The 144179-nt window shown below is 37.4% G+C and overlaps 2 pseudogenes; one reads left to right on the top strand and one right to left on the bottom strand.

Annotated features, from left to right (window-relative positions):
- The first annotated feature begins 36477 nt into the window (after positions 1 to 36477).
- Positions 36478 to 134349, top strand: LOC111179754 (hypoxia-inducible factor 1-alpha inhibitor pseudogene; annotated as a pseudogene).
- LOC115803281 (U6 spliceosomal RNA) lies at positions 88640 to 88740 on the bottom strand (annotated as a pseudogene).
- Positions 134350 to 144179: the final 9830 nt, after the last annotated feature.

Below are 144179 nucleotides of genomic sequence, written 5' to 3'. Positions count from 1 at the left end.
AATGGGGCTTTAACTGAGAAACTTCCCCAGTTCTGGGGACTTTGTCTCCTACTCTGAGGATGAGAAATACAATTTCGACTCTTTTTGTTGTTCAGAACTTAGTTGGGATTTCACAAGTCTTCAAGTAGACTCTCCCTCTATTTTGGCTTATTGACTATTTAATGGATTAAATTATCATTCAGCGTCCACTGATTGAGCACCAACTCCAAATGAAGCATGTTGTCCCTCAACACACATCTAGTTATGTAGGAAAAGCAAATAAAATTATTAAAAGTTGTGTTAAATGTTATGGAATGTCATTTACAGGTGGACCTAGAGGGGAGGAACTAGGGAAAACCAAGACCTTAGTGACAGATTTTTAATCTATTCCATGTTCAACTTATTCTGACTCAACAAAATAAGACAAATAGGACAATCACAATATTTCTGTACCGTGTCAGGATTAGATGAGGATAATCATGGATGTGCAGCTGAACTGCATTTAACCAGTCTGTTATTACATGTTGTCAGAAAGGTTGCATCTGAATCAGAGTCCTAAACCATGAACCAGCATGTGACAAAGGCCTGATTACGGCAAAGTGAGGCCTACTGCAATTTTTGTTGGAATTACAAATACCCTGATAGTCTAGAACATGTCTACATATGGAAATCAGTTAAATTTCAGGATACATGATTTTGTTATTGCCTGGCCACCAAATTGGAGGACATTATGCCTGGCAGAAAGGTCTATTTTAAAGGGTAAGAGTAGAAAGGAGCCAGGGAGGCTTAGTACATGCAATCTTCATGCTAATAAATTTTACATAATCCTTTGTTATGCTAGACTAGTTGTTTAAAGTATAACAACACCTATAGTTTGTTTTCAAGTGCTGTTAACATGATGACTGGAAAATTAATCAAACTTTTTTTTCTAAACCTATATACTGTCAAATAATGAGTATGACTTGTTTTTCTTTTCTCCTGTACTAAATTTATCCAGATGACTGATTTAAATCTACTGACCAGTTGTTATGATTATAGGTAGTATCTAAATTTGGATTCTTTTGAAAAAAAAAACTTACGACAGGGAGTTATGAGCCTAGGAGGTAGTTGCAGGAAGCAGGAATGAAGAATCTGGAAGAGAGAGACAGGGAAGGAAAAAAGGCCGAAGTCAGGGTAAGTTATTCAGGAAGATGCCAGGGCAGCTGAGAAGTCTGAGAATGTCCCTCAGAATTGTCCATCTGAAGGAAAGAGGCTGGTACATGTTTTTATCCACCAGCTCCTGCCTCTCTTGCTTAAATGTTACCCCCAGGGGGATAATTCCTGTATTTCTAGGCTGCAGTTCCAGTAGAATGGACTCCTGTGGCCTCAGAGAAGGTTGTCAGGCAGAGCTGAAAAGAAGGATGCTTGCAGAGGGATGTGAGTCTCAGCTCTCTGGAAATTGCTCACAACAGCTGCAGCTGAAATCAGGGGTGAGCCAGGGTATGTGAAAAGAGGTATGAAAGGCATCTTCTAAGGGCACACATAGCTTCTCCTCTTTAGACATCTTATTTATCCTCTTTCCCTCACCGTGAGTGCAAAATTAAGCCAGATCTTTTGAAAGAAATCATCTTCATTGGCCTTGCGTAAATCCCCCGTATTCTCAAAAGTGGACATGAAGATTCAAAGAGAATTTCTGTTAAAATGTGTTTCTAGAAGCATGTATAATTCAATAAGTCTGCATTTTTATCACCTCAGCTTCTCTAAAAAAGGACCAGGAAAAAGAAGTAAAGAGTTTGTCCATGCTTTAGAGGTAGGAAGTGTATTTTTATCACTTATGTAATGGCCACAACAGGAGCTTTGGAGGCCATGTTCATAATGATTTAGCACACCTGGCCAGGTTGTCCTTTTCTCTGTAGGGAGTTTGATGGGAGCCACAAGCAACCACTGGCCATGCTGACTTTCTCCTCCTCCCTTCTCCTCACTGAGGCATCGGCATACCTGGACATTTAATTCAGATCTGAAGAAATAGATAATCTCAATGCCTACTTCAATGTCAGCAAGATCCCCTGCAGTGAAGAGTTTTTACAGATGGATTTCAATGCAAGCTACCCTCTGGTGGGGCACTCTGGGATGTCAGAGGGGATGGAGAGCTTGGCTTACCCAAAGGCAAGGAGCAAAGGCTTCTCTTTACACTTTCATTGGCATAAAAGCTTGAGTTGTCTGAAGTTCTTTCTGCAAAGGGTTTCAAAGGCTGCAGAGCCCGGAAATAAAGTTGCATAGCAAATAATGACAATTCTGACATGCCCAAAGTCTTGTGAGGTCCTCTTATCCAGAGGCTGGGGGGAGAGGTGGTGTGACTCAGTATCCAGGAGAGCAAAAATGGAGGATTTCCAGACATGTCTTCCGTAGAGCTGCTTTGCTGTTATGACATCAGAAACAGTCTATAGGGAGCAGAGGAGAAACCAGGGGCAGAAAAACCCACAAAATGATAAATGACCTCAAAGTTGATGAATTTCATCCCAGCATTCCCTTGGACCCCAAACTAGTAACAATTTCACACAGCCTCAAGCTGAAAGATGAAAACGTTTCATCTCATCCTTTCCAGGATCTTGCTTTGTTTTCTCCCAGCGAATAAGATTGTAATCCTTCAGGCTAGGACTCTCAACCCAGGCAAAAAGTAGCATCTGCCTGGCTGGTGATAGGTACTTAATAAATATTTGTTGAAAGGTTGGATAGTTCATTATGGTGTAGTGTAAAATAAGTAGACTGGGAGTAGGGGGAAAAAAAAACATGGTCCTTGCCCAGGCTCTGTGACTAATAACTTCCCTCACTCTCAATTTGTTTATCTGTAAAATGAAACATTAGTTGAGCTTCTGTAGAGAACAAAGCTCAGTGTTATGAAGAATATAGTGAAGAAATTCAAATTTAAGAAGTAGTCTTCATCTTCCAAAAGGATGCTAATTATTTTAGGAGAGACGTTTATGAATTGTAGAGTGATGAAGAGCTCAGACACTGGAGTCAGTTTAACTTGGGTTCAAAACTGAGGTCCCCCACTCATCAGTAAAATGGAAATAAGAATAGACTACTCCAAGTGTTGTTGTGAAGGTAAAATAAAATAATGCATATGAAGCACACAGTACTAAGCATAGCACTCAATAAATATTTATTATTAATAATTAATTATGAACAAGGGATTATAATAAAACCCAGATGCAGCTAACATGTTAGTATATTCTTCTGCAGAGACTGGAGAGGATGGGAACGTTTATGCTGACTGACCGTGTGAATGGAGCAGGGTTGGGTGTTTGCAGGAGGCTTCAGAGTTGCTTTTGATTTGGCTCATAAAGCGTGAGAAAGATTTTAGTGGAGAACTTGGGGGGAAAGCCTTCCCAGGAGGAGAGGGGCAGCATTATGTATGTCAAAATAAGGGAAAGGTACCACACAGACATTCTTTCGTGAAGCGAGGGTTGGCGTTATTGGAGATCCTAGGGAAACTGGATGAGTAGCACTTATACTGTGACGATTTTTCCCTTCTTCAGGAACAAATGGATTATTATTGTTCTGAAGTGTGTGAGGCAGTATTAGCTGCCTATCTAATTTCACTATACCCCTTCTTCCTCCTATTTTATCACTGAAACTCTGTTTTGGTAAAGAGTGTCAATGTGTTTGTTTACAAATGTTCACCTCCCCTGATCCCTTGCAGCTAGGCAAGACTATAGGACCTTGCTCCAGCCAATGAAATTCAAGCAAAATTCTAGTGGGGGTCAAGCAGCTTCTGGGCAAGCAATTCTACTCCTGACCGAAAGGGACCATTTCAAATGGCAAGAAACTTTGCCTTCACTCCTTTCCTGTCTTTCCCTGCTTTTGCCATGAACACAGAAACAATGTCAGGAGAAAAAATCTTGCACAATGAGGACAAAAACCATATACTATGGATGGTGGAGCAAGATACTAGAATGGGCCTGAATATTTGAGGAGGTCCTTGAAGAGCCACATGGGCATTAGGTTGCCTGCTTCATACTTCTTATTATAGGAGAGAAACCAAGCCCTATTTGGTTAAGCTGCTATAATCCAATCTCTGCTACATGCAGTTGAATAGCATTTTAACAGATACATTCAGCTAGACAGGGGTTGCTGTCTTTTTCTGTATAATATGCTTATAACTACACTGAAAAAGAACATGGAACGTATCTTGTTTTCCCTGTTTGAGGTGCTTTGTTTAGGCTCTTTTCAGTATGTCTATTTCCTTAAATAGATTAAGGAGAAATTAGTTTCTTTGAATTCAAAATATCTGAAGCAAGTAAGTTAAAGGGAAGTTGTAATAAAATTTTACCACAGGAGGTGATAGTCCCTGAAAACCAAATCCAGTTTATGGGTCCGTAATCCTTGCCCCAAGGAAAGTTTTGAAAAGGGTTGGATAGCGCCCTTTCTTTTGCTGGAGAGGTTTTTATAGAATGGCTCAAGCTGTAAGCTGCAGACAAAACCTCCGTGTGTACTGTCTACTATTTTTCCAAGTACTGCCCAGTAAACAATGCCAGCTAGTGAAGATTCCCACCTTCTATCAGTGGGAGGAGTGAAAGAAGGTGGTACTTGGAATCACATTTGATAGAAAATAAAGGACTCATGAAACTGTTTGGTCTGTCTCAATCTCCTGGTTCATGTCAATGGAAAAAATCAAAACAAATAGAAAAGTCACCTCAAGTCCAGGAGATCCCAAGGAAACACTATACAGGCAACTGGAATTAGATCACTGAGGGTTATCAAACTGAACTAACGGCACATTGTTTTGTTAAGGCAGGCCAGTTATTATAGGCATTCTCAGAGCTGAGGTTTATTACTGTTGCTGTTGTCAATAAAGCTAGCTAGTGCTTGAGTGCTCAGACCCTGTGCTATTTACTTTACGTGGGTTATCTCAGTTAATTCACAATAAACCTTTTGAAAATTTACTATCATTAGCTCTTTCTTAATATGTGAGAACACTGAGGCTCAGAGATGTGAATGACTTGCCCAAGTTCACCCTTTATGATGAAATAACCCTATTGTCCTATTTGGTTCTGGCACAGTTTATTGTGGATAAGCCTCTGTTTTCATTAACACAGCTATTGAGCATTCAAGCTTTTCCAATTGGTAGATCATGTACTACTGGTGAATCTTAAAGCTTTGCTGACAGATGTTCAAAGAGTTTGCCAAAGTTCCACTCACTGCCCTTTTATTCAAAGTTCATAACAACCTTTGCCTAGATTCCTAACTGGGAGAATACAGAAGGCACTGTTACCTTCCCAGATTCTTCTCCAGTCACTTATTTTTCCTTTATTAAATATTTATTGTGCTCCCAATATGTGCTAGATTAAGTCTAGGAGAGGAGATAGAGAGGCAAACTGGTAAGTGCAGTAAAGTTTTTTTTTGTTTGTTTGTTTGTTTGTTTTCGCGGTACGCGGGCCTCTAACTGCTGTGGCCTCTCCCGTTGCGGAGCACAGGCTCCGGACGCACAGGCTCAGCGGCCATGGCTCAAGGGCCCAGCCGCTCCGCGGCATGTGGGATCTTCCCGGACCGGGGCACGAACCCGCGTCCCCTACATCAGCAGGTGGACTCTCAACCACTGCGCCACCAGGGAAACCCTGCAGTAAAGTATTGAAGGTGCAAAGGTAGAGGGAAGTAAGTAAGGCTTGTGAAGGAACTGATCAATTCAACTAGAGAGAGGGGAGTCTGGGCGACATAAGAGCTTCATCTTATTAGATGCATATAGATTTGAGGCCATCTCTGCAAATGAGTTTCCATCCTGCTTCTCTAGCGATGCTTCTCACGTATATCTAAATATTCTATTTTGGCTGGATGTGGTCACATCAGTCTTCTAAATCCTAGAATACTAAATTTTCAAGAATACAACAGAACCTTCTTTGAAAAGCCATCCAGTACTTCGCGACGCAATGATGTCTACTCAGGATACTTGAGTATTAATTCTCATTATATTAAAATACACAATATTACGAATATATTTTAGAATTATTGGTTGCTAGAATGTGCACTGTCTTATACTTCTGTGAAGTAATTAACAGAACATCACTTATTCATTAATTTCACAAGTTATTAAGCATCCGCTATGAGCCACAGCACATGATACAGCGCTGGTGATACAGAGGTTCACGGAACAGAGTCCCTGACGTCAAAGAAGTTACAGTTAAATGAAGAGATAACATACCCTGGTAATTTCAGTAACTTATTTTAGGTATTATAACAGAGGTGAGTTTAGAGTTCTGTGATTATTTCTAGCTCAGAAAAATCAAGGAATTCTTCCAGAAAAGGTGATATTCAGAGTAGCCTTTGAAGTATGAGTAGGAGTTTCTGGAGTTTGCCAGAAAGAGTGCTGTATGTTGGGGGCGGGAGCATTAGACACTGATGCAAGAGCAAAATCAGGGAGACAAGAAGGCTGTGACAGTCTGGGAAGAAAAAGGAGTGTGGTTAGAATGTAGAGGACCTGGCAAGAGGTGGGAGACAAGACAGAAGGGCACATTGAGGATTTACTTTGAACAATTTCAAATTCCCTTTCACCTCTGCTCCTTTCCCACAACTCCCTAAATCTTTAATGACCAGGATGCTTCTGCTTTCATAATTTCAGGAAACCAAATGAAGGCAATTTATCACAGCAAATCCACAGCTGACAACCCTCCCTAAAAGTACTTGTTTTTAATATCTCTGTCTTTTTCTCTTAGCAGCACTTTGGCTTTACCGGAATAGCTGACACCCTAACCATGGAACATCTCAGCAGAACTGACTTTCCAAAAGGTCCCCACAACCCTGAGAATGAAGTGTTCTTCCTGTGTGGAGACCTATCATTTCAAGTTTTCATAATTTTAAAAATACTTAACCACTGTCTTCCTGAATATTTGGCATGGATTTCCTTCTTCCAGGTTCACTAAGATTCTGCCAGCCTTGAACTTCCTAGCCTCTACTATTTGTTAAGTTAGAAGAGTGGAGAGAAAAAAAAATCATTTCAGGCTTTTTTTAGAATGGAAAATTTTATTTTATTCATCCTGATTTAGCTGAAAAAGTAGCTGGATGGGATCACATAAAACTTTTTAAAGAAATTCATCTCAGAGTTCAGATGAAGTGTGGACACCTTTAGGTTAAGAAGAATATATTTTTAAGGAGACTGTGGAGAAACTTGGAAAATAGGTTTGGGGCAGACCATCTCTCTCTCTCTCTGTGTCTCTTTCCCTTCCTCTCCCCTCCTTCCCCTAGCATGCAGGCATACACATACTTGCATACACATATATAGAATCTTAGTTGAGCGAAACTTCACTTAAATGGTGACCATGGCAATTGGTGTGTTCCAGAAAAGTGAGTTTTCTGGATAACAGAAAGTCAATTCTTCATACTCATTAACTTTAATACAAAGACTAATTACTTTTAGTGAAAATGTTCCTCCAGTGTCTGGTACATTTTTCTGCCTTCTTAGATAGAGTTCAATAAATATAATAAAACTTTTCTAGTTCCACCACTACCTAAATTATGAGTTTGGGGTACATATATAAACTCTGTTTCCATTTTCTTAGTTTTTCTTTTTCATTCTCTGTGTTGAGATAACTACAGTGTTCTGGGTGCCCCAAATCTCTACCCATCCTTCATTCAAGGGTTCTTGTGAATTCCCATCCTCAACTGCTATTTGCTGCCCCCTGCTGGCAACTGGTGGCAGTACCCTTCACTTTTGCTGTTGGGGGGGTGGTGGTGGGGGGGGTGGTGGTGGTGGGGGGGGGGTGGTGGGGGGTGGTGCCGCCCTCCTTAACCCTTTGATGGCTGTGTGAATCCCTCATATTCATATTTTGTATTAGTTCTCTCTACAGAAGAGAAAATAGATTATGGAAAGTATAATTTAAATAAGGTCACATTAATTGCCAGCAGAATTCCAAAGTGGATTATTAAATGTGTGGTTCACGAGCACTTAAAAAGAACTCATGGTCATGTGGAGTGAGTAACGGATCACTAAATATACATGAAACATATTAACCCCGCTAACCCTATCTTCCTTTAGGTTAGAAATACTAGCCTAGATTAGTGAAATGCTGCAGATATGGATCACATTGGTTTTGCAAGGACTTTAGACCTTGTTGATATCTCCGTGACCCCTTTCCGTTTCTTTGTAGTATTGTCCTTGCTGCGGTGTCAGTCCCTTCTGGATCCACACTGAGACAGAGAAGTGTTAGCCAGGGGATTGTACAGCAGTATCAGTGCTCAGCTGAACAAATCTGAGCCCCTGAGGGCAAAGACGGAATTTTACTTCTTAAATTTTCTGTGTCTTTCTCTTTATATAAATATATACCAGAGTGCAGTGTATTTGTGCAAAAAGCTTATTGAAGTTTAGTAACTAGCAGGATGATGTTGGACAAGATACTTATTTCTCTGGCCTTCATTTTTATCACTTAAATAATGAACTGGTTGGACAAGGTCTCTAAGGTCCTTCAACACTCTAACATTCACTGTACAAAGGCATGGCCTCAGATATGACCGAGCGAACAGAACACACTAGTTGTACCAAATACTAAATGCCTTAGGCTTTAAGTGATAATTTTTAGCATGTTTTGGTCAAAGTAATTTTTACCATTTCTGTCACCTATCCACCTGATAGGCTGTCAGCTCTCTGTTGTCTCTATTCCAATATTGATCACTCCTCTCCCACTTCTTCTTCTTATTTGCTGATACTAAACTTCGTGTCTGGGAAACCAACACCAGTGCTAATTTTTCCATAGTACTGAACAAAAACATGTAAAATCCTGAAGCCCTCTGACCCTTTATGGTAATCTGAGGTTGACTCCAGTTCATTCCGGGGCAGAAAGCACATGGCCTTGGTGAGAGTTGTTTTTCTTTCTCTTCCACACTTTCCCCCTCCCAAGTTCTGCATTGTGGCTATGTTTCAGACAGATGATGTTGCCATAAATCTTTAAATAAGTGGGAAGCATTATAGTCTAATCACTGATAGGCCACCTCTGTATTTCTATTCAGAGCATAATCTGGCTCCACATATTGACTGATCTGTGAAAAGACCAGTGTATAAATCAGTGAACAAATATTTAGTGAGTATGTCCCTTTACTCTGTGCAAACTACTCTTCATGGAGAGCCAGAGGAATGGAAGACAGAGCCCGCAATCTCAGGAAGATGTAACACCAACAATAATACCACAGTTACAAACGAACTGGAAGCTACAGAGTAGTGCTTAGCAGTCAAGCGCATGGTTCAGAGATTTAGTGCCTTGACTTCGGAGGCTACAATGGATCAAGGAGATTCCTTTTGCAGGCTCCTGGGTAGGGAGGGTCTGACACAGAGCTCTACTGTCTTCTTAACAGAGATGTGTTCACTGTTTCTTCAGAGGTGGGTTTTAGCTGCCATCTTGTGTCCCCTCTTCTCTAAGAAGGCTTGTTCTATTGCCTCTTCTCTTTTGCTCCTAGATGACTCTGTCTTTCTGTTCTGTAGTTTGGTGCTTGCCTCACCTTCCCTGAATAGTGGGCCTGTTTAGAAGTTAGAGAGGCATTTCCTCTGGTAGCTAAAAATAGACTCCCTCATGCACTCTGCTCCTCCATGAAATATGACCTGGTGCTTTTATGACCACTAAGATTCAGCTTCCAGAATGGGAATGGGATGCGAGAGGATAAGCATGGACTCAAAATCAGATGAACCTGGCTCTGAGTCATGCTCCACCACTTCTTGGTTGTGATACTCTGGTTGATTTTCTTAAACTCTCTAAGCCTCAGATTCTTCATCTGTAAATACAGGATAACAAAGAGCAATGACTTTAGGAGAATACATTTGGCAAAGATCAGGTTTTGAAACTTCATGAGGGCAGGGACGTTGTCTATCTTATTGTTCTAGCACCTCCCACAATGTGTGGGTCCTTATAGCCAGTCACTTGATAAATATTTGATGAATGAAAGTACGTCACATCCTAAGTTTCCCGCGTCGCATCTCAGTGACACCCGAGGCTAATGACATTTGGCTGGTAGAATCCAATATGGCCTGAGTGGCTTTACTTTATGGCGTGTTTGGACGACTAGACTTTGGAGTCGGATGGTCCTGAGTTAGAATCCTAGATCTCTTATTTAAGAGTTATGTTGAATAAGTTATTTCATTCCCTTGAGCCTCAGGTTCATCTTCTATAAAATGGAGATAATATCATCGACATAAAATGTGTTGTAAAGACTATTTATAACATATATTAAATGGTTAGTATACTGCCTAACATATAAGAGGTAAATAATCTAGCTATTTTTATTCTTTATTGTTGTTGTTAGTAACATTAGACCCAACTCTTCCCAGCCATTTGACAAACTAGCTTTCGTTTCTAAGTTGGACTATGTGAAAGAATGCAGCTCAGTGCGAAGCTCATGCGCTGTCAAACACTTGGCTTTGGAGAACCAGACTTACTAATAAAGCCTACATCTGGATAGGAACTTGGCATAGCCAGGCTCTTCCCCTTGGTGGGCTTCTCTTTTACCCCCTTATCAGGACAGCTAGGGCCTGACAGACTTGCCTTTCCTATTGATGTGGGGTTCGACATGTTGCTAGAACACATGGCTGTCTTCTCTACCCTTCTTCCAACCAGAGCCTCAGTCTCCCAAGATACTCTGGGAAGAGTGGTTGGCATTGCTCTCAGGGTATGGTGTACATGCCTGCCTCCTGCACCAGTATTCCAACTGCATCATCCCATAGAAATGTGATGGAAGGGGTTTAATGGTAATGAGACTTTATTTGTAGAACTATTCTTCCAATAGAATATGAATTAGGAAACCTCTGAGGCTAACCTGGAAACTATCATCATAACCCTTCATGCCCAGCTCCAGTCCCTTTAAATACCCATCAATGCTCCGCAAACTGTCATCACACACCATGATTTCTATAAAGGCAGTAGTTTATATTCCAACAACCAACATGCAAATGGTTTTTGGACTACAGCTGGTTAGGATGTTTTCATCTTTAGCGCAATTGTTATGAAGTACGTAATGTGTGGTACAGAAGACCCATTCTGGGGATTTGGGCTCTAAGGTGAACTCTGCCCCTCACTTGCTTTCTCACTTGGGACCAGTCATATCCTCTCCTGGGACCCAGTGCACTCGTCCGTAAAGTGACGGGTTTGGACTGAAGCCCCTTTCAGCTCAAAGGGCCTCTGATTCAGCAAAACCCTTATCATTGTAGCTGTTAGAAAAGGCTTGTTTCAGATTGACTGTGGTGACCACTGCTTTCTTGGCCTGTCACAGTGTTCATTTCTTCCTTTTCCCCTCATGTCCCAGTGGTATTTTGGCCCAGGATGAGTCACTCTGCCGTCTGTGGCATACATCCGGAAATGGACTGTGCCACCCTCCTTCCTGGCACAGGGAGGGAGGAGTGTGACTTTTTATATCCCCTCTTATTGATTAGTGACATCTACTACACAAGAATTTTGATTACTGTGGTCTCATCAAGCCATATCTCTGAATACAAATCCTTTGCATTCCTGCAAACTCAGGATGAGTCTGACCTCGGACAGGTTTTGGGAAACTTTAGAAAGCATCTCTCTCTACCACTGAAATGTTCACAACTATTGTTTTCCTCTCCTGACTCATCTTTGAATCAGTAAATTAAATATGTATAACTTGTGAAGATTTAATTTGTATTAAAGCAAGGTGCTTTGCTGAGGAACGTCAAGATTTAGAGGTATTCAGCTCTCCTTTTCTCCCTCCTCAATGATTTTCCTTCCTTTAGTGTGCACGAGGGCTTTCAGAGAGCTGCTTCCTCTCTGCCTCTCTGTGGCTCTGGCTCTTCCCTGTAACATGGAGAAGTTAAAACTGAGCTGACTGCCGTCTATTCTCCTAGGGGACTGGCAAGACTTGAGGATCCAGAGGCTGTTTCTCAAGTAAGTGCTGGCCATTGTATCTTCTGGGAGATTGTGCCTTCCTCTAGAATTGGGGAAGAGTCATATTTTTTCCTTATATTGTTTGTGATGTGTTCTGGAATACCATTTCTTGATGATCCTCCCATCTAGAATGTTCTTTTCCTTTACCCTCCTCATGCCCATCTGCCACTTTACCAGTTCCTAACTTCCTCCATTTTATTTCCCCAAAGGGGACTGATTTATTTTTTACCTAAACTTATCGTCTCTCTCATCTTTTAAATAATTTGTTTGGGTAATGTATCGGATTTTTAAATACTTTTTCCTTGGTATGCAGTTCTTGCTTTCCCAACTGAACTGGAGGTTTCTTGGGGGCAGTAGACTGCATGGTTTTAAATAAATAAATACAAATTCATCAAGTTCTTCTTATGTTTATGGAACATATTATAATTTATTTCTTCCTGTTGTACTATACTTAGCATAAATTTTAGGTGTTACCAAAACCCTTCGTTAACAACAGATTGAGTAGCATATGACATCACCTGAAAAAATATGACGCTTACCTGTTAAACCACCAGAGTAATGAAGGGCAGAGCATTTCGATGTTGTTATTTAGACTGAATTCTTAACTTTCTCTGTGCATTTTAGTCCTACTCAATTCTCCAAGGATGTAATAAGTGCTCACTAAATGCCAGGCACTATCCTAGGTACCAAAAATACCAGGAAAATGCTCAGGCTCCCTTTTGCTCAAGGAATGGTTATGTTATCTTTAAGTAAGTCATTTAGCACTCAGATCTATTTGCTTCCCAAACAATGGGGACGATAATTGTATCTTGAAAAAATATGCAAAACTTTTTGAAATTAGGAAGTGCCAAGATACTTTTTATCCTCCTTAGTTCATGCAGAGGATATGCCTTATGAAAGGTGATCTTTTCTGGAATATGGGGGGCTTTCTTCTCTTCCTTTAAGTAATTTTTACTTTCACAGAAGGGGACACCTAACGTGAATGGTAGTTTTATGTACCTACAATAAGAAGTATGAGTGACAATGAGTTGCTAGGGTGACAACCTCAGTCTTTCCCGTTTTTCACTTATTTCCAGCAGGCCACTTAGAACTTCTAATTTTTTCCTCATTTATCTTTCCTTTTGGCTTTTTCTTTTCTTTCTGTCAAATTACTGTTTTCACCATAGTCAAATCTTTATCAGCTTAAAAATATTTGTTCACCAAACAAATATTTGTTGAGTTCTTACTGTGGTCATTGTTCTAGACACCAGGATTACAGGAGCAAACAAAACTGACACAATCCTGCCTTCATGAAGCCTACTTTCTAGTATAAGTCAGAAAATAAATAAAATAAATAACTTAAAAAAAGAAGAAGAAGAAGCATATACTGGCAGAGTAAGAGCCATGGAGAAACATAAAGCTGGGGAAGTCAACAGGGGATATGGGGAATGATGGCTACAACTTTAAGTAGATAATAAGGGAAGCTAATCTTTGCATAAGGACCTGAAAAGGGTCAGGGACAAATCATGTGGATATCTGGTGGAAGAACATTCCAGGGAGAGTGAGCAGTTTACAGCAAAAGCTCTGAGATGAGAATGAGTGAGATAGGAAGTAGGAGATGCCGAGACAGGGATCAAGTAAACAAGGGTCCGAAGACCTTTGTAAGAACTTTGGCTTTTATGCCAAAGCATTACGCCAAAATGCTCCAATAGCATTTTGAGGAGAGAAAAGACATGATTTAACTTACGTTTGAAGAGAATTACTCTGGCTGCTGGATTGAGACAGACTTTAAAAGGGCAGGTTAAAAGTAAAAACAAAACAGGAGACTATTGTAGTAATCTCCATGAAAAATGATGGCGGCTTCAACCAGAGTAGGAGTGGTAGAGGTTGGGAAAAATGTCCAGGGTCCTGCTGGAGGTAGGGCCCAAGAGAGTTTGCTGATGGATTGGCCATGGGATGTGAGAAAAGGAGTATATTCAAGGATCACTGCAAGGTTTTGGCCTGAGAAGCTAACAAAATGGACTTTCCATTTTGTAAGAGGAGTATGTTTGAGGTACTTAAGTTCAAGATGCTTATGAGAAATGTTAAGTAGGCAGTTGCTTACAACAATATGGAATTCCAGAATGAGGTTCAGGTGGGAGGTTTAAGTTTGGGCCTCATCAACGTATAGATGGTATTAAAAGTCACCAGACTGGATAAAATGATCAAGAGAGTTAATGTAGATAGAAAAATGAAGAGGTGCAAGGGCTGAGCCCCAAGGCATTCTGTGGTCGGGACTCTGGAGAGATGGGAGGAACCAGCAAACCAGACCAGCTTATAAGGGAGAAAGAGAACCAGGAAATCGTAGTTTTTCCAGTAAGACGAGTGAAGAAAGTGTATCAAAGAAAAGATGAAATGCTGCGAACGCCAAATGATGCAGAGCCAGATGAGAATTATCAAAATATCCTTCGGCTGGAATCCTGGTTGTTCTACCCCAGATTTCTCAACACCATTAGATTTAGCTTCCTGAAACATGGTTTTTATCATGTCCTACTCAGAACAACTCCCAGTGGATTTAATTATTATAAACTAAAGCCCAAATGCCTCAGCTTGTCATTCAAGCCCTTATAAAACATCTCTACTCATCTCTGTCTAGTAGGAAATGGCTTGTTTCTTGGAGGTTCCTATACCTTTCATGTTCTTTCCTCACTCTGCACATTTGCTTATGCTGTATTCACACTGCATATGGCCTTCCCATTCCTTTCTACCAACCCCAGTCCTTTCCCTTTCCCATCCAGCCTAAATCCCTTACAATGCCAGGCCTTGGGGTGCATTCCCATCTCTGAGTCCCCAAAGCTTGCCACTATACCATCCACGGTGGCACTTGTATTGTCTCATGAGTTTTCAACAGTCCATGGGCAGATGTGTCAGCTTCTTTATGAGACTGTGAGTTCCTTTAGAGTAGGAACCTTGTTTTAAGCTCCATGGTTTCTGTAACTCACTGAAAAACTGAGTCTTTAGGATTGCACACTTACTAAGCCTCCAAAGAATACTTTGAATCATTGGAAATTAGAACAGAAATGGAAAACTATCATTAGCTATTTGGCTGGTCCCGAGGTTTTCTTTCTTTTATTTCATATCAATGGTATTATTTCTTAAAAAGAATATCTTGCAGGAAATCTCAACCTATATAAGAGGATAAATGTAGAGCTGCTATCTGTGGTTGAGGGTAGAGAGTAGGAGCTTTGAACTTTGCCATGTGTCCATCCTCCTTCAGTCACCCTACCCTTATCCCTAGGGCAGCTCAGAGGCACTTCCGTGGAACTCAGTGTTACAGATGAAGAGTTTGAAGTTCAGAGGCAATTCATACAAGTAGTAAATAACAAAATTAGTATTTGTGTCCCCAAGTATTGTACTTCGTTTACATTATATAAGAAGAATGAATGAATGAGCTAATGACTAAGTGAAAACAGAGAGAAGTAGAAGGTAACTGATATTCATTCATCAATATTCATTCACTGCTGACTGTAGCCTGGATCTCTCATGACTTAACTTTGAGCTTCTTAGCAAGGAAGAGCAGTCGCAACACCCATTGTATAGATAAGGCTGGGGGTGGGGAGTTAAACAGATGGCCTCAAGGTTAAGAGATGAAGGTGGGATTCAAACCCTCAAAACTCTAGTGCCGAAAGTTGCATTCTTTCTGCCATGTCAGACCTCTTCTGGAGCAGAAATAAGAGACTAAAGAAGGAAATACATTCAGAGGGTATTTTAAATTTATACGCCAAAAACTCTTACAGCTTTTATCTGTTCTATTTCTCTCCTCTTTCCCAACTTCCCTCTCTCTTTCTTTTTTACGAGTTATAATTTCAGTACAAGACGTCTATAAAGGTATTTATTAGCAAAGGCCTGCAGAGTCACAGGCCAGAAGCTAATTTTGCATTGCAGGATGGATTTCTGCTGAGAGCATATTTCATAAACTTAAAACAACATATTGGGTGGGGACACAAGACAACATCACTATGTCTCATATTTAATTTATCCTGCAAACACGATCTCTCAGCCAGTAGAATTTTACACATCCTGTGTGGGATGCGGGATATTTCTAACTGGTGTCACTTAGTAATGTTAAATGGGATCAGGCTACAAACATTGCTTTGGGAGGTTTTTGAAATATTTAATGTACATTTGCAGATCATTTTATGATATAATACATTTCTTTGTAGCCCAGCTTAGATTTGTCTAGAAATGCTGCAGATTATTAAAAATTAAGTGAAATGCCTTCTTGAATGGAATATAAAATATATCCATTCTGGGAGCTTCTTAAGTGCTAATTATAACAAGTTCTAGAGTCTAAATTATCTACATTACAGAAACTGTGACTATTCAGGTACATACAAAGAATAATTATGCCATATCTGAGTAAGGCTTTCAGTTTCATAACTTGCATTTACATATCCTGTCTTATTTAATTCTCATAACAACCCTCTATTGTAGGTGACAGTATCCGCACTTTAAAGATGAAGAATTTAGGGAGCATAGGACTTACCCAAGGTCCTAAAACCTCAAGGTGATATGTCATAAGTGCTACATGTTGTGGGAAAAGTGTGTTTCTTTATTATATTATTATATACTTATTATATTTTTATTATGATAAAGAAACATATTTTTTCCCTTCCTAGGTAAAAATTTCCCAGGACTTACAAATTTAATATTTTTTATTAGCATCTATTACTGAGCTAGTAGACTCCATAGACTCTGGGTACTCGTAGAGAACTAATAGCCAACAGACAGTAATATATCCTGTAGAGCAATCTGTGGTTGACAGAGGACATTTATCTGCAGTATCATATTTGATCCTTCCACCAATCCTGAGACGCAGGGTGGTCAGGTATTCTTGTCCAGATTTAATAAATGAGCTGGTTAAGTGACCTAGTAAAAATCTCATAATCACAGATTGTAAGGGAAGAGACATAAACCCGGTTTTAGATGTCAAGTCCAGAGATCCTCCATGTGGAGTGCTGAACACATTATTTGGCATATATTAAGTTCTTAACGCACGGTATTTGCATTTTATTATTACTTTTGTTGTTTTTTTCTACAACACACTGATTTGTAAGCATATCTCTCCTTGGCCAAATTGGCTGATGTCTACAAACCCAGCTAGTGAACCCATTCTTTAATCCTCCCGATAAACCACTCAGCTGCAAACAATCAAACAAGTGTCTGGATTCTGGAAGCTGAATTTGAGTGGGGCAACTACTGAGTGGTCAGTTAGGAAACTTTGCAAACAGAAGTGGAGTTTATTTTACAATGTGATGAACTGTGCAGATATCATTTTATGCCTCTTAGCCAAGATGGCCTTTAGGTTTTATTAATTTTCTCAAGGTTGCAGGGGTGGGGAAAAGATGCCATGGTGACCACTAAATATCATGTAATCTTTAAGTTGCTATAAAATAAAAGTTGCAGTCATATGGAGGCAATCTCAGACAATTACTGAATTGAGTAATCAGAAAGTTATTCAGGATTGTCGCTGCAGGACAAAATGCTATGTGTCCCTGTTTAATTCGGAATTTTCAGAACTTAACTAGAAACTATAATATCTATCATTTATTGTGTGTTTACCATGGCCAGTTACTGTCCTAGGTAAATTATACATAGAAAGACCATATATCCAAGTGTGTCTGGGAAAGTCCCAATATTACCTATCTATTCTTGCATAAGTATTATCTCCTTTCACTCTCAAAAGTGTCCCGGGGTGGGGGGGAAAGGATAGATAAATGGATATACATGATAAGAAATCTAGAAAAATGTTAATTATAGCATTTGTTTTATATATATGTATATATATATATATATATATATATATATATATATATATATATGAATGATGGTGGATAAAAGTTCTTTCAACTTTTCAAAATAAAATGTTGGGAAAAAATGTCCTGGTTTGGATGATAGATTCTATGGTTATCCAATACGTAGATGATCTCATTTAATACCTAAAATCATCCTAAATGTTAGTTAAAATTATTATCTACATTTTACAGATGACAAAATTGAGTCACCAAGAGGTTAAGAAAGTGGCCCATAGTGCACAGCTAGTAAATGGGATGGAGACCCCCAGCAGTGCACCTGCAGAACACATGCAGTTGGGAATAATGCTATACATCTCCCAAATATATGATTGTAGCACACACCTTTTCTTGTAAGAGCTATTTAAATTCCACAGAATTAGTGTTTCCCAGAATACATTTTAGGAAACACTGCCATAGAGCAGCGCAGGGCAGGGAGAAGGAACTGACATTTATTTATTTATCTTTTTATTGCCCTTTATTGATCAACTTTCTGTTAAGCACTTTATATACATAATTTCATTTATTTCTCACAGTGATGTTATTAATAGATATTAATATCTTTATTTTATAGTGAAGAAATGTACACTTAGAGCTATTAAGGTCACTTATCTATGGTCACAGGTCTAGTAATATTCCAAGCTGGAATTCAAATCCAGGGGTATCTACCCTCCTGACACCTCAACTGATTTTTTTTTTAACTTGTTCATTCTGCCTCTGTCATAAGCTTAGCCTAAAAATGAAATACATACCCATGTAGAAAGGCTCTGAATATTATGGGTGAATATTAATTTGAATGTGAATAGATAGTCTATTGGAATAATTCAAAAGTCTTTTTAATAATACAAAATTTTTAGAGAACAATGAGGGTAGAAGTTAGTCATCCTTTAAGTTGCATCACTAGATTCTTTGATACTACATTTATCCAAATTCTTTAGCTATCGTTAGTTGAGCAGTTATTTGGTGAAAGAATTGAATACTAATCACTCCTATTCCCTCTTCTTAGGAAATATTTACGGATTTTCTACTCTGTGCCAGGCACTATGCCCTTCTCTGTCTTAGTTCCCTTATCTGCAAAATGGATCTCATAGGGTAGAAGTGTGGAAATCAAATAATAGCTTCAAAGCACTTAGAACAATGCTTGCCTCATATTAAGACGTCATACATCCATATGTTCATTTATTCAACCAATTCATTTATTCAATCAATTGGGTATGCAGTATGTGTCACAATTTTGTGAACAAAATATATGAAGGTCCTGCCCTCATGAAACTTATGTTTTGATGAGAGAATCAGACAAAGAGAAAGTAAATATGTTTCAGGTAATATATTAGGATTGTATAGGTTGTGCTGCAGTAAAAAAAAATAAGCTCAAATCTCTGTGGTTTACCCAATAAAGTTTATTTTTCACTTATGCTACAGATTTAAAGCAAGTTAGCAGAAGGGCTCTGCAATTCACAGTTACATAGGCATTTAGGACAGAGGCTCCACCTTGACCCATATGCCATGATCTTCAAGAGAAACATGATGAATTCTGCAATGACTCTTAAAGCTCCTACCAAGAAGAGACATAGGCCACATCTCACTGGCAAAGGCGAGTCTTATGTCTGTGCCTAACGTCAAAGGGTGTAGGGAGTATGATGCTGGCGCATGCTTGGAAGGAGTGTAGAACTGCTCTGAAGGTGATCACATATAGTGAGAGGAGGCCTGGGAGAGGAATAAAGCAGGACAGTGGGGACAAAGGGCCACTTATGGGGGGGAGTGCTGTTTTATACAGATCAGCCAGGGAGAGCCTTATTGATTGGGTGACATTTAAGTGGAGAGATGAAGTAAGGGGGATTGGTCTTGTAGTTGTTTGGGGGAAGAGTTTTCTAGTCCAAGAAGATAGCCAGGGTAAAGGCCCTGAAGAAGGAGCATCCTTGACATGTTTGCAAAACAGCAAGAAGGTCCAGATGATTGAAACTGATGGAGCAAGAGAGAGAGTTAGGGAGATAAGGTCAACGAGAGCAGGAGGCCAGATCAGGTAGAGCCTTGTGGGTCATGATGAAGACTTGGGCTTTAGTGCAGAGCAGGATGGGCATTTTGAAAAGACGAGAGATGCATCTAGTGTACACGTTAATGGGGCCACTCTAGCTGCTGTGTGAGGAAGGAGGCTGTTGAATTATCAGGTGAGAGATGGTACTGGCTTGGATCAGAGTGATAGTAATAGAGAAGGTGAGAAAGGGTGAGATTATAGATATATTTTGAAGATGGAGTCAAGAGGATTTGCTCACTGACCAGACATGGAATGTGAGAGAAAGAGGGAAAGAAGTTAAGGGCAAATCCAAAGTTTTTAATGTGAGAAACTGTAAGGATGAAATTATAATTTACAAAAAGGTGCAACTTTGAGAGGAGAGCTCATAAAGTGTTGTCTTAAGAATCATGATTATTTGATCTTTACAGCAGCTCTACTAGGACATTTTCCTAGCCTCATTTAAAAAAATACAGAGTGGATGCTCAGTACTGTTAAGTGGCTTAGTCAGGGAAATAGCTCCAGGTCATTTGGTTCCTAACTCCCAGAGAGATATGATAACACTGATAGTTACAGGGTATATTTCTTCTATTCCGTTTACATCATGAAGGCTAAATTACTTTAGAATGAGTAAAAATCCCAATGTAGAATTTGTAAAGGGGTTGGTGTAAAACTACTAAAGAGGGGCTTGGAGCTCCTATCAATTGTATTATTAGTATATTAGTATTAATAGTGTAGAATAGTATTATTAGTATAGAATTACAGCAGCACCTCTATCCTCCACAAAATGAAAATATTACAGGGAAATCTGGATAAATGTATATCTGCATGCATGATCAGGGCATGCAGGCAGATCAGTGGAATAGATTGGGGTTTCATTTTAATATTGTAAATCAGTATCAAGGTAGCTATATATCTGTATCTATATCTATGTCTATGTGTATATCTACATCTATATTATATGTGGTCTATGTAATTATATATATTTTATGTATAACCTATTGTTTTAAACATATTGGGAAAGTTTGCTTCTTATGTATAAATCTTGGACACAACTGAATTTTGTTAAATTATGGAGGAACTTGTAGTTTCTTAATATTGTCCTTGGTTCAACATTTAAAACTTTTGTGACCTAAACCACTCCTTCTATAGACTTGTCTCAATGCCACTCCTCCAAGTCTTACCAATTCTTTGCATCCCAGAATTTTCCGTTACGGTTTATAACTTCATAAACTTACAAATGCTCTTCTCTTTCTCTAAAATGCGTTTTCCTACAACCTCCATTAGCTTTCATGAAGTCCTGCTCATCCTTCAAGACTCAGACAAGGGCCATCTCTTTTTAAAAGTCTTCCAAAACTCTCTCTCCAGAAAGGGCCTGGTATCTCTCCTCTGTGTCGTCACAGCACCTTTAGTATACTTCACTCAGCACTTAGCATCCTGTACTGTAATTAGTAATTTATTTTCTATCTCTCCCACCAGTCTGTAAGCTTTTTGAGGTCAATTCATCCTAAATGCCTCAATATTCCAGGCACCTAAGCCAAGTGTTCACTACGCAAAAGGAACTCAATAAATATGTACAAAATGAGTAGATGAAAATTTTTGAGTAAAAGTCCTCACTAACTTTATCTATAGATGTTGAAGTAGAAGTTTAAAAATAGGAATAGCAAATGAGTTTCGTCCCTTCTGCCTAATCTGGTCAGTTAGTGGTGTCACCCTCAAGCGTCAAATAAGAAAAGGTGTTCTGAGGTCCTTTTCTCTGCACTTGGTTGGAAAAGGGAGGCACGGTTAGTATGATGTCTGAGGTGGGTTTGGGAGAGGGAAGTCAAGGCATTTGTTTTAAGTTATTTGACTTCCCTGGGCTAGAATATTGTGCTAAATTCATGTAACTTCAAGGACTTGTATGGAATGTTTATTTTCGGATTAAATGTCTACTATCAACTTATCTTTACACAGGGTTGCTACTGTGATTCAGTTGAGGACCTATTGCTAATTTCATTGCTGAGCAACTTTTTCTGCTTGACCGTAATCTCTTGAAGAGAGTGTTTCTAAAGGAAATACAAACAGCTCTTGCTTTGACATAAGTCCAAGGTCTCAAAGAGTGACAGGTACATCTGGAAATATCATTTAATGTTATTTTAGATTCCTCACTCTGTACTCTTGGAGGCCTGTTTAGAAGATTTCATGGGAAACGTGAAGATTTCTCTTCCATGATTTCAAACTTTTTCTGAAGTGAAAGAATATAAAATGAAGCAAAAATCCAGGAAGTTCATACATATTTCTAAATTACAACCACCTTTTCCTGATAGCATTATACCTGCTATTCCTTCCTCTACAAAAAGCTAACTGTGAAAAATCTAATTATAATAATCATTTTATCAAACACTTTCTAACGCCAGGCACTGTGCTGTGTGTATGTGTGTATGTATACATAGAGTACATAACTATACATACACATTTTATCTATCTATCTATCCATCCATCCAATCAGTATAAGTTTGTTAGCTAGCTTATCTTAAGAAAGACTGCCCTTTATTCTGAAATTGTATCCTTCACACTTTTCATGATGTTAAAATGCCTTTTCTTTTACTAAATAGTGGAAATAGAAGACAGAAGAGTTGTTTATTTGGTAATGTCCTTACTTGCAAAATGAGAATAAGAAATCCTACATTTTCCTCCTCCACCATCTCATGGTCTTCTTCCTTTCTTCTTCTTCTTCTTCTTCATCATCATCATCATTTTTAGTTTCACTTGACTGAAAACTCAACTGTGCAACGGAAAATGTGAAAAGACATTTTCAATCAATGTGAGGTTGGGTACCCTTGTAGTTTTTCCTCACTTTTTTTCTTTCAGTCAACATGGGTCAACATATTGGATTCAGATTCTCAGGGATTATTTCTTGGCTTTTGAAGAGCACATAAAAATCAGTTTTAAAAGGTGATAGCCAACATATCAGGAGAGCTAATCTGTGGATGAGAGTTTGCCTATAGCTTTCCAGAACTTTAACTGGCATTTAAACAAAATATTGTTTCTTTACTGTGATGAGAATTTCATCAAAATAAATAAAGTCAATAAAGGAGTTTTAATGATTTTCTAAAATCTCCATTACCAAGTTGATAAAGATGTTGCCTCCATTTTGGAACCAACCAAAAATCAAACGTAGCCCCTCAGCCTCCTATTTCCGACATCTGTGTAAACTTTGGGTACATTTGTGTGTTTGGTCATAGATTAATACACAGAAATAGAGTTAATATCAACAGTATTGTAAAGGATAGCCTTTTATGTAGATATTCATAAAGTAAATACTTTTAAAAATAAGCACTGTGTCTATTTAAATGGAAGCCTTAATATGAGCTATTCCCAGACATTTAACAAATAAAAATTATTCATCAAACCATAGTTTTATTGTTTGCCTTCCAACCTGTTGTGAAAACTTCACAGAGCTTTTATACTTGAAATCATTCCCAAACTATATAATGCCCCAAGTTCCTAAACTTCTTATTCTTTCATGCTGTCAGTTAAAAGATTATTTTGTTCTTTAGATGAAAAACCTAATTGAGCATGGAGAGATCTTTCTTGCTTCAGTACATTAGAGGAGAACTACTCCAACTTTTTGTTTCCAAGACCTTCTTTACACCCTTAAAAATTATTGAGCAACCCAAAGAGCTTTTTTTTAAATGTAGGTCATATGTACTGATACTTTCTGAAGTAGAAATTTAAAATATACATATTATTTTTAAATAATTTTAAAACAATACTAAACACAGTACCTGTTAACATAAATAACATTTAAAAAGAAAATATAGATATATTTTCCAAAACAAAAAAATATTTAGTGAGAATAGCATCATTTTAAATTCTTCCAATTCTCTCTGTATCTGGCTTAATAGAAAAAGCTGAGTTCTCGTATCTGCTTCTACAGTCAACCTACTGCAATACATGGTTTTAATTGCAATATAGGAAGAAGATTCAGCATCACACAGATAGTGTAGTTAGAAAAGGGAAGCATACTTCAATAGCCTTTTCAGGTCATTGTGGATATTCTTGCCTAATGCCTAATGCTATTCACAAGCTCTGCTCTTGCTATATTGTTCTTCTGTTCCACTAGAGCTATAACTGGCTTTAAAGACTTTACATTTATCATTGAGGACATTCTTCTTTGATGCTACACCAAAACTTGACAGGTGGTATCTTGTATATTAAAATCCGTTGGTCTATCTTTGAGTGCATGCTTTTCTTTACCAGGCATAATTTTGTAACATCATTCAATGGTCCTGTGGAAAATATCAGTTCATTGAATTACGTAGCTCTTCTAAATGTTGACTCATTCCACTGCACAGCATGAAACATTGCACCACTTATTTCACTAGAAAAGTCTTTAAGTTTGAGGAACCTATCAAGCTCACAGTGGTGGATACAACTTTTCTAAAATTCTTATAATTGTTTGCAAGTGGAATTGTTCTCATTGACATTAGACACTGACAGTTGTTTTCCTTGAAGTGACAGGCTTGTTTCATTTATTTTTGAGAAAATGTCTGCCAGATACCCAAGTCTGAATAACCATAGTTTGTCAGTCATTATTTCAGTTAAAAATGACATTCCATGGAAAAAGAAGCAGCAAATTCAGCTGGCAGCTCAATCACACAGTACCTTTTCTTGAGACATCTTCAGTATTTAGCAGAAGTGCTTTATTCATACTTCCCCTTTTGTCACAAAGAATATTAAAAAAAACACATATTCAAGGGTTGAGGTTTAATAAGATTATCAACTTTTACTGCTTCATCAAGGACATTATTAAGTGAAACTGGCCTTCGTTTTGTGAGTTCATTTGGTAAAGCCTGTAATGATCGCTGGTTTAGTGTCATGTCAAGCTGCAAGCAGCGTTACTCACCATTACTTTTGCACAGTCAGTGAAAAAGCAAATATCATCTCAGTGTTGTTATGAAAACCCTTCTGACTTTGTGCCTAAAAATTTCTTGGACACCGCTGTGGGTCCACAGAACGTTCGTACCTGAGGCATGATAACATCCAGGCTAAATTTTGAAATCGGTAACGATTGCCTTTGATATACACCCTCTCTCACTGTACCTACTCCTTTCCCAACACCCTTCGCCCACACCATTCTCCTCCCTGCCCACCTGTGCACCACAGTACTCTTAACAGGCCAAGAGGCACTGTGTCTCAAATGGATTTCCTGGGTTGAATTCCATCTTTGAAATCATCATTTATCAGCTACCTCCCACCAGTTCTCCATTCCAAAACATGTTTCCTGTGTATCTCATCATGAGGGATAAAATTCCACAGAAAGTACCCGGGCGTACTGATATAAGATCCCATGTAGCATCTTCCTTTTCCAGTGCTATATTTATCACTAATAAAACGATATATGTTATGCTTACAAGGGTGAATGTCTGTTTATATATTTTAAATCACTAATGAAAAAAATGTCCAAGATCAGTGTTAAAGTATAATTTTCAGTAAGTTAAAAACATGGTCCTCATACAAATATACAGTAATCACGTATCGAAGATTTATTTACCTCATTAATAAGGGAACCAGCAGGATGGTAAACCTAGTTCAAAGGAGAAAATGAGAAAAAAAAAGTAGAGAGAGAGAGAGAGAGTCAGTGGAAAAAAGAATGCTAAAATAAGGCTGCAAAATTGGATTCCAAACTGATTAATGTCCTGCAGTATAATAATATCTTAACCTTTGGAGTTATATTTCCTACTGAACAGAAATTATTCACATCTCTACTGGACGAAAATAATTTGCAGCTTATCCATCTTGTACAAGTTAAGATCTAACTTTACCAGGCCCAGGCCCTGATCGAGACAATTACAAATCAAATAGACAGCTAGTGGGAAACAGCCGCATAGCACAAGGAGATCAGCTCGGTGCTTTGTGTCCACCCAGAGGGGTGGGGTAGGGAGGGTGGGAGGGAGACGCAAGAGGGAGGAGATATGGGGATATAAGAATGTGTATAGCTGATTCACTTTGTTATACAGCAGAAACTAACACACCATTGTTAAGCAATTATACTCCAATAAAGATGTTAAAAAAAATAGACAATTACAAATCAAACACAGTTGTCTTTCCTTAGATCTAAAAATGGACACTTACGTGGGTTTGTTCAACAATAGTTCTGTGTGTCTTTGAAAGGGTGTGCAGTAACGTTTTTGCCTTATTTTCAAGTTTGAACCATTTTTCTTAAATTGGAAATAAAACTATGGAGAAGGATGCTTAAGGGAAGATCTTCCCAAGCTCTTAAAATGCTACAGTATAGTTGAATGTGGAATATCTCTTAAATATTTATTGAGCATTTCCTTTGTGACAAGCAGTATGCAAAGAGATTTCATGTATAGTTTTATTTTACCTTCACAGCAACCTCATGCGGTAGTTATTATTTTCTCTTTTACATGGAAGAGGAAACAGGGACAGGAGTTTACAGAGTTGCATAGTTGCCTAAGGTAACGCAGTAAGCAGTAGAGCAAAGATTCAGGTATAAGGTCTGTCTTTTAACCTGCATAGTATGGTAGTCCCTACAATGCTCAGGGGCTATTTCTGCAAATTTCACATTTTGTCTCTGGCAAGCAAAATTAATTTATTCATTTTATAAGGTAATTTTTTCTGATTTTAAAAAATATTATAAGATCATTATAGAGGATGTGAGAAATAAAAAGAAAAATCAAACTCCCTCAAAATTTCATTACCCAGACACAAACCCAACATCTTGGTGTGTTTCCTTGTAATTTTTATTAAATGTATAAGTTTATGAATATATGGTTGCAAATTATACTGTGACCTATAAGGTGAAAACACTGATTGAATTATAATATAATACTGCATGGATAGTGTATTAGATAGATCCCATGTCACTGGACTTCTTAGAGTTTTCAATATTTAATAATATAAATATTGTGATGAACATTTTTATATATTGTTTTTTTCATTCAAGAGGTTTTATGGTTTTTTTGAATTTTATTTTATTTATTTTTTTATACAGCAGGTCCTCATTAGTTATCAGTTTTATACACATCAGTGTGTACATGTCAATCCCACTCGCCCAATTCATCACACCACCACTCCCACCCCCCTCTGCTTTCTGCCCTCGGTGTCCATACGTTTGTTCTCTAAATCTGTTTCTCTATTTCTGCCCTGCAAACCAGTTCATCTGTGCCATTTTTCTAGGTTCCACATATATGAGTTAATATATGGTATTTGTTTTTCTCTTTCTGACGTACTTCACTCTGTATGACAGACTCTAGATCCATCCATGTCTCTTCAAATGACCCAATTTCGTTTCTTTTTATGGCTGAGTAATATTCCATTGTATATATGTACCACATCTTCTTTATCCATTCATCTGCCGATGGACACTTAGGTTGCTTCCATGACCTGGCTATTGTAAATAGTGCTGCAATGAACATTGGGATGCATGTGTCTTTTTTTTTTTTTTTTTTTTTGCGGTATGCGGGCCTTTTACTGCTGTGGCCTCTCCCATTGTGGAGCACAGGCTCCAGACGTGCAGGCTCAGCAGCCATGGCTCACGGGCCCAGCCGCTCCGTGGCATGTGGGATCTTCCCAGACTGGGGCACAAACCCGTGTCCCCTGCATCGGCAGGCAGACTCTCAACCACTGTGCCACCAGGGAAGCCCCGCATGTGTCTTTTGAATTATCGTTTTCTCTGGGTATATGTCCAGTAGTGGGATTGCTAGGTCATATGGTAATTCTATTTTTTGTTTTATAAGGAACCTCCATACTGTTCTCCATAGTGGCTGTATCATTTTACATTCCCACCAACAGTGCAAGAGGGTTCCCTTTTCTCCACACCCTCTCCAGCATTTGTTGCTCGTAGATTTTCTGATGATGCCCATTCTAACTGGTGTGAGGTGATACCTCATTGTAGTTTTGATTTGCATTTCTCTAACAAGTAGTGATGTTGAGGAGCTTTTCATGTGCCTCTTGGCCATCTGTATGTCTTCTTTGGAGAAAGGTCTATTTAGGTCTTCTGCCCACTTTTGGATTAGGTTGTTTGCTTTTTTATTTTTATTTATTTATTTATTTTTAACATCCTTATTGGAGTATAATTGCTTTACAATGGTGTGTTAGTTTCTGCTTTACAACAAAGTGAATCAGTTATACATATACATATGTCCCCATATCTCTTCCCTTTTGCATCTCCCTCCCTCCCACCCTCCCTATCCTATCCCTCTAGGTGGTCACAAAGCACCAAGCTGATCTCCCTGTGCTATGCGGCTGCTTCCCACTAGCTATCTATTTTACGTTTGGTAGTGTATATATATCCATGCGACTCTCTTACTTTCTTCCAGCTTACCTTTCCCCCTCCCTGTTTCCTCAAGTCCATTCTCTAGTAGGTCTGTGTCTTTATTCCCATCTTGCCTCTAAGTTCTTCACATCTTTTTTTTTCCTTTTATTAGATTCCATATATATGTGTTGACATATGGTATTTGTTTTTCTCTTTCTGACTTACTTCACTCTGTATGACAGTCTCTAGGTCCATCCACCTCACCTCACTACAAATAACTCAGTTTCATTCATTTTTATGGCTGAGTAATATTCCATTGTACATATGTGCCACATCTTCTCTATCCATTCATCTATTGATGGACACTTAGCTTGCTTCCATGTCCTGGCTATTGTAAATAGTGCTGCAATGAACATTGTGGTACATGACTCCTTTTGAATTATGGTTTTCTCAGGTTATATGCCCAGTAGTGCGATTGCTGGATCATATGGTACTTCTATTTTTAGCTTTTTAAGGAACCTCCACACTGTTCTCCATAGTGGCTGTATCAATTTACATTCCCAGCAACAGTGCAAGAGGGTTCCCTTTTCTCCACACCCTCTCCAGCATTTATTGTTTGTAGATTTTTTTGATGATGGCCATTCTGACCAGTGTGAGGTGATACCTCATTGTGGTTTTGATTTGCATTTCTCTAATGATTAGTGATGTTGAGCATCCTTTCATGTGTTTGTTGGCAATCTGTATATCTTCTTTGGAGAAATGTCTATTTAGGTCTTCTGCCCATGTTTGGATTGGGTTGTTTGTTTTTTTGATATTGAGCTGCATATGTTGCTTGTAAATTTTGGAGCTTAATCCTTTGTCAGTTGCTTCATTTGCAAATATTTTCTCCCATTCTGAGGGTTGTCTTTTGGTCTTGTTTATGGTTTCCTTTGCTGTGCAAAAGCTTTTAAGTCTCATTAAGTCCCGTTTGTTTATTTTTGTTTTTATTTCCATTTCTCTAAGAGGTGGGTCAAAAAGGATGTTGCTGTGATTTATGTCATAGAGTGTTCTGCCTATGTTTTCCTCTAAGAGTTTGATGGTGTCTGGCCTTACATTTAGGTCTTTAATCCATTTTGAGTTTATTTTTGTGCATGGTGTTAGGGAGTATTCTAATTTCATACTTTTACATGTAGCTGTCCAGTTTTCCAAGCACCACTTTTTGAAGAGGCTGTCTTTTCTCCACTGTATATTCTTGCCTCCTTTATCAAAGATAAGGTGAGGGCTTCCCTGGTGGCACAGTGGTTGAGAGTCCGCCTGCCAATGCAGGGGACATGGGTTTGTGCCCCGGTCCGGGAAGATCCCACATGCCGCAGAGCGGGTAGGCCCATAAGCCATGGACACTGAGCCTGTGCGTCCGCAGCCTGTGCTCTGCAACAGTAGAGGCCACAACAGTGAGAGGCCCGCGTACCGCAGAAAAAAAAAGATAAGGTGACCATATGTGTGTGGGTTTATCTCTGGGCTTTCTATCCTGTTCCATTGATCTATATTTCTGTTTTTGTGCCAGTACCATATTGTCTTGATTACTGTAGCTTTGTAGTATAGTCTGAAGTCAGGGAGTCTGATTCCTCCAGCTCCCTTCCTTTCCCTTAAGACTGCTTTGGCTATTCGGGGTCTTTTGTGTCTCCAAACAAATTTAAAATTTTTTGTTCTAGTTCCATAAAAAAATGCCATTGGTAATTTGATGGGGATTGCATTGAATCTGTAGATTGGTTTGGGTAGTATAGTCATTTTCACAATATTGATTCTTCCAATCCAAGAACATGGTATATCTCTCCTTCTGTTGGTATCATCTTTAACTTCTTTCATCAGTGTCCTATAGTTTTCTGCATACAGGTCTTTAGTCTCCCTTGGTAGGTTTATTCCTAGTTATTTTATTCTTTTTGTTGCAATGGTAAATGGGAGTGTTTAAAGAAATCTTTAAATCTTTAAGATTTTTCATTATTAGTATATAGGAATACAAAAGATTTCTGTGCATTAACTTTGTATCCTGCAACTTTACCAAATTCATTGATTAGCTCTAGTAGTTTTCTGGTGGCATCTTTAGGATTCTCTATGTATAGTATCATGTCATCTGCAAATAATGACAGTTTTACTTCTTCTTTTCCAATTTGTATTCCTTTTATTTCTTTTTCTTCCCTGATTGCCATGGCTAGGACTTCCAAAACTATGTTGAATAATAGTGGTGAGAGTGGACATCCTTGTCTTGTTCCTGATCTTAGAGGAAATGCTTTCAATTTTTCACCATTGAGAATGATGTTTGCTGTGGATTTGTCATATACGGCCTTTATTATGTTGAGGTAGGTTCCCTCTATGACCACTTTCTGGAGAGTTTTTATCATAAATCGGTGTTGAATTTTGTCAAAAGCTTTTTCTGCATCTATTGAGATGATTATATGGTTTTCATTCTTCAATTTGTTACTATGTTGTATCACATTGATTGATTTGCGTATATTGAAGAATCTTTGCATCCCTGGGATAAATCCTACTTTATCATGGTGTATGATCCTTTTAATGTGTTGTTGGATTCTGTTTGCTAGTATTTTGTTGAGGATTTTTGCATCTATATTCATCAGTGATATTGGTCTTTAATTTTCTTTTTTTGTAGTATCTTTGTCTGTTTTTGGTATCAGGGTGATGGTGGTCTCATAGAATGAGTTTGGGAGTATTCCTTCCTCTGAAGTTTTTGGGAAGAGTTTGAGAAGGGTGATTGTTAGCTTTTCTCTAAATGTTTGATAGAATTCACCCAGGAAGCCATCTGGTCCTGGACTTTTGTTTCTTGGGAGATTTTTAATCACAGTTTCAATTTCATTACTTGTAATTGGTCTGTTCATATTTTCTATTTCTTCATGGTTCTGTCTTGGAAGGTTGTGTTTTTCTAAGAATTTGTCCATTTCTTCCAGGTTGTCCATTTTATTGGCATAGAGTTGCTTGTAGTGCTCTCTTAGGATGCTTTGTATTTCTGTGGTGTCTGCTGTAACTTCTCCTTTTTCATTTCTAATTTTATTGATTTGAGTCCTCTCCCTCTTTTTCTTGATGAGTCTGGCTAATGGTTTATCAATTTTGTTTATCTTCTCAAAGAACCAGCTTTTAGTTTTATTGATCTTTGCTATTGTTTTCTTTGTTTCTATTTCATTTATTTCTGCTCTGATCTTTATGATTTCTCTCCTTCTGCCAACTTTGGGTTTTGTTTTTTCTTCTTTCTCTAGTTCTGTTAGGTGTAAGGTTAGATTGTTTCCTTGAGATTTTTCTTGTTTCTTGAGGTAGGCTTGTATAGCTATAAACTTCCCTCTTAGAACTGCTTTTGCTGTATCCCATAGGTTTTGGATCTTCGTGTTTTCATTTTCATTTGCATCTAGGTATTTTTTGATTTCCTCTTTGATTTCTTCAGTGATCTCTTGGTTATTTAGTAACATATTGTTTAGCCTCCATGTGTCTGTGTTTTTTATGTTTTTTCCCTGTAATTGATTTCTAATCTCACAGCATTGTCATCAGAAAAGATGCTTGGTATGCTTTCAATTTTCTTAAATTTACTGAGGCTTGATTTTTGACCCAAGATGTGATCTGTCCTGGAGAATGTTCTGTGTGCAGTTGAGAAGAAAAGGTAATCTGCTCTTTTTGGATGGAATGTCCTATAGATATCAATTAAATCTATCTGGTCTACTGTGTCATATAAAGCTTTTGTTTCCTCATTAATTTTCTGTTTTGATGATCTGTCCTTTGGTGTAACTGAGGTGTTAAAGTCCCCCACTATTATTGTGTTACTGTCGATTTCCTCTTTTAGAGCTGTTAGCAGTTGCCTTATGTATTGAGGTGCTTCTATGTTGGGTGCATATATATTTATAATTGTTATGTCTTCTTCTTGGATTGATCCCTTGATCATTATGTAGTGTCCTTCCTTGTCTCTTGTAATATTCTTTATTTTAAAGTCTATTTTATCTGATATGAGTATTACTACTCCAGCTTTCTTTTGATTTCCATTTATGTGGAATATCTTTTCCCATCCCCTCGCTTTCAGTCTGTATGTGTCCCTAGTTCTGAAGTGGGTCTCTTGTAGACAGCATATATACACGGGTCTTGTTTTTGTATCCATTCAGCCAGGCTGTGTCTTTTGGTTGGAGCATTTAATCCATTTACATTTAAGGTAATTATCAATATGTACGTTCCTGTTACCTTTTTCTTAATTGTTTTTGGTTTGTTTTTGTAGGTCCTTTTCTTCTCCTGTGTTTCCCACTTAGAGAAGTTCCTTTAGCATTTGTTGTAGAGCTGGTTTCTTGGTGCTGAATTCTCTTAGCTTTTGCTTGTCTGTAAAACTTTTCATTTCTCCATCGAATCTGAATGAGATCCTTTCTGGGTAGAGTAATCTTGGTTATAGGTTCTTCCCTTTCATCACTTTAACTATATCATGCCACTCCCTTCTGGCTTGTAGAGTTTCTGATGAGACATCAGCTGTTAACTTTATGGGAGTTCCCATGTATGTTATTTGTCATTCTTCCCTTGCTGCTTTCAATAATTTTTCTGTGTTCTTAATTTGATTAATATGCATCTTGGCATGTTTCTCCTTGGGTTTATCCTGTATGGGACTCTCTAGGCTTCCTGGACTTGGGTGGATATTTCCTATCCCATGTTAGGGAAGTTTTTGAGTATAATCTCTTCAAATATTTTCTCAGGTCCTTTCTGTCTCTCTTCTCCTTCTGGGACCCCTATAATGCGAATGTTGTTGCGTTCAATGTTGTCCCAGAGTTTTCTTAGGCTGTCTTCATTTCTTTTCATTCTTTTCTCTTTATTCTGTTCCACATCAGTGAATTCCACCATTCTGTCTTCCAGGTCACTTATCCGTTCTTCTGCCTCCGTTATTCTGCTATTGATTCCTTCTAGTGTAGTTTTCATTTCAGTTATTGTATTGTTAATCTCTGTTTGTTTATTCTTTAATTCTTCTAGATCTTTGTTCAACATTTCTTGCATCTTCTCGATCTTTGCCTCCATTTTTTTCCCCCCGAGGTCCTGAATCATCTTCACTATCATTATTCTGAATTCTTTTTCTGGAAGGTTGCCTATCTCCACTTCATTTAGTTATTTTTCTGGGGTTTTATCTTGTTCCTTCATCTGGTACATAGCCCTTTGCCTTTTCATCTTGTCTATCTTTCTGTGAATGTGGTTTTTGTTCCGCAGGCTGCAGGACTGTAGTTCTTGCTTCTGCTGTCTGCCCTCTGGTGGATGAGTCTATCTAAGAGGCTTGTGGATGTTTCCTGATGGGAGGGACTGGTGGTGGGTAGAGCTGGTTGTTGCTCTGGTGGGTAGAGCTCAGTAAAACTTTAATCCGCTTGTCTACTGATGGGTGTGGCTGGGTCCCCTCCCTGTTATTTGTTTGGCCTAAGGTGACCCAACACTGGAGCCTACCTGGGCTCTTTGGTGGGGCTAATGGCAGACTCTGGGAGGGCTCATGCCAAGGAATACTTCCCAGAACTTCTGCTGTCAGTGTCCTTGTCCTCATGGTGAGAGAGAACCACCCCCCAACTCTGCAGAAGACCCTCCAACACTAGCAGGTAGGTATGGTTCAGTCTCTATGGGGTCACTGCTCCTTCCCCTGGGTCCCAATATGCACAGTACTTTGTGTGTTCCCTCCAAGTGTGGAGCCTCTGTATTCCTCAGTCCTGTCAAAGTCCTGCAATCAAATCCCACTAGCCCACAATGTCTGATTCTCTAGGAATTCCTCCTCCTGTTGCCAGACCCCCAAGTTTGGAAGCCTGATGTGGGGCTCAGAACCTTCACTCCAGTGGGTGGACTTCTGTGGTATAAGTGTTCTCCAGTTTGTGAGTCACCCACCCAGCAGTTATGGGATTTGATTTTATTGTGATTGCGCCTCTCTTACCATCTCATTGTGGCTTCTCCTTTGTCTTTGGATGTGGGGTATCTTTTTTGGTGAGTTCCAGTGTCTTCCTGCCAATGACTGTTCAGCAATTAGTTGTGAGTCTGGTGTTCTCGTTAGAGGGAGTGAGAGAATGTCCTTCTATTCTGCCATCTTGAACCAATACCCATGATGAACATTTTTAAATAAAAGTATCCTTTAACCTTCCTCTCATCTCAGAGTATAGGTACTATGATTATCTGTAGTTAGTTGAGGAAGGTAAGAAACTTGCACAAAGACACAGCTGGTGGGGCAGAGCTAGGATGAGCCCTTAGAAAACCAAACTTAGATTTCTTTTTCTCCACACTATTTTCCATGGGCTCACACGAAGAGGTCATGGGATAGTCTGATATTCATTGTAATGTCTACCTGCACATTTGAAATTTCATTTACTTCCACAATCTGAAGGATCTTGATTTCTTGAGATGAAATCCATTCTCAGCCTCCATACACAGGGTTCGTCAGCATCTACTTTGCTCTTTCTAAGCCGATAAAACATACCCTGGGTGGTGGTGCTTCATACATCTGCGTGCTGTGTGCTGCAACTCAGAATCCACAGGTGTGTTTTTATCAGATTATTAATACTTCTCAACACACACAAAGCTTCAGTCTGCCCAATTCTGTAAAACTCCCTCCTTAAGAAGAAGGGTTTGTTTGTTTATTCAATCAAAAGAAAAATTATCTTCACTTTTGACATATACAACATATGGAATTGCACGGCATTACTTGGCAAAACAAGAACTCAACCACAGCTGTGAGCACACCAAATTCCACCAAATGTTCAGGATTTGGGGAGTGTTCAAAACTTCTTTAGTGCAAATAAGATGTTAAAAAGTATTAAACTCACCAGAGAGCTTCTACATTTCATATAGTTTGTCCCCAGGCAATGGAGAGCAGAGATTATCTATATTCTGAGCCTAACATATCATTTAAGTATGTAAATTAATTTGTTTTGTTGTGCAAAGAGGGTTTTCTCTTTACTGTTTTACAGCCTTTGAGGATATAGTTTCAAACTTCTGTTCTGCCTTCTGAAATTATATTTTGTAGGCTTTTATCAATTTGACTCATTCCTGTTAGTTTATTTTTTTCAAAAACATGTTTCCGGAGCATGGCTAGTGTTGAGTGGATTACCGAGAAAAGTAAACAAGGATATTTTTGAAAGGGGTTGATGTGTCTGCTTTGAAAGATATACTGAGGTCAGAAAGGGTCTCTTTAACAGACTGGATGTACACAACCTTCTGCTTATTAAAAGTACAAAAAAAAACAATCATCATCAACAACAATAAACGTTCTTCCAGCTAACCCTCAATACAAATGTTCATTATTTTGAAAATGCTCTTCTTGCAAAGCAATAGAAAATTTGACACAATTAGTGGCAAACTCTGACATCCATCCTCAAGGGACTCATGTAATTCTCCAAAGTATTTTCAGCTGTTTATGTCATTTTATATCTGGCCAAGTGTGAAAGGAAATCTTATATTTGGCCCCCAGTTTGGGGGAGCTATTAAAGGCAGAAAAAAGCTACATGTCTGTTTCTAAATGTACTTTTGAATCTGTCTTTGGAATCAATGCAGAGAAGAAATATTTTATGGCTTTTATGATTGAAAGTGGCAAATTCCTAGTGATACTGGTGCATTTATGCAGTACCCAGAACCTCCCTGAACCAGGGCAGGAAAGCTGCTTCAGGGAGGCGAGTCTTAGGACCATCTGTAAGCCCCAGTGTATTCTGGCTTAGTCTATTAAAGGGGGGTGGTGCTGAGTCACTGGCAAGTTAGAAAGCCAGGGCTGGGAGCAACAATGAATGGGTGTTCCTCTTGTTTATATCCCCAGGCCTCGGGCTTGTAAAGAAACACCAAAACAAACAAACAAATAAAGTGAAATGTTCTCCTGGCTATTCTCCCTAGAATTTCACTTGAGCCACACTAACTCTGGGCCCCATAACATCAGAACAGATAGCAAAACTTGCTAACACCTCTGTACCCAAGAAACTCAAAGAGTTGCAAAGGAGGGAATGATATAAGGGCATCTGCTTTCAAATAGTAAAAACAGGCTTGTCTTTAATTTCCTGTCCCTCCAAGCTCACAAGTATTTTGTGGATATGAGCTCACAATAACCCATCTTTTCATGTTAATAGACAACACAGATTCTTTCAAAAAATAAAGTCCTTTCAATGCTTCCCACTGATTGGATCATGTGGCAGTATTCAGGTCCTAGATAATATGGCTAGGGATGCTATTTTATGTGAGATAGAAAGAGAAGAGAAACTGATGGCACTTCCTCAGGCCTCTGATCTCACTGAGCAACGCCGCCTTTCCTGCTGTATACTGTGAGTCCAGTCAGGTTCTGTCTTGCAAGGAGCTGTGTGCTTCACATGGACAGGTAAACCCATCAGGAAACTTGGGGGCCATTTCTAGCTTTGTCACTTTCCCAACTTTGGCCCTTCGTTTGTTCTCTTGTAGAATGAGAGGTTTCGATGAGGTGTTCTTGGTAGTTCTTTCTGGATCTAGCCTCCTAACAAGGAGTGGTGCAACCATGTTCTGAGTTTCTCTTTACCTTTCCCACTTTCTGCTGAGTCATGGAGGCCATGGATTGGAGAGGCTCCCTGGGACGGGATGCTGGTTCTGCAGGTTGCCAGCTGTCGCACTTCGGACAAATTACTTGTGCTCTCCATAAACCTCAGTACCCTTATGAAATGGGACTTGTCCTCCTACCTTGTAGGTATGTAATGAAATGCGATCATACGTGAGAAGTGTTTAGGACAGTTCTGGAAACATTTTAAGTGTTATAAATATTAGCTGTTTTTTTGTTGTTGTTGTTTTAAATGAGATAACCTCTGTTAATGCACACAGCACAGTGCCTGGCACATAGAAAGGATCTAATGAACACAACCATTTTATTATTGTCTTCGGCAGGAAGTGAAGGTTTTATTTTTAAACTTTTCAAGAGTATTTTTGGTTTGAAGAAAGCTATTTTACTTCATCCCTCTGGAGGTATATAAAGATGAAGGTTTTCTCCTACCTTTCTCTTGCCTTAGTAGAGAGAACGTGCTGACTTCAGAAAATAATTCTGCTAACAATCCTTTGGTGTCCACACTTTGACCTGGGCACAGGACATGGTGTTCTTCCTCGTCTATTTTCATTTTTCCCCTTTTCCCTTTATGCACCCTCAGGTAGTAAGTAAACAGAGGCTCAGATGACTTCAATTTGAAGACAACTTCCTGCAGCTGCTGGTGGCTGCTTTGGCCACAGTCTGGGCTGGGAACGGATTGTTACTCACATTAATGGAAGAGCAGGTCATCAGTCGACCCAAAGCAGACCAGCCCATTAAAGCAGCCAACAGGAGAAGTCAAGCAAAGGCATGCGGAATAGGAGACAAATTATATATCCAGATAGATACATACACAGTGTTTTAGTCAGCTGGGGCTACCATAACAAAATACACACACTGGGTGGTTAAAATAATCGAAATTGATCTTCTCACAGTTCTGGAGGCTGGAGTCCAAGATCCAGGTACCATCAAGGTTGGTTTCTGGTTAGGTCTCTCTTCCTGTCTTGCAGACAATCACCTTCTCACTGCATCCTTACAGGGCCTTTCCTCTGTATGTGCACAGAGAGAGAGAAAGAAAGAGAGAGAGAGAACAAGCTCTTGTGTCTTTTCCTCTTTTTATAAGGACACCAGTTCTATTGAATTAAGGTTACACCCTTACAACCTCATTTAACTTATTTACTATCTTCTGAAAAGCTCTATCTCCAAATACAATCACAATACAATTCAACATATGAATTTCGAGGGGACACATTTCAGTCTATAACATATATATAGTTATATCTTCAGAGAAAGAGAGAGAGAGGGAGAGAGAGAGCCATTTGATTCAGAGATTTGGTCCCTGTATTCTGTCTTTGTGATCCCATAATTCTGACAAAATAGGCAAAGTTAATTTTTACCTTCCTTAGCAATGTCTTCTGTGAATCTTCTCACTTTGTCATTTCTACCCTACCGTGTGCAGTCATTGTCCTAAGTGCCTATCTCCCATGTAGTTTTTTTTTAACTTATATTATTATTTGTTTATTATTCAATTAACATATGTCTCTGTCTTCTAGACTCTATCTGGTCTAGTCCCTAGGCTTTGTCTGACTCCTGCTTTAGAAATTAGGCTTGAAGAGAACAAGACATTTGTTACTTTATTCACTACTGTTTTGCTCTGTTCACTGAGTACAGAGTCTGGAATGTAGGACATTCTTGATAAAATATATGTTAGATACATGAATGGACAATCATTTGTTTAGATAATCAAATGAAATTTTTTGAGTTTAGTTCTTTCAAAAAGGGGAATATGGGACAGTAAAAGTAGGGGATGCATTAATTCTCCTCCCAGGAACAATCCTTCTCTACTTCCTTGACTACTCCTATGCATTCTTTAGGTCCCCATGAGCCTTTACCTGATCCATGGAGTTGGGAATGGGCGTCCCTTCCATGCGCTTTCCTATTACAGTGAACTTCACCTTGGTACATGCATCGTACTCCTCTGAATTCTCTGAATTACTTACTAGAATATATGTTTTATGAGGGCAGGACCCAGGATTGCTGTCACAGAGTAAGAGCTCAATAAACATCTGCTGGATGTATGTTAAGTCTTTGTAAAATGGGGGAAGGTTTTCCAAGCCATAATTAGCTCAAATAACTTCTTGTTCTACCCTAAATTCAAGGGTCTATGGGACAGTTCTCTACCATGTTTAGAACCATTTCTGAAGCCGAGTCCTCCCCCAACATCTTCTGTATTACAAGCCTCCGCGTAAAAGCGTAACATGGGAGAAACCAGAACACTTTACTTTTGGGGATACATTGTGGGGGCTTCCAATTGGAAAGGAATGTGTTCACTAGTTTGATTGAAAAAGACTTGGAAAAAAATCCTCTTTTTAACAAGAAAAGGTATTAAATTTTTTTTTTAAATGAAGAAAATTCTGAATTAGGTTCTTGTTCCAGGAACCATATTAAGAACTCTATGCCCAATTTCTCATTTAAGACTTAAACCATAAAGTAAATAATATTTTTAGCCCCATATAAGGAAATTGATGTTTAGAGATATTGACTCACCCAAGATCATAGACCAACTGAAAGACAGAGCCTGGACTCTGATCTCAGATTATCTGACCCCCAAACCTATCCTTCTCATCAATGCTACTCAAAGCACTGCTTTGTTTATGTGTTCTATATCATATTACACATAAGAGAATTTTTTTGATTCAACGAGCCTATGAAGCATGTCTATAAAGCCTTGGAGAAACTGTACTTAGACCTTAAGAGGATATAGGGAGCCAAAAGTAGATTTAGAGTTCCCAGTAACCTCCATATTTTATTCTTGGCTTCCTCAATAGAGGCAAAATCCAAGAGCATTAGAGCTGGAAAATGTCTTTAAAGGTCATCTTGTTTAATGTCTTCCTTTTAGAGATGACGAAACTGAGGTTTCCTCAATGATAGGTATCATTGATATGATATCGTAGATATCATCTACGATATCATTTCGAGCAATGATAGGACTTTCCCAATGTCGTCCAGGTAAGTTGTGGCAGAGCTAGTCCAGGGTGATCACTGCTTTGGAAAGACAGAAAAAAAATCTATTGGTAGCATGAAATGAACACAATTTAAAATAATTATCAGTCTGGGATTAAAAATAGCCAAGCATGCTTGATTACATCTACTCTTGGGAATTAAATACTTGTGGTGTAACTTAGTAGGAATGGATACATATATCTTAACTTCAGTCTGTGTTCTTGATAGTTTTTTGAAACCAACGGTTAGAAAAGTGATTTACTTGACCCTGGTGCATGCTAAGGTAATTTACGAGCTTGTGATAAAAAGGGATAAGGTTGTGTTAAAGAATGATGTGTAGATATGCTTGGGTACTTTTGTTGAATCAATAGATACTTGGATCTTGCCATTATATAATTTGTTATTTGACATCTTCATTGGGGAAATTTACTACCTGCCTACTCAGTGAACTCACAGCTAATACCAAATTTGAAATGATGTGAAAATCAGTGTTTCACATGTGCTACTTCATTAAAATGGATGTGATTATTATTAAGCCAAGCATGGGATCAGCTCATAGTAGAAGCCTAAGGAATGGCATTTGCTTGTCCACTTTTAGGCTGTACTGGAAATAATTCAGATACAGCTTCTCATATCCACATTAGTTGGGGCGAGAGCTAAATAAGAAACTCTGAAAAAAGCACACCAAGAGAAAAATTATAGAAAATTTAAATATTCAGCACCATAATGTCAAGCAATCAACCTGAATGACATTGAGGAGGATATTCCATCAGCTGACTGTAAAGTTTGTTTAAAGGAGTCAACATGGCTCTTCCTCAAGTCTAAATACACAGTGGACTAAAAGTTATAGTGAATTTTCCCCTTCAATATGTACCTTGCTGAAATCCATTCATTAAATGAGTAGTGGGCTTTCACTTATTGAACTTAATGTGTTAAATGCAGTTCAGGCTCTTTTTTTCTACTGTCCTGGAGTCCCTTGGTTTTTCCAGGAATAGAGAATGTGGTCCAGATGATGTCGACGTATCTTGACCACCATGATTGCATCCCTCCTTTGGGAAAGAGGTGGCTTAGCTAGAGGTCAAAAGATGCTTGTTCTTGTCTTCCTCATCCTCTTTCTAGCAACTGGGGAGTCCCTTAACTTCTTTCCCCTTAGCTTCCTTAGGTATAAAATGCAGATAATGATCTCAGGGGCATTAGGGGTAAAAATGGAGATAAAAATAATAGGTACAATTTATTGAGCATCTACCATGGGCAAGTGCCTGGGTTAGGGACTTTAAGTGTGTTATTCCATTCAATAATCACTAAAACTCTGGGCAGTAAGCATTATCCCGTTTCATAGACAAGAAAAATAAAGGTTAGCCTCAAAGAGATTAAGTGCTTGTCCAATGTCCCCTGGCAGAATCAAGGTTTGATATGATTTCTCTGATTTCAAAGTGAATATTCTTAGTCACTAGAGTATGCTGCCTCTGGTAATAAACATATAGAGAGCATTGTTAAAAGCAAATAATGGGGAGGGAAATTATGGAACACCTTCAATGTACTTAACATCGTGGAAGGTGTTTTCATAGGTAATCCTATTTAATCCTCATGACTCTTGGGGTAGCTATCTTCACATTTATTATTTATTTACTTTTTCTCTGATTTCAATATATTTCTGTACTTTGCCTAGGTAGAAACCAGAACACTGGTGAAATCACACGAGGTCTATAGTATGAAATTACAATATTATAAAATTGAAATTATCTCATTGGATGTGAAAGAATGGGTTGTGAAAGGGAATGCTGGTTCTTTGTGACGTCCGTCTCAAGAGTTTACTTGAGGGCTTTGAGGATTTTCTTTGGATATATACTAGAAAAGAGCAGGCTAGAAGAAAATAATTAAGGGTCAACACGACTTTTCACAATGGTAAATGTTATAGTTGCAGACATTTGTCTGATGTAGTTTTGCTTTTCTAATAAACCTGAAGTGAGAGTAATAAGGAAGACTCAATATGCTACAGTTTTATTTGGAGATGTGAATTTGTAAGTATAAAAAATTCCTCAAATATATCTTTTATTTTTGAGGAATAAACATAGATATAGTATTTAGGGAGGATATCTTTATATAATAGACTTCATAAACACTTCTTTTGAAAAATACAAATGGTCTAAATGGAGAATAAAAAGATTATAATCAACAGGACAGTGCTACAGGTGCCTTTTAGAAGAGTGGCAGAAATTTTGATATCATGTGGTGAAAATTATAGGATGGTTTTCAAAAGATGTAAAAGCTGAATCAGAATACAGACTATTTCTTTGCCTAAAATATTTATTTAAAAAATATCACTTGGCTTTTTAGTTCTCAAGTCTCATAAATATTTATGTGTGTGTACATGTGTGTGTGTACATGTGCAGAGAAAGTTTTCAATACATTAATTCTTGTTCTGCCTAGATTCTCCTACATTTCCCTTGTCAATTTGGCTTTACCATGAGAGAAATTGTTAATTCTAATTGATTTTGGCCAAACTGGCAAAACTCTTTGAAAAGTTTTCAATCAGTGCCAGCTTTTCAGGCACTTTCTCATACTCATGGTAGATGAAAACAGTTTCCAAGCAATATTTCCAAATAGATGCTCTTTCTTGATACTTCTTCAGGCACACCAGATCATTGGCCTTTTGATGCACATACCATCAAGTGCACCTGTCTTACTTATTTCCAGTCACTGTACAGTTCGCCATAAACCCTCTGCCACCCTTCCCAGGGCTATTCAGAAGCTTTTGCTTCTAGCCTGAGTGTCAGGCTCAGTTCTCTTTCTGGTTTGCCTATCACGTGATTGGCTCCAGTTGTCACCAAACCCTTTTGTATCTCTTGTGAGGCACTGCTGCCTGTGTTCTCTGTATCTTCACCAAGGAAGCCATTGTATACCAAGGAAGCTAAGATCCATCCTATGAAACCTGCAAAGATTCTCACTTAAAGACTTTAAACATACTTTCAGAGCCAGAGTGAAATGTGCCAGCCCTGATGGGGACTTAAAAGAGCTGGTAGGTGGAAGAGGTAGCACCTTCTGTAGAATGATCTCTGTTGCCAGTGGTGGAGCCAAGCTCTGTAACTGGAGACTAAATACCTCTTTCAGTGCTACCAAGAGAGCTGAGAGATATCCAACTCTGAATCAGCTTGACCAGCAGCACGACCATGAGAAAAGAATGAAAGGCCCCAGTTACACTTGGCTGCAGTGCACAAGATCTCTGTAGTGAATAGTTCATTTCCATCTAAACTTTCCCAGCATTAAGTTAAAAAACAAGTGGCTCAAAACATTTTTAGGATTTACTGCTCACACATTACATAGTGAATAATAATGGGTTTTGTCAAACACATTTGACAATTATGTACTGTGGGTCAGCTGTAGCTGTGACTTGATGTACCCTGAGTTAGAAGTGTTTTTTCTCTAAAACACATGGTTCCCAGACTTACAGTGTGCTATGATTTGATTTTCAAATGCCAAAAAAAAAGCTGCAGAATGCACTAACATAGAAACATTTATATAGGGAAATTTTCAGGTGAGGGACTAATTCCAAATGGAGAGTAAGACATGGGAGGAAGATAGCATATTAAATGGTCTGTAGTTTCACATTGGTATAGAGATATAATCCTGGAACTTTATATTTTACTTAAATTTATAAACCTTTGCTGTGGGCGAAGCATGAATAAAGTTATGGTACAGAGACCCCAGTCTGCATGGATTCTTGGTTCTCTCTTATATAACACGGGACCTCAGGGCCCATCCCATGCGCACCCCACCTTTCATCCACTAACCCTCCAGCAAAACCCTCAGAGTGTGTGAGAGACTAACCTCTATGAAAAGTTGATAGCTGATCCTTGAACAATGAGTATAAAGAATCTCTTAAGAAAAGGGAAGAAGATTCATTCTAGAGAAAGAGCTTTTTAAAAGGCTGACAACATTGTAGGCCTGAATTATGATAAACCAACAAAAGCATCTCAGTATTAGGATGGTGTACTAGGATGCTAAGATGAGTGAGGGGTGCTGACAGCTGCATGCACAGAAGGGGATAATCAAGGTGGGCGTGGAGGCCTGAGTGCCTGTGTGCCTGGTTACACTCATGGGGAAATGGCAGACTGTGGTAGAAAACCAAAGTTAAATGCAGTGAACATTGACATACTGAGTTCTGAGATTTAATTACTGATATAGTATGTTTGAGTTATCCCTTGCCAGGGGAATAACTGCCAATAAAAATCTGGTGTCAGATAGAAAAAGAGAACTAATTTTTATAAAAGCCATTACTTTAAGCATAGAGGGCTCTGGAATCCTGTGATTTAAATCTTCTCAGTGCTCTGACTAGCTCCTCGTGTATAAGACCCACCTCACAGGGTTTTTGCGATGATTATATAAGATTTTCAGGCTTAGGCCCAGTATAGGCTCAATGCCTATTAAAGGTTTATCCCCTTTCAAAAATTCTCACTTTAACATCATTTTTGTTGGTTTTATAAGAACTCCTGTTAACTTAGTTTTAGGCACCATTCGAGTGTAAAGGGTGAAAAGTTACCACAGGCAAGTGGTCTTATTACCCACGCATTTTATTTTTCAGAAAAGGTTACATGCAAAAAAGGGATTTTATTTACATCTTCCTTGACTTGCAGTCTTTCCTCCTCAGTTCACCCATCATGGGCTTGATTTTGAGGCAACTTGACCAGACTGTTGTATGCCTTCTTTGGTAGAGGGTCCGTAGGGTTCCTGTTTTGAGTCATCAGATCATTTGGAATAAAATCATGAGATCCAGATTGATCAACAACCTCCAAAAGCCTCATGAGGGTTTTGTCTAACTTCTACTGATCTCGTTTCTCCAAAGTTTATAGTTTAGATCCTCTGGTTCCCATTTTTTTCATTATAGTCTGGCCAGTCAATCTACCTTTCTTTTCTTTTATAGTTACACATTTTGGAATTTCTTGAATTGGGCTGCTGGCTCTTAAATTCTTCCATGAGATAAAACTTTTAGCAGAATCCTGCTAAATTGGTCTAAGAAAGAAAGTTATATCTTGAATAAACACCTATTGTATGAAATTGAATGTTTCCTACCATTTGTTGAGGGTACATTTCATTATTCTTTTCACTTATCGTTTGTTAGCTTCTGGGCATATTTAAAAGAAGATCCCAATCAGCCCTGATGGATGCTGATATTTGGCCAGATCTACAACTTAGAACAAAGTGGAGGAACGACTCAATTATCCTTACTCATGCCTGAATTATCTGTGTAATTGGGACAGAATTACAGGCAAAGAATGCTGCCTATTGCTATTTTTAAGCTCTGCTCCCGCTGTGTTGTTCTTCTTATGTTTCACTAGCCTGTCACTGGCTTTAAATATTTTACATATCATAATTAATGATTTGGTTGAACCCTGAGGCTTTCTTAGCAAAAGGTACAATTTGCAAATTGAATAGCAAATAATTACATAGGTGATATCATTCATGAATAGGAAATGAACAGATACATTGTGTGTCTTCAGATTTGGGTATTTAAACAGCATGTACTCAATTTATTAGTGACAGTTATGAGAGGCTACTATTGTCAAAGCCTTAGGTGTGTGTGGGAAGGAAATTAACATCAAGAGTGATAATTGATCTTTAATGATATAAAGAGAGAATGGTCTACTTGACCTTCAGAGTGCTTAATGGTAAAGAGGAAACACATTCAAACTGATTTCCTCATACAGGTAGAAATCTTTTTGGTTTCTGTGGGTTCTGTTTGTTTGTTTGTTTTGTTTTGTTTTCCATTTTAAAATAGAAAGTGGAACCATAGCCCTTAGAAACAAAACATAATAAAACTCAGAGACTGGACTTCAGACAAATCTTAGTACTGTGCTTGCATGCCAGTTGTTACATAATTATAATTAGTAGGTATTTCCAATTTTAGTGAACTCTCCTATTTACCAAGTAATGGGTTACTGTCATTGAAAGTTAGATATCTCCCTTCAAAGGGAAAACCTGCTTTAATACCCAACCTAAAAATGCACTTCCATAACCAAAGACAACTTGGCTATAAATAGACAGTCATGATGTTATTGCAGCTGAGGAGATTTCATCCCATTAGAAACTTCACTCAGAAATGTAGAGGAGTGCTTAATAATGAATGAATGTGATTTAAGGCCGCTTTATACTGATGACAGTTTTCCTATAAATATTACAGAGACGTTTAAATTTTTATCTCCCGTAATTCTAATGAATGAATTTCCCTGACCCTTACTGAAAATTATACCTGTAAAGGCTGCAATTTACTGATGATTGCTTGGGCTATTAAAGAGACTAGGATTTCAAAACATTTTCATTTCATTCATAGATTCCTGTAATGCCTTCGGAGCCAAAGTTTAAAGAAGCTGGGTTGGCTGTGCTTCCAGCATTAACCACTGGGAGAGTGTTGTAGTTTCTTCAACAACTAACTTCATAAACACAGTGAAGGTCCAACTAAAGTAGAAACATGGGGCACACAGGGAGCCACTGTCCTGTGGATGGTGTGCTAGGAAAAATATTTAAAAAGGAGAATGGTGCTGTGGCTGCTACTGCTATATTTTGAAAGAGTGTGTCCAGTCCACTTGCATTTGTACTAAAGTATTCCTACTCCTGCATTCCAGCTTGAAGTATAAAGACTAAGGGACTGGGATGCGAAAGTCTTGCTATAATTATTTCCAGGATTAACACTAACTAAGTAATAACACTAATTAATTTCTGTCAAATACAAGAGTGAGCGATGCTACATTTAGCTAGAATTATCCAGCTTTTCAGATAACTGTAGCTTAACTCTTCCAGTAATACAGGGTTTAGATTTTATTAATTTATTCATTGTAATGGGATACCGTCTAAATTGCCAAACTTATATGGCCCAGGCGGAAAGTATATCAAACATATAAATTCACCCATCAACATTTTTTGAGTATCTATAAGTGATTGAATCACCGTGTGGGGTAAGAGTGTACTGTTTCAAGAAATATATACACAAAGTTCACAAGAATATGGGCAGAAAAGGTATATGAGAATGGCGTAGGGAGAGATGCACTGGGGAACTTTCTAGACATGATGTTGGACTGAACTTTAATGATGAGCTCTTTCTTGTTAATGGAAGAAAATACATTTCAGGCAGAGAGCAAGTATACGAAGCATCCATAAGTAGGAAACAAAATTTAAATTCTCTGATAACATATGTGATATAGGTTTATCCTTTTCCCTCATGCCTCCCCCAGTTGAAAATTTCCTCAGATGTTTAATTAGTCACTGTAAATTTGATCTCAACATCTCCTGAAGCTCTTCCTTCCTATCTTTTCTGCCTGTGGCCACTGATTTAGTTCAGGTCCTCCTTTTGTCTTCTATGGATTATCACAGTAGCCTTCATACCTCCAGCCTTACCTTCCTTTATCCCATTATTCACACTTTTCTCAAAATGAGCTTCGTGAAACACATATCCAATCCCATCACTCCCTTCTTCTGACTCCATTACCTCCTGGATGAAGGTCAGACTCCATGTTCAGGGCCTCTTCTCCTGTCAAGTCCCCATGTCCACATTCACAAATGGATTCATTCACAGTTCTCCAAATATTTCATGCTTTTTCCTGTCTTCTTGCTTTTATATTCAATATAAGTTCTTTTCTATGCCTCTATTCATAGAACACCCTTAATTCTTCATCCCTTAACCCAACATGTCTTTCCAGACACATTTCAAGTATCCTCTCCTCTTGGAAGCAATTCCTGGTTCCTTCTGCTTCAGTTACATGTACCTTCTTTGTTTTCCCATAATACATATTCTTGTCTTCTAGCATGTATCACACAGTAATAGACAATCCTGTGTGTGTGTGTGTGTGTGTACTTTATCTCTCCATATATGACTCCTAACACAATATTGTACATGATAGAAATTATCAATGAATTAATGAAATGAATAAGCTACTTCTTCCCAGGAATGCAGTGTGTTTATTATTTTTATAATATATCCTCATATCAACACCTTATAGAAAATTCAGTTATCTTGAAGCTGTCTTGATAATTTTGGCACATTTATTGCCTAGGACAGTTCCTAGCACATAGACTTTGATTCATAAATACTTGTTGACTGAATGAATAAAGGAACTAGTGTTATGGGTTGAATTGTGTCCCCCACTCCCACACACACACACACACACAAAAGATAATGAAGTCCTCTCCTCCAGTACCTGTGAATGTGACATTATTTGGAAATAGGGTCTTTGCACATGATCAAATTAAGGTGAGGTTATTAGGGTAGGCCCAATTCCAATATGACTGTGTCCTTATACAAAGTAGAACTTTGGACACAGAGAGAGAGACATAGGGAGAATGCCATGTGAAGATTGGATTTGTGCTGCCAGAAGCCAAGGAATGCCAACAACTGCCAGCTAACCAACAGAAGTCAGGAGGGGGTCATGGAACAGATTCACCTTCATAGGCTCCAGAAGGATACTTCTTTACCTATAATTTCATCTCAGGCTTCTAGACTCCCAGAACTGTGAAGCAGTGAATTTCTGTTTTTCCAAGGTGCTCAGTGTGTGGTACATTGTTACAGTAAACCTAGGAAACTAATACATCTAGGGACAGAGATTTAGATATTTTATCATAAATGGGTATTTAGGTTTTTTTTTTTTTAAAGATACAGATTATTGTGGTAGAAGTATTGGGAGCAGTCTACACTTTAAAATTGAGAATTGGATTTTCAGATTAGTGACCAGGCATGTGTATTTTTAAAATTTTATTTATTTTTTAACACCTTTATTGGAGTATAATTGCTTTAAAATGCTGTGTTAGTTTCTGCTTTATAACAAACTGATTCAGTTATACATATACATATGTTCCCATATCTCTTCCCCCTTGCGTCTCCCTCCAACCGACCCTCCCTATCTCACCCCTCTAGGTGGTTACAAAGCACGGAGCTGATCTCCTTATGCTATGCGGCTATTTCCCACTAGCTATCTATTTTACGTTTGGTAGTGTATATATGTCCATGCCACTCTCTCACTTTCTTCCAAGTTACCCTTCCCCCTCCTCATATCCTCAAGTACATTCTCTAGTAGGTCTGTGTCTTTATTCCCGTCTTGCCCCTAGGTTCTTCATGACCCTTTTTCTTTTTTCCTTAAATTCCATATATATGTGTTAGCATACGGTATTTGTTATTCTGTTTCTGACTTACTTCACTCTGTATGACAGACTCTAGGTCCATCTACCTCACTACAAATAACTCAATTTCGTTTCTTTTTATGGTTGAGTAATATTTCATTGTATATATGTGCCACATCTTCTTTATCCATTCATCTGTCAATGGACGCTTAGGTTGCTTCCATATACTGGCTATTGTAAATAGTGCTGCAATGAACATTGTGGTACATGACTCTTTTTGACTTATGGTTTTCTCAGGGTATATGCCCAGTAGTGGGATTGCTGAGTCATATGGTAGTTCTATTTTCAGTTTTTTAAGGAACATCCATACTATTCTCCATAGCGACTGTACCAATTTACATTCCCAACAACAGTGCAAGAGGTTCCCTTTTCTCCACACCCTCTCCAGGATTTATTGTTTGTAGCTTTTTGATGATGGCCATTCTGACTGGTGTGAGGTGATAACTCATTGTAGTTTTGATTTGCATTTCTCTAATGATTAGTGATGTTGAGCATTCTTTCATGTGTTTGCTGGCAGTCTGTATATCTTCTTTGGAGAAATGTCTATTTAGATCTTCCCATTTTTAGATTGGGTTGTTTTTTTTTTTTTTGATATTGAGCTGCATGAACTGCTTGTATATTTTGGAGATCAATCCTTTGTCAGTTGCTTCATTTGCAAATATTTTCTCCCATTCGGAGGGTTGTCTTTTGGTCTTGTTTATGGTTTCCTTGCTGTGCAAAAGCATTTAAGTTTCATTAGGTCCCATTTGTTTATTTTTGTTTTTATTTCCATTTCTCTAGGAGGTGGGTCAAAAAGGATCTTGCTGTGATTTATGTCATAGAGTGTTCTGCTTATGTTTTCCTCTAAGAGTTTGATAGTGTCTGGCCTTACGTTTAGGTCTTTAATCCATTTTGAGTTTATTTTTGTGTATGGTGTTAGGGAGTGTTCTAATTTCATTCTTTTACATGTAGCTGTCCAGTTTTCCCAGCACCGCTTTTTGAAGAGGCTGTCTTTTCTCCACTGTATATTTTTGCCTCCTTTATCAAAAATAAGGTGACCATATGTGTGTGGGTTTATCTCTGGGCTTTCTATCTTATTCCATTGATCTATATTTCTCTTTTTCTGCCAGTACCATATTGTCTTCATTACTGTAGCTTTGTAGTATAGTGTGAAGACAGGGAGCCTGATTCCTCCAGCTCCGTTTTTCATTCTCAAGGCTGCTTTGGCTATTCGGGGTCTTTTGTGTTTCCATACAAATTGTGAAATTTTTTGTTCTAGTTCTGTGAAAAATGCCAGTGGTTGTTTGAGAGGGATTGCATTGAATCTGTAGATTGCTTTGGGTAGTAGAGTCATTTTCACAATGTTGATTCTTCCAATCCAAGAACATGGTATATCTCTCCATCTATTTGTATCATCTTTAATGTCTTTCATCAGTGTCTTATAATTTTCTGCATACAGGTCTTCTGTCTCCTTTGGTAGGTTTATTCCTAGATATTTTATTCTTTTTGTTGCAATGGTAAATGAGAGTGTTTTCTAATTTCACTTTCAGATTTTTTATCATTAGTGTATAGGAATGCCAGAGATTTCTGTGCATTAATTTTGTATCCTGCTACTTTACCAAATTCATTGATTAGCTCTAGTAGTTTTCTGGTAGCATCTTTAGGATTCTCTATGTATAGTATCATGTCATCTGCAAACAGTGACAGCTATACTTCTTCTTTTCCGGTTTGTATTCCTTTTATTTCTTTTTCTTCTCTGATTGCCGTGGTTAAAACTTCCAAAACTATGTTGAATAATAGGGGTTAGAGTGGGCAACCTTGTCTTGTTCCTGATCTTAGTGGAAATGACTTCAGCTTTTCACCATTGAGGAAGATATTGGCTGTGGGTTTGTCATATATGGCCTTTATTTTGTTGAGGAAAGTTCCCTCTATGCCTACTTTCTGCAGGGTTTTTATCATAAATGGGTATTGAATTTTGTCGAAAGCTTTTTCTGCATCGATTGACATGATTATATGGTTTTCCTCCTTCAATTTGTTAATATGGGGTATTACATTGATTGATTTGCGTATATTGACGAATACTTGCATTCCTGGGATAAACCCCACTTGATCATGTTGTGTGATCCTCTTAATGTGCTGTTGGATTCTGTTTGCTGGTACTTTGTTGATGATTTTTGCATCTATGTTCATCAGTGATATTGGCCTGTAGTTTTCTTTCTTTGTGACATCTTTGTCTGGTTTTGGTATCAGGATGATGGTGGCCTCGTAGAATGAGTTTGGGAGTGTTCCTCCCTCTGCTATATTTTAGAAGAGCTTTAGAAGGATAGGTGTTAGCTCTTCTCTAAATGTTTGGTAGAATTCGCCTGTGAAGCCATCTGGTCCTGGGCTTTTGTTTGGTGGGAGATTTCTAATCACAGTTTCAATTTCAGTGCTTGTGATTGGTCTGTTCATATTTTCTATTTCTTCCTGGTTCAGTCTCGAAAGGTTTTGCATTTCCAACAATTTGTCCATTTCTTCCAGGTTGTCCATTTTATTGGCATAGAGTTGCTTGTAGTAATCGCTCATGATCCTTTGTATTTCTGCAGTGTCAGTTTTTACTTCTCCTTTTTCATTTCTAATTCTATTGATTTGAGTCTTCTCCCTTTTATTGTTGATGAGTCTGGCTAATGGTTTATCAATTTTGTTTATTTTCCAAAGTACCAGCTTTTAGTTTTATTGACCTTTGCTATCATTAACTTCATTTCTTTTTCATTTATTTCTGCTCTTTATGATTTCTTTCCTTCTGCTAATTTTGGGTTTTCCTTGTTCTTCTTTCTCTAATTGCTTTAGGTGTAAAGTTAGATTGTTTATTTGAGATTTTTCTTGTTTCTTGAGGTAGGATTGTATTGCTATAAACTTCCCACTTAGAACTGCTTTTGCTGCATCCCATGGGTTTTGGGTTGTCATGTTTTCATTGTGATTTGTTTCTAGGTATTTTTTGATTTCCCCTTTGATTTCTTCAGTGATGTTAAGTAGTGTATTGTTTAGCCTCCATGTGTCTGTATTTTTTACAGATTTTTTCCTGTAATTGATATCTAGTCTCATAGCGTTGTGGTCAGAAAAGATACTTGATACAATTTCAATTTTCTTAAATTTACCAAGGCTTGGTTTGTGACCCAAGATATGATCTATCCTGGAGAATGTTCCATGAGCACTTGAGAAGGAAGGGTATTCTGTTGTTTTTGGATGGAATGTCCTATAAATATCAATTAAGTCCATCTTATTTAATGTATCATTTAAAGCTGTATTTCCTTATTTATTTTCATTTTGGATGATCTGTCCATTGGTGAAAGTGGGGTGTTAAAGTCCCCTACTATGATTGTGTTATGTCGATTTTCCCTTTTATGGGTGTTAGTATTTGCTTATGTATTGAGGTGCTCTTATGTTGGGTGCATAAATATTTACAATTGTTATATCTTCTTCTTGGATCATTCCCTTGATCATTTTGTAATGTCCTCTTTGTCTCTTGTAATAGTCTTTATTTTAAAGCCTGTTTTGTCTGATATGAGAATTGCTACTCCAGCTTTCTTTTGATTTCCATTTGCATGGAATATCTTTCTCCATCCCCTCACTTTCAGGCTGTATGTGTCCCTAGGTCTGAAGTGGGTCTCTTGTAGACAGCATATATACGGGCCTTGTTTATGTATCCATTCAGCCAGTCTATGTCTTTTGGTTGGAGGATTTACTCCATTTACATTTAAGGTAATTATCAATATGTATGTTCCTATTCCCATTTTCTTAATTGTTTTGGGTTTGCTTTTGTAGTTTCCTGCCTAGATAAGTTCCTTTAGCATTTGTTGTAAAGCTGGTTTCTTGGTGCTGAATTCTCTTAGCTTTTGCTTGTCTGTAAAGGTTTTAATTTCTCCATCAAATCTGAATGAGATCCTTGCCGGGTAGAGTAATCTTGGTTGCAGGTTTTTCTCCTTCATCACTTTAAATATGTCCTGCCAGTCCCTTCTGGCTTGCAGAGTTTCTCCTGAAACATTAAGTGTTAACCTTATGGGGATTCCCTTGTGTGTTATTTGTTATTTTTCCCTTGCTGCTTTTAATATGTTTTTTTTTTGTTTTTAATCTTTGAAAGTTTGATTAATGTGTGTCTTGGCGTGTTTCTCCTTGGATTTAGCATGTATGGGACTCTCTGTGCTTGCTGGACTTGATTAACTATTTCCTTTCCCATATTAGGGAAGTTTTCAACTATAATCTCTTCAAATATTTTCTCAGTCCCTTTCTTTTCCTCTTCTTCTTCTGGGACCCCTGGTGCATTTAATGTTGTCCTAGAGGTCTCTGAGACTGTCCTCAGTTCTTTTCATTCTTTATTCTGCTCTGCAGTAGTTATTTCCACTATTTTATCTTCCAGGTCACTTATACGTTCTTCTGCCTCAGTTATTCTGCTATTGATCCCTTCTAGACAATTTTTAATTTCATTTATTGTGTTGTTCATCATTGTTTGTTTGCTCTTTAGTTCTTCTAGGTCCTTGTTAAATGTTTCTTGTATTTAATCTATTCTATTTCCAAGATTTTGGATCATCTTTACTATCATTATTCTGAATTCTTTTTCAGGTAGACTGCCTATTTCCTCTTCATTTGTTAGGTCTGGTGGATTTTTACCTTGCTTCTTCATCTGCTGTGTGTTTTTCTGTCTTCTCATTTTGCTTAACTTACTGTGTTTAGCGTCTCCTTTTTGCAGGCCGCAGGTTCATAGTTCCTGTTGTTTTGGTTGTCTGTTCCCAGTGGCTAAGGTTGGTTCAGTGGGTTGTGTAGGCTTCCTGGTGGAGGGGACTAGTGCTTGTGTTCTGGTGGATGAGGCTGCATCTTGTCTTTCTGGTTTGCAGGTCCACGTCTGGTGGTGTGTTTTGGGGTGTCTGTGGCCTTGTTCTGATTTTAGGCAGCCTCTCTGCTAATGGATGGGGTTGTGTTCCTGTCTTACTAGTTGTTTGGCATAGGGTGTCCAGCACTGTAGCTTGCTGGTAGTTGAGTGAAGCTGGGTCTTGAGATGGAGTTCTCTGGGAGATTTTCGCTGTTTGATATTACATGGAGCTGGGAGGTCTCTTGTGGACCAGTGTCCTGAAGTTGGCTCTCTCATCTCAGAGGCACAGCATTGATGCCTGGCTGGGGCACCAAGAGCCTTTCATCCACATGGCTCAGAATAAAAGGGAGAAAAGAAAAGAAAATAAAGAAAGAGAAAAAGAAAGAAGATAAAATAAGTAAAGTAAAATAAAATAAGGTAAAGTTATTAAAATAAAAAGTAATTATTAAGAAAAAATTTATAAAAATTAAAAAAAAAAACGGATGGACAGAACCCTAGGACAAGTGGTAAAAGCAAATCTATACAGGCAAAATCACACACAGAAACATACACCCTCACAAAAAGAGAAAAAGGGGGAAAAATATATATCTTTGCTCCCAAAGTCCACCTCGTCAATTTGGGATGACTCGTTGTCTATTCAGGTATTTCACAGGTGCAGGGTACATCAAGTTGATTATGCAGCTTTAATCCGGTGCTCCTGAGGCTGCTGGGAGAAATTTCCCTTTCTCTTCTTTGTTTGCACAGCTCCCAGGGTTCAGGTTTGGATGTGGACCCACTTCTGTGTGTAGGTCACCTGTGGGCATCTGTTCTTTGCTCAGACAGGACAGGGTTAAAGGAGAGCTGATTCAGGGGCTCTGGCTCACTTAGGCCGGGGGGAAGGAGGGGTACGGATCCGGGGCGAGCCTGCAGTGGCAGAGGCCCACGTGACGTTTCACCAGCCTGAGGCGCGCCGTGCGTTCTCCCAGGGAAGTTGTCCCTGGATCACAGGACCCTGGCAGTGGTGGGCTGTGTAGGCTCCCCGGAAGGGAGGTGTGGATAGTGAGCTGTGCTCGCACACAGGCTTCTTGGTGGTGGCAGCAGCGGCCTTAGCGTCTCATACCCGTCTCTGGGGTCCGCGCTGATTGCCGTGGCTCATGCCCGTCTCTGGAGCTCCTGTTGTAAGTGGTGCTCTTAATCCCCTCTCCTCGTGCACCAGGAAACAAACAGGCATGAAAAAAATCTCTTGCCTCTTCGGCAGGTCCAGACATTTTCCCGGACTCCCTTCCGGCTAGCCGTGGCGCACTAGCCCCCTTCAGACTGTGTTCACGCCGCCAACCCCAGTCCTCTCCCTGTGCTCCGACCGAAGCCCGAGCCTCAGCTCCCAGCCCCGCCCCCCGCGGCGGGGGAGCAGACAAGCCTCTCGGGCTGGTGAGTGCTGGTCGGCACTGATCCTCTGTGCGGGAATCTCTCCGCTTTGCCCTCCGCAGCCCTGTTGCTGCGCTCTCCTCCGCCGCTCCGAAGCTTCCTGCCTCCGCCGCCCGCAGTGTCCGCTGGCGAAGGGGCTTCCTAGTGTGTGGAAACCTTTCCTCCTTCACAGCTCCTTCCCACTGGTGCAGGTACCATCCCTATTCTTTTGTCTCTGCTTTTTCTTTTTTCTTTTGCCCTACCCAGGTACGTGGGGAGTTTCTTGCCTTTTGGGAGGTCTGAGGTCTTCTGCCAGTGTTCTGTAGGAGCAATTCCACATGTAGATATATTTCTGATGTATTTGTGAGGAGGAAGGTGATCTCCACGTCTTACTCTTCCGCCATCTTTAAGCTCTCCCCAGGCATGTGTATTTTTATAAAAAGCTGCAGGTAAGCCCCGGCGTGGGTGATGCCGGCTACCTCCAGGCTGCCTTCTCTTCTCAGTGTGCATTCTGCTAATGGTTAGATTGCAGTGGGAGTGATCCAGGCCTCCTTGTGCATTTTCTGATGAGGCTCTGTCCACGGGTGATAAACCTATGTTTACTTTTACAATTGCAAACTTTTCTCATTTTTGTTGTTTACCTATCTTCCTGTTTTCCCAAACTCACCTGTGGTACTTAGTCCTGATAAAAGTTCTGAGGTTTACCATGCTTTTCTATTATTTTTATTTAAGGAAACAAGACTTTTTCTTTCCTTTCCTTTTCTTCTCTGGGTCTTGCTTTTTTTTTTTTTTTTTTACTCTACCTTGCTCTCAAATGTTGCTCCCCATGTCAGAACGGCTGAACTCAAACATTGCCAAAGAGAGTAGTTAAACATAAGTCTTTCCAGGTTAACTCTTGATTTATTATCTGATGAAGTCTTTTGCACTTTGAATTTAAAGCAAATAAAATCCTCAGAGAATCAGAGGGAAAGAATATAGTGTTAAATGACTGTTTTACAAGGATTCAAAAGGGAAAGATACTTTCAGAACCAGGCTAATGTGCACAGCTTATGAAGAAATACAGAGATTTAAGTGTTTTGTGTATATTTCCATTTAAAAAATCAAAACAAAATGGGATCAAAGGGTTTGAATTTACTGTACATGAAAGAGCTTGTAGAACTGCCCTTGCATTTAGAGCAATCAGCTAGAGCACAACTTAAGTGGAACTGGATGTTTGAAAAAATCTATATGCTCACTGCAGAATGGTATGTTTGTGAGACTTGCTAAGTGCTTACGTTAATACATCCTGAAGTACTTTCTAATCAAACATATTATTGCATTACTTTCCACACTGTTGTAAGTTGGAAAGTTTCCTCATATGTTAGTGGTTTTTAAAAATGGCATATTAAGTCCTCATTGCAGATCCATTTCATCATCTCCCATTATTCTAAAACGTTTTGTTAGTTTCCACCAAACTTGTGGCTGGCCATTGTTATGCCTCGACATACCAGGCTGTCATTTTGAGGACAGTCATCTGTTGTCTGAACTTTGCAAATCAGGAAGTGTTATTTCCACAATTAGACCGGTGGCTATTGGTATATGTGTTGGAAGGGAGAATACCTGTGATGATGACAAATGGAAATACTTTCTCTCTGGAAGCTCAAATAATTTTTGTGAAGCCAAGCTCAAGGCCCATCCAACATATGTCTATAGTGACTTGTGGCTGAAATTTTACACCTGTTTATATTATACATGAATTGAGCCTGGTATCATGTGAATTGTTGATGGTGAAACTTGAAACCATGTGAAAATTATCCGGTTTCAGGTTTGGTTTCCAAAGCAAGACTCAGGCAATAGTTACAGAATATTCAACTGAACCTGGGTGAGTTTATATAATTCTCCTGGTTTAAACCCAGGGAAATGTTTGTCATCCTACCTAGCTATGACATAAAACTATGAAACAAAAAGGAAACATGATCATGAATGTCTAGGGAAATGTTTAACAGGGATCGGGGATAAACTAAAGAAGCTGGTAAACCCAAGGATGCTATAGAACACTGAGGGTGCAGCCATTACAGTCCCATACACTTTGAAACTTCCTGTTATTCCTTCAAGTGTCATCTTCTTTGTGAAACTTTCCTTGACCCCACAAATTAGCATTAGATAATTCTGTCCTCTGTGCTTCCAAAATATTTTATTTCCATCTATTATAAAAGTAGATACTTTTGGGGGGCAACTTTGTTTACTTCTTGTTCCCCCCACTCCTGCACTGTGGACTTCAGAAAGGCATAAACTTTTATTTGTATTCATCTTTGTGTTTCAAAAACCTAGTATAGTGCCTACCATGTAATAGTCAAGCAATATTTGTTGCATGAATAAATGACAGAATTGGTTGACTGTGTGTCATCATTTTTATTTAGCTGTTTGAGACATGAGTGTAAATAGAATTTCAAGCCATAAAAAGAGTGCAGAAATTCCTAAGAAATTGGCTTAGTGTTGTAAATAAGCTCCAGAACTTGGTAAATGTGGAGAAAACTTGAGGAGACCAAAGAATGAATTAAAATGAGTTGTTCTTAAAATCAAACTTTAGAAAACAGAGGCGAAGTCTATGAAGACCAAATGTAATCCAAAAGGAAACTTAGATGTGAAATGATGGGCTTTGATAAAGAGGGTCATGACCAGTTATTGGTTATCTCCACTAGGATAAAGCAAGAATAAATAGAGTAAGGATTAAGCAAGATATAAAAAAGCTATTACATCTTGCGATAGGTTACTATGGGGCATCAGAATATTTTCCTGCTTCAAACTTCATCTAATAATTGTCCACACTGCCATCAAAGGAATGATTCCAAATTCCAGGACTGAAGATACCTTTTCGTAGCTGAAAACCCCTCATTGAATATTTTTTACTTCCAGTATTATTTTCTAAACTTGCCTGAAAATAATAATTCCCCCAGGACACCAATAAACAACAGAGATTCCTGCTCATCCTCTGAATGAGAATCTTGGGAAGTGGGCGTTGAGAGTCTGCTTTTTAATAAAACATTTGGTTATTCTTATCCTTAAGCAAGTCTGGATTTATCTCCAGGATAAAGTGCCTTTTCCTTAGAAAAGCTCTCTAGGTCCACTCTCTTGTACATGGCCTCATTTGCCATGTACCCCCATAATGATCCAGTAATAGTAACATACTGTTTCTCTTTGCTATTTCTTTCCAAATACTATTATCTCTACTTAAATTCTGTCCACAATTTAAACCGACCTCAAATGACACTTTCTCGAAAACCTTTTTTCACCCTCCCAGAAAAAGTACTACACTTTATCACATCACATTCTCTTTATTTGTTCTTCATTTATATTTTTCTATATCAGGAGCTTCTTAAGATTAATAAATATGTCTAATTTATTTATATTATTGTCCAAGACCCAGCATAGTGCCTGGACATAATAGAGTATGTATATTTCTCATCTTCCACTGTGTACCAGATAGCTCTTCACCGTACATAGTTTGTCCTTTGTCAAGAACCATCCCATGTGAAGCCCCCTCCATGATGACTTTCTGCATGGCTTTAGACTTCCAGTGATAGCTCTTCTTTACAGTCATCCATAATTACCACATCCTGTTTGCTCCTCTCTTTTTTTTTTTCTTTCTTTTTTTTTTTTTTTTTAATGTATGTCTGTCTGACTAGAGTGCAAGTAGCTTCTGAGCAGGGAGAGCATACTGTGTTTTATTTTCATGTACCCCTGAGTTTGTGGTATTTCATAAACAGCCTGAAACTGTATATAATTTTCAAAAGTATGTGCCCCTTGGACTTCCCTGGTGGCGCAGTGGTTAAGAATCCGCCTGCCAACGCAGGGGACATGGGTTCAAGCCTTGGTCCAGGAAGATCCCACATGCCGCGGAGCAACTAAACCTGTGCACCTCAACTACTGAGCCCGTGTGCCACAACTACTGAAGCCCATGTGCCTAGAGCCTGCGCTCTGCAACTAGAGAAGCCACCACAATGAGAAGCCTGCGCACCACAACGAAGAGCAGCCCCCACTTGCCGCAGCTAGAGAAAGCCAACGTGCAGCAACGATGACCCAACACAGCCTAAATAAATAAATAAGTAATAAAATAAAAGATATTTTTTAAAAAAAAGTATGTGCCCCTTTTTTGGGAGAGAGAGCTCATAACTTGAATTACATTCCGAAGAGATGTACAACCTCAAATCATTTAAGAGCAACTCTTCTGAATTTGCAATAATAATGGTAAGAATAATTTATTTGTGCAGGATTTTACAATTTACAAAGAACTTCCTCATGCATTACCTATTCATTCTGTATAGCAGCCCTGAGAGGCAGCCGTGGCAGACATTCTTACCTCTATTGATCAAATAAGGAAACCAACACTCAGGGTGGTTAAGAGCCTCCACTGGAGAGTAAGTCTCATGACTCCAGAGCTGGAGTTCTTTCCACTATATGCACCAAATGGCTTCTTTCCATAAATACTGGTTTGTTTAATCTTCTTTGGACACATGGAGTAGGCTAAGCTCCTGCAAGCAGCAGACAGGCAGGTAAAACTTGAATTACCCTTTATACTTAATGAATGAGGTGAGTTACTTTACTCTCCCAGTCATTTGTCTCAGCGTCCTTCTTTTGTATAAAAGGAATTTCCTTTTCATGCTTTCATCCTAAATACAGATTAATTAGGAAAATCCCTGGACTCTCAACACCAGCATCTTCTTGTTCATCATTGAAAAACATTTGTTGAATGCATTTCATATGCAAGGCACTGCGCTTAGTGCTAACAACTGTAAATACATGAGCTGATACATGCAGACCATTGGACAATTAATACTAAAATAAATCAGCTGGTCCAGCCAGCATTAGGAAGCTGCATCACTGAAATACTGTTTCAGTAATACTTAATGGACTGAGGGCCTTAAAGTGAACTATATATACCCTTTGAACTGGTAATTCTACTGCTAAAAATTGGTCTTATATAATTCTAAATCTAGAAAGCTCTTTATGTTCTAAGTAGCATTATTTAAAATGGTAAAAGAATGGAGACAATCTAAATCTCCAGCAATAGATCAATTGGTATTTAAATTTTGATTCATTACTTGTGGATGAACAATTGATCCTTAATCTTTTTTCTACCCCAACACACTTGAGGGAATACAACATCTTTATCTATAGCATTGGCTCACCAATACAGAGATTCACAGCTGAAGTAGCAAGAAAAAAGAAATAAAACTAAAAATCTTTTATGAAGGACAGTAGGTATACATTGAAATGCACCTCATAAAGTTCTGCTACTCTCCTTCTGCCTGGGATAAGGAATATTCTTACTTTGTAGAAAATTCATGGTTCCTGACATTAGAAAATACTCATCTCTTGATTGCGACTATCCACTATTCCTCCTGGCTGTGCTCTTAGAAACAGGAGCTTCCCTTTCTTTGGGAAGTTGCTCTTCCCCAACTTCTTATAGTTTTAAGGGAGAGAGGGGTCTACCTCAACATAGCGACTGATCCAGATCCACCAGAGTCCTTCCCTGGGAGCCAAGAAAGCTCATTCCTCTGGGATTCTAAGTGGGAGGATGTCAAAGTACTCTCCCTCTTCTTACCACGTTACGTGAATATTTCCTATTTGTAGTAATTGAGAAAAATACCTGATCAACCCCTGTTCTTCTAAGTTACATGAAAGAGCCTTTTTCTTCTAACATTTTTTTCTCTTAAGCTTATTCAGTTTGGATTTTTGTCACTAGCAAGTAAAAGATTCCTGAGTATAACAAGTTAATATGGATCCTACCAATACAAACACACTTATAACAAATTAAACTACACCAAAATTCCAAAATTTTATTCATAGGAAAAATACTGTATGGAACGGTTCCAAAGTAATGATTATTGATTTACTACAGATCAATTTTTCTCTCAATCTTCCTACATTTCTGTATTCCCTCCCAGATTTTCTGTAATAGGTATAAGCTTCATTTTAAACTGTAAACGGCAGCACTCACAATACACGTAGTCTGGCACCGTGGCAACCTCCCAGAAGAGGAAGGGGGCAAGAGAGGGAGAGATGTAGGCAGTTAGGTATAGGCTGCTTACTGAAAAGTATATTGTTTCCTTTTCACTTCCACCAATTGCTCCTTGAGAAAATATGCTAAGTGCCACTGAAATGTTTAAGTTACATGCTGTGAGACATCTATAGCTGTCCTGAAGGTTAGTAGTGGAAAATGTTAAATCGACATTTGTTCCTGAGGAGTGTGTAGGTGTTTTATTGAGAGAGAATGTCAGATAAATAGAGGGAAAGGTTAAAAAAGAAGGCTTTCATTTTAATAAATAGCAAACAGTAAATATTTGGGTAAATCTTAACAGACTCATGCAGTGTTTTGACACCACTGGTATGAAACTGCCAAAAGAGGTACTTCCTGGGCCAGGGCAAAGATGGACCATCACAGCAAGCCATCTACAGTCTAATCCCAGTAGCCTATTGTTAGATAATATTTGACTACTACTTCAGGAGGAGTGAAATGGCTGTGATGATCTGTATATCCTCTTAGCTTTATCAGCAACTGACAGAGCCTTGAATATGGCAGACACCTTAGGTTATATTTCTTTATCTGAAAGGAGTCCCAGGTTCTGGAGTCCCGTGGTGTATAATAGTCATCCGCTGTAAAGCAAGTGAAGATAACAGAGCCTCCACAATAGACTATAATAGGGTTAAAACTGGTGTTGGTTTCTGAGTAGGCAATTTGCTAGCAAAGCACAGGGCACTTAAAACTGAGCTGAGATTATAGTATCATTGGATTCAGTCTCATTGTCAAGAGATGGATGGAGCAGGGCTGTCCAGGAAAATGTAATAGTTAAAGGAATTATTAAAAAATTTAATCAGATTATGAATCATCTTTGGAAATTTGGACAGTAAATTTAGGCAGTCACATTTAACCCAAGAATTGGGTTCTGAAAACTGACTTCCCAAAGTAGGATTGAGAGATGACATGGCAAGTTGAAGGAAACATATTTTCTGGACCCTCCCAGACCTGTGTTTCCAAGACATGTTCTTATGACAGATTATAATGTTAATTTGGTGATTGCAGACATTTGCCAAAATACTTCATTATTTGGCCCTGTGATAAGGAGATTAATTTAGCATAGACTTTCATCAGACCTTTATCATGCCTCACCTGGAGCTCTTCCCTAGCTGACTGTCTGACCTCTCAGACTCCATCTCTTAACCCTTCCAGTTCGCTTTCCCCACCACTATCAGCATGATCTTCAAAAAAAAAAAAAAGTCTTATGAGAACTTGCTTCTATCCAAAAGAAAAGAAAACAAGAACTGAGGAGCCAATTCTCTCTTTTAGTTTTCTGTTGCCTAGAAAATTGTCTTCTTCTTTATCCTAATATTATATCTCACCTCAACCTACCTGTCTGTACCACCTCTTGCTGCTCTTTACATGGCTCCCATCTTCATCAGCTAATTCATAATCTTCATACTTTATTGGGTTTTTTTTTTCATTTTTTTAACTGATTTTTTTTTTTCCTTCTATTTTTTGGCTGTGCCACGCATGCGGGATCTTAGTTCCCCAACCAGGGATCGAACCTGCGCTCCCTGCAATGCAAGCGGGGTATCTTAACCACTGGATCTCCAGGGAAATCCCCATGCTCTATTGTTAATTAAGTAAAATACATGTGAATTGGTAATGAAGTATAAAGTTATCTGGATTGTTTGTGGTTCTTAGATGACTGAACCTCTATCTATAGTCTATGACTTAAACAACATATAAAAACTTGAAAAACACCCATTGATAAAGGAAAAAGGTGGGTAAGCTGTGATAAAAATTGACATCTAATATGGATTAGGCATGTTGTTATAAATGATTTATGCATTGTCACATTTGATCCTCACAGCAACCCTTTGAGAAGGTTGAGTAAACTGGGTCTCAAATGAGTTGCTCATCCAATTAGTCAATGGAAGAGCCAAGACTCTCATCCAGAACTGAGTCCAATTCCTATAACCTTTACCCAGTACCACACTGCCTTCAGAAGAAATTTGATTTCTGTGTCCTAGAGAAAATAATATTACGAGGGCCTATGAATATTATAAGGAGTATATATTTACACATAATATGAGAGTCCCGGCTTCCATCAAAGCCTGGACATGAGACCACCTGGTTATAAGTTTCAGTTAGGTCATTTGAAGAGGACACTAGAATATATTGCCTTGGAACGTGGTGGAGTCTTCTTGGGAGATCAGATAAAGAAAGTTTTAAAGGGCTGCAGCTTTCTCTCTGGAGGTGAAGTAGTCATAATGATGAAAGTCTCATTTCAGCCTTAACTTTTGATTTCAGGTAAACAGGGTACTAAGTGCCGATCGAGCATCTTTAGAGACTCCAGGGAAGGCAGCAGTTAGTACTGCTCTGCTGTATAGGGTAGCAGGACTTCTGTTGGAACAGCTGTTTGTTGATCCAGCTGACATTCTCTTTCATCCACCCATCCATTGTTCTCCTTAAACAATAGCGAGATACAAATGTGAGTCTAACTCATTCTAATGAAAAGGCTAGAGTTTCTTTCCCTATAAATATTTTCAAAAGCCTTGATGATTCATGAGATTTGCACAAATACATTTAGAGCTGAAAGTAAGTGTATAAGGCATTTGGAGAATACTCTGCCCCTGGCATAACAGGGAGAGGAGGGATCCTACATTAAAAATAACTCTGCTTGTACTTTTAAGGCAAACATGCTCTTCATTACTGTCCTCCCTACCCAACTCCCCCGTGGAAAAAATAAACATTATCCAAAACAAAACGTGACAGAAAAGACGACAGCTTCTTGGGTGGGCATGAATGCAATCTTGCCTGAAGCCAGGGGTATACACAAGATGACCTTTAAAATTTCCTTTCAACCCCATTATTCACTGGGTTTATCTAAACATTGTTTATGAAGGAAGATAAAATATGGATGAGTTTTCAAATGAAGAAAGCAGCAAAGACTTACTGACTCTGTCTTGTTGCAAAAGGGAAATTGGATTTGTACCTTCATCTCCTGCATTTCTTTTATTTCATTCGGGCATGTGGGGGATGTTAGCAAGTATCAAATTCGCCTGTGAAACTCAGCTTGTACAATAAAAACATGATGGCTTCATCTCTTTTGCTCTGCAGAATCTACATTTTCATTTCAAGTTAGTAGTCATTCTTGATACTTCTCCGTTAGAGAAGATTCCAAACTTTAAAAAAATCTCCCTCTGGGCATCTTTCTTTTAGAAATGCTTCTGAAAAGAGGAGCTCAAAGTAAATATGAGATTTGACTCAAACACCTGTGGTTTTCCCAAACATTTTCCAAGGTATCCTATCACAAAACCTAATTTAAAAAAAATTTTTTTTTTTATTCCTTGTCTTTCATCTAGACACTGAAACCCACTCATTTAGGGCTGTTTCTTACCATTCAGGATGCAGCTTGAATGCCACCTCTTCAAAGATCTTCCTGACCACCCCAACCTAAAGTAGCCACTCAGTCACTAACTGTCACACCCCATTGTTCCAAATCTCTACCTTGAATTTGTTACCATCTTATTTATTTAATGCTCAGTTGGAATGTGTTCCATAATGAGCAGAGGTTAAGTTAGGTTTACTCACCTCTCTATACCCAGCAGTTACAAGAGCTTACAAAGAGTATGTACCCAATTAATATTTGTTGGATGAATGAATGTATGGTGCCCTCAACAGGAAATACACTGCAAATGTCCATGAATAATTTCATATTATACAAATAACATATGTTTGGAGAAATATAGATACATATTAATTAATTGGCATCAAGTTTGTGTTGATTGATAACGGTAAGAAAGGTTGAAAAAGCACAAAATTGGGGTGGATTTTCCCAAGATAGAACATATTAAGGTAAAATGTAAGGGTTTATTCTGGCATTGCCTCTTTATTTCAGCAGAACTGCTTTCCTTACAGAAAAACCCAGTAAGAATAAGTTCTTGGCATCCTTGCTGGCTTCAAAGGTTGGATGATCTCTTTTGTCTCCTTTTGAGATCCCTATCCTGTTTCTCCATCTAGTTGACATCTCCTTGAACCCAGATTTTTTTTTTTTTTTTGGCCACAGTGTGCTGCATGCAGGATCTTAGTTCCCTGAACAGGGATCAAACCCTCACCCCTTGCTGTGGAAGTGTGGAGTCTTAACCACTGGACTGCTGGGGAAGTCCCAGATTTCTTGATTTTAAACACTATTCTTGGGTTGGACACCATTTCTTTGAACACATCTTAGTTCCATTTTTCAGTTAAAAATTGTTCATACCCCTTGAAGTGTGTCTGCTCTTAGCCAATTTGGGTAACGGACTAAGCAGACTTGCTTTGGCTGCCTGAGCCCTATCTTAGCCTCCCTCTGCCAGCAACCAGAGACTGAGAGCCCTGAGTTTTTCTTAAGTCCTTACAGTTCTCAAGTCTTTTAAATTATCCCTCTTCTTAGATGATCACTCCTTCCATTTTCATCCTCGCTCCCACATCTGTCTCTGCTCATTCCATTTGACTAGCTTGCCATGTTCTATCAATCGTCAGGTTTTAAATTGTCCCCAATCTGCAGGACGAAAAACAGTTTGGAAATCAAGCTATAGCTTTAATATCTGTCTTAATTGGAGCCTATACAAATTGTATTTACTCTGTTTATATTCACAGTGTATTTTAAAATTTATTGGCATCAACATTAAGTATGCTTGGAAGACTTCCCTGAAGATAAAGTAGAAATTTTGTATTTCTCAAACTGGGCTTCAAATTGAACATTTCAGTAATGGTAATGATTTTTACATTCCTGAAAAAGCTACTTGATTTTTTCAAAAATTTATGACTGGTGACACCCTTAGCATCAACATTTAATGGAACAGAGTTACAGCCAAGTGTATCTTTAGTTGCACAACCAGGATTGGTGAGGGGAAAAGTAAAATAACTTGATCATGGCATTTGAAGTCTTCCATTAGTTGACTGAAAGCTCTATTAAATTACATTTTTAAAAACTTGAATTTATGTAAGTATAGAAATATAATTACATAACAATCCTTTGTTCATTTTAGAAAATTTAGAAAGTACAGTTAAGGGAAACACATAAACTCACGCACTCCCATCTTCACTTTCAAGCAAGGTTTCACTATTCTGCTAAGATTCTTCCTCAGCCACCAGGACAATTGATTGGCCTTGTCACAGATATATTACACTTTCCCTGTCTTTGCTCAGATTGTTCCCGCAACATGAAAAAAAACCTTTAAATCCCTTCTCTTTTTGAAATCATAATTACTATTCAGAGTCTAACTCAAATGCTACCTTCTTTATCAAAATTGCTCATGTCATTTCAGAAGAACCCAATTCTTCCTTCCTCCCCTGTAAACAATCAACTTAGCTCATCCCTCAGACTTTTGAATCTCCTGTGAATTGGTAGTTGGACCTTGTGGTTTGAGAAGATTTAGGTTAGATTTATTTTATTTTTTGATGGGGCTATTTGGATCAGGAGGCCCATGTTATCATTTTCTTTCTCTTTTTATAATTTAGCTGTAATTGATTCTCAATGCCTAGATCCATTAATAATTAGGCGATGTCAAATGATGATATTCTAATTCAGTTTTCCTTCTGTATTATTAGTTGGAATACTTTTATTAAGGAAAACTTTCCTCTTACTTATCATTTGGTTACTACATGATAAAGTTTGATAGGAAAAGCAGAATAGATGCCTGATTTTTACTTCCCTCTTTACTTGCCAGTTGTCAAATAATTTGATTCACTAGCATCCTCTGAAGATGACTCTCAATTTTAAAAGATCATTCAGTGTTAAAATTCTATCTAGATGATCTGTACTATTAGATAAAATGAGAGAAAGTATCTAAAAAGAGACTCCTAACAGCAAGCCATTGTATTTTCCATAAACAAATGTTCTATCCTTGTTTTATTCTTCTTTTTCAGAGAACAATAATTTTAAATCTTTTCCATGTCTCTACTTATGGCACCTTGGAAATATCACCCAGTCTCATTATTTTAAATACAATTTATGTGTCAATAGTTCCCAAATTCCTGGATTTGGATCCTGTCTGGATCTTTTCCCCAAATTCCTGTTTCATGTACCCAAATATTTACTTGGCTCTTGGCATCTCTACTTAGATGTCTAACAGTTATCTCCTACTCAACATTTCCAAAACTCAACTCCTGATATTCCTCTATCCCTAAAACTTCTATGCTCAGTTTTTTCCATTTACTAGTGGCAACTCCTTTCCTTCAGTTGATCAGGCAAAAAATTCAGAGTCACGTATAAGTCCCCTCTATCTTTTATATCCCCTGTTGGCCATTGATTAAAAATATATCCAGAATATAAATATTTCTCACTTTCTTCACCACTGCCATCTCGGTTCAATCACCATCATCTCTTATTTGAATTATTATAATAGACTCCAAAGTATTCTACCTACTTTTGTTCTTAACTCCTACAGCCTAATGCAAGATGTTGAATCATGTCACACTTACACTAAAAGCTCTGTATTACCTTCTCATCTCACTCAGGGTAAAATCCAAAGTCCTTGCAGTGGTTAATAATCTCCTCTCCCACTATTACAACCACATTAAGTTCCTTATTTTTCCTTTAGCAGACAAACTACCACCTTCTCGGGGCCTTTACATTTTTTATTCCTTCTGCCAGGAAGGCCCTTCTTCAGATTTTATATGTGTTTTACTTTTACCTCCTTCATTCAAGTGTTAACTTTTTAGTGTCTCCTTCACTTGTAATATCACCTTCAGTTGTCATCTTCTAAAAAAGATTTATTTACTTATATTGTTCATATTCTGTTTCCCTCATTAGATCGTAAGATCCAAGAGGGAAGGAGATTTTGTTTTGTTCACTATTTTACCCCTTTCTCTTAGAAGAGTGTCTGCCAGTAGTTAATAGTTATTTGTAGATTTAACACATTAATTCTGAGCTTGTTACTTCTTATGATCTTTCATTTCTTATTTTCTATTTTTCAGTTTTAGAATGTTCATTTGGCCAGTGTTTATAAATTATAATCCTCTTTTAAAATTCTTTCTCTTTTCTTCTACTTTGTCCAATTTTTTTGTTACTTTCTTAAACGTATGGATCATAGTTACTTAAAAGTCCCTGTTGAATAACTCTAATATCTGAATCATCTGTAGGTCTATTTCTATTGCCTATTTTATTTTATTTTATTTTTTAACTTTTCAATCATTTGATTCTGTGGGTTTTGTTTTTGTTTTTGCATATCTCATCACTTTTGGCTTGATGGATGAAACATTTTAGGGACTCTTTTGATGGACATTTCTCTAAAGCATGTTAAGGTTTTTTCGTCTGGTACACAGATGGCTAGCAGATGACTACGGTCCTGGTCAGACTTAGTTTTAGGCTTTGTCAAGATAGGTCTATTTAAATTTTGCCCTTACATGTAGTACATAGTCCTCACTTCTAGAATATGGCACTTAATCCTAGGATGGCACCCTTCTGAGGTGAAAGCTGAGAAATACTAAAACTTTTGCAAATGCTTCTTTACTTCCATAGGGATTAAACTTTAATTTTTGTTTTCTTGGTGTGGCTACTGAGATTCATTCTTAAGCCTCCCATTTGCTGTTTTATTCTGGGTTATTTGGACTCTCACTCTATAAATAATATAATAGAATTTACATATTATGTATATATATTTATAACATATATTATTTTTATATATTTATGTAGTTTAGGAATCAGTCAGCAGTTGGGAAAGGGGGATTTGAATGTAGAATTTTGGGTTTCTTCTTTGAACTTCCTCACTCTCCAGGCTTTTCCTCTTCAAATGCTAATTCTTTGGGCAGCCCTGAACTCCATCTTCTATTTTTCAGTTATCTTCTGTTCTTTTACTTTGTTTCTGGTCTTTGCTTATGCTAATGAAATACTCTTTTCATTTCAATAACCAGCATAGTAAATTTTATAAGTGGTAGGGTATTTACTCTCATCTCTTTTTCAAAAAGTTTCTTAGAAATTACTACATATTTATTTTTTCCATATGTATTTAAAAATAATCTCTCCAGTTTCTTTTTAAATTTTTGAATTCTTCATGCAATCACAGTAAATTAAGCTTACCAATTGCAGTTTTATTTTGGGTTACTTGGACCCTCACCCTAAATATAATATATAACATAACATAACATAACATAAATGTAGTTTAAGAGTCTGTCAGCTGTTGGGAAGGGGGGATTTGAATATCAACTTTTGGGTTTTGCAAGCCAAAATTTAATGTTAATATGCATTATGTATTAAGAATGGCTACTGAGGGCGGCGACTGCGGTGGAGGCTGCAGCCTCAGGCTCTGGAGAACCCCAGGAAGAGGCCAAAGCCCCTGGCCCTGCCTGGGATGAGTCCCAACTACTCAGTTATACCTTCCCGACCTGGCCCATCCCGCATCTCAGTCAGAACAACCCTGGGGCAGAGGAGCTTATTGAGAATGAGGAGCCTGTAGTGCTGACAGACACAAATCTTGTTTATCCTGCCCTAAAATGGGGCCTTGAATAACTGCAAGAAAATATTGACAACAGAGACTTCTCTGTGTACAGTGCCAGCACCCACAAGTTCTTGCACTACGATGAAAAGAAGATGGCTAATTTCCAGAACTTTAAGCTGAGGTCCAATAGGGAAGAAATGAAATTTCATGAGTTTGTTGAGCAACGGCAGAATATACAGCAGTGAGGAGGTGAAGAGAGGTCGTATCTGCAGCAAACACTCAATGACACTGTGAGCAGGAAGATTGTCATGGACTTCTTGGGTTTCAACTAGAACTGGATTAATAAGCAACAGGGAAAGCGTGGCTGGGGGCAGCTGACCTGTAACCTGCTGCTTATTGGCATGGGAGGAAATGTGACACCTGCTCACTATGATGAGCAACAGAGCTTCTTTGCTCAGATAAAAGGCTACAAGCGATGCATTTTGTTCCCTCCGGGTCAGTTTGAGTGCCTCTACCCATATCCTGTTCATCATGCATGTGACAGACAGAGCCAGGTGGACTTTGACAATCCTGACTACAAGAGGTTCCTCAATTTCCAGAATGTGGTTGGTTACGAAAGAGTGGTTGGCCCTGGTGATGTTCTTTACATCTCAATGTACAGGTGGCATCACACAGAGTCATTACTAAATGGGGGCATTACCATCACTGTGTACTTCTGGTATAAGGGGGCCCCCATCCCTAAGAGAACTGAATATCCTCTCAAAGCCCATCAGAAAGTGGCCATAATGAGAAACATTGAGAAGATGCTTGGAGAGGCCTTGGGGAACCCACAAGAGACTGTTCCCGGGACTCCCCTGGTGGCGCAGTGGTTGAGAGTCCGCCTGCCAATGCACAGGGGACACGGGTTCGAGCCCTGGTCTGGGAGGATCCCACATGCCACGGAGCAGCTGGGCCTGTGCGCCACAGCTGTTGAGCCTGAGCTCTGGAGCCCGCAAGCCACAGTTGCTGGGCCCACGTGCCACAACTACTGAAGCCCATGTGCCCTAGAGCCTGCATGCTTCAACTACTGAGCCCACGTGCCACAACTACTGAGCATGCATGCTGCAATTACTGAAGCCTGGGCACATGGAGCCCGTGGTCTGCAGCAGGGAAGGCCACCGCAATGAGAGGCCCGCACACCGTGGTGAGGAGTGGCCCCCACTCGCTGCAACTAGAGGGGGCCTGCACACAGCAACGAAGACCCAATGCAGCCTAGATAAATAAATAAATACACATGTTAATTTTCTCCTTTAATATGTAAATTCAAGAGATTTTGACTTAACTATCAAAACAATTCAGATATACAAGATTTATAAAATTATGTTACCTTAATGAAAAAAATGTGTTTTTTAATATGCTTTTTCAAATGGGCTCATACTGTGTTTAATATTTTTATAACCTATAATACTTTTCCACTTAACAGTTTAATGTAGGTATATTTCTTGTTTATAAATACAGTCCTACATTACAGGTGACTACATAGTATAGTATTACATGTATAGATACCATAATGTGTCATGTTGGAAATTTAAGTTATGTGAGTTTCTAACTATTAAACACTTTTTTAAAGACATTATTCAAGGATGTTTTGCATAATTTTGCAACCTGAAATTTCCAAAGTATTTTACTGATTTAGAGAGAAAAGATTATTCACAGTCACACAAATATTTAATTTCTTCCTTTTCTTTCTCAATCATAGCATATGCAATTTTATTGTCAATATTTCAAAACGTTGCAAATTTCCTACACATCCCTAATTCATGATAGTCCATTTAAGAATTAGTAGGCACGCATGGCTACTTTTTTCCTGAGAAAATTTTATAATTATACATGTTGGTTCGGCTTGAAATGATAGAATTTCCATGTATTCTTGTTCTTAACAGAAGAAGAGAATTGAGGGGCAGTCAGAGAGGAAGAATAAGAGGGGCTGTGGAAAACACCCTTTGTGTAAAGTAAAGTAAAATGGGGTGAGGTCACCATCAAAGAATCTTTCCTCCTTAAGAGAGTTCATCCTCTTAGAAGCTGTTTGTACCTCAGGTTATCATCTCTATCTTTCACTTGTCCAAATCTTTTTATAGAAGGTCATTTCTAGAATACCTTAAGTTAGGTAGTTAAATAGTATGGAACTTTCTGGAAGAAATATGTATAACTTCTGAGATAAACTGAAGATAACAATTGGTCAGTGAGCACCAGGATTGTAAAAACAGACTATGTCACTAAAATCATATGCTTTTGAAAAATATTTCAGTCTTTCTCTACACTGTGGAAAGTGTATATAGCCTTTGAAATCAGAGAGACCTAGATTCATTGTCACAGATCTGCAGTTACAACACTTAAACTCCTTGAGGTTCAGTTGCTGGAATTTTAAGACGAAGGTAATAATACTTACCTTGCAAAAGGAACGTGGAAACTAGAAAAAAAACATATGAAAAGTTCTTTGTATAGTATGGGGCTATAGTACTCTGTAGGTACTCTGTAAATGGTAATCAATTACTGTGATAGCATTTTTGCTGGTAATAATAATAAGATATTTTTAATATGTATAGTTTACAGACTAGAAAATATTCAGACTTTTAACTTTTTAAGTATTTATATTACTCATCTAGCTACTATTTGCTTATACTCGTTAGTATTCGTCCTGGAGACTGTCCTGGCATAGTAGATTATTGATGACAGTGCTTCCTGTTCTACTTTTTGTCTGGGAGCAAGATTAATTTATATGCTGATTAATTTGGGGGGCTGCTCACCTTACTCCTCTGCCTTTGTCATAGATCTCATTTGTTTGTAATCAATTTTTCTTAACCTTTATATACCCAAGGAGATGGCACATGAATACATTACCTACTTGCTTCATACTTTCATTCATAAGACAAACAGCTAATGGATAGAATGTCAAAAAAAAAAAAAGGTAAATTATGACTTCTTTTGGTATCAAAACAGTTTCTTTCAAACTTGGAAAGATTAGTTTTGTGAAAATTCTTACCACTGATATCATGTGTATATAAATGAAAATATGGATGCAATGTATATTCATGGGTCATTAAATAAGTATGTATGAAACTAGGAGGAAGCATAGCATAAAAAGTATTTTTCCCTGAATAAATTGTATATATAAATTTAAGGTAAAGAGAGGTCCTCTCAGAATGAATGTATATTTTTTTCTAGCTCAGACCTACTACTTAGCTTGTCTAAGTCCTGGGATGCATTCCTATCATGATACCTTTCAACCCTGAAATCTATGATTGTAACACTGTTGAAATTATTTTTTAAAGAGTAATCTTATTATATGAGTTAACAAACAGTTGCCCTTGAGTGGTAGGGCAAGGATGTGGTATTACAATAACTGATATCTTGAGAGGCTAACGTATTTCATAGTGGGAATGTCTGTAGCTCAATAATGACCATGATTCTGAGCTCTTAAAATGACATTAGAACATCACAATTTTTTCTAAGTCATCCAGTTGTCCAGTGAATAATTATCAACCATTCTCAGAATTAGTGTATTTCTCCCTATTTTTGTCACTAAAGTTTTATTACTAGATGCAATGACAAAAGACCATTCAGGGAAGCGGAAGAGTTACCTGATGGTAATTAAGAAGAAAGAATAAGAGTAAGGAAAGTAAGAAGGAAGAGAGGGAGGGAGAAAGACAAAGATGAAGGAAGGAAGGGAGGGAGGGAGGGAGGAAGGAAAAAAGTAAAAAATGGAAAGAGGTAAAAAAAAAGAATAAAGGAAGGAAAAATATTAACAACCATTCTTTACTATGTCTCAGTCTAAGGGTTAACACCTGACATTGGATCCGCACAGCATTCTGAGTTAGGAATGTCCACCATTTTATAGATGCATACCTGTGTGGTGCCCATAGAAGGAATGTTTGATTCCAAGGGGTCACAGATACACTGAGCATGAAGTTATGCCAAAGCCTTCACACCTTGTTTCTTCACTGGTTTGTGTTTTGGGCTTTATTTCCTGTCTTTGCTGGTTAACCATCATGAGCACACTCTGTGGTCTAATTTTAGCCACAAGGGTTTAATGTTACTGTTAACTACAGACAGCTAGGCAATTAGGTAATTTTGTTTCTCTTGTGGCAGCCTGTCAGGGTAGTGCTGATAAAGCCACTCTAGCTGGAGGTCACTCACTCACCAAGGGCTCCAATCATTTATCTTGTTGTGTACAAGCTACTTTAACTGAAAACACAAAAACAAAGAACCAGAGTACCATTGTGTGTGAGACTCTGGCTCAGGACCTATACTGACTGGGTTTGAATCTCAATTCTGCTACTTTTACTAGATGGGATATCCTTTGGGAAATGGCTTAACCTTTCTATACCTCAGGTTTTCTCTTCTCTAAAATGAGGATCATAATAATATTTATATCACAGAGTGCTTCTAAGTATTCAAGGAGTTAATATGTAAAAATGTCCAGGCACATAACAAATGGTTTATAATTATTGCTGTTATTATTGCTTTTATTATTATCCATGAAGTTAATTCTAGCTTTGAATTCAGTAATTCTAGATGATGTCCCATCCATACACTTGCTACTGCCTTCCTGAACCTTCCCTGAATTCTAAGCACATCCACCCCCTTGTTCTTGCAGGAGGTCACTGTCTTTGTGTGTTGCTGCTCCTTATGCTGGGAATTAATTCCTAAATCATATTCGGCTCAGTAGAAGTCTTCTCCATATAGTTAGCTATGTCCTCCACCCCACCCCAAAGAAGGCAGATTAGTCACTCCTATACATCCCTATCATGACTCATCGTTGTATACATTGTAAATACTGTCAACATCCCTCCGCCACTGGCCCCTTCTCATATATGCTGCATCTGAAAGCTCTTTGAGGACAGGAACTACATCTGGCTCTTTCTGCCTTCTGGGCACATATCATGGTGCTTGGTACACAGAGGGCTGGCAGTAAACGTCAAAAGAGTAAATGAGCTTACCACTTGGAGGGCAGCAATCCAGGAGAGATAAAGTGAATAAAGCCTAGGTACCCAGGGAAAGTAGGTATGCAGCCATGGCAAAGGTTCATGAGAACAGTTATTGGCCTATTCAGTTATCTGTCATCTAGCTATCTGATAAAACTAAAACTTTTTAAGTGCCTTATCCAAAATAAACTGGTAGGCACTTTACATTTGACATCTCATTTAATATTCACAACAAGTTCATGCAATATATACTATTATTAGTCCCATTTTATTGATGAAGAAAGAGGCTCAGAGAATTAAGTAACACAGCTATGACTTGCTAAAGCTAGGATTAGAGCCCCAGTCTCTGTAACTTCAAACTCTATGCTCCATGTTCTAAATTGATCCTATATACATACTGCCTTTCAAATTGATAGAGATTTTTTTATAAAAATATTTTATCTTGTTCAAACAAAGAGTTGAAATGTCTCCCAATAGTCGACTCTCTTTTATAGCCCAGAATAGTCCATCCATCTTATTATTTCTGGGGCAGAATACAGGAGTTTAGGTGGGAAAAGTTCAGAGAAATATGATTCTCTCTTTCCTCTCAGTTTTTAAAAAATCTTGACCACAGTTCAATATTTGCATATTGCTTTTTAACATCCTCTTTTATTGAAAAAATTTAACAGATATCTCTAAACTCAGGAAGAAAAGCACATTTAAACTTTTAAAAATTGGGACAACTCCATTTGGTTTAAAAATGCCTTGAAAAACAAATTAAATTGAAGACACAAATTGACAACTGCCATCAACTCCTTTGAGAGTCATGTTGGAATGGGCAGATTGTCATCCTCTAAATCCTTAGCAGTTGGGTTAAGATGGAAGCCCTGTCTCACTTGACCACCCTTTTCTTTTCTTTCTTTCTTCTTCTTTTTTTAATGGCAGAGAATCAATCCAAATGCTGGACAACCAGAACTGTATCTTCTAAGATACTCAGTTTGACATCTTATTCTGTGCAAATGAGTATAAGGTGGTGAACAATGTGAACGGATATCTTAGTTTGAATATTTTCCAAAAGTAGAATTTATGAGGCTATTGAAATCCTGCTAGACAGGAATTATTGCCTATGTATTTCCAAGCTGAGCAATTTGAGATAGATTAGAATGAAACCTCTGTGATCAGAGCTGCTAACAAGGAGGCTTCTTGCCAATAAGCAATATATATGTATGTATGTATGTATATATATATATATATATATATATTTTTTTTTTTTTTTTTGCGGTACGCGGGCCTCTCACCGTTGTGGCCTCTCCCGTTGCGGAGCACAGGGTCCAGACGCGCAGGCTCAGCGGCCATGGCTCATGGGCCCAGCCGCTCCGCGGCATGTGTGATCTTCCCGGACCGGGGCACGAACCCGTGTCCCCTGCATTGGCAGGCGGACTCTCAACCACTGCCCCACCAGGGAAGCCCGCAATAAGCTATATATTATGGTAGTCTTGGTGGGGAGGCTGTGGCATCCAGTTCTTTCTGGCATAATAGGAAGTGGATCCAGCATTTTTATTCCAAGTTACCACTCCTCACCAAAGTAGGGTACCATGCAAATGCTATCAACTTTTTACTCATTTCACTTCGGAAATCAATGTTGAGAGAAAGGACTTATCTTCAACCGCCAGGTAAAGAAGAGTGGGAAATAAAGGTGAAATTCAGGTCATCATGGTGAGTTAGGAATCTGGGCTTCCGGATGCCCAGTATTTATCATTTTACACCCTTCAGCATAGTCTCTGATGTGAAATGCTGATGACTTCAGCATTGGAGAATCTCTGAGCCTTCTACATAGCTTGTGAAATTACAGCTCACTCCTCTGGGAAGTAGACAGGGGTTTCTGAGCTTGGGCATTTACCTTTTGGGATCAATAAATGTCCCCGTTCATTCCTCTCTTTATTGAAGAAAGATCTTGCAAGAGATCATGGCAATATTCTCCAGTTATATTTCTCTCACAATTCATGAAGAACAAAAAAACAAAAAACAACAATAAAAAAACCCTACATTTAGCCTATAGAAAAATCATTTCATTAAAACCCTCTTTTGAGATACCCTATTTCTCATCTTCAAATGTAAGATATTTCTTAATATATGAGCACTCACTGTTTTCTCAGTTTTCTGTGAAATTATTCATCTATATATTACTACACTCTCATACAAACTTATGTTTGTTTTTGGTAGTGATGGTTTATTGCTTTTGCTTTTCTTTTTTTTCATTTCTTCTTTTGTTTTAATTTCAATGTTTAGCTTTGCTTTACTTGCTGATGTTAGTGACATATTCTATGATTTCAGGTATAGTACACTGAGCTTTACTGAAAACAACTCCATATCAAACTGACCCTCTTAGAGAAGGTAAGCACAACTCATGGGTTTAATCATTGCATTCCATAAAAGGAGATGTCACTTAACCAGCTTTCCTCTCAGTGCCAAGAAATCAGCTCAAAGTATTTCTATTCAGATAAGTGAACATGCTTGTCATAGCTTACTTATGCCTGTTAAATCTTTCTATGAAATATTTTACAGGAAAATATGTAAATATTTTGACTACTTATGCCATTCTTTTCAGGCTGCTTTGCAGATTACACATGAATCTCTATATGAAACAGGAAGGAAAACCAAGCAGAAATTTCTTAATGTAGCATTTTTCATTAATGAAGACAGAAAGGCTAAAGGAAAAAAAATTTTTAAATGGAGTCTTAATGTAAATAGCCAAGAAGAGTAATATATACTCTATGAATTGGCCCCAAAGTGATACCAGCGTGATGGAAATACATTATGAGTTTCCAGGACAGCATGTCCTCTTACCTTTTCTTACTGACAGCAGATAAGTAAACCAGGGCTTAGGAGTATAGTATTTGCCAAAAATACATTAGCGCAGACTTTGTATGTAGCAAGAGTTTTATGAGTTTGCTACGTCTTGCATGAACAAAGGTCTATAAACCAGCCTTTAATCTTAGAAACACATGTTCTTTACAGCCTATAGTTAACAAATGTGATATATTATGAACATAGATAGGGTAGAGAAAAGTAAGGGAATTTTTCCCAGGCAGTTCTCTTTAAATGTAGAAAGTCTTTGTTTCATTTCAGTTATTTAATTTTTGCTTTTTTTCATGATCATTTTTGAAAGAATAAAATGATGTTGATGAAACTTGAAGATCAACACCATGGAATAATTGTGCTGTTTCCACCATCTGAGATGAAATGGTTGTAGATGTTTTTAATTGTCAAATGACCATATTTTCCATCTTTTTCAATGGAACACATTTTATTTAATTTTGGAGGTTATATGGGTAAATGTATGACTTGGCTGAGGAAAGTATTAGGAAAGCTAATACTTCCTCATGACTGTGGAGCTGAGTAAAACATCATTCAGAGTCCCTGGTTTGAAGCAACAAAAACCATCTCTGGCCTTAGCCAAAAGGAGATGCATTGGACAAATAGCAGGGATGCCCATAATTGACAATTGGCTGGTAGACTTAGGCTTAGAAAATGGAGCTTTGCAGGCCAGGCTGCAGGAAGCATAGTCAAAGTCATACCACAGCAACTCTATGATTCATGGGTTCTTGTGATGGTTGGAATCATCTGTTTTCTCCTACATTTCCTCATTTTTTGCACTATCCGTCCAAGATTTAGAGTTCAAGAACAAAGGCCAGATCAACAAAGCCTAACTCATTGGCTTCTTCTGTGGTACAGCCAGGAGTGGTAGAGGAAGGTCCCAGCTACTATGGTTTGAGAGAGGAACAGCCATAGGAAGCAAGCACTGGGAATTGTCTTCCAACTATGTTGGCACACAGTGAGGAACTGATAAAAATAGTGGGAAGTGGATTATGGTCAGCTGAAGAATGACAAATGTCCAAATAAATATTGGCTTTGAAGTCATGATGGGTTCTTAGATTGGACTTTTTTATCGTTGAATACTGTGAGACCTTGGATAAGTCCCTTTTGCTGCCTGTTCCTCAGTCTTTAAAATGGCAAGTTTGATTTAGAGCAAGATAAGTTCCATTGTCTTTATGCTAGTTTCCGTAGCAGACATCATTAATCAATCACTGTATTCTTTTCTCCTGAGACCAGACATGACCTCAGAATCCTTCTCAATACAGTGTTTTGGCAGCAACTACTAAATTGAGTCAACAAATGAGATAAACCTTTCAAATATCTCTGAACTAGAGGTTAATTACATTTTCTTAAAGTGTTAATGTTCTTTGAAGTTCCGGGACTGAAAAGTATTGTTGGTGGAATTATTTTAGAAAATTAGAAAGAACCTAGACCAGATGGGAATAGACTCATAAAGCAGCAAATCCAGTAAAATCTGATTGAAGTGAAAGAAAATATTTTCAAATTTGACTGGCTTTCATTATGAATGTTGAGATGTAGAAGGATCTCTTTGTTTCATTGTAGAATGTGCTGATCACCCTCTGTCATCAATCCAAGAAAGTCCTGAGCTCATAAAGACTATTCTTTGAACAACAGCAAAACATGATATCAGTCTGAGGTTTAAAATTGTGAATTATATTATAGAGGGTAAATGAATATAACATTATATTATTAATGGTAAAGAAATTACCATTAACCATGAATTATTTTGTTAACGGTAAAGGAACTACTATTTAAGTAGTCTTTTAAAATTTATAGAATACAGGATCCTAAATGGGTCAAAAATCTAAATTCATTAGGGTATGTTACTAAACCTAATAGCAGTTTCAGGTGTTGTGACCAAATAAACATATTTCTTTAGTACTGTTTTGTTTTTCTATTTTATTAGTGAGACTTTGTATTTAGATCTTTCTTTAACATCTCAAGCCTAAACTAGATGGATTCACAATGTAGGGCAAGTGACACCAGATGGAAAGACTACAGTCCAGGAGTTGCTAGGCTCCAACTAGCTAACAGCATCTCTTCTCTACCCAGGAGATTTCCATTGTCTTCCACTGGGCTATGTTTGTACTCATTTACACATCAAAGTTTGTTTTTGGAACGATGATGACTTGTTAAGTGTCCTTGAATCACGGCAGGAAAATATCTTTCTAATTCTAGAGTAATTTCCAGTACCAAGAAACCATAAAAAGTCTTCTAAAACAACTTTTGGACACTGGCTTTCTGTAGGGTACCTAGAACGAGGTCAGTTTCACAAGCCATCCTTCCTCTGTTGTTCCTATGGTAGATTGCCAAAGGACCCCCAATTTTTCTCCTTCCTGTATGCATGCCTTTAACAATTCAACTGTTATCAAGAGAGGTGGAGTCTGTTTCTCTACCCCTTGCTTCTGGGTTGGCCACATGTCTTGCTTTGGCCAAAGGGTTCTTAGCAAATGTGATGCAAGCAGAGTCTTGAAAAGTGCTTTCACTTTGGAGTTTATCTTCTTGCTATTTTGGGGAGCACTGAGCCCACCACCACACGAATTAGCTTGTGTTAGCCTTTTGGATGATGAAAGATGCATGACCAAGTTATCTCCATCACTGTAGTTAACATGGATTCAATCATCAGTCATGTCAGTGAGGCCATCCAACACCATTCAGCCCCATCTGAACTGGCCCACTATGAATTGCCCAATTAACTCTCAGAATCATGACAGATAACAAATCTTTGTTGTTTTAAGACATTAAGTCTTGGGCTGGATTTTTAAATGGCAAAATATGTCCCAGTAGTTGTATCATCATTCACCCGGTATTGGTTTGCTTACCCTCAGAGGGTAATCTATAGAAACTCCTCAGATTTACCCCACTCATTGTCAATGAATTGAATGAACCTTTAGATTCACTGGGAAAGACTACTAACACCCTTTCCATGGTTGTTAAAATAAAACTGACTTTGGACTTCTTGGTTTTCATTATTTTAGATTCAGGAATTATTTTTTTTTAATGAAAACATCAGATGTTGACATTCTTTTTTTAGATCTAGCAATGATACAGGTGTTAAACACTTAACATATATAGTGAAAACTTCATAACATCAGTGAATTTCAAACTTGCAAAAGAAATAATTTCTCAACTGTTCAGGGTTAATCTGCCACATGGATTTGATATGGCATTGAAGAGTAAAAAAATGCAAAAGAGACCAAAATTGTCTAAGAGAGGGAAGGAACCTCATAACATTTAAGCTACACAATATCTTCCTGATGGGAGCTAAAGGTCAATTTACTTTTAGAATTTATAAAGTTCTTTGTTTGAGACATTTTGCTCTAAATCCTACCATTCTCAGCTGTATCTTATACTACATCCCAGGGCCAATAGATTCATGTCTTCTCTCCTTCACCTTCAGGCTATTTCTAACAACTCATCATGTTTTTCCTGGGAATTGTCCTCACATACAGAGTTCTCTCCAGAATTTTCATCTGTTTGACTGTGTTACCTGGACCCCTTTCAAAGTTAGTTAGTTTATATATGTACATACACATGCATGTATTTATGTCATACTGCTCTGCTGTTTCTCCTTTGTGCCTTTGAAAGGGTTTTCTGGTGGAAAATTGGCCAGAGACATGTTTGGGAAGAATGGCAAAGCATGGTAATCTATGGTCAGAAAGATCGTGCCTAATTATATATCATATCTGTACTTATAAAAAATTCTTTTTTGTTTTTATCATAATATTTCAGTAATGTGATAGTGCTTTGGGGTACACAAATGTGCTATTTATTCAGTTCTGGAGTTCTTTGGTCTGGTATTGTGATGTCAATTATTTCAATTTTCACATCTTAGGAACTGTGGAGAAGTTGACAGAAAGTGCTAGTTTCATGACTAGGCATAAAGCAGTACTGGTGTGGCATTCTTTAGAAGCAAATATCCAGATTCAACATAGAACCAGTGTTCCCTGCAAGGGTGGGAATAGGGTCACAATGGCTCCTATGGCAGCTGGTTTTGAATAGTTACTGGTAAGAATTCTCCATAGATTGAAAAATTTAAACTATCAAGAATAAGACTCAGGCAAATGTCTCATCATTTTTAGTTCAACACCCCTTGGATATGATACATAACATGTAGTGTTTTCTTTAGAAGTCAGTAGACTCTGTGAATCCCTTTATTCTGGGCAATTCAGTTCAAATTCTCTCCAAACTTTTCCTTCCAAAATAAATGTACCTAGCATTTACTGAAAGTGCTACTGGCTAACTCTGGGCAACGTCTTATGAAATCCATTGGCTTCTGAAATAGAGGTGGCAGGAAACAGAGATGTCTCAAGGGAATATATTGTCTTAACTCTTTCTCAGTTGGGACTGCTTGTATCAATAGGGGAAAGGAGTAAGAGAAGGATATTCTGTTTTAACTGTGGATAAAGCGAATTTTGACCTGTAATTAGTAACTTACAGGTTAAAATTCCTGTAAAATTCCAACTTCCCTTCTGCTTCTCAGAGGGAAGGCATCTGGAACTTTGGAATGAGATAGATTCCAGCTGACTATAATGAGCTGATAGGATGTGTGAGAAGAATAACTCTTTCCTGCCCATCGCTAAGAAGAGACTCCAAACCTGGGTTCTAGTGATGAATGCTCTCTTTTCAGTGTCCAGTAAAAACTAGTTAAAGAATCAAACAAGAGTCTTGACTGTGCCTGGTGTGGTGGCTCAGAATCGATTTCTCCTCTTCCCTAATTCTTTCACCAGTCAATGGGAACAGCCTTGGATTTCAACATGATTTGTAACCTTCAGTGGGATGTTTGCTTATAGGTATCCCTAACTGTATACAGTCAAAATCAGACTTATGTTATCATTAAGCCTCTCCAGTGTTTGTGTGGGAATTATGAGGACATGAGCTGCCCTCAAGGAACCTTCCAGCCAGGGCCAAAGTTTAGAATTACCTCCTCCCCACCGAACTTTCTTATAGGCAATCATTCTATTTCAGTAACTCCTAAAATTATAATACCAAGAGTGTATTGGTGATTCCATTTACTTTTTTCCACGTGTATTTACTGAGTATCTTGTGTAGTATATGCAAAGCACTGTGCTGGTGCAGCTGAGGGTTCAAAAGGAATAAGACCAAAGCTTTAACCTTAAAGTGGAATCAGGTGAAGATATGGAGTAGAACCATCTTTTAGCTCTCCAGGAGGGTCTAGTTATTGATTAAGTGGGAATATGGTATTTGCTAACCTTGAGGATCCAAACTAACTCATCTTAAGTATAGACCACTTCTCAGTCTTGCCTGTTGGCATGATGCATTCATTCAAAACACAGTTGTTTTCTTGAGCATCTGTCATCATTCATTCAGTTATTTGTTCATTTAAGAAAGTTTATTGGGTGTCTATTATGTGCCAGACATTGTACTAGTCTCTGGGGAGAGAACAATGAGCAAAATGGAGAAAAATCCCTGCCCTATGGAGTTTTCATAACAGTGAGAGAAGACAGATGATAAAATGAAGAAGTTAAAATACATTAAGTTAAATGAAAAAAAAAAAAACTATGGAGAAAAATAAGGCAAGAAAGTGGGTTATTTGTGTGTGTGTGTGTGTGTGTGTTTGTGTGTGTGTGTGTGTGTGTGTGTGTTAGGAGCAGCAGTTTGAAATAGAATAGTGACAGACAGTTGTGTTAGATTTTGGAGAAAGAGTAATAAATGAGACACGTACTCATAGATCTTAGACTGGTGGAGACAAAAGATGATTATACAGGTAATTATATTAAATTGTGACGTTAGGATAAGAGGTATATGTAATGCTATGGATGAGGACACAGGAAAAGGAGACTTTGAATAGTCTAGGGGGATCAGGAATGGTTTCATGGGTGCATTGACGTTAACATTGAAACCAAAATATAATATAAGCCAGAGGAGAAATGAAGTGGGTTGAGGGTCAGCACAGGAAAAAATAAGTTCAAAGATTCAGAAGGAAGTGAGAACATGGTACATTCAAGGAAGTGAAAGTTTAAAATGGCTAAAGTATGGATTGGAAGAAGGAGAGTAATGTGAAATGAGTCTCCAGAGTAAGCACTAGTAATGTCACAAGAGCACTGAATGCCATGTTAAGAAATATGGACTTTATCCTAACAACAAACAGAAACCATTAAAAGAATTTAAAGTGTTGGAAAAGACTTGAGGTTGATCCCCAGGGGCCTGAAGGGAGGCCGGATGGAGCTCTGTTCATTCAGAATCTTGATCCTGAATGGCCCCTTAACTCTGTTCTTTGATTCAACTAATTACCTTGCCTTTCCTAATAATAAGGTACATTTATTTGTGACTCACCCACTCACTCATTCATTTACTCTCCAACAGATATATAATATTGGTAACATATTCTGCTCATGTCCAAATAAATCCTTTCAATTCAAATATCTGATAAGATTTGTTTCTCTTAGAACCCAAATAATTAGAGCCCAGCTAAAAATCCGGGGTAAACAGTACCAAGTTCAAGACTGCAATTTTGATTTTAATTTTAACTCACTTGAGCTTTTATTGCATTTGAACTGCTTTGATTGACATTTACAAAATACAACAAGAAGTTAATTATTTCATAACTAACTCCCTCAGCATAATATATGTTGTTATCCAAAAATATAATATACGTGTGTCATTCTCAAGAACATTCCATAACATAGACATGAACTTTTATAGTTGGAAAGGTCCACAGGGATCAAAATTATTATACAGATGAGGAAACTGCCACCTTCAGAGAGAATATCACTTAATTTATATTATATACAAGCCTTACTTATAGTATTATTACTTTTACTTTATATATCTTATGTGTTTTAATAAATTGTTTTTTAAAATTGTTAATTCATAAATATGGTGTAAAAATCCAAAAGTTGTAAAAGGGTCTACAGTTAAGTCTCTCTTGCACCTCTTTTGCTAGGCCACACTGTTTCCCTCCCCTGATGCTATTTTTATGTAATCTGTCAAGATACATCTTACATATATGCAAATATATATTACATATGTGTGTACACATTGTGAGACATAAATGTTAGCATTATCTACATATTTTACCTTGCCTTGCTTTATCATTGAACAATATATTTTTGAGATTATTTCATATGGATATATATAGAGAGAAATGCCTCATTCTTTTTATTAGCCATATAATATTCCATTGCATGGATGTGCCCTCATTAAATTAATTAATTCACTGTCTAAGGGATTTTATTTTTTTCCAAACATTTTCATGATAAAAATATTTCAATAAATATAATTTATACAATATCATTTTTACCATGTGGGATTCTATCTAAAGGATATTCCTAAACATTGAAGTACTGATTTAAAGAGTATGTAAATCTTGAAATTTTTAATAAATATTGACAATTTATCTATATAATGCTATATATTTCCATTAACAGTTAATAAGAGTACTGTTTTTCCCATGCTCTTTTCAACACAATGCCTTACTGAACTTTTTGATTTTTGCCAAAGATCAAAATGGTAATTCATTATTATTTTAATTTACACTTCTCTTTGTAAGGGTAAAGATGAGCATTTTTTCATATGTTTAAGATTTATTCATTTATCATTTTCTGTGAACTCTTAATAGCATTTGACTACTTTTTCCATTCTTATTATGTTTTATATTGATTTGTGGATATTATTTACATATAAATAATTGAAACTTTTGTGATATGAGTTGCAATTTTTTCCCAGTTTGCAGTTTACTGTCTAATTTTGTTTAAGGTATTTGTTTTACTATGCAAATTTTTTAAAGTGTAGGTAAACTTACCACCCTTTTCTTAAATCACCTCTTAGTTTATGTATTTTACATAGAAAGGCCTTTCTCACTGAGATTATTTTTAAAAACCCTATGTTTTATTCTATAGAATTTATGGATTAATATTTTAAATTAAAATATTTTGTATAAAGATATAATTTCTATAATAATTGATATACAAATCCAGTCTATTTTCTTCCATATTGTCCCAACATTAATTTTTAATAATCCAGTCTTTAATATATCCCCTTATTTGAAGGGCCAACTTTATCTAAATTAAATTTCTAAAAATGTTTGCATCTATATTTGGACTTTCTATTATAATTCCATTGATTTGTGTGTCTATTCATGTACCATTATTGTTCTATTTCAATTATTGTAGATCTAAAATATGTTCATGGCTGGTAGGTCTAATCCCTCATCATTGGTCTTCATTTCCAGAGTTATTTTTGACAAAATCAGTTGGCTTATTTTTTCATGTGAATTTGGAATCTATATAGCTCCAAAAACTCTTGGGAACTTTTAAGGTGATTTAATAATATATAAAGATTTATTTAAAGAGAATTAGCTTCATTTTGAAGTTGAATCTTTCTGGGCAAGAGAAGAGGATGTTTTTGCATTTTTTGAGTCTTCCTTTGTGTAAAACAGCCCATAGACTGATACTGGTCTCTAGTAAGATAAGAATAAAAATTAAAAGCAAACATTTAGAAACTTTTAGAGCAATTTGACATGTTTGTGACATCCATTGTTGTTGTGACACTCTTTTAGCAATTCATTTTTATTGTGTTGTTTAAAATTATCTAACCACGATAAAGTGAAAATAAAAGATTGGCCTTTCACCAGTACAGTTTGAGAAGCATTGCTACAAAACATGATAGCAGTTTCTGTGGTTATTATTATTTTTTTTTGAGGATAGTTTAACTTGATTAGGTGTGCATATATATATATATATATATATATATATACACATAGATATGCTGATACATGTTTACATAAACATAATCATATGCATGCTCCTTGTAGATTTAAAAAAATTTTTTTTCTATTTGCCTTCCTTCTTCCCCCTTTTTTCTCCCCTATTCCACAGCGTCTCTCCATCCTAAATAACCCATGTCAACAACCCATTATGTATTCTTCCATATTTTACCTAGAAAAATGTTAAATAATAGTGGGCAAAAATTTCTCCCTGAACCTTAAGGAGAATACTGGTAGAGCTGCATCGGTAAATATGATCTTTATTTTGTCAGATATGCATTTTTATAATGTTAACAAGGTATTCTTCTATTCCTTCTTTATCAAATTTTTAAAAAGAATATATTTTAAGGGCTTCCCTGGTGGTGCAGTGGTTGAGAGTCCGCCTGCTGATGCAGGGTACACGGGTTTGTGCCCTGGTCCAGGAAGATCCCACATGCCGCGGAGTGGCTGGGCCCGTGAGCCATGGCCACTGAGCCTGCACGTCCGGAGCCTGTGCTCTGCAGTGGGAGAGGCTACAACAGTGAGAGGCCCGCGTACTGCAAAAAAAAAAAAAAAAGCATATATTTTTTAAACATTATCAAATATATTGTTAGCATCTGTCATGATGTTTTGTGATATTCTTTTTGAGTGTATCAATCCCATGTCGTAGATTATGGTGTATTAATCTTTTTCCCCCAGCTTTATTGAGCTATAATTGACACATAACAATGTTTAAGTTTAAGGTGTACAATGTGATGATTTGATACACATATATATTGCAAAATAAATACCACAATAAGTTTAGTTAACACAACCTTCACCTCACATAATTACCATGTTTTTGTTGTTTTTTTAGTAAGAACATTTAAGATTTACTGTCTCAGCAATTTTCAAGTATATAGTATGGCATTGTTAACTACAGTCACTGTGTTGTACATTAAATCCCCAGAACTTATTCCTCTTATAACTGGAAGTTTGTACCCTTTGACCAAGATCTCATTTTCCCTGCCCCTAGCCCCGGGAATTGACCAATCTATTTTCTGTTCTTATGAGTGTGGCTTTTTTAGATTCTATATAAAAGTGATATTATACAGTATTTATCTTTCTCTGTCTGACTTATTTCATGTAACATAGTGCCCTCAAGTTTATCCAGGTCACAAAGGGCAGGATTTCCTTTTGTTTTATGGTTGAATAATATTTCATTGTGTGTGTATATAAAATTATTATATATATAATATTTATATCACATATACATGTCCAAATGTATTTTATATATTTTAAATTAATTTATGTATTATATGTATACATATATATAATGTATACATATTTTCTTTATCCATTCCCCTGTCAATGTTTTGCCTTTAGCTTTGTTCTTTCTCAAGATTGTTTCAGCTATTCAGGGTCTTTTGTGGTTTTATATAAATTGTAGTATTGTTTTTTCTATATCTGTGAAAAATGCCATTGGAATTTTCATAGGGATTATTGAATCTATAGATGGCTTTGGTGTAGGTAATATGGACATTTTAACAATATTAACTCTTCTGATCCATGCTCATGGAATATCTTTCCATTTATTTGTGTTTTCTTTAATTTCTTTCATCAGTGTTTTATAGTTTTTGATATGTAGATCTTTCACCTTCTTGGTTAAATTTACTCCTAAATATTTTCTTATTTTTGATGCTACTGTAAATGAATGGTTTTCTTTATTTCTTTTTCAGATAGTTCATTGTTGCTGTGTAGAAATGATGCTGATTTTTGTATGTTGATTTTGTATTCTGCAACTTTACTGAATCTAAAACATTTTTTGAGGAATCTTTAGCATTTTCTATATATATGATCATTTCAACTGCAAACAGACACTTGCATTCTTCCTTTCTGATTTGGATGTCTTTCATTTCTTTTTCTTACATAATTGTTTTGGCTAGGACTTCTGGTACTAGGAGTAGTATATTGAATAGGAGTAGGGATAGTGGGCACCCTTCTCTTGTTCCTGATCTTAGAGAAAAGGCTTTCAACCTTTCACTGTTGATATGATGCTTGTCATATATCCATTCAGTCATTCTATGCCTTTTGATTGAAGAGTTTAATCCATTTACATTTAAAGTAATTACTGATAGATAAGGACTTACTAATGCCATTTTAGTAGTTGTTCTCTGGCTGTTTTGTAATTCCTTTCTCTCATTTTCCTCCCTTCATGTCTTTCTTTGTGAACTGATGATTTTCCTTACTGGTATGCTTTGATTCTCCTCTCTTTATCTTATGTGTAACTACTATAGGTTTTTGCTTTATGGTTTACCTTACATTAAAAATCTTATAGATATGTTTATTTTAAGCTGATAATAGCTTAACATCGATTGCATACAAAAACTCTTCTCTTTTACTCTTCCCTCTCCCTTTTTTATGTTTTTAATGTTACAATTTACATCTTTTTATATTACATATCCATTAACAAATTATTGTAACTATATTTATTTTTAATACTCTATCCTTTAACCTTTATGCTACAGTTAAGTGATTAACACACCACCATATTAGAGTATTAGAATATTCTTAATTTGTCTATATACTTACTTTTAACAGTGTGTTTTATATTTTCATATGTTTTCATGTTACTAATTAGTGTCTTTCATTTCAGCTTGAACAACTCCTTTTAGCATTTCTTGTAAGGCGGGTCCAGTGTTGAATTCCCTCATCTTTTGTTTGTCTGAGAAAGTCTTTATCTGTCCTTCATTTCTGAAAAACAGCTTTTCTGGTAAAGTATTCTTAGTTGGCAGTCATTTTCTTTCAGCACTTTGAAGGCATCATCACACTTTCCCCTGGCCTGCAAGGTTTCTGTTGAGGGATTTGCTGATACACTTATGGGAGTTCTCTTGTAAAAGAAAAATATGGAATGCTTCATGAATTTCCATGTCATCCTTGTGCAATGACCATGCTAATCTCTGTATGTTTCCCATTTTAGTATACGTGCTGCCAAAGGGACCCTATGTTAATTTTTTAATGTTCTGTTGGATTCTGTTTGTCAGTATTTTATTTAAGACTTTTACATTGACATTCACAGATGAAATTTCCTTGTAGTTGTTTGTGTGTGTGTGTGTGTGTGGTCTTGATATTAATGTTATGTTAGTTTTATTAAAAAATTGAAAATGTATCGCTTCTTTCTCTGTGTTCTGGAAATGACTTTGCCATTAATTGTTCTTTAAATAATTGGTAGAAATCTTCCTTGCAACTTTTAGTCCTGGCATGAGAGGGTGTGTTGGAGATGGTATTGATCTTTGACAGCTATATTTTCCCATGAAATAAGGTATAAAGTCTGTTTTGGTAATTATTTTTTCCTAGAAAATTATCTACTTTAGAGCTTATATATATGAAGTTTATAAATTAGTCCCTTTATGACTCCCTTAATTTCCTCTTCATTTGTGGTTTTCTCCCCATTACTTATTTTATGCATTGTGTTTGCTCACTTTTTGATCAGGTTAAGCAAAGTATTTTTAAGACAAATTATTAGGTATGTTATATTGTCAGTTCTTCATTTATTAATTATTGGTGTTAATGCCTTCACTTTGTTTTCTTAGTTTATTTATGTTTCTTTATTTGAAGCATTCTAAGTTGGATGATTATTATATTTATTTTTATCCTGTACTGTTTATAAACATGTTTTAAGGCTATGATTTTTCTTCTAATACTTCTTTAGCTATAACCCATATCATTTGATATTTATTATTTCATTATAAGTATTTTGAAATATGTCATAATTTTAATATTATCTTCTTTTTGACAGAAGAGTTGTTTAAGAAACAGTAATAAAATGTCAAGATATTATTTTGTTATTATTATTATCTGGTTTGTAATTCATGGTTGATGAGGTTTTTTTAAATTTATTTTTATTGAAGTATAAATGACTTACATTATATTAGTTTCAGGTATACAACATATTAATTTGATATTTTTATACATTATAAAATGATCACCACAATAAGTCTAGTTACCATCTGTCACCATACAAAGTTTTTACAATATTATTGACTGCATTCCCTATGTTGTACACTATGCCCCCATATTTATTTTATAACTGAAAGTTTGTACCTCTTAATCCCCTTCACCTATTTTGCCCATGCCCCAACCCACTTCCCCTCTGGCAAACACCCATTTGCTCTCTGTATTATGAGTCTGTTTCTGTTTTGTTGTTTGTTTGTTTATTTTGTTTTTAAAGATTCTACATATTTTGTTTTAAGATTCCATATATAAGTGAAATCACACAGTATTTGTCTTTCTCTGTCTGACTTACTTTACTTACCATAACTGTCTTAGTACTATTTCAAAAAATTCTTTATAGGTTTTTTTATTACTCATATATAGGCAAAATTTAGGTGTGTGTGTTTGAATATTCCATGAGCACTTAAAAATGAGGCCTTAATTTTAAGAGCACATACATTTTTGACATCTGCATGTGAAGTTTGCTTTTGATCATCTGCTTTTTAACTTATATATTAACTCATTGATTTATCTCAGACAAAGTGAAGTAAATTAAATATTCCTACTTCTAAGGTACTTTTGACAATTATCCTTACATTTCTTAAGTTTTTATTTTATGTATTTGGATCGTATGTTATTAGGCGAATAAATATTCCAAAGTACTTATTGGAGATTATACTCTTTATCATTTTATAGAACCTTTCTTTGACTTGTTTTTTACTGTTTACCTTGAACTGATATTAAGGGTAACCCATGCTTTTTTTGGGGGAGGAGTGTTTTTCCTTTTCCAGATATGCCTTTTATTTTCAGTCATTCTGTGTTACTCTCTTTTAGGTGTCTCTCTTATAGACAGCAAAGGGCTGGCTTTTGTGTTATTTCAAAACCAGGATTGTATTCTATGCTGGGAAGTATTTAAACTTAACTTCCCCAAGACAGAGCATTGACCGTTAGTGAGTTCTTTAAGCCATTATTCCCTCTCAGTCCAAAGATACTGGCTTAAAGAGTATCTAACCTTCACTCTATTGACACTGTTTTGGGCAAATAGTGGGAGTAGTTTTGAGTTCTCTTTCAGCCCATCTCCCTGTGCTTTAGGTTGGTATCAAGTTGAGCTTCTGGGGATTCCACTGCTGACTGGTAAATTTCATTCCTGTTGTATAAAACAAGGAGTCATTAGTTTCATCCCCTCATGGTGTGCCATCAACTTTGGAGAATTATATTCTGATGCCTTTGTTTTTCTGAAATCTGCAGCTGCAGGTACAGTTTTCTTACCTGTTTGATCTTCACTGCATTTGCAACCCTTTTTTATATATTGAGAGTTATAAATTTGTTTTAGTTTCATTAAAGATGAAATTACAATTCTATTTTTTCTTATTGTTTTTGATTTGGATGGTTTCTTAGGGTCGCTACATCATGATTTTTACATAACAGTTTAAAAACTAACATTTAAACATCACCTTTTGATAGTGTTAATCCTACTTAATTCAAATTATTGTCCTATTGGCACAAATTTTATTTTCAAAAGATTTTCCTCTTGGACTCATGTATTTCTCTTTTCTCACCAAACCTTAAAAAAATAGGAAAATGTAAATTTTGTATTTTTTTTCAGTGAATTTAAGAGAACAGATTCTCTTGTAATGATTTTCTTTTATTCAAGTTTAGGTCTTCATCTTTAGATTTATCCCAATAATGACTTTAACTGATATCAGCCATTAACTAAGATGTGCAGATCTCAGAGAGATTTGAAAATTACTATCTCAGGCTTCAAAGAGGAAAATAGTGTTTCTATAAAAGGAGTCAATTATGTATAATATATTTAGACAGGGAGAAGTAAATAATGAGAAATGCTCATGTCACAAAGCCCTATTTTAGTAAAACAATAGCTTTTATATTAATGTATTTTTAAATCATGCTATGTGGTATATCGTATGTGTAAGTAACATAATAATGAAGGATGCCCCTTGGAAACTAAAGTGGAAGTTAAAACAAACCTTCACGGAGCTGCTCTTTATTTTTCAGAGAAGCTGAGAAATAATTTGAGACCTAAGAGCAGCAAGAGATGATTACCTCCTTTTGCAGGTGCACCTCAGTTTATGCCACTGTTGCACATATGTTTTACAATGCCACCTCACTGACCCCAGGAACTCAAATCCAAAAGCTTTTGCAATTTTGGGATACAAAGTAAAATTCTGGTAAAATATACAGGGGAAAAACTATGGCAGAGTTTTACAAATATCTCTTAAACATTCAATTCACCTTGGAAAATCAAGCCATTTGATTTCAGTTCAAAACTTAACATGTTCTGATTGCTTTTGGAAAGTGTCTTTGGATTACAAAAGGGGTTATCTATGCATTGATGACCCAATTTTTGTCTCTGTTAATATTCTAATTTCACTCATTCCTTACTGTACTAAGGAGGTAGAGAGAAACTTATCTCATAAATTACGTTATTTAAACACTCAGGCCTTTAAAAAGCCCAGCCTAAACTATATAAACAAAGCACATAGTTGATACTTGGGACCAAATATTTTACTGTACAACTGACTTAAAGTTGGATTTTTTCAAAACTGGAAAAGTATCATTGAAACCCAAATTTGGGAGCTCACATAAGTGCTATATTAAATGCTGCAAGTAGCTCTGAAAACCAAGGTGGCAAACATGAAAAGCAGTCAGTCCACTCATAATTACTATGCCACTTGAATTCTAGTAATTTATGGGGAAGGAAGACAAATCTAGTTACTCATCCTCTTCGTGAATGAAATGTGCTCTGCACTACAAATGCAAATTATTATGCTTCATCTAAATCATTGACTTAATGATATTCTATTTCCAGTCTCACCCTCATGTCACTGAGAATGAGCAGGCTTAATCTAATGATTAAAAAGTATTTGCTGTTATGTTTGAACTAGAGTTTATTTCAGAGTTGTGTGCTTTAAAATAATATAAAATACGGGTTTTATGTTTTTATATCTCTGTAAGAGAATATTAAAAAGTAAACATTTCTATACTTTCTCCTAAAGAGGAATGATGTAAATATATATTAGTTCCTGCCCAGAGATCTCAAAATCTAATTCAGAGAGCCAGGCTATAAATACACAGGAGAGCAGTAAAAATTGAAAATGATAAGATAAGCCAGGGCAGTACATTAAAACCTCCTTTTGGTGGAAAATTTGGGAAATAATCTCCTAAATATTATAAGTGATTTTTATTATTTTGAGTAGTGAAGTATTCTTAATTTTATAACAGTTTGATGGCATTCTAGCTGAAGTGTTATACACATACCTCTCCCTTACTTTGTAACCATAACAATGACCATAAGTTACATTTTCCTTGGTGATTCAAAATTGTGGTTGTAAATGTCAATGTTATAAAACAGGGAATGGTATGTCCTTTATCTTTAGTAACTCCTAATGACAATATTTTAGTGGTTGTGTCTCTTTTTGTTGTTGCGGTTTTTCTGTCTCCTGATGTGCTCCTTGAGTATTTTCTACTTGTTCTTCTTTGGACTAGGAAATAAGGTGTGGTGTGGGAGTGGGTGTTTATATATAAATGTATGAGTATATCTGTGTGTGTGTGTGTGTGTGTGTGTGTGTGTGTGTGTGTATGTATTTGTATATGTCTGTTGGATTCCTTTAGCTCAAGGAACTGAAACACTTGTTATATCTAAAGTTCTAGAGGATTTTTCATTATGTGCATGTGAAAATAACAAAGGCAGAAACGTCTCCCAGATGATCATGCCTAAGGGAATCTACCAACAATTGTGCAATAAAAGATGAGAAAGTGGCTTGGTGCCAACTTGGCTATTCATTGAAATAGAAACCCTTAGAAAGGGACAGCATTTGAGTATTATTAGATATCATGAGTTTTCTCCAGTCCAAATTTCAAGTGAGCCAGTTACTTATGACTGTGTTTAACATAAGATTAAATATGCTTGGAGTAAAGCTCTCAGGAAATGGAATCATATCTACAATGAATGTGTTTTCTAAGTGTACATTTTGACTCTGCAGTGTCTTTCTCTATAAAGTCAAGTGCCCCTTCTGTATATTTTATTTTATTTTATTTTATTTTTTTTAGAAGATGTTGGGGGTAGGATTTTGTTAATTAATTAATTTATTTTTGGCTGTGTTGGGTCTTCGTTTCTGTGCAAGGGCTTTCTCTAGTTGTGGCAAGCGGGGGCCACTCTTCATCGCGGTGCGCGGGCCTCTCACTATGGTGGCCTCTCTTGTTGTGGAGCACAGGCTCCAGACGCACAGGCTTAGTTGTTGTGGCTCAGGGGCCTAGTTGCTCCGCGGCATGTGGGATCCCATCCCAGACCAGGGCTCGAACCCGTGTCCCCTGCATTGGCAGGCAGATTCTCAACTACTGCGCCACCAGGGAAGCCCCCTTTTGTATATTTTATATCATATTTCATAATCCATTTTAGGTTAATCTTTTATGAATATGTCAATTTACTCCTTAATTGGTCAACCCACATTCCCCACAGTGCCTAGCAAACTCCCTTGCTTAAAACTGACAATGAATATATATTCATTGTTTTGAAGAGAAGTGCTAATAACTATGGTTGTCAATGACGAGTTATAAGAAATCAGTGCCATGAAGTCAGAAAAGAGAAATAATACTTGGAACTGACATCATTGGGCAAGCTTTATGGAAGAGGTAAACAAATGAGATGGTTATATAATCACAAATCATAAGTCTTTTGTTTTAGGGATGACCGTCATTGTCATCTCCATCATCAAAAATAAAGTTTCACCTGCAATTGTTAATTACTATGCAATACTCATTTTTGTTGATTCAACATCTAATACTTGAAGACAGATAAATTCATACATGGACAACTATGCAAGGAAGATAGCATATCAATCTGGCCATCTTCCCCCTAGAGTATGAGCCGCTATATTAACAGGCTGAGGATATATAGAGAGAGTTCATGGTATAGTCAAGTTCCCCTCTCTTGACAACATTTTTTAGTGAGCTTGTCTGCAAGATCTAATAACTCAGTGGAGACAGCAAATCTATTCATACAGAGGTGAAGAAAATGAAAAGAATAGTAGTGGGAAGTTTTGAAATTCTTCATATTCAGAACTGAGTAAAGGAATACACTGACCCCAAGAAGTTACAGGATATGTAGATGATAGATAAATGGATAGATCAATCTTCATAAATAACAATTGCTTTTTCTCCTCTGACCCAAATCTGTTCCCAACCCACCTCTTTATTTTTTATTGGTATGTGAACTTGATGTTCTCATCAAACAACTAAACAGAAATAGTAAATTTAAACTTATCTGGGCTGAATCAATGTAGTTGGGGAAATATGAAGTTCCCTTAGCAGTACTGGGTTATGTATGGTCATCCACTAAGCCCAGAATTTACACAAGCACATCAACGTTCAGTCAATAATACTCCTTCACCACTTTATCAATACGTTACATAAGCTAAAGTGAGTTGCCCGCTGTGGTTGAGGAGACTATGCTTTACTCATTTCTGTATCCTCACTACCTAGCATATAGTCTAATGGCATGTGTTCAATGTTTGTTGAAGGAATTTATGAACTAATAAAACAGAGACATACAAATAATCTGTAGCATTCATTGTAGTCAGTGGCACAACCTTTGAAGAAGACAAGTTTGACCAGTGAAGAAATTAAAAAAAAAAAAAAGAAGGAGACAAGCTTGGATATGGCTTTAATCTGAAGATACAGCATACAATTTTTCATATGTAAATGTTCACTTGGTCTGTATGGGTACTGGACTAATGACATGGGACTCATTTGCAGTACACAATCCCCAGCTTGGGTAGCCAATCCAAAACAGAAAGATCTTTGAGTTTTGTATTCTTTGTGTGAAAAATTCTTTGCGCTTGGTGTAAGTGCTTCAGTGTTAATCTGATTTTGTTATTCAAGCCTTTGCTTTAGCCTTACGGATTGAAAGGCTTTGAAATACATGAATTGGATTAAAAGCTGAGTGATCCTCACCTTTTACATTGGGACACAAGTACTATATGTCTTCCTGTTCCACCATTCCTAGCCTTTGTCTCCATGGCCACAAAATGACCACTGTGTCTTCAGCCATCACATCCATATTTAGAGCAAAAAAAGGGAGAAGGATGAAAAAAAAAAGCTGAAAAGGTGTGTCAGCAAAGATTGTCACTTATAAAACCAGCACTGGGACTACGCAAGATGTATATTTTAATGTTTCAGCTTCTATAATTGGGAGAGGCAAGGGAGAAGTAGCCAGTTCACAATATGGCATTGAAACTTGGTAGAAAAAGTCAGGAGATAGACAACGATAAATGAGATTGCCAAGGGAGAGATTACAGAGTAAGAACAAAAGACTGAAGTAAGAGCCTTAAAGATATCAGTAGAAAGATTGCTCTTTTATGAAAGTTGTGGGGTGAGAGGGGGCTGAGATAGCAAAGATGAAGAGCCAAGAGGAAATAGTTCCAAGAGAAATGTGTGAGCAACAGTGTGAAATGTTATGAAATAATGATTAAGGAGTAGAAATAAAAATAATAACCAGGAAGTAGTTGGTAAACTTGAGAAGAATAATTGTGTAGAAAATTGAGAGAAGGAAACAGTTGGCAGGAGCTAAGAAGTGAACACATTTTGAAGAAAAAAAAAACAAAGAATAGAGACTACTCTTTTCAGGAATTCGATAGTGAAAGGAAAAGGAAATGGAACTGAGTCAACCAAAAAGTTGTCAGTGTTAAGGAAAGCTTATGAATATTTTTTAGACTGGAAAGATCTGAATATTTATTTAGGCAGAGAATATATAAATCAATATCTAATAGATAGCAAATACCTAAGGAAGGGAGATTTCTTTGATTCTGGTTTCTTTCTCTTTACGACATTCTTTTAATGTCGTTGAATGACTTTTATGGTGGAATCTTTAATTCTTAGTGCTTGGGTTACAAAAATGAATATGGTATAGTCTTTACCCTTAATAATTTACAACCTAGAAAATGAGAGAGACAAATAAGCTGAACTGAAGTTTTAAATTCTGATTTGTGAAAACTAAACCTTAGGGAATATCAGGTTTGAAGATCTTAATAAGGGTGCTAAACATACAAAACCCTTTAAGAAAGACCTCCCTCCTTCACATGATAATTCTCTTTCCAACATTCTATTTGGGAAGTGATGTTTTATACAGCATAGAACAATGGTGTTTAAACAACAGAAGATGCCTGGAAAATCTTTCTGAGCTTGGGAAAAGTTGTTGAAGCTTCAGGGCTCTTGGTGACGAATTTGATCATATGCATGTTTCATTAAGAATCAAAGCATGTGCATCCTTCCGCGTTGAAGCCAACAGCAGAAGCACAAGCAGTGTTCCCAAGGTGCGGTGACTAATACCTTGAGAAAGGCCTCAGCATTCCCTTTATAGATGAGGTGTTAATATACACTGCCATTCTTGCTCACAGCACTGAAAATTAATACGAACACAGTGGGCTAAAGTGCCACTCTGAAAATACAACTGCTTTGGGTAGAATGGGAAACATTTTATGCTTTCCTTTAGAAATATTCTCTCAGTTCCTTTGAAGATAAAAATAAACTGCTAAAAATCCCATTAAGACCTTTTTAGGGGTGGTTGTATTTTTCCTTCTACATCTTGTACTGAAGTGGAACTTTTGACTTATGTTAAAATAAGCATACTTCTAGAAAAGACAAGCTGGAATTAATTCATGACCAAGTATTTTTCCAATGACAAATCATTTTTATCCTTTGGAACAATGATATTTTAAATTAAGATTTTTAAAAATGTTTCTCTGGGTAGATTAATTATAGATTCAGTGGCCTGGAAAGGATAGAAGTGGTCAGTTAATCAAAACATCTGGACATACAAGAGTTTTATCTCCTTGGATAGGGAACTTTGACCACCTAACACCTTTGAGAGCTGACAGTGACCATTTTATAGGCTCATGGAGCCTGTAAGGACCTTGGAGATCAACCTAGCAGGGATTATTTAAAGATCTCTGTGATTCTGAAAATGTTTTCCTTAAAGTGGGTTTAGGTGAAAAAGGTAAAGAGCTCTTAAGTTCAGACATAAGGAACTTTAATAATGCATCTAGTTATGCTCTTTCTGTGGGTACTGGCCCAAGTTTAATGCAGTGGTTAATAGCATGGAGTATGGTACCAAACTTTGGTTTAGAATACTCCCTTTGTTACTTACTAGTTATGTGACCTTGGAAGAGTTACTAAACACCTCAGTTTCCTTTTCTGTAAAATGGGAATAAAAATTGTCCCTACTTGATAAAGTTTTTGTTAATATCAAGTGAGTTCATAGATAGAAAGAGCTTAGAACACTCCCTGGCACATAAAAATTACTATTTATGTTTAAGTTGTCATTATTATAATTTAATTCCTATAACATTATTAATGGTAGCTAATGTTTTAATTTTACAGATGGGAAAATTGACACTTACAAAAGGCAAATAACTTGCACAATGTCATTCAGCTAGTAAGCAGTACGGCCAGGCATAAAGCACTATGACTTTCACTCCGAAGTATGTATTCTACATGATACTGTTTTGAAGTTTCTCCCGTTGTTAGCGTGTGCCACCTATGTCATTAGACATTCAATGCCACTTGAATTAATGTTCAAATTTTAATTTAAAAAAATCAGGTCATGGTATTATTCTAAGTCATTTATTTATAATTTTTATACTAAGTTACAAGCTATACAAGTTTTATTTCAACACTTTAAGAAAAAACAAGATATATTAATTTTTTATTGTTACTGTAAAAATTGCCATAAACTTAGCAGCTTGTAAGAGAAATTTATTTCTCTTACGATTCTGGAGGCCAGAAGTCTGGAATCAGTTTCACTGGGATAAAGACATGGTGTCTGCAGGCTGGATCCTACTGGAAGCTCTAGGGGAGACTCTGTTTTCTTGCCTTTTCTAGCTTCTTGAGGTCATTTACATTCCTTGGCTTATGGCCCCTTTCTGTGTGTTGAAAGTATATCACTCAGATATTTGCTTTCATTATCACATTGCCTTCACGCTTTCTGACCCTCCTACCTCCTTCTTATAAAGATCCTTGTAATTATGCTGGGTCTACCTGGATAATCCAAGATAATCTTCCTGTAGCAAGATCCTGAAGTTAATCTCATCTGCAAAGTTCCCTTGTAAGGCAACATATTCACAGTTTCTGGGAAATAGAACATGGACATCACCAAGGAGGCATTAGTCAGCCTACAATACAATGTTTAGATTAAAAGATACTAAGTCATGTTATTTTGAAAACGTTCTAAATAGCATAAATTTAAAGGACATAGAGAAAATTTCTATAAAACTCTTGATACCCTTTCATCTTTCACTCTCTCTACCCAAATACTTGCTTACCAAGGCTGCTGTAAGATCTGATATTTGTTAATTACCAATTTTATTGCCAGAAAGATGCCTACTTAGGATACAGTACTCATCTAAACATGTCAAGAGATTCAAGACAACAAATGTTAGACTGTAAGTATTACTGGGTTAAAGGAAAACCATGATAAGAACTTTAAGGAGAAGAATAAATATTCCTCAACGTTTTTGGCTGAATCAAATTTGAGCTACATTTTTCAAAGTGTTGTTTTGAAAAATGTACTCAGATGACCACTTATCCTTAACCCCATATTTTAAGTTTTATTTTACAAAACAATGAGAGTAAAAAGCAATTTTGCTTCAGCTTAGATTCGTTTTATATAATGACATTTTTTGGATAAAGAAAGAAAGTGCACCAGATTAAGTTTATAATCCAAGGTTGCAGGCGCCATAACCACTCTAAAGCCAGAGTTGAGAAAAAGCATGACTGTAAAGAGATCATCTTGCACGGGTGAACATAAACTAGTTAGGGCTGGGATTTCCCTGGTGGTCCAATGGTTAAGACTTCGTGATTCCACTGCAGGGGGCACAGGTTCGATCCTTGGTCTGGGAACTAAGATCCCACATGCCGCAGGGCATCGTCAAAAATTAAAAACAAGCAAAAAGGGCTTCCCTAGTGGCGCAGTGGTTAAGAGCCCGCCTGCCGATGCAGGGGACACGGGTTCGTGCCCCGGTCCGGGAAGATCCCACATGCCGTGGAGCGCCTAGGCCCGTGAGCCATGGCTGTTGAGCCTGCGAGTCCGGAGCCTGTGCTCTGCAACGGTAGAGGCCACAACAGTGAGAGGCCCGCGTACCGAAAAAAAAAAAAAAAAAAAAAAACTAGTTAGAGCTATTCAGTCAGTAAAAATAAGAACTGAGAATGGGTATATGATTTATCTCTATAAAATCACTTTTGTTATGTGTAGGGGGCCTATAAATATTATTGACAAATATTATCATATGAGTAAAGGCACCATCCTCACTCCTAAAATTTTAAAGAAGTAATTTTAGGATTTTTGTTTTTCTAAAAGGGAACTCTAAATAGGCTAGCATTTTCAGAGGATGGGTTGGCAGATTTAAGTAGCATCATCAAGTAAGTTCCTCCAATTTTTGAAGACCATTGAACTATTTAATATTAAAATACCTATTCATCAATCAAATGAAAATATTTATATTGAGTTCTTACTCTGTGTCAAGCACTCTGGTAAATGTTTTGAAATGCAAATATAAATAAGATACCACTCTTGTCTCTTAAGACTTTTGAGAGTCCAGTTGAAAATCATATAAATAAACAAGCAAAAAAAAAAGAGTATACAATGATAATATGTACTATGGTGGAGGAATATATATAGTATGAGAGCACCTAACTTCAAAATGGACAAGAAGGTAGGGCTTCCTCTGTGCACTGCTTGGCCTGAGACTTCAAGGAAAAGTAGCAGTTGCCTCTGTTAAGAAGAGTTTACATCACTGTCAAAAGTATAGACTGGCATAATTTTTCCAGGGAACTATTTCACATGGCAAGATAGAGTGATAGGCTTTGAGGCCGACTAGCACTAAGTTGTGAATGACTTTTTGTGTTAGAGAATTGGACTTTCATTCTGAATTCAATGAATTCAAGTATAAGGAATAAAATAATATCTGTGACTTGAAAAAAAATCAATCTGGTGGCATATCAAGACTGGATTAGATGGTAGAGAGATTACATACAGGGAAAACAACTAACTAAAATACTAGTAGTCCAATTAAGTAATAAGGATACTGACTAAGAGAATAGAAATAGGCATGAGTGTGTGTGGCAAAATAAAGATAGGGATGTAGGTTCAACAAAACAGAAGAAGTGAAGTAAAAGAGAAGAGTCAAGGATTTATTTCAGGTAGATGATAATGTAGTGACTAAAATGGGGAATATAAGAAAACAGGCAGTTTTTGTAAAAAGGATAATGAATAAGTTTTTGGACCTATTTAGCTGATAGTACCTATAGGATATTGCAATGGAAATGTCATCTATATAGTTGGATATATTGGCCTGGGGGGTCAGAAGAGAAGCCTGGAATAGAGATATATATATTTATTAGATATTCACTAAGAATTGAGGCCATAGGTATGATTAGATATGTTCAAGAGAAGTGAGAAGAGTAAAATAGTTTAGTATGAATATCTACAGAATATCACTCTTTAGAGGAAAAAAAATTAAAAATAATAGGAAGACACGCAACTAAAAGGTCTAAAGCCTGGTAAAATAGGAAGAAATAAGGGAATAGCTTTAGGAAATGAAGCAAACATTGCAGCAACTGCTACTCTCGTTTTCTAACCCTGAAGTAGCAAATTCAATGACCCATAGGAACCAGACATGTAATTTAATGAGCAGAGAAGCTTGGGTGTAGGATAAACATGGGGACTGTCATATGGCAGAGAGCACCCTGTCCACAAGTCGAAGCTGCTATCTAGGTCCCGCCTATTATCGCCCTGTGGGAATTTGGGTCAATGTTGCCAGATATCAATATGTATTTTATATGAAATCTGCCAATTTTAAAATGTTCCAAGCTTCACGAAAAGTGTCTATGGATTTTTTCAGCTCACAGGCTGCCAATTTGCAACATCTGCTTCAGCATCCATGAGGAGAACAGTCCTGGACCAGGAAGATCGCTGGTTGGACCCACTACTGTAATCTTCCATTTCCATATTCGTGAGTAGACTCTCCCCATAGATTCCCGGATGAGTAATTTTGACATTCTGTGCTACTATACATAAAGGTTAACAATTGGAAAAATGAAGAAGTAGCTCATGAAAACATCTAATCAATGCCTAAGAATGTTTTCTAACCTTTGCTAGCTACTGGTGTGTAAGACTTTGGTATCTGTAAACAGGCTGACCATATATTTTAGCAATCAAACATGGGCAGATCTGGGGAGAAAACGGGGTGCTCTCAGCAGGAGGTGTAAAGTGAGATGTTTGATCTCTCTAACTATAAATGCATATTATCAGTGTTGACCTATCTACATTTTATTTAGACCCTGTGAATTTAATGTTCCTAAGTTAAGTGGGACTCATTTTCTCAAAGTTACTTGGTCTTCGGTGTCTATCTTGAGAGTACACCATAAGCATTTCAGTATTTTTAAGTCTCGCTTGCTAGTCATATAGTTTATCTGAAGCAAGAGTGATTTTCCTGTGTATCAATTAGTGGTTTCTTTTGTTTAGGAATATACAGTCTAAGCAACCTTAGAATAGGAGAAAAATTGGGTTGTGTCTCTTCACAGGTTGTACATATAATTTTCGCGTTTATAAATTGAGCATCAAGTGTTGCTCTACTTCTGTGTGTCAAAGGCCATTCAATTAGTAGGACTAATTTTCTGTGGCTTTATGTCAAATTCTGCTATTTGGCTTTCGGTTCTGAAGCAGATGACAAGTACATAAAAAAAAAAAAAGACTGTTTTCTTAGGGGATGAAATAGAATGGTTTTTCAATACATTAATGATAAGCCTTTTGTGCACCTTGATTCCTAAGATGGCTGTTATGGGCCTCCACAATTTTTTACTCCACGGTGAAGATGCCAAGAAAACACCCACTCACATGGGCATTGCTGGTTATTCTCTACTAAATTACCCTGGAATGGCCTTGTGGGGAGGAAAGTAAAACATAATAATCCCATATCTGATATTCTCCAAGGAATTTGATGCCAAAGTGTTTCCGAGCTGGTTATAAGGAAAACTCCTTTTAAGATACTTTATTTGAAAGGATTAGCCAGCAGTAGGGAAAGAAAATTTACTTGGGAAAAAGTAAAAGTAAATAAATAAGTAAAAAGAATTCTTGCTACCGTGTTGTTACAGTAAATGTGAGTCACGGAATTTATCAGATAAGGAGGTTTTAAAATGCATGTGTGGGACAACTTCTGCAGTTTCATAAATATTGACATATTTCAAAATATGATGTTTGAGTATTTCCAAGATAACTTTTGGTATAAAGTGTTATCAGTCACCTTTTAGAGCAGAAAATGGCCTTTGTGATTTTTGAAGTTCAATTCTTCATCTACTTTTCAGAGGAGGAGTTTGATAAAATCAGAAGACTAATTAGTGGAAGCGTTAGAAGTCACATCCCAGGCTCCTTATTCTAAGCCCGGGGCATTTTCAACTCTACATTTTGTGTTTCCACCATTCTTTATAGTATAAACATCATTTCAATATCCAGGGAACCAAGGGAAGAAATCTTAGGATGTTTAAACTGACTTGACATACTATGAAAAATTCAGTCATTTTAACATGGTATATCTAGATGGAATTAAGACTTTTAAATGACCATTAAAACACACACCCGTAAGTATACACCCATAAATATAAACATGCACACTTTATCCAGTATTGTTCATCCTCAGCATATCCTCTGAACTGCAATAGCTATTCGGTTACTATTTGGTGTTATTTCTATTTTTAGTAATACCTGAAGGGATGTTTAACTTCGTGCTTGCCCTAGTAAGAGGTTTCTGAGGACAAATATCTTTTTAGAAGTCCTGAAACTAAATTCCTCTCTCCCAAGAAAATACCTCTTTTTAACAAAAGTTCTCATTTATTTGGTCATTGGATTCTCCCCTGAATTATTTTAAAATTCTGGACTTTAATATAGAAACTAGCAGTTGCAACTTGATCATCACATAGTAGTTGGCATTTAGGCACAAAGGTTATGTTTGAAAGGTATGATTGAGACTGTTATGTGCCTACATGTTTGCAAGAGACTGTGACCTTTTTTTCCTTTTTATTTTTCCTTTTTTTTTTTTTTTTTTTTTTTGCGGTATGCAGGCCTCTCACTGTTGTGGCCTCTGCCACTGCGAAGCACAGGCTCCGGACACGCAGGCTCAGCGGCCATGGCTCACGGGCCCAGCCGCTCTGCGGCATGTGGGATCTTCCCGGACCGGGACACGAACCCGTGTCCCCTGCATCGGCAGGCGGACTCTCAACCACTGCACCACCAGGGAAGCCCTCCTTTTTTTTAATACATCTTTATTGGAGTATAATTGCTTCACAGTACGGTGTTTGTGTCTGCTATACAGCAAAGTGAATCATCCATATGCATACCTATATCCCCATATTCCCTCCCTCTTGGAAGGACCTAGAGTCTGTCATACAGAGTGAAGTAAGTTAGAAAGAGAAAAACAAATACCGTATGCTAACATATATATAGGGAATCTAAAAAAACGTGGTACTGATGAACCTAGTGGCAGGGCAGGAATGGAGATATAGACATGAAGAATGGACTTGAGGACACGGGGAGGCCGGGGTGGGAAGCTGGGGAGACTGCGAGCTTCTTGTGTCTGTATGGTCCATCCCTAAAATGCCAGGGTACTTCTGAACTATACCTACGTGGACCCATTAAGGAACAGCCAAATAATTATTTCTCTCAGAGATGAACCTGGTTTGTGCTCTTTTTAAAAAAAACTAATTTAAGGGAGAAAATTACCTGTTTATTGCTCCACACCAGAAACTATAAAGTTATTTTTCATTAAATTAAAACAAAATTATGAATAGTAAATGTAAAATATACATATAAAAATAAAACAATTATAGATTAATACAGAATTTTATTATAGATTAAAACTGATAAATAATAATGATTTCTCTGTCACACTAAGGAATGAAAACTGGGTACTGTTTGTATCTAAATTAAGCATGATTATCTACACAGATATGAGCACTAGATAATGCACTTGAAAGACTTTTAGCTTGTTTGGTTTGGGATATCTCTTTTTTGGCCTGGTTTAGATTCATTATGTTGAATTATTCAGACTCCAGAATCATTTCCTCTGGCCCATGCTGTTCCTTTCCCAGGGAGGCTGTGACAGAGAGTCTCTAGGGTTGTCCCATGATTCCTATCTCCTGATGGTCACACCCTTGTATAATCCCCTCCTCCAGAGTATATGCAGGACATGACTTGCTTCTAAATGATAGAATACAGCAAAGACAAAGGGGTGTATATGATGATGCGTACATAATTACATTACATAAGACTGTAACACCTACCTTGCTGAGACATTTTTTTATTCCTTGTTGGCTTTGAAGATTCATGCAATGCCCCAAGCTGCTAAATGGAGAAGGTCCTGTGACAAGGGACTGAGGTCCACCATTAGCTGACAACCAGCAAGAATCTTGAGACCATCCATTAACAGCCTGCAAGGAACTGGATTCTGCTAACATCATGTGAGCATAGAAGTGGATCTTTTCCCCATTTGAGTCTCGGATGAGACCACGGCCCTAGCTGATACCCTGATGGCAGCTTTGTGAGACCCAGAAGCAGAAGACCCAAATAAGCTGTGCTTGAACTCCTGACCCATAGAAACTGTGAGAAAATAAATATGTATTGTTGGGCTTCCCTGGTGACGCAGTGGTTGAGAGTCAGCCTGCCGATGCAGGGGACATGGGTTCGTGCCCCGGTCCGGGAAGATCCCACATGCCGCGGAGCGGCTGGGCCCGTGAGCCATGGCCGCTGAGCCTGTGCGTCCGAAGCCTGTACTCCGCAACAGGAGAGGCCACAACAGTGAGAGGCCCGCGTACCGCAAAACAAACAAACAAAAAAACCCCAAAATATGTATTGTCTTAAACAGACAAGTTTGTAGTAATATTGCCACTAGTAATAGATCACTAAAACAGTGGCCTCTATTAGAATGTTTGTTCCTTATATCAGGGTTCATTTGTTTAGTCATTTATTGCACAAATATTTATAAAGGTCTTGTGATGCATAAGGCTGCAAGGTGTCCTGGTCTAGAAGATGAGGGAAATACCATCATGTCATATAGGTACTATGAACGGAGTTTGGGCGTGTCCAGTAGAAACACAAAGAAGGAAGTGAACTGTCCAGTTTGAACAATTCAGTAAGAGGGAGTAATAGTTATAGGCTGTGAAAATGCTAATAATAATCAAAGCCAATAACCATAGGCTTCGATAAATATTATAAAACACATAAATAGGATATGGTGGTAAATAACAATAATAATAGTTAATAATCATTGAGTACTTATGTCGAGTACTTTTTTCAAAAAATGTATTAATCTGTACTCTATTTTAGGAATGTAAATTAATTTCTAGCATTTTAAGTAAATTAATACATTTTTTTTACAGTATTTCTATTAGCACTTTCATCTTATAGATGAAGAAACTAAGGGGCTGATAGATTAAACAACTTGTCCAAGCTTTCCCAGTGAGTCAGTGGCAGACCTGAGACTTAAACTTTGGCCATCTTGCCCCAGAGTTTTTGTTCTTAAACAGGGGGACCTACTTTGGGTGGGGTGATCAGGAATTCTTCTCTGAGATTAACTTTAGTTATTATGTGATAGATGAGAAGAACCCAAAGATGCAAATAGCCAGGGGAAGTGCCGTTCTGGAAGAATGAACAAAAGGGAAAAATTCATTAATAGAGAAAAAGTTGGCATATTCTAGGAGCCAACAGAAGGCCAGTGCCACCAGACTTTAATGAGCACTGGTGATATTGGAGCAGGATGTGAGGGTCGGATCATTCAGAGAGGTTTACTTTATTCTTAGTGAAATACACAGGGTGTTTTACACAGGGAAATGCATTGGCTGCTGTGCAGAGAATGGTCTGAAATGGATAGAAGTGGATAAGAAGAGACCAATGAGGAGGTAATTGCAGTATGCCGAGTGAGTGACAATGATGGACTGGACCAGGGTGGAGACAGAGGAGATAGAGTGATGGATAGACGACAGGTCTATTGTGGAGGAAGAATAACTGGATGTGCTGAAACAGCTGGGATAAGGAAAAGGGAGGGGTTAAAGATGAAGAACACATTTCTGCCTTTAGTCCTGGATGGATGATGGTGCTTCAGTAATTTATTGAGCATACATTATGTGCCCATGACTGTGGTTGGTACTGTGGTGGTAGATACAACACCTTCTTGTTGTTGGCTTTCTCAACCGAGAGAGAGAAAAAGAGAGAGAGAGAGAGAAATTGATTAATTAACAACAGACTATGACATGATGTGTTAAAACATAGAAGCATCTTAGTGCCATGGAAACATGGAAAAGTAAAAGGGAATGAATCATTCTGCCTGGTTTTCCAGGGGCAGTGTGGGCTAAATATCAGGAAAAGCTTTCACAGAGAAGAGGGTATCTGAGCTAGACCTTCAAGGTTAGCGGAGAGAAGGAGGGAAGGAAAGCAGAGGAAATGGCTTAACAAGGGCACCAGTTTATCTAAATAACTTCACTTATTTATATTCCTTATTCCACAAAGAATTTGAAGTAGTTCACAGAAGGACAAAAAAGTGTGAAGTGTTTAGAGAATAATAGGCTAGTGTGGCTAGAAAATTAGAAGCAGGATGGGAAGTCAAAGTTTGCAGAGGCCGGTTCAGGATGTGTTCATGAAGATTTACATGCCATGCTAGGAGGTTGTTTTTCTCCTACTAGGACTTCATGCAGGTGTGATGAACATCTTGGTAAGTACAAGAGGTATTAATTGTATTTCAAAGACTAATAAAATCCCAAAACAAAAATAGAAGCAACATACCATATGTTTCTTTCACTATTTTGCAGAGTCAAATTGTACATGTATTTATTCATTCAATAAATATTTAACAGTATATTGGAATCTTATTAGTCATAACAAGCTAAATATGATTATTGTACTTTGGGTGCAAACAATCTAGTAGGAAAGATAATTTATTAAACTGATAATCTAGCAAAGTAATTAATTAGATCTGAGTAAAGTGCTAGAAAGGAAAAATGCAGTTTGCTATGACAACATTTAAAATGGGAAACTTAACCTAGTCGGGGAGGTCAAGGAAGTGATAATTAAGGTAAGTAGCTCAAATGATACTAAGTGCTCTGTGGTGTGTGAAAATGCCTGTTTATAGGAAAAGGTAAACAACATTTGTATATATCTGTTTGTTTATTTATCCAACATATTAAAGTTCGAGGTTTGAAGCGCTATGAGAGAAACAGAAACAAGTAATGTAATACCTCCAATAAATTAATTTTGCACTTAGTAGTTTATAAGTCATTTTTTAAAAATCAGATACTAGTGCAACTGCACCAAAAAACAAGACTCTGCAAATAGATATCCTTAAACATATCTTACATGGATGATAAGGACTGTCTTTTTGAAAACCGTGGCCTTTGGGGGAACTAGAATAAAGGCAGAGACCTCTCTGGCTTATGGAGGATAAAGCAATTTTATTAACAGTCAACTGAACCATAGGAACTAAGTTAAGAATTCACCTTGCCCAGTCCAAAGGCTCAATTATGAACAAAGCATATGTGATTAAAATAACTGCAAGAACAATAGGAACAGCAATTTCTCTCATTGTAACATTCCTTGGTCTTCTCTGAGTTTTAGTTGTGTCCTATCAGTATTACAACTGGAAGTAATAGGGCTAAAGGCCTTTCACTAGGATGTCTGCCAGAGACATTCTTCCCCAGACATCTTCTCTGATACTCTCTCCTTGGGGATTCATCCTGCGACCACCACATACACCACAAAATATTAAGGAATCCAGGTTTTAATTCATATTTAATTATATCATGTAAAAGGTATAATGGGGTCTTCCACCATGTCCTGTAGCAACAGAAGAGTACAGATTACATAGGTCAACTAGAAAAACAAAAGTTAAGTCAAGACATTCTAATGAAAAGTCAATGCAAATCATCACTGAGCGGTAAGGGACACCAGAGTAGCTCCCCCAATTCTGACTAAAATAACCTATAACAGAAACAGGACAAAGTGAGTCTCAGAAGTCACAGTGATCTCCTGAAGACTAAGTACTCAGTTAATTGTTCAGCCTAGTCTCGAAAGTGTCTCTTAAGCATACAGCCAAAACTATTTTTCCATCACAACTATCACTCTTTAGGTCCCTGTGCCAAAAAGGAAGGTTAAGTTTAACAGGAGAGATAAGACATAATATAAATAACCAAACTATAAAGTGCAGTATGGGAGACACAGATAGAGTGATGTTATACTGACTTGTTTTCAGTGGAAACTCGTAGAGGCCTTTACGAACGAAATGGAATTTGTTACACTCAGCCATCCCATTCATGGCAAGGGAGCAATTTCTTTAGGCATAAAGCATCTTTCAGTATTTGAACCTCAGAGCAGATGGCATAAAGCTAAATAAGTGCCAAGGATGGCTTTACTGTTTTTACTTTATTTTATTTTTAAAGATTTTATTGGCAGTTAAGCTCAATTCTGAGACTTCTACTTGACAAGAGTACTACTAGCTTAGCTGCATTTGGGACAATTTACTGTGTCATAAAAACTGTCATTTGTAGATGCTTTTCCTGTCAATAGAGACTAAGGATTTCATTACCACCAAAATGCCTGTCTCAGTGTAAAGGTCAGAAGCGTGTTGGGGAGAATGCTCATATATTTTGCTGTCATGAAATTGTTCTCTTCCCACAAACTCTAGAACGGGTACTATCTGTGGGTTCACCATTTATTGCATGTAGAATGAATGTGGGCACTTGGTTATAGAAGATACTAACATTTTAAATTTGAGGGCGTCTTTCATTGGTGGAAAGAGATGGAGAGGCAGCTGTAAGTTGCACATTCGAGATGCTTATGGGAAAAAAAGAGTGGCCATGTGTGTGAAGTGAGAGGCAGGAACGGGATCGAATGTTTCTGCTCAGGTCGTTTCCTGCCAACCTTTTTATTCAACCCAACTCAAGAGATGGTACTTTGTGGGGCTTCCCTGGTGGCGCAGTGGTTGGGCGTCCGCTTGCCGATGTAGGAGACGCGGGTTTGTGCCCCGGTCCGAGAAGATCCCACATGCCACGGAGCGGCTGGGCCCGTGAACCACGGCCGCTGAGCCTGTGCGTCCGGAGCCTGTGCTCCGCAACGGGAGGAGCCGCAGCAGTGGGAGGCCCGCGTACCGCAAAAGGAAAAAAAAAAAGAGATGGTACTTTGTGGAACTTAAATGATTAATAAGTCTTCCCAACAGGACCACAAACCAACCTAAACCATGACAAAATGTTACAGGTTACTGTCTGGAGTAAGAACAAACGTTCTCAGGGAGCTATAATGACAATAAGAAAGACCATAGAGGACTTAAAATGGCATCAGTGAGGTACTGCACAGAAGGAAAAGAAATGAGTCAGCACGCTTTGTGTGGATATCCAGTTTGTGCTGGGATGGGTTGGATTTTAGGTAATCAGAACAAACAGAAACAGTTATTATGTACCTAGATGTTGCAAGAGTAACGCAGTTCCTTTAGCTCTCCTTTAGCTCTCCTAGGGCCCCCTCATGAAATGGGATAGAGAGTCTGAGCCTAGTTGTGCACTCTACCAAGATGTGCTTTAGTTTGCCGTTTTTCCTCCAAGTTTCTCTGGACACTTGTCCTCAGGATGGAATGGGAGTAGGCCAGTCAATTTAGCTTCATGCACATGGTAATAAAGCATGACCTAGTTTGGGGACATCTCTTCACATTATTCTATATACACAATGGATTCCAATTATTCCAGGAATTGTTTTTTAGAGCCAAACAAAGAAAAGGCCTAGCTAGCTGGAAAATGGCTTTGATGTTCAGCTAAAAATATGGATGTTGATTTGGAGATAATGAAAGAATTATCCAAAAACAGCAAGTGAGTTAGCGATTGCATGTACGGCAAAGAAAAGGATACCATTATCTGGAATCAGCATAGCCAGGTCCTCAAGTTTAGATTCGCTGTTATAGATAAGGAAGAGAGGAGGATTCTGGATAGGCAATGGCCAACCATTGATAAAGGAAACACACACACACACACATTGCCACCTGCGGTGCAAATTCTTTTTGAGATTCTCTTACGTGGTTAACTTTGTAAATCAATTAGTAATACGGGAAATGACTATTTTCTTGTCTTTAGGTTTCCAGCAAGCATTACCATTTAGTTACATTAATGTGGACTTTACTGTCTCTATTAGTTACATATTGCTGCTGTAACAAATTACCACACATTTAGTGGCTTAAAACAACACGCATTTATTATCTTTCAGTTCTAGAGGTCAGAAGTCCGAATGGGACTCAATGAGCTAAAACCAAAGTTCCTTCTGGAAGCTTTAGGAGAGAATTTGTTTCTTTGCCTTTTTCAGCTTCCAGAACCTAACTGCCTCCTCTGGCTTACAGACACCACCCCCCCCCAACCTTCAAACCAGCAGCATAGCATCTTCTAATATCTCTTTGACTCTGACTTCCTTTTCTATCACCTTCTTTCACTTCAGAGGACACCTGTGATTATATTGGGCACATTGAATAATTCAGAATAATCTCCTTATTCTTAGGTCAGTTGATTAACAAACTTAATTTCATCTGTCAAGTTAATCCTTTCTTGTCATGTAGCATAACATATTCACAGTGCTCAGAGATGAAGACATGAACATCTTTCAAGAGAATTATTTTGACCAGCACAACATATAACTGAATATTAAATTAACTTATTTACATGCAGAGCATTTTTAATTCAAATGTGTCTTGACAGAGGCGACCACATCATCCAAGCTTTAGGACATGTGCAGATGCTGCATTACTCCATGATCCTCAAACTTTAATCCACCAACCAATCAACCAACTAAACCTATTAATGCCTCTTTCTCAAAAATATGCCTGCTTTTCCTGGAAAAATATCTGAATTCATTAGTTTTGAATTCTTAAGGGAGATTTTGCTTCTTAAAAATGAATTCAATTGCCTCAGTAATTTTAAATTCATGTCTTCACCCTTCCTCCCACCCTATCCCTATACATTCATTCTCATGTTCAACAAGTCCACCATGTGTCAGATACTCTGCTAGGTACAGGATATTTAAAGATGGATAGAACACATAGTCACTACTGCTTAAACAGGATCTGAAGACAGAGAAGAGGACATAAAATTAAAGAATAACAACATGGGGACTTCCCTGGTGGTTCAGTGGATAAGACTCCGCACTCCCGACGCAGGAGGCTGGGGATCTATCCCTGGTCAGGGAAATAGATCCCACATGCATGCCATAACTAAGAAGCCCACATCATGCTGTAACTAAAAAAATGTCCCTCATGCCGCAACAAAGACCAAATAAGACCTGGCACAACCAAAATAATAATAAATAAATAAATAAATAAACAAATAAATAAATTTCAAAAAAGAATAACAATATGGTTTAAAGTAAAGTACTATGAACTATAAAATTAGAGAGACAAGCCCTAACTCTGGTTGAGAAGGTCAGAAAAACTTCACTGCAAATAAGAACTTTGGATGTGATGGGTAAGGGCAGGGTGGGGATGGCATTTCAGTTAAAAATGAAGAAAAGGTAGAAAGGGGAGACCCCCATGTCTCGTTGGCTCTTGCTGTTTGTTCTTCCTGGAGTGTCCCCCCACCTTCTGCCATATCTGACCCTTCTCTCTTCCTGTCCCCATTCCTAGGCCACCTGTCAAATCTCCATTTCTGTTTTATTGAAAGAATAAGATGAGGACAGAATAAAGTCTTCTTACATGATGTATAAACTCTTTATGATTTTCCTTGCTTACTTCTCCAAATACATCTCTTAACCACTTGCCCACATAGACCTAAAATCTAGATATACCAGGTTTTATTTCATATCTCTTTTTGTGGATTCCACTGTGTAATGGGAAAAGAAGAGAATCGGGAATAAGAAGGACCTAAGTGTGAACCCTAGAGCAATCATTGACAAAGCACGTGACCTTGAATGAATTTCTTTATTGCTTTCAACCCTATGTAGTAGGAATGTTGTAAAGTCTATATAAGGTAACACATGACATTTATTCAGTAGGCCGAAGATGGTTTGGATCAATCAGAAACTATCAGTGTTTTATTTTTCTGCAGTCTTCAGATGTGCTCTGTTGTACTTCCCTTATTCCAACAATATTTAGGCAAGACGTTACAACTTTAGCTCATTTTAATAGGAATCAATTCCATTTTGATCATAAAGATTAAATTTCAGGCATTTAAAATGTTTCATCTAGACTTAAATCTAAATTCTAAACTTCAGTCTCAATTCCATTCCATCTATATTGGGGAGATAGCATGGTTTCTACTTTTAGTATTCCTCAATATTTCTTTCATTCCCTAACTCCCCCACTTTTCACCTTCCAACTCCTCCAGGGTTAAGAAGAAGAGGAGGAAAATGGTCAAAGTTTTTTTTTATTTATCTTGTCCTGTTTGAAGCTCTATCTTGGCTTATATTACTTGTCATTCCCTCTGTCTTGGCAAATGTTTAAATGTTTGTGTAAGGCACAAAACCGTGAGTGGTTTTAACCATGAGTGGTTAAATGCCCATCCTAGACTTCCGTACTGGGCAGCTACTGATGTAGATGATGCATTTGACACCTGGCCTGTCATATCCACTAACCAGTCTACCTCTTGTATAGCAGTTCACCCCAAGATACTTATAGTACCCCTTTGTCTTGGGGAGTCTCAGTAACACAGCTCAAGCTGGTTATCTTCTGTGGGATCCAACTGACCCAAAGAGACTCCTTCATTTCTTTCATGACAAATGTGGACATGCACAATCACTGCTACCCTCTCTTCTTGTCTTAGACTCTAAAGCATCTCTAGTCATCCTCCCACAGTCAGAATTTTCTGATGGAAAGAAGATACTAATCTTGATTTAGGACAAAACTCTAGAGGATACATGTCAAGATCCTAAGGCATTTATCCCCACACTGTACTCTCATGACAGCACTGAGCTGGGCCTAAGGATTTATCTAGGTCATCAAGCATCCAGTCTTGGAGGGAGATGTCCATCTTTTCTTTTTTTCCAGTGTCTGTGAGTTTACATTTTGTTGTTCTGCATCTCTTAACTGCTGGGCATTCGAGAACCACCTACCTCCTCTCTCCCACTAGGGAGAAGCAGTGGACACACTGCCAACTAGCCTGGCAATTCTCCTCCACCTGACCTTACATGAGTTGAATGGAGTGATAAGTTGAAGGTTGGGCTGGTGTGGCCACTATCTAATATGCCTCCTTTACTGCTCCCTTCAGAATGCAGAGGGACTTGTCTCCCATTGTCTGTTAATGAATAGTATGTAGTTTTAGCCAAAATGCTCAGATAACAGTAAACATTCCATTTTACACTCAGGCTCGTATGTGAACTTCATAGCACAGTGCCTGGCATATTATGGGACTCAGAAATGTTCATTGTATTGGGTTTTTTTTTTTGTTTTTACTTTTACTTGCAAAGTCTCAATTGGGTATTCCTGTAATGCAACTACTTATATAACTTTTTAAGGGGTTATTTAAATCTAACACTCATATTCTGGCATTTTTTAAATGAGTAAGAAAGCTAAAAGAGGGTAAAAAAAAGTAAATCTAAATTTTAAGAACTGCTTGGTGGAATGGAGAAAAATAACACCTTTCTACATTAAAATGCTTTTTTTTTCCTTCAGTTCAGAGGACGGTGGGCCTCATTTACACTTGCCTTTTCCAGAAGGTAACTTGTAGCTCAGCTCACCTGCTTTTAGGAACAGGTTGATTCATTTTACTAGCATCCAGCTAGTGCATTTGAAATCGCTGATGAAAGGTACTGTCAAATCCCTGGTCTATTTTGATAATGATTTGTACTTGTAAGGCAATCTGCCCATTAGTGTAGGAAAGGAGAATTGGGACAGCACCTTATAAAATGATCTCTGAAAGCAAGCACGGAGCCCCAGAGTCTGCTGGGCAGGAATTTATATCCCCATAGCATTTTGACTCAGCACACAAATGTAGGATGTATGGGGGTGTTTGTATCAGTGCCAGATTGTTTGCCTACACCAGAGGCTGTCCTAAGAGATTTGTTGTATCTGCCTTTGCTTGCAGATTGGAATTTAGGGAGCCTTTATTTCAATGCTAAGTTATAGCACAGGGTTTCTCTCCATTTTATCTATGACTGCCCAGATATAATCACCCACCAATAATCATGATATATCAAATGTATCCAGTTGTTAGCCAATTAGGGGGAATATAATCCATCACTGACCTTCTCTTGTTAATGTTCCCAACAAAGGGATTACTAAACAGGAGGCTATTTGTCTACTGTAATATGCAATGTAATCCTCCCTCATCCATGCTGTGAACTCTGCCATGTTACCCCAATATTTTACCTCAGAAAATGCAGTTGTATTGAGAAAATGTAAAAACTATAACCTGGAGTAAATTAGGCATGAGTTTAAATTTTAACTTGTGTCAGTTTGAGTAAAATAAATCTTACTTTTTCTGAGCTACATTTTTAAAAGACCTATATCTTAAGTTTGCTGTGAGGAGAAAATGAGATGATATGAGCATAGGTAGTCAAGAAATATTCATGCTCTTCTCTCCTCAGTGTTAAAACTCACTTGTTACTCTTGCAACCAAAACTGCCACTGGGCATCCAAAAAAATTTTTTTTTTTTTGCGGTACGCGGGCCTCTCACTGTTGCGGCCTCTCCCGTTGCGGAGCACAGGCTCCGGACGCGCAGGCTCAGCAGCCATGGCTCATCAGGCCCAGCCGCTCCGCGGCATGTGGGATCTTCCTAGACCGGGGCACGAACCCGTGTCCCCTGCATTGGCAGGCGGACTCTCAACCACTGCGCCACCAGGGAAGCCCACCAAAATTTTTTTGATAGCAGTCGCCCCAGCCTTGAATTTTGAGGAACTAGCATTATCTTGAACTGGTGTGCCTCAGGGAGAGAGGAGAAGGTCACTCTGCTGTTGTTGTCACCTCTTGTATAGTCTTACTCTGAGGTGTGTAAAAGGAAGCCCGTTCTCCTTTACAGTCATGTTAGGAATTTGTGTTCATGAGGAAACCACATTAATGGCTGTTTGTTCCTCTTGGTCAGTTGTAAAAGTGAAGATTTTTGCTAGGATCACTGTTGTCTCTTAAGATTTTTAGGAGGTAAACTTATGAGCACTCAGACGTTTAGGATTATGGTCCTTTTACTCCCTACCCCCCTTGCCTGGGATCTAGTTCACTTGGGGACACAGTGAAGGAAGAGCATGGCTATCAGAGCCCGGCAACCTGGGTGTCTCCCACTATGCGACGTATCTTAGTGCTTTCAGGCAAGTCACTCAGCCCAGAGCAGACTTCTTCCAGTTCTTCGAACAGTCAGATTCTTTCCTGTCTTAGGTCCTTTGTCCGCTCCGTTCCTTCTCTGTAACGCCCCCCACCCCTCTTCTCCTGACTGACCATTTCTCACCTTTCCAGGCTCAGCTTAAGTATTACCCTTTCAGAAAGATAGGTTTCGGGTTGACCTCCCTTCCTCCTTCAGTTAACCACTGCTCTCTGGCTGCTTTCTTCACCTATCACGATTTGAATGAACGTATTTATTGGTTTATTTGTTTATTTACCCTCCCAAACTCTACACTAAGACAAACTCCTTGAGGACAGAAACTAGGTCTATCTCACAACCCTAAACCCAATGCCTCTCATAGTGACATACGGAAGGGGCTCGAAAATATTAAAGGGAATTCCCTGGCGGTCCAGTGGTTAGGACTCTGTGCTTTCACTGCTGAGGGCACAGGATCAATCCCTGGCTGGGGAACTAAGATTAAGATCCCACAAGCCACATGGGGCAGCCAAATATATATATATATATTTGTATATATATTTATATATATATAAATATATAAATATATTTTTATTGGAGTATAATTGCTTTACAATGTTGTGTTAATTTCTGCTACACAGCAAAGTGAATCAGCCACACACATCTCTTCCCTCTTTGACCTCCCTCCCGCCACCCATCCCACCCAACGAGGCGATCACACAGCACTGAGCTGATCTCGGTGTGCTATACAGCAGGTCCTCACTAGCTATCTATTTTACACATGGTAGTGTGTAGTTGTCAAACCTAATCTCCCAGTTCATCCCACCCTCACCTTCCCCCCCAAGTCCACATGTCTGTTCTCTATGTCTGCCTTTCTATTCCAGCCCTGCAGATAGGTTCATCTGTACCATTTTTCTAGATTCCACATATATGCATTAATATGCGATATTTGTTTTTCTCTTTCTGACTTACTTCACTCTGTATGACAGACTCTAGGTCCATCCACATTGGTACGAATGACCCAATTTCATTTCTTTTTATGGCTGAGTAAGATTCCATTATACATATGGACCACATCTTCTTTATCCATTCATCTGTCTATGGACATTTAGGTTGTTTCCATGTCCTGGCTACTGTAAATAGTTCTACAATAAACATTGGGGTACATGTGTCTTTTTGAATTATGGTTTTCTCAGGATATATGCCCAGTAGTTGGATTGCTAGGTCATATGGTAGTTCTATTTTTAGTTTTTTAAGGAACCTCCATACTGTTCTCCACAGTGGCAGTATCAACTTACATTCCCACCAACAGTGCAGGAGGGTTCCCTTTTCTCCACACCCTCTCCAGCATTTATTGTTTGTAGATTTTCTGATGATGACCATTCTGACCGGTGTGAGATGATATCTCATTTGTGTTTGTTGGCAATCTGTGTATCTTCTTTGGAGAAATGTCTATTTAGGTCTTCTGCCCATTTTGGGATTGGGTTGTTTGTTTTTCTGATATTGAGCTGCATGAGCTGTTTGTATATTTTGGAGATTAATCCTTTGTTGGTTGTTTTGTTGCAAATATTTTCTCCCATTCTATGGGTTGTCTTTTCGTCTTGTGTATGGTTTCCTTTGCTGTGCAAAAGCTTTTAAGTTTAATTAGGTCCCATTTGTTTATTTTTGTTTTTATTTTCATTGCTCTAGGAGGTGGGTCATAAAAGATCTTGCTGTGATTTACGTCAAAGAGTGTTTTTCCTATATTTTCCTCTAAGGGTTTTATAGTATCCAATCTTACATTTAGGTCTTTAATCTATTTTAGTTTATTTTTGTGTATGGTGTTAGGGAGTGTTCTAATTTCATTCTTTTACAGGTAGTTGTCCAGTTTTCCTAGCACCATTTATTAAAGAGGCTGTCTTGTCTCCATTGTATATTCTTGCCTCCTTTGTCATAGATTAGTTGACCATAGGTGAGTGGGTTTATCTCTGTGCTTTCTATCCTGTACCACTGATATTTCTGTTTTTGTGTCAGTACCATACTGTCTTGATTACTGTAGCTTTGTAGTATAGTCTGAAGTTAGGGAGCCTGAGTCCTCCAGCTCCAATTTTCTTTCTCAAGATTGCCTTGGCTATTCAGGGTCCTTCATGTTTCCATACAAATTATATAATTTTTTTGTTCTAATTCTGTGAAAAATGCCATTGGTAATTTGGTAGGGATTGCATTGAACCTGTAGATTGCTTTGGGTAGTATAGTCATTTTCACAGTATTGATTCTTCCAATCCAGGAGCATGGTATCTATCTGTTTATGTCATGTTTGATTTCTTTCATCAGTGTTTTATAGTTTTTTTAGTACAGGTCTTTTGCCTCCTTAGGTAGGTTTATTCCTAGGTATTTTATTCATTTTGTTGCGATGGTAAATGGGATTGTTCCCTTAATTTCTCTTTCTGCTCTTTTGTGGTTAGTGTATAGGAATGCAAGAGATTTCTGTGCATTAATTTTGTATCCTGCAACCTTACCAAATTCATTGATTAGTCTAGTAGTTTTCTGGTAGCATCTTTAGGATTTTCTATGTATAGTATCATGTCATCTGCAAACAGTGACAGTTTTACTACTTCTTTTCCAGTTTGTATTCCTTTTATTTCTTTTTCCTCTCTGATTACCATAGCTAGGACTTCCAATACTATGTTGAATAATAGTGGCGAGAGCAAATATCCTTGTCTTGTTCCTGATCTTAGAGGAAATGGTTTCAGTTTTTCACCATTGAGAATGATGTTTGCTGTGGGTTTTTCATATATAGCCTTTATTATGTTGAGGTATGTTCCCTCTTTGCCCACTTTCTGGAGAGTTTTTATCATAAATCGGTGTTGAATTTTGTCAACAGCTTTTTCTACATCTTTTGAGATGATCATATGGTCTTTATTCTTTATTTTGTTAATATGGTATATCACATTGACTGTTTTCTCTATATTGAAGAATCCTTGCATCCCTGGGATAAATCCCACTTGATCATAGTGTATGATATTTTTAATTTGTTGTTGGATTCTGTTTGCTAGTATTTTGTTGAGGATTTTTGCATCTATGTTCATCAGTGATATTAGTCTGTAATTTTCTTTTTTTGTGATATCTTTGTCTGGTTTTAGTATCAGGGTGATGGTGGTCTTGTAAAACGTGTTTGGGAGTGTTCCTCCCTCTGCAGTTTTTTGGAAGAGTTTTAGAAGGATAGGAGTTAGTTAACTCTTCTCTAAGTGATTGATAGAATTTGCCTGTGAAGCCATCTGGCCTTGGGTTTTGTTTATTGGAAGATTTTTAATTATAGTTTCAACTTCATTACCTGTGATTAGTTTGTTTATACTTTCTAATTCTTCCTGGTTCAGTCTTGGAAAGTTGTACCTTTCCAAGAATTTGTCCATTTCTTCCAGGTTGTCCATTTTATTGGCATATAGTTGCTTGTAGTAGTCTCTTATTATCCTTTGTATTTCTGTGGTGTCAGTTGTAATTTCTCCTTTTTCATTTCTAATTATATTGATTTGAGTCCTCTCCTTTTTTTCTTGATGAGTCTGGCTAAAGGTTTACCAGTTTTGTTTATCTTCTCAAAGAACCAAATTTTAGTTTTATTGATCTTTGCTATTCTTCTCTTTGTTTCTATTTCATTTATTTCTGCTCTGATCTTTACGATTCCTTTCCTTCTACTAACTTCAGGTTTTCTTCTTCTTTTTCTAGTTACTTTAGGTGTAAGGTTAGATTGCTTATTTGAGAGTTCTCTTGTTTCTTGAGGTGGGCTTGAATTGCTGTAAACTTCCCTCTTAGAACTGCTTTTGCTGCATCCCATAGATTTTGGATTGTCATGTTTTCATTGTCATTTTTTTCTAGGTATTTTTTTTCTTTTTTTTTTTTCTAGGTATTTTAAAATTTCTTCTTTGATTTCTTCAGTGATCTCTTGGTTATTTAGTAGCACACTATTTAGCCTCCATGTGTTTGTGTTTTTACAGTTTTTTCATATAACTGATTTCTGATCTCATAGCATTGTGGTCAGAAAAGATGCTTGATATGATTTCAATTTTCTTAAATTTTCCAAGGCTTGATTTGTGATCGAAGATGTGATCTGTTCTGGAAAATGTTTCATGTGCACTTTAGAAGAAACTCTATTCTTCTGCTTTTCATTGGAATGTCCTATAAATATCAATTAAGTCTATCTGGTCTACTGTGTCATTTAAAGCTTGTGTTTGCTTATTTATTTTCTGTATTGCTGATCTCTCTATTGGTGTAAGTGGGGTGTTAAAGTTACCCACTATTATTATGTTACTGTTGATTTCCCCTTTTATGGCTGTTAGCATTTGCTTTATGTATTGAGGTGCTCCTATGTTGAGTGCATAAATATTTATAATTGTTATGTTTTCTTCTTGGATTGATCCTTTGATCATTATGTTTTGTCCTTCCTTATCTCTTGTAAGAGTTTTTATTTTAAAATCTATTTTATCTGATATGAGTATTGCTACTTCAGCTTTTCTGTGATCCCCATTTACATGGAATATCTTTTTCCATCCCCTCCATTTCAGTCTGTATGTGTCCCTAGGTCTGAAGTGGGTTTCTTGTAGACAGCATATATAAGGGCCTTGTTTTTGTATCCATTCAGCCAGTCTGTGTCTTTTGGATGGAACATTTAATCCATTTACATTCAAGGTGATTATTGATATGTATGTTCCTGTTACCATTTTCTTAATTGATTTCGGTTTGTTTTTGTGGGGCTTTTTCTTCTCTAGTGTTTCCTGCTTAGAGAAGTTCCTTTAACATTTGTTGTAAAGCTGGTTTGGTGGTGCTGAATTCTCGTAACTTGCCTGTAAATCTTTTAATTTCTCCATCAAATCTGAATGAGATCCTTGCTAGGTAATCTTGGTTGTAGGTTTTTCCTTTTCATCACTTTAAATATATCCTATCACTCCTTTCTGGCCTGCAGCGTTTCTGCTGAGAAATCAGCTGATAACATTATGCGGAATCCCTTGTATGCTATTTGCTGCTTTTCCCTTACTGCTTTTAATATTTTTCTTTGTCTTTAATTTTTGTCAGTTTGATTAATATGTGTCTTGGTGTGTTTCTCTTAGGGTTTATCCTGTATGGTACTCTCTGTGCTTCCTGGACTTTGGGTGGCTATTTCCTTTTCCATGTTAGGGAAGTTTTCATCTATAATCTCTTCAAATATTTTCTCACACACTTTCTGTTTCTTTTCTTCTTCTGGGACTCCTATAATTCGAATGTTGTTGCATTTCATGTTGTCCCAGAGGTCTCTGAGACTGTCCTCAATTCTTTTCATTCTTTTTTCTTTATTCTGCTCTGAGGTAGTTATTTCCACCATTTTACCTTCCAGCTCACTTATCTGTTCTTCTGCCTCAGTTATTCTGCTATTGATCCCTTCTAGAGTATTTTTAATTTCAGTTCTTTAGTTCTTCTAGGTTCTTGTTAAACATTTCGTGTATTTTCTCCATTCTATTTCCAAGATTTTGGATCATCTTTACTATCATTCCTCTGAATTATTTTTCAGGTAGTTTACCTATTTCCTCTTCATTTATTTGGTCTTGTAGATTTTTACCTTGCAATTTCATCTGTAACATATTTTTTTGTTGTTTATTTATTTATTTATTTTTTTGATAGGTGGGTCTGTATTCCTGTCTTACTGGTTGTTTGACCTGAGGCATCCAGCACTGGAGTTTGCAGGCAGCTGGGTAGAGCCAGGTCTTGGTGCTGAGATGAGGACCTCCAGGAGGCCTCACTCTGGTTAATATTCCCTGGGCTCTGAGGCTCTCTGTTAGTCCAGTGGTTTGGACTTGGTGCTCCCACCACAGGAGCTCAAGCCAAACTCCTCGTCTGGGAACCAAGATCCTGCAAGTCGCATGGCATGACAAAAGAAAAGAAAAAAAAGGAGCAATACAATAACAAAGAATAAAAAATAAAATAATATTTTAAAGATAAAAAATATATTAGGAAGAATAAAATTATAGTTGAAACTACAACATGGTATAACAGAACCACAACAGAAAAAAGAAAAGAAGAAAAAGGGAATGTGCCAAAAAGAGCAGAACAATAACAAAGTATAAAGAATAAAATAAAATTAGAAAAATAAAAGATTTATTAGAAAAAATAAAAATATAAATGAATAAACAGCAATAAGGTAAAGCAGAACCACAACCTAAAAGAAGAAAAAAGAAAAAAAAGCAAGGCCAGAAAAGGTATTGGCTGTGGGGGGCAGAGCTTAGGCTGGGGGTGGGACTTAGGCAGGGGCAGGATCTAGGGTGGGGATGAGGCCTAGGTGGGGGTGACGTTTAAGCACGGGGCAGGGCCTAGGCTCAGAACTTGTATGGCAGGGGAAAGGCAGCACATTCGGGCGGGGGGGGGCGCCTCAGGATTGTGGAGTTCTTGAGTTTGGAGGTAAGGCCCTGGGTGAGGGTGTGTGGGCAGGGTTTAGGCCCAGCCCTGTTGGAGAGGTCTCAGAGGGGGTCTTAGAGTGCCGCCTGTAGAGATAGGGCAGTGGGTGGGTGTGTAGGGGCGGGGCTTAGGCTCTGCAATTTTGGAGGGAGCCTCTGAGGGTAGAGGATTAGGCCCAGGAGCCCAAGAGGCTCCCCAGTGCCCAAGTGGCCAGGGAAAGTGCTGGCTGTGCTCCCTTTTGTTCTTCCACTTTCCCGAGTGTCTCCCCCCTCACCGCTGAACTGTGGGTGGGTCCCACCGGGTGTGGGAACTCCTCCCCTCCGCCCCCTGCCCCTCAGGGTTGCTGGTCCTGTTGGTCCAGCCTTTAGTTTTGCTCCCCCTCCCCTCCCTCCCACTCTCTCAGGACCCCTACAGCTGGAGGGGACCTCAGTGGGCAGAGGATCAGGAGAGCATCTCAGCAGGCCTCCCAGGGCCCAAGTGGGCAGGGTAAAAGCTGGCCATGTTGCTCCTTTCTGATCCTCTGCCCTCCCAATGGTCCCCCCCGCCCTTTTCCCCTCCAGGCATGGGATCCCTTCCCCTCCCCCAGCTGCCCCTCGGGGGCGCCAGACCTGTTCCACCTCATGTCCATTTCTCCTGCCCCTCACTCCCTCTCACGTCCTACCTGGTCGCTGGGGGTTCCTCCCATCCCCTTAGGTGTCTGTGGTCCCCCACCAGTGCCTGGTAAGTGCTCTAGTTGTGTGGAGACCCGAATTCCACAACCTCCTAGTCTGCCATATTGACCCCACCCCCTATATATATATATATATATATATATATATATATATATATATAAATTAAATCACTGGACAATTGCATTTCCCAGCCTCACTTGCTTCATCTGTAAAGGTGATAATAATAACACTTGGAGTGAGATTTAGGTGAGATATTATAGAAATGGGAAGGATCTGGCAGAGGGCCCGACCCAGGCTTGATGTTATCATTAAAAGTACATGAACTGGGCTTCCCTGGTGGCTCAGTCGTTAAGAATCTGCCTGCCAATGAAGGGGACATGGGTTCAATCCCTGGTCTGGGAAGATCCCACATGCCACAGAGCAACTAAGCCCGTGCACCACAGGTACTGAGCCTGCACTCTAGAGCCCACAAACCACAACTGCTGAAGCCCGCATGCCTAGAGCCCATGCTTCACAACAAGAGAAGCCACCGCAGTGAGGAGCCCGTACACCACATCGAAGAGAAGCCCCTGCTCACTGCAACTAGAGAAAGTCCGCACACAGCAACGAAGACCCAACGCACCCAAAGATAAATAAATAAATTAATTAATTAAAAAAAAATGAGAGCATTAGGCTATTTCATGTGAAGAGTCTGCTTTACCTATACAATTCTCTGTTAGTGTAGAGAAGAACTATATCTAGATTTTTTTTTAGCATATAAGACACCATCTTGACTAGACAATTAAAAATATTATGCTACAACATGGCCAAATATTTGAGTTATTATGTAGTGAGAACAAGAAATTACTCCTTTTCCACTGGGAAATTCATTACCACCCAAGAGAAATGGGGAATATTTCACTGGTTGTAATTCTGTGAGGCTTACTAGCAATAAAAAGAAGAGCTGGAAATAACACGATTTCTCTGCTGTGATAAAACATGTATAAAATTCACTGCAGAATTAACAGCTTTTACCATTTATAAAAACTGCAACTTCTTCTCCCATATTTCTAGATTTTTTTATTCTGAATGAGGAGGTTGGGAGTGTGCAATATTCTGATTTGATCTATTTAATTAAAATTGTGGACTTGCTTCAGAGGTATTACCAGGAAAGCTCTCCTTTGCCTATGGTGATATGGCTCATCCCATTACCCGGTAGTGGGGAAGTTTTGCCTCCTTGCCCCCATATGAGTTCCTGTTACAACAAAACATAATGCACTTCCCGATTTGCAGGCCTTGTTTCCAGCAGCCAGCCTGATCCACACAACAAGTCTTCCCATGATGACTTGGGGAGATGTGTTATGAGAGTAGATAGACTCACTTGAGTCATTTTTCTCCTTTATTTTCCATCATTCTGTGACTTGGTACGTTTTGCCTCTGTTTTCTACAGTTAAAACAGTAATGAGCACAACAACAACAAAAGCTAATATTTTATGAGGGTTTACTTTGTCTTGGGTACTGTTTAAAAACTTTACATGTATTAACTTATTTATTCCTAATGTTGTAGGAATTATTTTCTTCTACCCTTACAGAGGAATAAAGAGGTTAAATAACTTGTTCTGAATAACAAATTATCATGTAATAGAGGCAGGATTTGAATGCAGGCAGTATGGCTCCAGAGTCCATGCACCTAACCACTATGTTTATAAACATCCATCATCAGTGTGAACACCTGTGGTAAGCAACATCTAAAATGACCCCCAATGATCCCTGACTTCTGACATTCAACCCTTCTGTAATTTCTTCCCTTTGTGTAAAGACTGGACCTAATGACTTGCTTCAAATAGATAGAATATAGTAAAAGTGAGGAGATAATCACTTCTGAGATCAGATTACAGGAGTCTGTGACTTCCATCTTATTCTCTCTCTCTGGCTCTTCCTTCTGATGAAGCAAGTTGTCATGTTGTGAGCAGTCCTATGGAGTAGCCTATTTGGCAAAGAACTAAGGGTGGCTTACAGCCAACAGCCATCGACAAACTAACGTTTTCAGTCCAATATCTAGTGAAGAGCCCAATCTTGCCAACAACCATGTGAGTGAGCTTGGAAGTGGATCCTTCCACTGCAGTAAAGACCGCAGACTAAGCCAACACTGTAATTGTTCCCTTGCAATTGTTCTCTCCTGTGGGAGAACCTGAGCTAAAGGACCCAGATACATGGCACCTGGATTCATCACCAAAACTGTGAAATAATAGATATTTTAAGCCACTAAGTTTTGGAGTGATTTGTTACACAGTCATAGAGAACTGATACAACACTCTAGCACTTTTATTATTTATTATTTTCCTTCTCTTTTTTTTTTGGCCGCACCATGCTGCATGTGGGATCTTAGTTCCCCTACCAGGAATCAAACCCATTCCCCCTGCATTGGAAACGTGGAGTCTTAACCACTGACTGCCAGGGAAGTCCCTATTTTCCCTTTCTTTCTTTCCTTTTTGTCAATGCTTGCTATAAGTCACGCAATACTTTCACATACATTGTCTTATTTAACCCTCATTCAGCCCTATAAAATATATTATAATTTTCATTTTACAGGTGAGGAAACAGTCTAAGAAAGTTTGTGGAACCTCATAGCTAGCAAGTGGGAAACCCAATGTTAGTACCTGGGTGTCTGTGATCTCTTCATCTTTTTAAAATTTATATCCCTTCTTCCATAAACTATTCCCTGTTTGATTCAATCCCCAAACCCTAATCTTACAAACAGAGCTAATCATTTTCTTGTCTATGACACCTCTCTCTGCATCATTTAAAATAATTACTAGTAATAGATATCATTGTTGAGTGATTTTAATGTGCCATGTACTATGCTAAGAGCTTTATATAAATTATCTTACTTTGTTCTCATAAAAATAATCTGAAATAGGTTCTACTACTTTCATTATTTTGTAAATGAGTAAATTGAGGATCATAGATGTTAAACAACTCATAGTCACAGAGATAGAACATTTTGTATTACTTATTAGTTTTAGTTGTAATTCACATGCCTGATTTCCCCAATAAGCGTTAAGCTCTAACAGGGCTTGCATCTTTGCACACCATGACACCCAGCACAGACCTTCCCATATGGGTGCTGAATGAACGATTATTGAACTGAATTTCAACCTTAAGTCCTCCATTTTGTGCATATGGACAGTCAGATTTATTCAGAGTGATACAAATACCAAGAAAACTCATTCAGTACTATATAAGTTCATTATGTATATATATATAATATTTTTTCTACAAAAATCTGATGTCATTGACTCTCATGACTCACATAGTATAGAATCTCACTCAAATCTCTTTCTCCTTCACAATTTGTATCTTTATCTCATATCATTTACAACTAAAAGTTATGGCCAAGAATAGTGAATCCTGAGAGTCTACAAAATTAGTAGTTATAAAATAAGTAAACACCTTAATACATTGCTCTTGCTTGAAGAGTTCAAGGCAAGAAAGCAGGATACAAAAAGAATTTCTAAACTGGGATTCAAACCAAATGATATTTGGAAATTAGAATGATGAGGTAGCCAGAAAACTCCTTAATCAAACTCTACATTTCAGTAAATTGAATAATTAATATAGTTTGTCTTAGGGATTCTTACTGAATTGCTTCATAAGAATGCAACTTTAAAATTATCAACTTGATTAATTCATCCACTGAGTTGAGAAATATTTAATGAATGCTTATGATAGCAAGACAGTGTTTTTGTAAACAATAATATAGAAATGAATGAAACATTGTCTCTGTGCCAAGGGTCTTTCAGTATAGTAAAAAAGTTAGATGTGGTTAAATATAGTATCATCTAAGTGCAAAGATAGGTTTAGGTTTTAGGAACACAGACAAGGGAGTTTCTACTTTCAGTGTTAGGAGTATATCAAAATAGTATGTGGTGTATAAGACTTTAATCCATTCATATGATTTCCATGTGATTCCATATTCTCTTAAATTTTCTTTAAATGAAGAAATATAGAAACTACCAAATAAATATAGACATTTTGGAAAGCTTTGGCTCTCTACAACAAATTCCTAGCAGCTAATGGGTCACCCAGAAATATGGCACAATTAATGTTATATCTCTGTGTACTAACGTTAGAACAGAATCACTCCAGGAGAAGGTAAGAGTCTGAGGACCACAGGCACTTTGAACTCCCCAAACATGTCTCAGCTTCAGAAGTACCTGTGCTAAATAACTTTGTGAGTTTTTGCTGTGATGACTCAAAGATATTATAAGTACGTGGGACTTTGCATTGCCAGATTTTCTTCATTACGATTCGGAAGGAAACGTAGCCCTGCGCTATAGAATATAGAATTTATGAAGTCCAAATAGAATTACCCTTATCCCTCTAGGAGTGTCTAATCTAATAGAATTATAAAACAGACTGACTTTGAGACTTACAATTGTTTGGGTCATATGGAGATTACATTTTTAAACCAGAATCATAATGTATTTTGTATTAAAATACAATATTTTTTGAAATAACAATTGTTTTGTTAAATTAATCAATAGCCCCCATATTTGTCTTACAGACCACAATTGCTTCTTCCTTTTGAAACGTATAATATTTGAGTATACAGCCCTCTATTTCTCATTATCACTAGCATCTAGGCACCATCTTGTCTATTGCCCTCTTTCTTTGAAGGCTCTTTACTTGCTGCATGAGGTTTGTATTTTAAGTGCGGCTATCATCGTACCTAACTTACACATCTACATAAACAGCATATCTAATACCCTGAACTTGTTAAGAACACTCTACCACTTCTGAAACACACTATATCCGAACTGGTTCTCATGATCTGCTTTTCTTCCCGGTTCCTCACATTGGTTTTCTCCCACTCCATACTCCAGTCCATCAGGGAGAAGAAATACTTGCGGTCATCTTAGACCTTTTCTCCCTTTCAGTCTCTATTCTATTCTCATAAAATTCTAACAATTCTTTCTCAAAGATGTTTCTCCTTTTCACTTTCCCCCTTCTTTTTTTTTTTAGTTCTTGCCACAGCTGTACTCTTGCTGGCATTTCATACTCTGGTCTCTTCCCCCTCGGGTTCACCATACATATACCCTTAGATGATCTTCCTACATCACAGTTTCTGTTCATCATTCATTTTGGGCAGAGCACACAATGAATCACAACTGTATCTCACTGAGTTATTTTTCCTTCAGTATAGTTATCACCTTTCTTTCATTATAAGAGTTTTGCCTACTCATAGAAAAAGTAAAAAGTACTGACACTATTGTAATTCAAAACTTTTTCTTTTGTATTTCCTAACTGGTTATCATTGTTTTATATAAAAATGTAGATACCTGTTAATTTAAAAAATTTTTTACATGCTCAACTCTCACTCATTCTAGGAATTTTTTTTTTTTTAAAGATGTTGGGGATAGGAGTTTATTAATTATTTATTTTTGCTGTGTTGGGTCTTCCTTTCTGTGCAAGGACTTTCTCTAGTTGTGGCAAGCAGGGGCCACTCTTCATCGCGGTGCACGGGCCTCTCATTATCGCGGCCTCTCTTGTTGCGGAGCACAGGCTCCAGATGTGCAGGCTCAGTAGTTGTGGCTCACGGGCCTAGTTGCTCCACGGCATGTGGGATCCTCCCAGACCAGGGCTCGAACCCGTGTCCCCTGCATTAGCAGGCAGATTCCCAACCACTGCGCCACCAGGGAAGCCCTGATTCTAGGAATTTTAAGTCTATTTTTCTTGGAGTTTCTGGGCACATAATCTTATATTCTTCAAAAAATGATAATTTTTCTACCCCTTTCTGTTCAACGTTTTATTAAATTTGGATAGAACTTCCAGGAAAATGCTAACTAATAATGGAAATAGTCCACATCATTGTCTTGCTTTTGATGTCAGTGGGAATGACTCCAGTGTTTCATTAAGTATCATATTAGGTATGGATTTATGATTTTTGTTCCTAAGTAAGTATCCTTTTCTTTGCTTTCTAAGAGTTTTAGCCAGGAGCAGGTGTTTAATTTTTATCAAATGCTTTTTTTGCCATCATCTGAGAAGGAAAAATATGTTTTTTCCTTTTAATTACTCTTGCAATGTAATCTTTAATAAATTCCCTAATGTAAAATGAATGTTCCTTATTTTCATGAGCTTGTGAGTATGATTTAAGCTATGTTCATATTGATAATCTAAAGGTTGATGGCTCATTGATCAGGAACACTGCTTCACTGATAGTTCTAACCTGATACTACCCTACCTCAAACTTTAGTGATTTCTTGTTTTCAGAAGGTACTTAGTGGGTGTTTAGGAAGAATTAATCTCATGGCTTTCCTCTCTGGTCTCCTTGCTGATGTTGAGAAAGGTGTGTGGTCACCCTCTCTCTTCTACTGGCAGCTCCTTTTATAGGAATGATACTCTTGAAAGAGAGAAAGTTTATTATGGATTCATACCACAGATGCCTACAGATGAAAGCCCTCAAAACACTAGTATCTCTGTGAATTTTTGAAACTTTTCTACACTACCAGTTCTATATTGAATTTCATGAAGAAATAGGGATTCTTCTGAACACTGTCTCTGGGACACTGCAGCAACATTGCTTACATCCTGAAGTATCACAATGCATTTCAAGTCAAAGGGATGTCTGGGAGCCACCAGTTTGTGGGCTGGACAGGTTCAGCTATATTCTGAACCTAGCTTAGATTCAGATAGGTCAGTCATATATTAATAATATTAATTACTTAATATTAAGCAATTTAGTCAGATTTATCCAATTCAACCATGTTTTCCATTACGTGAAATCCCCTCCCCCTTCTTTGGGCTTTTTAAGCTCTAGTCTTTCTGCCTACAGTTTCCCAGCTATGTCTTCCTGTATATTGGTTTTATCCTTAATTTTCCTGGAGTATATCCTCAAATACACACAAATAAGAATCGTGGGTGCTCAAATTTCTGAACCTTACATGTCAAAAATACCTTAATTTACTCTTCTTCTTGAATGATTATTTAATTGAGTATAAAATTCTAGAATTCAAAGGCATTTCCCTCATTCCTTGGAGCCATTGCTCCATTATCTTCTAGTATTTGGTGTAACTGACTTTTAGACCTTTATAGGTGACCTGCTTTTCTCTCTCTTCCCTGTAAACTTTTATTGTCTCATGTTTAATTTTGAAAATCTGCGGCGGTGTCTAGTACTTCACTCCCTGGACACATTCATTCTAAATAATAATGCTTTCCTTTAACACTTTTGAATTTGCTATTGTCACTGTTGTTGTTTTCCTCCCCTTCATTTTCACCTACTTTTTCTTGTTGGAATGATTGTCAGTAGGATATTGAACATCCTGAATGGTCCTTTATGTCTCTTCCCTGTTTTTTTCATAGTTTATTTATTTTTTGTTTTGTTTTCTTTGCTCTGAGATCAGAGATTAAAAAAAATATATATCTCCCAGGTCTTTGTTTTTTTTTTTTTTTTTACAATTAATCTATTGACTTCCAAAAGGTCTTTTTCTTTTCAGATTGATAATTTTTGTTAGCATTGTATTTATATTTTATTGGTGCTATAACTTTAAATCTCTTTTAGGACGCAGTAAAAATTGTTCCCTTAAGCTATATAAATTATATTTCCTTTGGGATTTATTGTTATGTTTATTTTTAATTTTATATTATTCCTTTGTGCTACTATTTTTCTCATATTTTCTTTTGGCTCATGGATATTCATATTTAAGAATAAAGGACTTGTTTAAATATTCTCAGTAGCTAATCTGAGTTTCTTCTATTGCTGGGTATGGAGATCAATTTTAACCATAGCCTTTTCTCCAAAATGGGAAAGTTTACTGAAAGTTCATTGTCGGTGGACAGGGTTTATGGATAGGAAGGCTTTCAGGTAGGGTGTGTGGATAAGAAGTTGGCTTCCAATGCTGGAATGAAAGTCTCAACCTCAAGTCTTAGCTATCCCAGGTTGGTTCCTTCCTTCCTTCCTTCCCTCCTTCTTCCCTCCTTCTCTCTCATTCTCTCTTTCTCTCCCTCCTTCCCTTCATCTTTCTTTCCTTTTGAGTAAAGCCTTTTGATTTTCATTCAGACAGAAAATAATGGGTTGACAATCCTTCATTTTGAAGTGTGGGTTATGGGGAATAGGCAGAGGGCTGGCTAGCATAGGGCAGTTTTGTTTTCAGAACTATAACAAATTCTCTTGTTTAACATTTCCCTCTCACATCTCCTCTTATCTACTGACTCCAAGGTGTTCCATTCTCAACTTTGAACCTCCCCCATGTATTTATTCTGGACTGAAAGTACTTCAACTGTTTTGTCAACCCACTTCAACTACAATCCATTTTCCAGTAATTTATTGCATTCTCTTATGCTATAGACCTTGCCCTGTTGATGTCTCTGACGTGATTTCTTCTGTGTTATGAATGTATTACTTTTCAGAATTGTACACTCTCATTACAATGGAGTCTTGAGAGGGAGAGAAGACAAATGCCTGTGTTCCAAATATCAGCATTTGTACAATAAAAACTATGGTTTTCATAAAAATGATACATTGTAATTATAAAAATTTTACACAGTGAAAAAAATAGTGTATAGAAATATGCCAAAATTCACACAGAATTCAATGATCCAGAAAATACCAATATTAATGTTAGTCAAAACTGGTTTCAGGTACTTTCTATATATAAATTTTAAAATGGATGTCTTAGAGATATGGTGATGGAAAATTATAGAGACAATTATATTGAAATATCCTTTATATTAGAAAAAATTGCATTTTATTTTCAGAATTTCATCTTGAATGAGATATGCCCCCATGCTCAAATTAATTTCAGTGTTATCAACCAAATCAATCAATGTTTATGAACAAAGCCACCAAAGAACCATTTCTCAAATCACCTTGGCTCCATGTTGCAATTTATTCACAACTGTGATCCTTCCAAGTCCTTCCTGAATATTTCTGGGAATTCCCAAAGGATCTTCTTACATCTAGGTTTCTTCTACTGGCCTCTCAGCCTGGCTGCTCATAACTCCTCCATGATATACTATACAGGCTCTGAAGATGAGAGGACAAGTGTGGTTTACAGTAATCCTTTGTAAATTAAGAAAAATCCCACATCTGTTGTTATATCTTGGCTATTTAAATTTTTATTTTGTACTGTTATTAGATATGTTTGATTTACATATTTTTATAGTATTTAAGATAAAACCTTTAAATTATTGTTTTTACAACTTTTTTTTCAACAAATTTCTGTTCTCCTTATTTTCTTAACTAGACTTTATTGTCCCCATAACTTTCTGTAATGTGAGAGGTTGAAGGGTAGGAATTTGCTGAATAGTGAAGTTTTTCCCATATATAAGATTTAAAAAATATATATAATTTTCCTTTACATTATTAAATACACCTTAGTTTTTAATTGTGTTTTCTTTATGCTTTTACAGCAGTATTTATCCGGGATAGCATACTTTTCCCTTTTTAGACTTTTATTTAAAATTTTTGGTTTTATAATGGCATGGCCAGATAAATTATTCTGTAAAATTTGTGATTTAGGTGATCAGTTAAAATTTATTTGAGACCTATTTTATTTTGTAAATTTCCCCAAAATAAATGTGATACATATATTCATATATGTATATTTTATTGTAGTAAAAAACACATAACATGAAGTCAATTCAAATTTGTAAGTATACAGTACAGCATTGTTAACTATATGCAAATTGTTTTACAGTAGATCTCTAGAACTTTTTCCTCTTGCATGACTGAAACTCTATATCTATTGACCAGCAACTCCCATTTCCCCCTCCTCACATTCCCTGGTGACCACCTTTCTACTTTTTTATTTCATGAGTGTGACTACTTTTAGATATCTCATACAAGTGAAATCATGTAGAATTTGTCCTTCTGTGACTGGCCTGTTTTACTTACCATGTCTTCAGGGTTCATCCATGTTGTAGCATGTGTCAGGAGTTCCTTCTTTTTTAGGGCCGAATAAATGAAAATTACATTCTCTTTATCTATCCACCCGTTGATGGACATTTATGTTGTTTCTACCTCTTTACTGTTGTGAATAATACTACAATGAACATAGGAGTGCAAATAGCATTTCAAGATTCTGTTTTCAATATGTTTGGATAAATACCCAAAATTGGGATGGCTGGGTCATATGGTAGTCCTATTTTTAATTTGAGGAAACTCCACACTATTTTCCATAGTGGCTGCATCATTTTTCACTCCTACTAACAGTGCACAGGAGTTCCAATTTTACCACATCATCACCAACACTTACTATTTCCTTCTTCTTTTTTTTTTTGATAATAGCCCTTTTAACATTTGTGAGGTGATATTTCATTGATTTGATTTACATTTCCCTGATGATTAGTGATGTTGAGCACCTTTTCATATACTTGTTTGCCATTCTTATGTCTTCTTTGGTGAAATGTCAATTCAAGTCATTTGCTCATATTTTAATCCATTTATTTATTTATGCTAATAAGGTGTAAGAGTTCCTTATATACTTTGGAAATTAACCCCTTATAAAATATATGGTTTGCAATTATTTTCTTTCATTCTGTGAATTGACTTTTTACTCTTATTTCCTTTGCTACGTAGAAGCTTTTTAGTTTGATGTGGTCCCACTTGTCTATTTTTGCTTTTCTTGCCCATGTTTTTTGTGTCATATTCAAGAATTCATTTCTAAGACCAATGTTATAAAGTTTTTTCCTTATGTTTTCTTCTAAGAGTTTTATGGTTTCAGGTCTTACATTTAAGTCTTTAATTCATTTTGAGTGTATTTCTGTGTATGGTGTAAGAGAAGGGTCCAATTCCATTTTCTGCATGCAAATATTTAGTTTTCCCAACACTAATTTTTTAAAGAGACTATCCTTTCCCCATTGGGAAGTGTTTCCACTCTTGTCCAAATTTCGCTGCTTTTTTAAAAAAATCTATGGGCAGGCAGGGGAGTCCTGGGATGAGAAACACCTGGGAGCAGGAGTGCTAAGGCCCCACCTCCTCCCAGACTCCTGTATAAGGAGTTTAGCTCACATTACCTATCACAGTCCTGAGTGCTGCTGCCTCCCGCCCCGCCCTGCCGCCCAATCAGAGCCACAGGGCAGTAGCTCCGGGCCCCAGAGGCCAGACCATCTGTGCAAAATGTATGTCTCGAACACCCGGGACGGGCAGGGCTGCAGAAGCCAGAGTGAGGGAATGAATTGCGCATGCGCGGGCGGCAAATCTCTTGCTCCTCAGGAACGGAACCAAAGGGCCTGGCGTAGCGCGGGCGCTTCTGGCCCGGCCACCTAGGGCCCCCATGCTAAGTCTGTCAAGGTCAAGGCTACAGCAACTCGACAAGCCTTTCCACTATCCTCAAGGCAAGCAGTTTTTTGTTTTTTTTTTTGCTGTACGCGGGCCTCTCACTGTTGTGGCCTCTCCCGTTGCGGAGCACAGGCTCCGGACGCGCAGGCTCAGCGGCCATGGCTCACGGGCCCAGCCGCTCCGCGGCATGTGGGATCTTCCCGGACCGGGGCACAAACCCGTGTCCCCTGCAGGCGGACTCTCAACCACTGCGCCACCAGGGAAACCCCAGTCAAGCAGTTTTTGCTGGGAGCTTGAAGGTATCTAAAATTAGTGCCAGAAGACCAACTGTGCCTGTCCCTCAAACATTTGCCTTTAAGGGCAGCTTCAGGGCATTACTCTCTGTTTCTGAACCAGCCCATCTGGCAGCAGCCTGGGGAAGTTGCCTCCTCCACTCAGTCTTCTCCATCAGGAACTATTTTTTTCTTTGAACACCGTCAGGGACGCCCGCGGCAGGAGCTGAGGGCCTGGTCCAGGTGAGTGGAGTGTGGAATTTACCAGGAAGGCACAGGGCACAGAGTCTGCAGGGTGTTCTTGGTGACTTCGGGCTCATGTCCTCTGTTCATATTTCTGGGCTCTCTATTCTGTGCCATGATCTATAGATCTGTTTTTATGTCGGGGCCATATATATATATATATATATATATATATATATATATATATATTTTTTTTTTTCCAATAGTTTTGTTATATGTTTTGAAGTTAGGAACATTGGGAGCCAGCTCTACTCTTCACTTTCCCCCCAGGGAGAGGCCTCCAAATTGTGTCAGCTCTGCCTGCTATACCACTGGTCCTCAGGAACAGCAGGGAGGCTCCCAGCTCTGTTTTTTTCTCTGTGGCACCCAGGCACCTAGAATATTCTGGGTTCCATTAGGGCCTTGAGATAGGCAAAACAGAAACCAGTCTCGTGAGCAGCCCTCAGGAAAAAGCTAGAACATTGGCTGCATGTTCCAACTCTCCCTCCTCAGGGAGAAGCCAGGAGTTGAGGATTTTTTCCTGCTTCTGTGCTGAGCTGTGGGGGAGGGACTATGGCAAGTGAATAGGTGCTAGTCTAAATTGTTGCCTTTGTTCTCAGCAGCTCGCAACTTGACACCTTTTCCAGTTAGTGCTTAGATTCAGGCAAGACAGAAATCAGACCCTTGGGTACTTTCCCCAAAAGTCTGCATGTTGCATGAATATTTCAGTCTTTTCTTTTCCTCCCCAGGGAGAAGCCAGGAACTCGGAGTTTTCTCCTGATTATGCTGCAGAGCGCCAAGGGGAGGACTAGGTGAGTGAGTGCCATGAATTTTCCTACCAGCTTAGATACAGCTAGTTTTCCACACAACTAAGTGGTGGGACCCTCTTAACTGGTTTATGGATATCTCACCAAGGGAATTTGTTCATGTATTGCTGTTGAATAGATGTCTCCTTAGGTAAAAGAGGCTTCCTATTCTGCCATCTTGTTGACATCCTGTCGTGTGTGTGTGTGTGTGTGTGTGTGTGTGTGTGTGCGTGTGTGCATTTTGTATTTTCTTTCTGTTTTTGAGATATAATTGGCATACGGCACTATATGAGTTTAAGGTATAGAGCATAATGATTTGATTTACATATATCATGAAGTGATTGTCACGATAAATTTAGTGAACATCATCTCATATTTATATATAAAATTAAAGAAATAGAAAAAAACTTTTTTCTTGTGATGAGAACTCTTAGGATTTACTGTCGTAACAACTTTCATATATAACGTAGAGCAGTGTTAATAAATTCATCGTGTTGTACGTTACATCCCTAATACTTATCTTATTAATTAGAAGTTTGTACCTTTTGACTGCCTTCTTCCAATTCCCCTTCCCCCCCAACCCCCTGACCCTGGTAACCACAAATCTGATCTCTTTTTCTGTTTGTTTGTGAGGTATAATTAATCTACAATGCTATGTTAGTTCCTGTTACACAACATAGTGATTCAATGTTTCTGTACACTTCAAACTGATAACCACAGTGTCTCGTTACCGTATGTCACTATACAAAGATATTATATAGTTGTTGACTGTATTCCCACACTGTGCATTTCATACCTGTGACTCATTTATTTTGCAGCTGGAAGTTTGTACCTCTTAATCTTACTCACCTATTGCTTTCCTCCCCCTACCCCTCTAGCAAACACTTGTTTGTTCTCTGTACCTATAACTCTGTTTCTGTTTGGTTATGTTTGTTCATTTGTTTTGGTTTTTTGGATTCCACTGGTTTAGATGAACTGGTTTATGAATATCTCACAAAGGTATTTGTCCATGTATTACTGTTAAGTAGGTTTCTCCTTAGGGAATGGAGGATCTGGGGCTTCCTATTCTGCCATCTTGGTACAAAATTCAATATATATGCTTTAATTTGACATTGTTATTTTATCATTTAAATTACCTGTGCCCTTATTTATCTTTTCAAATATTTTCTTTGGTAATGTATGAAAGAATTTTGTTAAATTCTCTTAGATATTGAGTTATTATCTCCTTTCATTTCAAGCTATTTTTGATGCACATATTTCAATGTTATGGGCTTTTTTTTAACCTTATGAAAGTCCATGAATTTATCAACTTATGTTTAAAAATAGATTTGATCCATGTAAAAACTTTTCAGTTTGCTTTTTGCCTTAGATTCTACTTATTTAATGTATATATTTCAACTGCTGCTTTACTTTATGTTTGCCTAAAACATATTTATTCATTCTTTTATTTTAACCTTTCTGTATGATATTGTTTAGCTGTGCCTCATAAGATTATTTATTTTTTGACCTAATTAAAATCTTGTTCTTTTAAGAGAGGAGTTTAAACCATTTGTACTAAAATATTAATAACTATATATATTTTAACATTATATATTAAAGATATTTTTTAATACTTTCAGTGTTTTGTAAAACGTATTTTATGGTTTTAATTATATAAGTGGTTTCCTTAGCTTTCAAATTGTTTCCTAATCATTAAAGTCACAAGTGTAATGTTCTCTTTTCTTTCTTCTCTACAGAAAGCAAGGGGTTTAATAAAACTTTGTTTTGTCCACATCTCATCTTTATAAATATAACATTAGTTTGTATCCTCATATTATTGTAATTGATTTTTCAAATTACAGATGTTCCCTTCCAATCTTAATTTTATCATATTTGAATTTGGTATTTCATTTAAATTAAAAACAGCATCAACTCAGATATTTATTTTTACTGCTCACTTCCATTCTCTTCAATTCAAAAATTTCTATTTTCAAATACTTAATTTTGATTACTCTCTGGGCCATCTCCAGTCTCTCTTCAGGAAGGGTAAATGGGTATATCTTCTTAGTCCTTGTTCCCTTGATAGTGTCTTAGTCTTGTTCTTGTCTTTACATTTATTTAAGTCAAATTGACTGAGTTTCACATTTATGTCTTTCAAAACTCCATTTTGAAATAGAGCTATGTAGCTTCATTTTTTTTCATATAATATTTCAAAAGCATCTGAAAAAAATTCTGACTTTTATTCTTATCTAGGCATTCTGTTTATTATTTTGATGTTGGATTTTATTCAATTTTATTTTTTATATCCTGCTTTTACTAATTCTGTATATATTAATTCAATTATTTGACTTTTAATTTCCTCATTATTTTCCTTATCAATTCCAGCTCTCCTTTTATCTTATTCCGTTGCATTTCATTCTCAACATCTTCTATTTTCATGACTTTCTGATGTTGTCTGAAAAGGTCATGGCTTTTTGTCTCACAATGGTAGATCTATCTAGATCAAATTTGGGCTGGCATCCAAGTATAGACATTTTTATTGGTATACCTTTCCATCCCGGTGATGGGTGACTCTCTTTCCAACAGATAAAGTTGGATGGGAACTTCTTGTGCAGTACTAGCCCGCATCTGCTTTTTTCTTGCTTCACAGTTTGGTTCTCTAGAACTTTGAAAGAGGTGGTGCATATGAAAAAGAGACTAGAATCCTAAGTATGTAACACTTCTTAGTGCTTCTCTTTCTATATTTCCCTATATACTCCTTTATTTGTAGGTTTCACACCTCCCAGGGTGTCATGTTCCAAAAAACAAACCTTTCCGTACCTTTCTTGTATTTGAAATCTCCATCTGAATGTAAAAAGTAATATACTGTGACAGATGGGATATGGTGACTTTTCTGGATACACATATTGTTTTTTTGAGCCACTGAAGAAGAAGGTAGAGAAAGACAAAAGATATGCTTGCCTACTTTTTGCAGGATTAGTGTACTATTGATTGCCCTTTCAGTAAAATTTTTCATTTTTGTAATTTACAGAAATTTTCCTAGATTTTGATGGGAGTTGAGTAAGCCGTAGTCTTGCTATGAGATCTTGCTTTTATTTTTACTGTCTTTAGATATAGTTTAGTGGGAAATTGAAAGTGGCTCTGTCATGGAGAACTAGCCAGTTACTTTTATACCTCTCTCATGATGTAATAATTTTGAATATCAAGGTCCTCCATAAAGTAAACTCACTTGCCCTTATCAAATGATGCTTTTCACTGCTCCCCAGTAAAAACTTAATGCACCAATAAAGAGAAACACAGTGTGCTAATTTCTCTGTTGCTTATATCTTCCTATTTTTTTCACCCACATCCTACTAATCCATCGAGGGTCAAATAATATATCATTATGAGGATTTCCTTTATTGAACTCTCAAAATGTATTCTCGATACCACAGATTGATGCTCTAAGTTACTATTTTTGTCTTCTGATTGTTCCATAGGTCTAATCTTAATTCCATGATTGGAATTCTTTGGCAACAGGGCAGATGTATCATGCCATGTTTACTTATTACGTATTCTTTGAATATCCTCAATACATTGCAGTAGACTTTGTAAGGATAATTAAGATAAAAAAGTGCCAGTTTCAGAGAGTTTAATTCCAATAAAGAAAATTCTTTGTAGATAGCTCCACAAAGACTCAAATTACTGCACTATGGATAACAAATTACACATTCTATACGATGTTATAAAATCAAAGGAGGGATAAATGGCTTTTTCTAGTATCAATCTGGTAGTGGCCTTAATGATGTATGAGGGAGGTGAAGGGTTCAGAAGTATTTATGTACTGATTATTCTGTTGAGAAAGCACCGTGATCAGTTGGTTGCAACATCCTAGGCACATGCTTGGTGGGTGAAAATAAAATAATCTTGAACAAAAATCACTGAAGAAAAGATGAAAAAATGAGTTAAGATTTGGCAGTTTACTAGATATTTTTACTAGGCTTATGAAGGGCAGAAATGACTATGTTCCCTGAGCTAACGTATTTTAGATGTAAAGACAACCAAACTGCTAGCAGCCGTGTATTTTCCTCAAAACTACCTTCGCCTGCTAACTAAAACTTTATGATAATACTGTTCAATTAAGGGAATAAAGTGACGCTGAGTCATGTTTGAAATCTGAATGTTGCTCAGCCGGTATCAGATTGTCACCTAAATTACAAATTTGTAACTGGATTCCATCTTTCCTTTCATTGCTGTCTTATTCTTGCCTATCTGAGTGACACATGATAATGTGATTAATTACTCTAATTTGTCTTCAGTGAATCTTAATTTCATAGTTTCAAAATGTATAGGTTGTCATCTTCTAACAGATAACATCTAGTTAATAAGCACATGTGATATGCTGCATTTACTATAATGATCTATGCAGTGAAATCAGGGTGTATCAAATTAAACCACGAATGCTCAAATAACAGTTGCAAGGACTAAAAGTGGTACTTCCCTTTTAGACTCCTTTGAACGGACAGCATTTGAATTTAAGTGTTAGATAAAGTTTGACCATCACATTTACGGTTAATTCCATGCCTATTTATATTTCATTTGGAAGTCTTATCTCTGTATTTATTTTTTAAATTCAAAGGATCAGACTAAATGTTGTTTAACACATTTATTGACACCGATAGAACCAGTATTTCTTTTTTCTGTTCTTGACAAATAGAGCACTTAGCAACTTTGCAAGCCTTGAGGCATTACATCTTGGAATCTAAGAGCTGGCATTCATTGGACCCTTCTGCTATAACTCCTTCATTTGTGGTTTTTTTTTTTTTTTTTTTAGTTCTGAGAAATGAAGTATAAGTTTGTTAAAGGACTTGCTCATGTTCATATTTGTGTTTTTTTTTTTTTTTTTTCTTTTCGGTACGCGGGCCTCTCACTGTTGTGGCCTCTCCCATTGCGGAGCACAGGCTCCGGATGCACAGGCTCAGCGGCCATGGCTCACAGGCCTAGCTGCTCCGCGGCATGTGGGATCTACCCGGACTGGGGCACAAACCCGTGTCCCCTGCATCGGCAGGCGGACTCTCAACCACTGCGCCACCAGGGAAGCCCCATGTTTGTGTTTTATATAGAATCCATATTGAAACCTACATGTTTTTTGATGATGCTATCCGGGGGTTTTCCCGGGGTCAGTGTTGACTTAACTGACAATGCAGTTTTTAATCTTCACTATTGTTAAAAACTAGGGAAAGATTTTCCTAACTCCAATCTTTTTGTTCTTATAAATCTCTAATCATGGCTTTGAAATGTTTCATTTCCAAATTTACCGCTATGGAACATAATTCATTTGGACCAGGACGCTCAAACAATAGGACACTCAGACTCATTTGGTTTCTTCCCTCTTCTTACATACTTTGGGCAACAGTTATCTTTTAAAGTTCCTTTCTGACATTAAAAACCAATGAATATTCATTAAAACTATAGAATTGGTGATACCTGTGTTTCAATTGAAGGGTGTTAAAGGGCTCTACTTTTGGAAGTAGGTATTCCAGTGTTCAAGTACAAATTTAGCCACTTACTAGCTGTTATTGTTTTTAAATATTTGCATGCTTTTGGAGCTACCTCATATTGAGAACTAACTATAAACCACGTGCTATTCTAAGTTCTTTATGTATAATAAATTGTTTAATCCTTAATCATGACCATTTGAAATAACTACTACCATTATTCCTATTTAATAGAAAAGGTGATTAAGACACAAAGAGGTTAAGTAATTTGCCAGTAATCACAAAGTTTTTAAGTGGTAGAGCCAGAATTCAAACTCAGTCAGTCTCAGTACAATCTGTGCTTTTTACCCTCATATTCTATCATAACATCCCTAGTTCTTTGTCACTAAATTGCAGATGATAATAATTAATTTAATCTCATTGAACTGTGATTATTATATAAGACAGTACATGTAAAACAGAAATAACTAAGGACCTATTATGAACACACTCAACAAATGGCCACTTCTTCCCCTCCAACCTCTTCCTTCTCCTCTCTTTCCCTTCTCCTTTAAAATATTAATCAAGGCTAAGTAAAAGAGAAAGAAGAACTTGCAGAAATACAGCTTAAAGTTGCTGTACTTTTGTTGTTGTTGTTCTTAGTACCTCACACAAAGGAGTTTAGGAGGTTGTGCTGATAGAAAGTTGAAAGTGAAACCAAGAATGGTAATTTTTTTTTTATGGCCTGCAAAGAAAGTAAGTTATCTTCTTATATTTCAGGTTGAAAAAGCATGTCAATGAAATGGTCAGGGTTAGCACAACTTGGTTTCTCAGCAGAAGTATCATTTTGATTGGTTTTGAAAATAATTAGGAAGTTATTGTCAAGTGTTAGTAAGATGATTAGCATCATTGTAATATTTTGGTTAGATATCTACCTTTAAAAAGTATGGTTCATTTTCTCAGAAGGAGGAGTGAGAGACTACTGGAAATTTCTCTGACATACTTTGAAATATGCAGAGAAAGTGATTCAGATTGTATTGATTGATGCCTTCTGGTCATCTTGACCAGATTTGCAAGTAGCCACATATTTTTGTTAACGCAGTCAACATCTGCTCAGTGAAATGAGAAAAATCAATTATTTGGGTCGTGAAAACAGTTTCTGTGGGAGGAGAGTGGTTTAAATGATTTTCCCCCCTACCTTTTAACTAAATGCGTTGGCAGCCTGCAGAGACAATGTCTCTTCTGGGTAGGAGGTAGGAGTAATCTGGTTATCAAGGCTGTGGGCATCTCACTTCCAATATTTTAATAGGAAATGGAGTCTTGGGTCTGAATGAGGTAAAGAATTAAAACTAAGATGCCTGAATAGGCTGAAACCTCATCAAAAGGTAAATTGACCATAATTTGCCACAGCACAGAGAACTGGCAAGAAAGCTTCCATATCTAGGCCTTGGTTCCTGACTGGAGTGGGGGAAGAGTCACCTGAAAAATTGAAGACTTAAGTCTGTATTCACAGAAGTTTAAAATTTGAATTTATACTATTAAAAGGTTTTGAAATCCTTTGTGCTCAGGAATGACCATAAAAGTAGGCCTGGGCAATGAAAAACCATTCTGGAAGGATACTTTCACAATGTAGACCATTGGGAATCTCACACATTAAAACAACCACTAATGAAGATCAGCCCTCAGTTGGAAAGTTGAAAATGTATGATCAGCAGTTCAACATGAGTGAGACTTGGAGGAAGCCAAAACAAAATAGAAGATTGGAGCTCCATAAAAATTAGAATAACACTCTAAAAAAGAATATAAAATAATTATGTTTAAATGATTAAAAACATAAAAGAACATAAAAGGACTTGAAAAAGTAGCAAATAGAACTTTGAAAAACGAAAAAAAATAGCTACTGATATTAAAAACTAAACAGATTAAGTAGATTAGGCATATCTGGAAAGAAAATTAATGAATACGAATGATACCAAGCAAATTACCTGAAAGTGAGAAAAGAAATTCAAAAATTAAAAACAGCAGAAAAATAGTATATAGGCAAAGAGAACAGAATGAGATGTTTAACATATGCATAATAAAGACTATAAAAAAGGGAATGGGGGATGGGGCATAGATATTTGAATAAAGAATGGTTATAGATTTTCCTTTATGAAAGATATAAATCCTTCAATTAAGAAGTTATAATTCATTTTAAGCCATTTTTTAAATTGAAGTAGAGTTATTTTATAATGTGTTAGTTTTGGCTGTACAACAAAGAGATTCAGTTGTACATACATATATACATATATGTATGTATATATATACATATATTGTTTTTCAGATTCTTTTCCATTATAGGTTATTACAAGGCTATTCTTTTTTCAGATTCTTTTCCATTATAGGTTATTGAATATAGTTCCTTGTGCTGTACAGTAAGACCTTGTTGTTTATCTATTTTACGTATAGTAGTGTGTATATGTTAATCCCAAACTCCTCCTTTATCTCCTCCCTTCCCTCCACCCCTTGCTATCCCCTTTGGTAACCATAAGTTTGTTTTCTATGTCTGTGGGTCTGTTTTTGTTTTGTAAATAAGTTCATTTGTATTGATTTTTTAGATTCCACATATAGGTGATACCATATACCATATGATATTTGTCTTTCTCAGATTTACTTCACTTAGTGTGATAATCTCTAAATCCATCCATGTTGCTGCAAAAAGCATTATTTCATTCTTTTTTATGGCTGAGTGGTATTCCATTTTGTGTGGAATATATATATATATATATATCTACACATACACACACACATACATGAATACCACATCTTATTTATCCATTCATCTGTTGGTAGACATTTAGGTTGCTTCCATGTCTTGACTATTGTAAATAGTGCTGCTATGAACATTGGGGTGCATGTATCTTTTCAAATTAGAGTTTTCTCTGGATATATGCCCAGGAGTAGGATTGCAGGATCATATAGTAACTCTGTTTTTAGTTTTTTAAGGAAACTCCATACTGTTTTCTGTAGTGACTATACTAATTTACATTCCCATCAGTGTAGGAGGGTTCCTTTTTCTCCACACTCTCCAGCATTTATTATTT

Source organism: Delphinapterus leucas, chromosome 7, assembly GCF_059928025.1.
Source record: "Delphinapterus leucas isolate spDelLeu-1000000601 "Yukka" chromosome 7, BTC_Dleu_Yukka2, whole genome shotgun sequence".
In the NCBI taxonomy this organism is placed as follows: Eukaryota; Metazoa; Chordata; class Mammalia; order Artiodactyla; family Monodontidae; genus Delphinapterus; species Delphinapterus leucas.
This window is presented reverse-complemented; position numbering and strand designations above follow the sequence as displayed.